We start from the raw sequence: 139,557 nt of genomic DNA, 5'->3' as shown, positions 1-139,557 counted from the left end.
TTAAAAAATGAGCAGAGAAACTGAATAGATGTTTTTCCGAAGAGGACATATAGATGGCCAACAGCACATGAAAAGATGTTCAACATCACTCAAGGAAAATGCAAATCAAGACCACAATAAGATATCACCTCACACTTGTCACAATGGCTAAAATAAAAAAGTCAAGAAATAATAAGTGCTGCCTAGGACGTGGAGAAAAAGGAAACTTTGTGGATCGTTGATGGGAATGCAAACTGGCGCTGCCACTGTGGAAACAGTGTGGAGGTTACTAAAAAAATTAAAACTACCTTAAGATCCAATAATTCTGCTGCTGAGTATTTGCCCTAAGAAAATGACAACACTAATTTAAAAAGATATTCGCATCCCTATGTTTATTGCAGCATTATTTACAAAAGCCAAGATATGGAAGCAACCCAAATGTCCATTGACTGGTGAATGGATAAGAAAGATTACACACACACACACACACACACACACACACACACACACACTGGAATATTATGTGGCATAAAAAAAGGATGAGATCTTGGCATTTGTGACAACATGGATAAACCTAGAAGGTGTTATGCAAGGTAAAATAAACATACTAGTTAGGTTTGAAAAAGGCACAGAAGACACTAGAGAATCCCTTACTAGAGAAATGAAAGAACTAAAATCTAATCAGATCAGTATCAAAAAGATTATTACTGAGATGAATAAAAAATGGAGGCTCTAACTGCTAAGATAAACAAGGCAGAAGAGAGAGGCAGTGATATAGAAGACAAAATGATGGAAATTAAAGAAACAGAAAAAGAGAGATAAACAACTACTGGATTAGGAGGGGGAGGATTTGAGACATCAGTGATACCATAATGCAAAACAATGCTAGAATAATTGGGGTCCAGGAGGAAAAGGAAAGAGAGAGAAGGGAGGAAGGTTTATTTGAGCAAATTATAGCTAAGAACTTGCCTAATCTGGGGAAGAAACAGGCATTCAAGTCCAGGAGGCACAGACAAACCCTCTCAAAAAATATAAAAATAGGTCAACACCTTAACATAGAATAATGAAATTTGCAAATTTCAGAGACAAAGGAAACATCCTGAAAGCAGCTTGGGACAAATGGTCCTTACCCTACAAGAGTAGAAACAAGACTGGCAGCAGATCTATGCACAGAAACATGGCAGACCAGAAAGGACAGGTATGATATATTCAGAATGCTAAATGAGAAAAATATGCAGCACAGAATACTTTATCCAGCAAGCTGTCATTCAGAATAGGTGCAATACGGGTGCCTGGGTGGCTTAGTGGGTTAAAGCCTCTGCCTTTGGCTCAGGTCATGATCCTGGGGTCCTGGGATTGAGCCCCGCATCAGGCTCTCTGCTCAGTGGGGAGCCTGCTTCCTCCTCTCTCTCTCTCTGCCTGTCTCTCCATCTACTTGTGATCTCTCTCTCTCTATCAAATAAATAAATAAAACTAAAAAAAAATAGTTGTGATGAAGAATTTTCAGGAGAAACAGAAACTGAAAGAATCTGTGATCACTAAATGAGATCTGCAAGAAATATTAAAGGGGATCCTTTAAGCAAAAGAGAGCCCAAAAGTGACATAGATCAGAAAGGAACAGAGTCAATATACAGAAACACTGACTTTACAGATAATACAATGGCACTAAATTCATATCTTTCAATAATTACTCTGAATGTAAATGGGCTAAATGCTCCAATCAAAAGACATAGGTATCAGATTAGATAACAAACAAACAATACCCATTGATATGTTTTCTACAAGAGGCTCACTTCATTTTATTTTATTTTTTAAAAGATTTTATTTATTTATTTGACAGAGATCACATGTAGGCAGAGAGGCAGGGGCAGGGGGGGTGGTGGAGCAGGCTCCCTGAAGAGCAGAGAGTCCAATGTGGGGCTCAATCCCAGGACCCTGAGATCATGACCTGAGCTGAAGACAGAGGCTTTAACCCACTGAGCCACCCAGGTGCCCCTTATTTTATTTTATTTTTTTAAAAAAATTTCTTTTATTTATTTGACAGAGAGAGACATCACAAGTAAGCAGATAGGCAGGCAGAGAGAGAGGGGGAAGCAGGCTCCCTGCTGAGCAGAGCCTGATGCAGGGCTCCATCCCAGGGCCATGAGATCATGACCTGAGCCGAAGGCAGAGGCTTAACCCATTGACCCACTCAGGCTCCCTGAGACTCATTTTAGACACAAATTTAAAGTGAGGTGGGAGAAACTCATTTATCACACACACATCAAAGGAAAGCTGGTATAGCAATCCTTATATCAAATAAATTGGATTTTAAACTAAAGACTGTAATAAAAGATGAAAAAGGACACTGTATCATATTTAAAAGGTCTATCCCATGAGAAGAACTAACAATTGCAAATATTTACACTCCTAAAAGGAGCAGCCAATTATATAAGCCAATTAATAATAAAATTAAAAAACACATGGACAATAATACAATGATAGTAGGGGACTTTAATATTGCACTCACTGCAATGGACAGATCATCTAGGCAGAAGATCAAAAAGGAAACAAGGGTTTTGAATGACACACTGGACCTGATGGATGTCACAGGTATATTCAGAGCATTTCATCCTAAAGCAACAGAATACACATTTTCCTCTAATGTACATAGAACATTGTCCAGAATAGATCACATACTGCATTGCAAATCAGGTCTCAACTGAAAAAAAGATTGGGATTATTCCTTGCATATTCTGAGACAACAAAGCTTTAAAAGTTGAACTCAATCACAAGACAAAATTTGGAGGGAACAAAAAATATATGGATGGTAAGGAACATCCTGCTAAACAATGAATGGGTTAATAAGAAAATTAAAGAAGAATTAAAAAAATATAGAAACTACCCAACGTTTGTAGCAACATGGACGGGACTGGAAGAGATTACGCTGAGTGAAATAAGTCAAGCAGAGAGAGTCAATTATCATATGGTTTCACTTATTTGTGGAGCATAACAAATAACATGGAGGACAAGGGGAGTTAGAGAGGTGAAGGGAGTTGAGGGAAATTGGATGGGGAGATGAACCATGAGAGACTTTGGACTCTGAAAAACAATCTGAGGGTTTTGAAGGGGCGGAGGGTGGGAGGTTGGGGGAACCCGGTGGTGGGTATTGGAGAGGGTACGGATTGCATGGAGCACTGGGTGTGGTGCAAAAACAATGAATACTGTTACGCTGAAAATAAATTAAAAAAAAAAAAAGAAAGGGGATGCTGGGAAAGAAGTCAGTTCATTGTGTGTGTGTGTAATTGCTGAAATGTACTTTTTGTCATATAAAAGGTAATGTTAAAAAAAATATGGAAACAATTGAAAATGAAACTCAGCTGTTCAAAACCTTTGGGATGCAGCAAAGGTGGTCCTAAGAGAGAAGTATATAGCAATACAGGCCTTCCTCAAGAAACAAGAAAAGTCTCTAATACACAACCTGGAGAAAGAACAGCAAATAAAGCCCAGACCCAGCAGGAGAAGAGAAATAATAAAGAGCAGAGCAGAAATCAATGAAATGGAAACCAAAAGAACAGTAGAACAGATCAATGAAACTAGGAGCTGATTCTTTGAAAGAATTAATAAGATTGATAAACCCCTGGCCAGACTTAGCAAAAAGAAAAAAGAAAGGACCCAAATTAATAAAATCATGAATGAAAAAGGAGAGATCACAACCAAGACCAAGGAAATACAATTGTAAGAACATGTTGTGAGCAATTACATGCCAACCAATTAGACAATCTGGAAGCAATGGATGCATTCCTAGAAACATATAAACTACCAAAGCTGAACCAGGAAGAAATAGAAAACCTGAACAGACCCGTAACCAGCAAGGACACTGAAGCAGTAATCAAAAATAGCCCAAGAGCCCAGGGCCAGATGGCTTTCCAGGGGAATTCTACCAAACATTTAAAGAAGAATTAATACCTATTCTTCTGAAACTGTTCCAAAAAATAGAAATGGAAGGAAAACTTCTAAACTCATTTTCTGAGGCCAGCATTACTTTGATCCCAATACCAAACAACAACCCCACCAAAAGGGAGAATTACAGACCAATAACCCTGATGAACATGGATGCAAAAATTCTCACCAAAATACTAGCTAATAGGATCCAACGGCACATTAAAAGGGTTATCCACCACAACCAAATGGGATTTATTCCTGGGCTGCAAGGGTAGTTCAACATCTGCAAATCAATCAACATCATACACTACATTAATAAAAGAAAAGACAAGTACAATATGATCCTGTGAATAGATGCAGGAAAAGCATTTGACAAAATACACCATCCTTTCTTGATGAAAACTCTCCAGAGTGTAAGGATAGAGGGAACATACCTCAAAATCATAAAAGCCATGTACAAAAAGCCCACAGCTAATATCATTCTCAATGGGGAAAAACTGAGAGCTTTTCCCCTAAGGTCAGGAGCCTGCCAGAGATGTTCACTCCCACCACTATTGTTCAACATAGCACTAAAATTCCTAGCCTCAGCAATCAGACAACAAAAAGAAATAAAAGCATCCAAATAGGCAGAGAAGAAGTCAAACTCTCACTCTTTGCAGATGACAAGATACTGTAAATGGAAAACCCAGAAGACTCACCCCAAAATTGCTAGCTCTCATACAGAAATTCAGCAAAGTGGCAGGACATAAAATCAATGCACAGCAATCAGTTGCATTTCTACACACCAACAACAAGATAGAAGAAAGAGAAATTAAGGAGTTGATCCTATTTACAATTGCACCCAAAACCATAAGGTACCTAGGAACAAATCTAACCAAAGAGACAAAGAATCTGCACTCAGGAAACTAGAGAATACTCATGAAAGAAATTGAGAAAGACACAAAGAAATGGAAAGAGGTTTCATGCTCATGGATTGGAAGAACAAATGTCTATGCTACCTAGAGCGATCTACACATTTAATGAAAATACCATCAACTTTTTTTCAAAGAAATGGAACAGATAATTCTAAAATTTGTATGGAACCAGAAAAGACCCTAAATAGTCAATGGAATGCTGAAAGAGGAAACTGAAGTTGTAGGCATCACAATTCCGAACTTCAAGCTGTATTACAAAGCTTTAATCATCAAGACAATATGGTACTGGCACAAAAACAGACACGTAAATCAATGGAACAGAATAGAGAACCCAGAAATGGACCCTCAAGTCTATAGTCAACTAATCTTTGACAAAGCAGGAAAGAACGTCAAATGGAAAAAAGACAGTCTTCAACAAATGGTGTTGCGGGAAAATTGGACAGCCACATGCAGAAGAATGAAACTGGACCATTTCCTTATACCTCACAAAAAATAGACTCAAAGTGGATAAAAGACCTGAATCCACCAAAATCCTTGAGGAGAACACAGGCAGCAAGCTCTTCGACCTCTGTCACGGCAACTTCTTCCTAAAAACACCACCAAAGGCAAGGAAAGCAAGGACAAAAATGAACTATCGGGACTTCATCAAGATCAAAAGCTTTTGCACAATAAGTGAAACAATCAACAAAACCAAAAGACAACTGACAGAATGGAAGAAGGTAACTGTAGCCGTCTTATCAGATAAAGGGTTAGTATCCAAAATCTGTAAAGAATTTATCAAACTCAATGCCCAGAACACAAATAATCCAGTCAAGAAATGAGCAGAAGACATAAACAGACATTTCTCTGATGAAGACATACAAATGGCCAACAGACACAGGGAAAAATGCTCTACATCACTCAGCATCAGAGAAATACAAATCAAAACCTCAGTGAGATACCACCTCATGCCATTCAGAATGGCTAAAATTAACAAGTCAGGAAACGACAGGTGTTGGCAAGGATGCAGAGAAAGGGAAACCCTCCTACACTGTTGGTGGGAATGGAAGCTGGTGCAGCCATTCTGGAAGAAGTATGGAGGTTCCTCAAAAAGTTGAAAACAGAACTACCCTATGACCCAGCAATTGCAGTACTAGGTATTTACCCAAAAGATACAAAGGTAGCAATCTGAAGGGGCACCTGCACCCCTTCAGATGTTTATTAGCAACATTGTCCACAATAGCCAAGCTATGAAAAGAACCAGATGTCCATTGACAGATGAATGGGTAAAGAAGATGTGGTATATACATATATAATGGAATATTATACAGCCAACAAAAAAATAAAATCTTGTCATTTACAATGACGTGGATGGAACTAGAGGTATTACACTAAGTGAAATAAGTCAATCAGAGAAAGACAATCATCTTATGATTTTAGTCAAATGTGGAATTTAAGAAACAAAACAGAGAATCATAGGTGAAGGGAGGGAAAATAAAATCAGATGAAATCAGAGAAGGAGACAAACCATAAGAGACTCTTAACTATAGGAAACAAACTGAAGGTTGCTGTAGGGGAGGGGGTGAGGGATGGGGTGATGGACATTGGGGAGGGTATGTGCTATGGTGAGTGCTGTGAATTGTATAAGACTGATGAATCACAGAACTATATCCCTGAAACAAATAATACATTATTTGTTAATTAAAAAAAATAGTTTGTGACATTCCACCCAAGATTTTTTGGGAATTTTTGTTCGAATTGCATTGGATCTAGATACCAGTTTATATGGAACTTGCATCTCTTTAGTATTGATCTCTACATTCATGAAACTTGGTCTATTTCTTTCTTTCTTTCTTTCTTTCTTTCTTTCTTTCTTTCTTTCTTTCTTTCTTTCTTTTTTTTTAATCTTTGGATCTTCCATGTCTTTCAACATTTTTTTTTCTTTAGAGAGGGAGAGAGATGGGGGAAGGAACAGAGAGAGAGAGAGAGAAAGAGAATCTCTTTTTTAAAAAGATGTTATTCATTTATTTGACAGAGAGAGAGGGCATAAGCAGGGGGAGTGACAAGCAGAGGGAGAGGGAGAAGCAGACTCCTTGCTGAGCAAGAAGCCTGAAGCAGGGCTTGATCCCAGGGCTCAGGGACCATGACCTGAGCTAAAGGCAGATATTTAGTTGACTAGCCACCCAGACACCCGTGAGGGAACATGAGAATCTTAAGCAGGCTCCATGCCCAGTTTGTAGCCTGACTCAGGGTTCGATCTCACAACCCCAAGATCATGACCTGATCTAAAATCAAGAGTCTGACACCCAACTGACTGAGCCACCCAGGTGCCCCCCATGTCTTTAATTATTTATAATTGATTCCATAAATTTCTTGCACATTTTTGTTCATTTTAATTTGAAGTATCCTGTAGTTTGTTGCTATCATCTTTTTACTACATTTTCTAATTGGTTATTGCATAAAAATGTTACTAATTTTTTTAAAACCAATTTTATTAAAGTGTAACTTACATAAAATAAAACGCACACACTTTAAGCTTACAGTTAGATGAGTTTTGAGAAACTCATACAGTCAGTAACCAACACCTCAGTCACGATACAAAATGCTTCCATTACCCAATATAATTCCCATTTTCTACCCCCAAACCCAAGCACCATGAACTCACTGATGAGCTTTGTAGATCAGAATTGTGTTTCCTAGGGGGTATAGCTCAGTGGAAGAGCATTTGACTGCAGAATTGTGTTTCCTAAAATTTTGTACAAATGGAATAATAACAGCATCTATTCTTTTGTATCTGGCTTCCTTTTCTCAGCATCATGTTTTTAAAAACCATCCAGATTGTGTGTGTCAGTTATTAATTTCTTTACATTGCTTTCACTGTATAGATGTATCATAGATTTTATATTCATTCACTCCCCAGACATTTGGTTTGTTTTCATTTGGGGTTATTTTAGATAAAGCTGCCATGAACATTCAAGTACAAGTCTTTTGTGAACATTCATTTTCATTTCTCTTAACTAAATAATGCCAAACTGTTTTCCAAAACAGTAGTGCTATTTTTATATCTCCATCTATAATGCATTCAGTTGCCCCACATCTCTGCTAACAGTTGGTGTTCTGAATCTTTAGTAATTTGGTAATCTGAATCTTTCAGCAAACTCATCTACTGCATTTAAGTTTTTAAAATTATTGAATTTTAATATCTATTATTCTTTAATGTCTCTAGGATCATACAGATATTCTCTTTTATTTTTCTTTCTTGATGAGTCTAGCTAGATTTATTCACTTAACTTATTTTTTTAAGAAGTTTTATGTTGTAATTTTTGTAGTGCTTAACTGTTTTGTAGCTCATTGATTTCTATTCCTGTCTTGATTATTGCATTTCTACTTTGTGTTTAATTTATTCTTCTAATACCTTAAGTTGGCAGCTTTGTTGATTTTAAACCTTTTCTTCCATAATGTAAGCATTAAAAGCTACAGTGCTACTTTCATGCTGTATCTCACAAATGATATGTTGTATTTTTAGTTTCATTTTTATTCAGTTCAAAATATTTTCCAATTTCCTAATGTGGCTTCTTTTACCCATGGGTTATTTAAAAACATTGTTGCTAGGGGTGCCTAATTGGCTCAGTCAGTAGAGTATCTGACTCTTGATCCCAGGGTTGTAAGTTCAAGCCTCACATTGGGCATGGAGCCTATGAAAGAAAGAAAGAAAGAAAGAAAGAAAGAAAGAAGAAATATTTTTGCTTAATTTCAAAATATTTGAGAAATTTCCAAATATCTTTCTGTTAGTGAATTTTTTTTATTTTTTTTAAAGATTTTATTTATTTATTTGTCAGAGAGAGAGAGGGAGAGAGAGCAAGCACAGGCAGACAGAATGGCAGGCAGAGGCAGAGGGAGAAGCAGGTTCCCTGCCGAGCAAGGAACCCGATATGGGACTCGATCCCAGGACGCTGGGATCATGACCTGAGCCGAAGGCAGCTGCTTAACCAACTGAGCCACCCAGGCGTCCCTCTGTTAGTGAATTTATAAATGATTTATCCAATAAGTTGTGTTCACTTATCAGTAGTTTATAGCTCATAACCAGATTTTCTTGGCTTTTCCCTATCGGCAATTATTTCTATAACAGTACAAATTTTACACTGGCTAAAACATCCAGTGTAATATTAAATTGTGAGGTGATAACAGGGATATTGCTTGTCTCATTTTAATGAATCTTTTAGCATTTCACCTTTCAATAAGATATTTGCTATGGATTTTGAGGCAATACACTTTAACAAATTAAAGAGATTTATATGAGCAAAAATCAGACATTTGAGTGCATTTTCTACATGATTTTTTTCTCTTTTAATTTTGTCAAAGTGATGAATTACATTGAAGATTTTTCTAACATTACATCATCTTTGCAATCCTGGGATAAAACTTATTATTATTTTTTTAATACAATTTTGGGGGTGCATGGGTGCCTCAGTGGGTTAATGCTCTGCCTTCAGCTTGGGTCACCATCTCAGGGTCCTGGGCTCCAGCCCCACTCAGCAGGGAGATGCTCAGCAGGGAGACTGCTTCCCCCTCTCTCTGCCTGCCTCTCTGCCTACTTGTGGTCTCTCTCTGTCAAATAAGTAAATAAAACCTTAAAAAATAATTAAAAAAATAAAAATATAATACAATATAATTTTGGGTTCGTTTTTGCTTGCTTTGTTGTATTTTGATAGTGATTTTAATATATCTGAAATTTGTTTGGCAATATAATGTGAGGTGAGAACCAAAATGTAGTTTATTCTATAGGTAGATTTTCCTCTATCATTTCTTGAATAATATGTCTATTTCCTATTGGTGAATAAGCTAAATAATTTTTGGTCTTTCTTTTTGAATATTTTAATTCTTCTGAGGTTTTAATTAATGTATTTTAATGTTATTGGCCATTTCAGATTTTTCTTGAAAGTAACCAGGGTATAAAAAATTATTTTGCTTTGTTTTACTCCAGTAAAGGATGTCTCATTCAAGAAAATGTAAAAATATCACTCTCAAAAGGATGTCTCTGTCTTGGCCAGAAATACTTTTACTTAGTGAAAAATAATTTTAGATAAGAGACCTCTGCTTATCTTTGCAAGAGGATTATACAACCCTCTATTACCATAAATGCATTTCAATTGATGGAAGAGCAAGCAAGTCCACCTAGATGATAACCAAGGTGTTTGAGCTGGGCCTGGGGAAAGATGTGGCTTGGGTGACAGAAATAATCTAGTTGGACTCCATTCTCTTCAAAAACTCTCCAAGGACAAGGCCTTGGACAGCAGGGAGGATTGTGGCCAGTCCCAAGCCCTTTGCCTAGAGGTAGCCACTGTTACCAGATTCAGATACATCTGTGTGTGTTTATATATATGTGCATTCAGGAATTTGGAGTTTACAGATATGATGTGTGCTGCTTTATACAATTGGTATTACATATCCTTGATGTTTTTACTCAACGGTGCCTTGAATTTCCCTGATAACTAATGATGATGAACATTTTTCATATGACTATTAGCCATTTGTATGTTTTCTTTGGAAAAGTGTCTGTTCATGTCTTCTGCCCATTTTTTGATGTGATTATCTGTTTTTTGGGTGTTGAGCTTGAGGAGTTCTCTATAAATCTTGGATATCAGCCCTTTGTCTGCAGTGTCATTTGCAAATATCTTCTCCCATTCGGTGGGTGGCCTCTTTGTTTTGTTGACTGTTCCATTGCTGTGCAGAAGCTTTTGATCTTGATGAAGTCCCAAAAATTCATTTTTGCTTTTGTTTCCTTTGCCTTTGGAGACATATTTTGAAAGAAGTTATTGTGGCTGATATCGAAGAGGTTACAGCCTATGTTATCCTCTAGGATTCTGATGGATTCCTGCCTCACATTGAGGTCTTTATCCATTTTGAGTTTATCTTTGTGATCTTTCCATGTGAGTAATTACAAAATGGTATGCCATAGATTGGCAGCATCGTAACTTACTTATCCTCTCATTGGTAAGCATCAAGGTGGTTGGCAATTTTTCACCATTACATTGTAACAGCACTCTTTCAAGATAAAATTTAAAGACATTCAATGGCATTTGAGGTTCTCTACAATGTGTCCTCCATCTATCTCTGAAGTCCCACCTCTGACTTATGTACCCTCCCCAAATAGTACACTCTAGTCAAACTAGACTAACAGGATTTTCTGGCCTTTTTTTTTTTTTTTTTTAAGATTTATTTATTTACTTGAGAGGTGGGTGCAGGGTGGGGGAACAGGAGCAGAGGGAGAGAGAGAAACTCAAGTAGACACCACACTGGGCACAAAGCTCAATTTGGGGCTCAATCTCATGACCCACGAGATCACGACCTGAACCAAAACCAGGTCAGATGCCTGCCCAGCTGTGCCACGTAGGCGCCCCAAGATTTCCTGACCTTAAAATCTTTGAGCACATCTGTCCTTCTACCCAGAAGGCCCTCTCCTCCCATCTTTCTAAATTTGACCTATGCTAGAAGGCCATATCATATGCCCATTCTTCTGTGAAGACTTTACTCTTCCCTGGTCTTCCAGCCTATCATAATCTCCCTTTTTCCAAATATTTATTTTATTCTGTACTACATTCAATATTTGTATATTCTTTGGAATTATATTTCATGAGACTAATAATCCTGATGTCTCTAGCCAGAAGCTAAGTACTTAAAGTCAGAGAAATGCTCTTGCCCTTTAACTGAACTTCGTGGCTCTGTTTTCTTTCCTCTCCAGAAATTCTTCCCTCTAAATCCAAACATAGTTGTCCATGTTATTCCTCTTTTCACAAATGGGTGGTGGTGATGACATCATCCTTAACAGCTCTCTCATGATTGGCACCACCAGTTTCCTCATTAAGTAGTCAGAACAAGGAGTGTCTTATGAGGTGATTCCTGACTGAGGCCTACAAACTCCTCCCTTTTCCATTTCTCCAGTCCCAATAACTATTGCCTGTGAGCCTGTATTAGTCAGGACAAGCTAGGGAATAAGTAAATCCCTAAATCTTAGTGGTGTAATACAACAGATGATTTTCTCATCACATAACACTTGGCCATGGGTCAGACTGGTGTCCTTCACTCCTACTTTAGCACTTCTGCCATCCTGCTGTCCTCACATGTAACCACTGAGGTGAAAGAGTGTGTGCTGAAGACAATTAGCTAGCCAGAAGTGACCTACAATTCTTTCACTCATAGCCCAACAGGGCCCAACACAACTGGAAGACTAGGCAGTGTAGGGGCCCACAAAGAATATTTGAAGAGTCTCTGTTGTAATAAACTTAGGACTTTAAGAAATGGACGCAGCAAGTCACCATAAAACGCAAAAACAGAAACCTGAAAAACTCTTCAGGGGAAAGGATTCCACATAAGCCTGGATGGAGTCTCTGACTAAAAATATCTACCAAAAATATCTGAAAATCTCGACTAGGTTCCTCTGCATAAAATTCTACCAACAATAGAGGCATTTGACTAAACAATTTTCTTCTTGAAAACTGCAGGTACTCAGAAATCTAAGTGGTTGTATTCTTTCTCTTTCTCTCTCTATCTGAATTAATTCAAATAAGAGTTTCCCCACAATCCATAGTGAGGTCACTGAGAGAAAAGGCACTTTGTTGGGGGAATATAACGGGGTGATTTTGGAGCAGGGATTACTTTAGAAAGTGGGCATGCCTGGGGAAGATGCCAGCTACCATGAAGAGCTCAAGGTAATGGGAGAGAGGAAGAACAGCAAAATGGAAGGATAGAGGAAGGCCCTATTTCCACATTTTTACTTTATTCACCTCTGGAAAGGGAGCAGATACTCTTCCTATTTCTCTTTCTTATCACTTCCTCAGTCCTACTCTATCCTCCTGCTCCTAGAGTGCAGATTTCAGGCTGGTTTCATAGTGAGATGTAATCCCTTTGAGAAGCATAGCAGAGTTCATAATTAAGTAGATTGGCCTTATATTTTCAACTACTTTGTGGGCTATATAGGATTTTGTCATCTCACCTGGGGATCAAAACAGCCATTTTAACTGTTTGTATAGAAAAAAAATTATAATATTCTAAGTTCCAAACACCTGGATTACATCTTTTTTTTTTAAGATTTTTTTTTATTTATTCATTTGACAGATAGAGATCACAAGTAGGTAGAGAGTCAGGCAGAGAGAGAGGAGGAAGCAGGCTCCCCGCTGAGCAGAGAGCCCGATGCGGAGCTCGATCCCAGGACCCTGGGATCATGACCTGAGCCGAAGGCAGAGGCTTTAACCCACTGAGCCACCCAGGCGCCCCTGGATTACATCTTTTAAAATAAGATGTACTATTTTCTTCTGATTATAAAAGTAATACATGTAATAATAGTGAAAAATATAAAGAAATATAAAGAAGCTAATCTAAATAATCCATAGTTTCATGTTAGAAACACAACCCATTCTTTAACTGGGGCAGGATACAGTGCCAACTACCTGCCAAAATTTTTGTTTTTGCCTCCCTGGATACAAGGCTGGAACCCATTTCCTCTATTGCTGTCAGATATGGCTATGTAACCAAATCCTAGCCAATGAATGTAAATAGAGGCTACATTTCTGGGCAAGGCCCATAAAAAGCTCCCACATCTGTACTTCAATACTTCCTTCCTTTCCAGGTGGCTGGAATGAAAATGGTCTCCAAGGCAACCTTAGAAGCCATGCATTCAAGATAGAAGTATCCCTATCAGCCTGTGTCCTGCAACAGTTTTACAGAGGAGCAGCCTATGGCAATCTGTACATCCATCCAGTAATGCTAAGGAAAAAAAATGCAATCTTCTCTTGTATTAGTCTTCATACTTTTCGGTCTGCCCCTTCCTACATTTAACCTGTCCTATTAATAAAGCTAAGGATTGCCTAGATTTCCCCAGTAGTCTGAAAACTATCTACCATGGGCCTCTCATAAAGCATAGGCCCTCAACAAATATTTCTTGTTTGATTATAGATCAATCAGTTGACAGAACATATACATTTTTAATGAAATGATTCTTACAGAATCCCTTCCTTTCTACAGCTGCAAAATTTTCACTACTGGAGTTGAGGACTTGCTATCCAAGAGCCCCATGGCCAGCCTCACTTTTGGTGGGCCATGGAATTTCCCATTTTCTCATTTCCTCCACTGGGATACAGGACCATAAATATCTCAAACCACAGTGAGGTCTAACAAAGAAAGAGTTTAATATCGATTTTATAAGTCCAGAGTGTCCAGAGGAATGTCCTATCAAATATCTAAATTCTAACTAGTGGGGTGCCTGGGTGGCTCAGTGGGTTAAAGCCTCTGCCTTCAGCTCAGGTCATGATCCCGGGGTCCTGAGATGGAGCTCCACATCAGGCTCTCTGCTCAGGAGGGATCCTACTTCTCTCTCTCTCTCTGCCTGCCTCTCTGCCTACTTGTGATTTCTGTCTGTCAAATAAATAAATAAAATCTTAAAAAAAAATAAAATAAATTCTAACTAGTATCTTTTGACAGGAGTTTCAGCACAATAAGCATGCATTAATAATTCAATCTAAATACAATTCTCCACACCTAAAGTACATGTTGGTTCCAAGCATGTAGACAGATGACTTTTAGAACATCCACAATAAGCAAATGTCCCCCCAAGTAAAGAAAAAAAATAAGGGGAAAGTGAAATAAGATGATTGAAAATTAGAAAATTAGAGCAAGAAAATAAAAGAAAGAAAATGCTTAAACTGAAAAGATTTAGAAACAGACAAATGTATGTTAAAGAAAAATGAAAAGATGAGACAAAAAGGTGAAAAGAAATCTGGGGATCCAGGTAAGAGTCCTGAGATTTTTCAGCTTCTCTTTTGCCACTGGCTTGGTGACCTGGATGGAGTCTGATTCAGATTAGCAGGGAGTGACCTTCCCACAGTTGCTAGATTTAATGGGTGTCCCAAGACCTTCCATCAACTTTCCCCTCAATAAACATATCTCAGTGTGGAATTATGCTAATTACTCTGGAATTGCCTCTTCAAACCAGTTTAACAACTTGCTTGTGCCAGAGTGATGCAGTGCTGAGATTAATGGAAACCAGAAATGGTGCCAGATTATCACTCCTGTATGTTACACCTCTGTCACTGAACAGACATAAAGGGCATCTTCCAAGGGGACTTGTTGCCCAAAACCCACCCTTCTTCCCTGCAAGTCAGACCCTGACAAAGGCCACTGCTGGTCAAGGTGGAACACTAATGACTATGTCAATGAAAACTGCTTGGCTGGTGGTATCGAGCTGGTCTTAGTAGTCACCATCAAACACCATCTTCTTGAAACCCTAGAAGGACATATGTCAGTATCTAAGTAAAGGGATAGCAATCTTTTTTTTTTTTTAAAGATTTTATTTATTTATTTGACAGAGAGAAATCACAAGTAGGCAGAGAGGCAGGCAGAGAGAGAGGAGGAAGCAGGCCCCCTGCCGAGCAGAAAGCCCGACGTGGGGCTCGAACCCAGGACCTGGGATCATGACCTGAGCCGAAGGCAGTGGCTCAACCCACTGAGCCACCCAGGCGCCCCAAGGGATAGCAATCTTGAGAAAGAAGAACAAAGTTGAAAGTATCATAATCCCAGATTTCAAGATATACTACAAAGCTATAGTAAACAAAACAGTATAGTACTGACATAAAAATAGACACATATACCAATAGAACAGGACAGAGAGCTCAGAAATAAACCCACAATTATATTGTCAATTAACCTATGACAAAGGAGGAAAGATTATACAATAGCAAAAAGACAGTCTTTTCTATAAATGGTGCTGGGAAACCTGGACAGCACAAGCAAAAGAATGAAACTAGACTACTTTCTTACACAAACACAAAAATAAACTCAAAATGAATTAAAGAACTAAATGTGAGACCTAAAACCATAAAACCCCCTAGAAGAAAACATAGGCAGTGATCTCTTGGATGTTGTCCTCAGCAACATATTTATAAGCATGTCTATTCAGGCAATGGAAACAACACAAAAATAAACTATTGGGACTACATCAAAATTAAAAGCTTTTGCATAGCAAAGAAAATCACTAGCAAAACCAAAAGGCAACCTACTGAATGATGAAAGGTATTTGCAAACAGCATATCCAATAAGGGGTTAAGTCTCCAAATAAATAAGGAACATACACAACTCAACACCAAAAACACAAACAATCCAAGTAAAAAATGGGCATAGGGTCTGAATAGATATTTTTCCAAAGAAGACATATAGATGACCAACAGACACATGAAAATATGTTCAATATTCCTCATTATGCAAATCAAAACTACAGTGAGATATCACCTCACACCAGTCAGAGTGGCTAGTATCAAAAAGATAATAAGACAAGATAACAGGTATTGGGGAGGATGTAGAAAAGACAACCCTCATGCTCTATTGGTGAGAATGTAAATTGGTACATTGATGGAAATGCAAATTGGTATGGAGATTCCTCAAAAAATTAAAAATATGACCCAGGGGCGCCTGGGTGGCTCAGGGGGTTAAAGCCTCTGCCTTCGGCTCAGGTCATGATCTCAGGGTCCTGGAATCGAGCCCCACATCAGGCTCTCTGTTCCACAGAGAGCCTGCTTCCTCCTCTCTCTCTCTGCCTGCCTCTCTGCCTACTTGTGATCTCTGTCAAATAAATAAATAAATAAAATCTTTAAAAAAAATAAATAAAAATATGACCCAGTAATTCCATAAGATATGATCCAAATCCATAAGATATGATCCAAAAATTCCACTATTGGGTGTTTAACCCAAAGAAAACAGAAACACTAGATTTAGGGGTACCTGGGTGGCTCAGTCAGTTAAGTGTCTATCTTCAGCTCTGGTGTGATCCTAGAGTGGTGAAATCAAGCATGGGACTCCCTGCTCAGCAGAGAGTCTGCTTCTCCCCCTGCCTCTTTCTGTGCCCCCAGCTCATGTTCGATCTCTCTGTCTCAAACAAATAAGGAAAATCTTTTTTAAAAAACCCACTAAATTTATATTCAAAAATATATTCACCATTATGCTTATTGCAGCCTTATTTACAATAGTAATTTTTTTTTTACAATAGTAAAGATATGGAAGAAACCATATATATATATTGGGTATGGAATATTAATCATTATACCATATGATTGCACTTATATGTGAAACCTAAAAAACAAAACAAATAACAAACAAACAAAAAAACCAAACAGACTCTTAAGTACAGAGAACAGACTCATGATTGCCAGACAGAAGGTGGGTGGGTAGATGAGTGAAACAGATAAAGGGTAAGATTAAGAGGTACAAACTTCCAGTTATAAAATAAATAAGTCACTGAAACGAAAAGAGTAGCATAGGGAATATAATAACAATACTGTGGTAATGTTGCATGTGACAGTGACTACACTTATCATGGTGAGCATTGAGTAATATATAGTAATATATTACTGAATCAATATGTTGTATACCTAAAACTAATATAACATTATATGTTAATTATACTTCAGTATTTTTAAAAGGCAAAAAAAACCCTGATATTCACAACCAGGATATCTAATCACAATTTCTTAAAATTAGAAATCAATAATAAATACGGTTTTTTAAAACACATATATGTAGAAATATAAAAGTATACTTCGATTATCATTTGCTCAACAGAAAAGCATCATGAAAGTTTTGAAATATTTCTAACTTAACAGAAAAACTGAATTTTAAAAATTTGTGGAAAACCCTTAATGCAGGATGTAAAGGGAATTTACACCTTATACGCATTTAGGTAAAAACATGAAAGATTTAAAAATAAGCACAATAAACTATGAAAGGACAAGAGAACAAAGGCAAAGGAAGTAGTAGGAAGAAAGTAATATAGATAAGGGTAAAAAGTAATGAAATAAATAATTTAAAAACCATAGACAATCAACCCAAGAAAAGGTAGTTCTTCATGAGGACTATAAAAGAGACAAACTCCTTGTGAGCTTGATAAGAAAAAACAAAAACAAGTTACAAATAAGCAACTTTAGTTGTATGACATACCTACATATTTAGTAAAGTTTTTAAAATCATAGGAGAATACTACAAATTTTATATCAATAAATCTGGAAACTTCAGTGAAATAAAATAATTCTTAGTCAGGTATAACTCACCAAAATTGACCAATGAATTAATAGAAAGAATGGGGAAAAAATAGAAAGAAATTAATTCAGTACTTAAAAATTTTCTACCTAATAATGATATCAAGTAATAAATGAATAAATGAGGAAAATAGATAAATCTCCCATACAGACGCCTTTCAAATAATTTATGTAGCTACTCCATCCTCAGGAAAATGAAGCATAACTCCTCACTCCTTAAGTGCAGACTGCACGTAGTAATTTTCTTTCAAATAGTACAAAATGGATTGCTGGGGGTGTGAGTGGGGAGAGTGGCCTTATAGAGGACAAATCTAATAAGCACTACCTAAGTCAGGTGATAAAGGTCAATATCATCAGTGAAAAATCATACTGAATGTATGTACCTTTGATTTGATATGATGAGAACAACAATTCATGTTTATGGTCATCTTCCCCAAAACCCATAACCCCAATATAATAATAGGAAAAACATCAAAGGAAACCCTTATGCACTGTTGGTGGATATGCAAACTGGTGCAACCTCTGTGGAAAACAGTATAGAGAGTTCTCAAAAAATTAAAAATAGAACTACCCTATGATCCAGCAATTCCACTTCTGGGTATTTATCAAAACATATGAAAACACTAATTCAAGAAGGTATCGCAGTCTCATGTTCATAGCAGCATTATTTACAATAGTCAAGAAATGGAAACAGCCTAAATGTCCACTGATGGATGAATGAATAAAGAAAATGTGGTACACATACAATGGAAATTATTTGAAATTATTTGACCATAAAAAAGAATAAAATCCTGCCATTTATGACAACATGGATGGACCTTGAGGTCATTATCCGAAGTGAAGTAAGTCAGAGAAAGACAAATACCATATGACCTTCACTTATGTGTAGAATCAAAAAACAAAAACAAACAAAACCCAAACTCATAGATACAAAGAACAGATTGGTAGTTGCCAGAGGCAGGGGTTGGGAGGTGAGTAAAATGAATGAAAGAGGCCAAAATGTACAAATTTTCAATTAAAAAATAAGTCCTGAGGATATACTGTACAGCATGGTGACTGCAGTTACTAAGACTGTATTATATATTTAAAAATTGCTGAGAGAGTAGTTCTTAAAAGTGTGCATCATAAGAAAAAATTTTTTTAGCTATGAGTGGTGATGGATGTTAACTACTCATTATGGTGGTCATTTCAAAATATATGCATATAAAAATCACTATGTTGTACACCAGAAACTAATATAATGCTATATGCCAATTATATCTCAATTTTTTAGATAAATAAATCAGTAAATATTTTTTAAAAGGAAAAAAAAATCAGCTGAATTCCAACTGAGGGACATTCTACAAAATACCTAACCAGTGTGCCTCAAAACTGCCAAGGTCATTAAAAACAAGAGTATTCTGAGAAAGTATCACAGCCAAGAGGAGTTGAAAGAGACTGGGTAGTTTAGTGTAATGTGGTTTCCCGAGAAGGAACCCTGAAATGGTGAAAAGGCATTAGGGAAAAACTAAGGAAATTCAAATAAAGTATGGACTTTAGTCAACTATAATGTATCAATATTGGTTCATTAATTCTAGCAAACATACCATACTAATGTAGATATTAATAACAGATCAAAGTGAATGTTGGTGGGGAAGCTGTGGGCAGAGGTAGAGGGAGAAAAATCCTCAAGCAGACTCCCTACTGAGCAGGGATCCCAGCATGGGGCTCAAATCTCCAGAACCCCAAGATCATGACCTGATCCAAAACCAAGAGTCGGTCCTTAGCCAACTGAGCCACCCAGGCATCTCTTATCTACTCAATTTTTCCTTAAGCCTAAAGCTTCTAAAAAAATTGTCTACTAACAAAAAAGCAGAAAAATAATTAAAATTCAACAATTGTTCATTATTTGTTAGCTTCTGCTTACAGATATATTATTAATTAAATAAATAAATAATTTTTAAAAAGTTCTTGGCAAATGTGGAATGAACAATAATTTCCTTAATCTGATAAAGGACATCTACTAAAAACATCAAACTTTACTGTACAACCTTAGAAGTAGTCCATTTAAAGTCAGAGGCGAGACAAAGGTACCTACTCTCACCAATCTTTTCACCATTATCCTGGAGGCTAACTCAATGCAGTAAGAAAAGAAGCAAAAGATGTTAGAATTGGAAATAAGTGGGAGGAAAAATCATTATTTGCAAATGATAAATTTTATCTAAAAATGGAATCCACAGAGCAGCTCTTAGAGCCCCACTCTGTAACCTGCCTCTGAATAAGGAGAGAGTCTGGGAAGTGGCCTCAAAGGAAATGGAGGCTGTTGGTCAGGTTCTTCTCTCCCGTTTATACATTTCTCAAACCATTTCCCTCTACTGTTCCCAAAAGGATCCTCTGTGCAGTTGTCCACTGTGAGACGAGAGGAGAATTTAACAGATTTGTTCCACAGCTCCCCTGAAGCTAGCTTAGCCAAGCTGGAGGCAAGTCAAACTCCACAGTGTATAGCACCAAGTAAGCCAGTAGTGCAGCATTGTACTCCCCAGATACTTCCCCACCAAGCCCCTAATGCCTAACATTTCATAGTTAGGGTTTCCTGTCACCTACATCAAACCAATAGCAGTTTTGTCCCTCTGGGAGATAGAAAACTCCAGGGACAGAGGGTCTCTCCCCAAACACTTTGAACTATATAAGTCCTCCATACCACACAGACCCAATACTCAGGGCAGCTGAGGTGACCTCCATTATTATCAATGCTGACTTTATACCACCTTGCAAATGGATTTTGAAATAGAAATTAAACTTAGTTATAGAAAAACAAAGTTCTATTTCTCATACTCTCAAATTTGTGAACTGAGTCTCATTCCCTCTACATGAACATTATAGAAGCTCAAAAATTTTTAGGGGTCATGACTCAGTTTAAAGCACATGTGCTGCAGCTTGGGTGATCTTGATAAATGACAGAAACTATCTTCCCCAGCAAGCTGTTAAGGTAATGATTTCTGAGAACAAAGATGGAGGGAAGGCAGCATGGAGCCTTTCATGTTTACATTATATAGTGCTACATTATTTTTATAACTAAAAAAGAACTTCTAATCAATTGTATCTCAATTTTAAGAAAAAAAATGAAATATGTTTATACTATACCTAGTACATAGTAAGCACTCAATAAATGATAGCTACCAGTGAGAAGATCAATGTAAAACAATTCTTGGAAGCCCACTGTCCACAATCCATGAAATTATGTCCTTTCCCATGAGGATTTGTCCTTATTACTGTTGTTTATCCTGCCCAACCTTTATCTATTTTTTAAAGACTTTTATTTATTTATTTGAGAGAGAGAGTGAACACAAGCAGGTACAGGGTCAGAGGGAAAGGGAGAAACAGACTCGCTGCTGAGCAGGGAGGCCAATGTGATGCTTGATTCCAGGGGACCCTGGAATCATAACCTGAGCCAAAGGCAAATGCTTAACCAACTGAACAACCCAGGAGTCCCACTGCTCAATCTTTAAATAGAATATTTTGACTCACTGATCAAGCATTTAACCAAATGAATTAATGTAAATATAAAAAAATTCTAAACAACAGAATATAGTATATAAATTCAAATAAAATCTGATATTTAATCAGGTATTCCCCCAAATTATGCAAGTATGTTTTACTTTATGGAAATGCTAATTTTTAATAACATGATCTCTAAGATTATTCCCTAATTCCCACTGTTTTCTATTTTAAAAGGGGAGGAGTAGATGAAATAATATACCAGTCTGAAATTTATTGTCTAAGGCCATTAAAATGCTGATATTCATTAAAATCAAATAATTGAACATTAACTGATGATTCTGGTCACCTGTTAGTTCACATTTCCCATATAGCAATGAACTGAACCTCTTTTGTCTGCTATCAGCTGCCCACTTCCTTCTGAACCACAAAATTTCCCATAATTCCTAGCTTTATACCCACTGCCTCTATTATCATGATTTTGCCTTCCTTTGTTGTCTTGTAAGGCTGGACATTACTTTCACTTCTCCAGTCCAACAGATGGCATTTTAGTTTTGAGGATGAAGAATACATAAAATGAGTTATAAATGAGTTATAAAATGTTTTATTAGGCTTAGCACATTGTATGCTGTGTTTACTTAAAAAGAGGATTACTCACACTATATGTAACATCCAAAGATGTTATATAAAGGTCTTTATTGGATTCATAGAGCTTTCCTTATATAGCCAAGGTCATCATAAATTGTATTTGTGAAGTGTAAATGGACGAACACTTCCTAATTCTAGTCAGTGCTGTCCCCAGTCTCTGTCAGGGAACAACAACAACAAAAAAATCTGCATTAAACACACACACACACACACACACACACACACACACACACACACACATAATCAGTATTCCTCATTAGAAAATAATTATTTCTTCATCAGTGATTGATACTACCAAAATGATTAGTTAAGAGCCATGGATTTTTTTCAGCTTTTACATTTTAGTGAATGCATCAGATAGCTTAATTTAAAAGGTTATCTCACTAACTACCTGAGTCCCCAAAAGTTATGAAAATAGTGCAGATTCAATCAACTTCATATACTTGCTGAGAAAGAGAAAGAGCCATGCTCACCATAAAACTAAATTCTTCTTTTTTAAAATTTTATTCATTTATTTGACAGAGAGACACAGTGAGAGATAGAGGGAACATAAGCAGGGGGAGAGGGAGAAGCAGACCTCCTGCTGAGCAGGGAGACCTACGTGGGGCTTGATCCCAGGACCCTGGGACCATGACCTGAGCTGAAGGCAGATGCTTAACAACTGAGCCACTCAGGCGCCCCTAAATTCTTCTTTTTTTAAAGAGAGAATGAAGATGCTTGTCACCAAATTATAAAACTAACTAAAGTATTCTGAAAGTATCTAAATAAGTCCTTCAAGACCACTTAGAAAAGGAGCACTACTTAAACAGTTGTTCAGTGGTGTTTTATTTAAGTTACATCAGAGGCCCTGTATATTGGATTGCACAGGATTCCTTTCTATTCTCAGTAAAACAAAAGCAACTCAGCTTCTGCTGCTGCTATAATTGGTACTTCAATAAATAAATAAATAAATAAATAAATAAATAAATAAATAAATAAATATCCTTCCATCCTTTTTGGTCCCTTGCTCCCCAAATGAGGGGATTACCTGAGGAAACTGAATCCTTTGCTCCAATCACACATCTGGCCTTGAAGACCTAATTTCCACCCAACATTAGGATCTATATTTACACAGCCTTTATGAGAACACAGATGAAAATTCTATTTTTAGAAACATAAACTCATAAGGAAACTACAAAATTTATTCCAAGTAAATATATTTGGGGAGGGTTCTCTCTCTACTTAAGCACAGAGATTTTTCTAGTTTGGGAGGAGCTATCCTCTGCCCTCAAGGATGAATTTTGTACCTCATTACATACAAACTCATTTTTCCTGGAAGGAATTTTTTAAGACTTCCTTGTGTATCTCCCTGTCTCTTGAGTAAATGAAATTTTTCAGGCTTCCAAGAAAAAAATGCTACATATTGTCCATGAGAAAGTATTCTACACACCTCCCTCCCATTGTCCTTGGGTCTGCTGGCTGCCATCTTCAATCCAGTGAAGTACTTAAACTCTGGGTACCAAAATTCCTGTGTGTCCATGAGATGGGAAAGGAGTTCACTCAGCTCCAATGGTTGGGTCACCTTAGAATCCCTTTTTGCCACCCCGTCTTGAAACACTGCCTGTCAAGTCCCCAAGACCCCTCAGGGAGGCTACTTGTGTCTGCCTACAGCACTTTGAAAGTGAGCAACTGAAGAATGGATCCATATGCCGGGAAGTTCTAGAAAAGCCTGTGCTATTCTTAGAGTGTGAAGAAGGGAGAGGGCTAGCCAAATAGTTCTTGCATTTCAAAGAAAGTTTTCCTGCTTCTATCAATTCTCATAAACTTTACAGAGAACATTCAATAAATTCTCCCTTCCCTTTTGCCCAGAGTCAAAAAAAGGAAGAGGCTACATAGCAGAAATAACTCCAGGTTGCAGTCCTAGATCTGGTCCTTGTGTTGTCACTCAGTTGACTGTGATATTGTGAAAGCCACTTACCCCAAGGAATTTCCACCTGTCCACCTACAAAGTGCTTGTAGCAACTGTATCAGTCTGAGTTCCACCAGAGGAAAAAAAACCTATAGGAGATAGATAGTGAGAAACTGATTACAAAGAATTGGTTTACACAATCCTTGGGGCTGGTGAGGCAGGTCTAAAGGCTATCAGGAAGTGGGGCTGGACCTCTGGATGAGAGCTGAAGCTTCTGGAATTTCATGTTCAGGGAAGCCTCAGCTCTGCTCTTAAGGTCTTCACCTTTTTGGATTGTGCCCACAAAGGTTCTAGCACAATCTTCCTTGCTTAAAGTCTACTGATTAGAGACTCCCATCTTCAAAATACCCCACGATACTTAGATGAGCATCTGATTGAATAACTGGGAACTGTAGCCTCACCAAGTACACACATCAAACTGACCTTCACATGAATGTTTGTCCTTGCCAAGACCCATGAAATGTGGGTCATGTGAAACAATGACCCACACTTCACATACCTGGGAGGTTTTAAACTTGCTCTCTCTCTTTTTAAATAATTAAATTAAATTAAATTAAAATAAATTGATTTACTTTAACAGTGTACTATTATTTACAGAGGTAGAGTTTAGGAATTCATCAGTTGCATATAACACCTACTGCTCATCATATTACATGCTGCTCTTAATGCCCAAATGTCCTACACACATCCCCTCCAGCAACCCTCAGTTTGTTTCCTATAGTTAAGAGTCTCTTATGGTTTGTCTCCTTCTCTGATTTCATCTGATTTTATTTTCCCTCCCTTCACCTATGATTCTCTGTTTTGTTTCTTAAATTCCACATTTGACTAAAATCATAAGATGATTGTCTTTCTCTGATTGACTTATTTCACTTAGTGTAATACCTCTAGTTCCATCCACGTCATTGTAAATGACAAGATTTTATTTTTTTGTTGGCTGTATAATATTCCATTATATATGTATATACCACATCTTCTTTACCCATTCATCTGTCAATGGACATCTGGTTCTTTTCATAGCTTGGCTATTGTGGACAATGTTGCTAATAAACATCTGAAGGGGTGCAGGTGCCCCTTCAGATTGCTACCTTTGTATCTTTTGGGTAAATACCTAGTACTGCAATTGCTGGGTCATAGGGTAGTTCTGTTTTCAACTTTTTGAGGAACCTCCATACTTCTTCCAGAATGGCTGCACCAGCTTCCATTCCCACCAACAGTGTAGGAGGGTTTCCCTTTCTCTGCATCCTTGCCAACACCTGTCGTTTCCTGACTTGTTAATTTTAGCCATTCTGAATGGCATGAGGTGGTATCTCACTGAGGTTTTGATTTGTATTTCTCTGATGCTGAGTGATGTAGAGCATTTTTCCCTGTGTCTGTTGGCCATTTGTATGTCTTCATCAGAGAAATGTCTGTTTATGTCTTCTGCTCATTTCTTGACTGGATTATTTGTGTTCTGGGCATTGAGTTTGATAAATTCTTTACAGATTTTGGATACTAACCCTTTATCTGATAAGACGGCTACAGTTACCTTCTTCCATTCTGTCAGTTGTCTTTTGGTTTTGTTGATTGTTTCACTTATTGTGCAAAAGCTTTTGATCTTGATGAAGTCCCGATAGTTCATTTTTGTCCTTGCTTTCCTTGCCTTTGGTGGTGTTTTTAGGAAGAAGTTGCCGTGACAGAGGTCGAAGAGCTTGCTGCCTGTGTTCTCCTCAAGGATTTTGGTGGATTCAGGTCTTTTATCCACTTTGAGTCTATTTTTTGTGAGGTATAAGGAAATGGTCCAGTTTCATTCTTCTGCATGTGGCTGTCCAATTTTCCCGCAACACCATTTGTTGAAGACTGTCTTTTTTCCATTTGACGTTCTTTCCTGCTTTGTCAAAGATTAGTTGACTATAGACTTGAGGGTCCATTTCTGGGTTCTCTATTCTGTTCCATTGATTTACGTGTCTGTTTTTGTGCCAGTACCATATTGTCTTGATGATTAAAGCTTTGTAATACAGCTTGAAGTTCGGAATTGTGATGCCTACAACTTCAGTTTCCTCTTTCAGCATTCCATTGACTATTTAGGGTCTTTTCTGGTTCCATACAAATTTTAGAATTATCTGTTCCATTTCTTTGAAAAAAAGTTGATGGTATTTTCATTAAATGTGTAGATCGCTCTAGGTAGCATAGACATTTGTTCTTCCAATCCATGAGCATGAAACCTCTTTCCATTTCTTTGTGTCTTTCTCAATTTCTTTCATGAGTATTCTCTAGTTTCCTGAGTGCAGATTCTTTGTCTCTTTGGTTAGATTTGTTCCTAGGTACCTTATGGTTTTGGGTGCAATTGTAAATAGGATCAACTCCTTAATTTCTCTTTCTTCTATCTTGTTGTTGGTGTGTAGAAATGCAACTGATTGCTGTGCATTGATTTTATGTCCTGCCACTTTGCTGAATTTCTGTATGAGAGCTAGCAATTTTGGGGTGAGTCTTCTGGGTTTTCCATTTACAGTATCTTGTCATCTGCAAAGAGTGAGAGTTTGACTTCTTCTCTGCCTATTTGGATGCTTTTATTTCTTTTTGTTGTCTGATTGCTGAGGCTAGGAATTTTAGTGCTATGTTGAACAATAGTGGTGGGAGTGAACATCTCTGGCAGGCTCCTGACCTTAGGGGAAAAGCTCTCAGTTTTTCCCCATTGAGAATGATATTAGCTGTGGGCTTTTTGTACATGGCTTTTATGATTTTGAGGTATGTTCCCTCTATCCTTACACTCTGGAGAGTTTTCATCAAGAAAGGATGGTGTATTTTGTCAAATGCTTTTCCTGCATCTATTCACAGGATCATATTGTACTTGTCTTTTCTTTTATTAATGTAGTGTATGATGTTGATTGATTTGCAGATGTTGAACTACCCTTGCAGCCCAGGAATAAATCCCATTTGGTTGTGGTGGATAACCCTTTTAATGTGCCGTTGGATCCTATTAGCTAGTATTTTGGTGAGAATTTTTGCATCCATGTTCATCAGGGTTATTGGTCTGTAATTCTCCCTTTTGGTGGGGTTGTTGTTTGGTATTGGGATCAAAGTAATGCTGGCCTCAGAAAATGAGTTTAGAAGTTTTCCTTCCATTTCTATTTTTTGGAACAGTTTCAGAAGAATAGGTATTAATTCTTCTTTAAATGTTTGGTAGAATTCCCCTGGAAAGCCATCTGGCCCTGGGCTCTTGGGCTATTTTTGATTACTGCTTCAGTGTCCTTGCTGGTTACGGGTCTGTTCAGGTTTTCTATTTCTTCCTGGTTCAGCTTTGGTAGTTTATATGTTTCTAGGAATGCATCCATTGCTTCCAGATTGTCTAATTGGTTGGCATGTAATTGCTCACAACATGTTCTTACAATTGTATTTCCTTGGTCTTGGTTGTGATCTCTCCTTTTTCATTCATGATTTTATTAATTTGGGTCCTTTCTTTTTTCTTTTTGCTAAGTCTGGCCAGGGGTTTATCAATCTTATTAATTCTTTCAAAGAATCAGCTCCTAGTTTCATTGATCTGTTCTACTGTTCTTTTGGTTTCCATTTCATTGATTTCTGCTCTGCTCTTTATTATTTCTCTTCTCCTGCTGGGTCTGGGCTTTATTTGCTGTTCTTTCTCCAGGTTGTGTATTAGAGACTTTTCTTGTTTCTTGAGGAAGGCCTGTATTGCTATATACTTCTCTCTTAGGACCACCTTTGCTGCATCCCAAAGGTTTTGAACAGTTGTATTTTCATTTGTTTCCATGAATTTTTAAAATTCTTCTTTAATTTCCTAGTTGACCCATTCATTCTTTAGTAGGACACTCTTTAGCCTCCATGTATTTGAGTTCTTTCCAACATTCCTCTTGTGAATGAGTTCGAGTTCCAAAGCATTGTGTTCCAAAAATATGTAGGGAGTGATTCCAATCTTTAGGTACCAATTGAGACCTGATTTGTGACCCACTGTGTGATCTATTATGGACAATGTTCCATGTACATCAGAGAAGAATGTGTATTCTGTTGTTCTGGGATGGAATGTTCTGAATATATCTGTGAAGTTCATCTGGTCCTGGGTGTCATTTAAGGCCTTTATTTCCTTGTTGATCTTTTGCTTAGATAATATGTCCATTTCAGTGAGGGGCATGTTAAAGTCCCCTACTATTATTTTATTATTGTCAATGTGTTCTTTGATTTTTATTATTAATTGGCTTATATAATTGGCTGCTCCCATGTTAGGGGCATAATGATTTACAAATATTAGTTCTTCTCATGGGATAGACACTTTAAATATAATATAGTGTCCTTTTCCGTTTCTTATTACAGCCTTTAGTTTAAATTCCAATTTGTCTGATATAAGGATTGCTATACCAGCTTTCTTCTGATGTCTATCAGCATGGTAAACTCTTTTCCACCACCTCACTTTAAATAAGGACTTTTCTTTGAGTCTAAAATGAGTCTCTTGCAGACAGCATTTCAATAAGTCTTTTTTTTTTTAATCCAATCTGATATCCTGTGTCTTTTGATTGGAGCATTTAGCCTATTTACATTCAGGGCAACTATTGAAATTATGAATTTAGAGCCATTGTATTGCCTGTAAGGTGACTGTTATGTGTACCGTCTGTTCCTTCCTGGTCTATGTTACTTTTAGACTCTCTCTTGGCTTAGAAGACCCCTTTTAATATTTCTTATAGGGCTGGTTTGGTGACCTCAGATTCTTTTAGTTTGTTTGTTCTGGAAGCTTTTTATCTCTCCTTCTGTTTTCAATGACAGCTTAGCTGGATATAGTATTCTTGGTTGCATATTTTTCTCATTCAGTACCTTGAATATATCATTCCCATCCTTTCTGGCCTGCCAGGTCTCTGTGAATAGGTCTGCTCCCAATCTAATGTTTCTACCATTGTAGGTTACAGACCTCTTGTCTTGAGCTGCTTTTGGGATTTTCTCTTTGTCTCTGAGATTGGTAAGTTTTACTAATAGATGTCTGGTTGTTAACCTATTTTTTATTGATTTTGAGGTGGATTCTCTCTGCCTCCTGGATTTTGATAACTATTTCCTTCTGTAAATTAGGGAAGTTCTCTGCTGTAATTTGCTCCAATATACCTTCTGCCCTTCTCTCTCTTTCTTCTTTTGCTGGGATCTCAATTATTCTAATATGGTTTTTCTTGCTGGTATCACTTATCTTTCAAATTCTCTCCTAATGATCCAATAATTGTTTATCTCTCTTTTTCTCAGCTTCTTTATTCTTCATTATTTCATCTTCTATATCACCAGTTCTCTTCTCTGTCTCATTTATCCTAGCAGTTAGAGACTCCATTTTTTTATTGCACCTCATTAATAGCCTTTTTGATTTTGACTTGGTTAGATTTTATTTATCCAGCAAGGGATTCTCTAGTATTGCCTATGCTTTTTTCAAGCCCAGCTAGTATCTTTTTAATCATCATTCTGAAATCTAGTTCTGACATCTTACTAATGTCCATGTTCATTATCTCCTTGGCAGTTGGTATTGCCTCTTGTTCTTTTATTTTTTTGAGGTGAGTTTTTCCATTTTGCCATTTTGTCCAGAGAAGAATAGTTGAACAAGAGAACAAAATGCTACTAGGGTAACAATGACCCCACAAAAATATATACTAAACAAATCAGAAGAGATCCAAAACTGGCTGTAGGGGAAAGAAGGGAGGGAAGGAAGAAAGGAAAAAAAAAAGAAGTCTATGATCAGGCTGGTGAATAGAACGCAGTCACACACTAGATTTTGGGTGTATTTTGGTCTTTTGGAAGAAGTTGCCTCCCAAAATTTTAAAGAAAGAAAAACTATATGTGTACAGAAATAAAGGTGAATACAATGAAAGGATGGAATATGACTGCAGAAATGAAAATTTAAAAAGAATTTTAAAAAGGATTTGATAAGATAAGAAGTTGGTTGAAAAAAATGAAGAAAAATTTTAAAAAAACGATAGACTATGATCAAGCAGGTGAATAGAACAAAGTCATACATAGGTTTAAGGTATATTTTGGTCTGTTAGAAGAATCTTCAAAAACATCAAGGTTAAATACAATGAAGGGATAGAATATGACTGTAAAAAATGAAAATAAAAAATATTTTAAAAAAGGAATTGATAAGAAGTTGGTTGAAAAAGGAAAGAAGAAAAATTTAAAAAAATAGAAAAAGAAAAAAAAGAAAATTTTAAAAATTAACTTTGGAAGACTAAGAAATCACAGGGAAAAAGCCATGAATTCTATGTGCTGTATTCTAGCGCTGGAGCTTTGCTGTTCTCATTGATTGGTAGACTTGGCCTTGGCTGGGAGGAGCCTATTGCAGTGTTTCTCAAATGTCTTTGCCTGAGACAGAATTACACTGCCTTTTCCAGGGGCCAGGCTAAGTAAATGCTGGGTTTGCTCTCTGTAGCTTTTTTTTCTGAAAGGTCTTCTACAGGAATGAAAATGGCAGCCTCCCACTCTCTGGTCCCTGGAGGAGCTGAGGAGAGGAGCCTCCGGGATTCATTCCTTACTATGCCCTCAGAGAAGAGCAGTCAATCACTCCTGTGTCCCTGGTCTCTGCCCACACTCCATGCTCACCTGGCCTGTGAATGAGAGTTTTTTTCTCTGGCACATGACCCCATTTGTCATCTCCAAACCCAGCAGATTCCTGTGGTGTGCTCCTGTGCTTCTCCTCCCAGGATAGGAAGAGCAGTCTCCTTGGATTGGCCACTTGTTGGGTCCCTGATAAGAGTAGTGGCCCAACTGTGCCACAGATCATGGTTTATGGCAACCCTGAGCTGAGAGCCCACTCCTTGGCTCAGTCTTTGCAGCTGGCTTCCCTGCTTTGAAACCTGGGAGCTCAACCACACTCAGGCACCCCTGGTCTTTCTGTGACTCTGAAGGTCCTGAGACCACACTGTTCCAGTGAGGGTTCTACCCCCTGCTTAGCCACCAAAGCAATATCCCTCACTGGTGCAAACTTCCAAAAGTTCTGATTTTGTGCTCTATCACTTGCCAGGAGGCTCCCTCCCCCCACAGTCTATTTTCCTGTATCTCACTTCAGTTTCACTTCTCCATATGTCTTACTTTCCAGAAAGTGGTAGTTTTTCTATTTATAGAGTTGCTGCTATTCTTTTCTTCAATGACCTGTTGAGTTTGTAGGTGTTCAGAATGGCTTGATAATGATCTAGCTGAATTCCTGGGACCAGATGAAATTTAGGTCTCCTACTCTGCCATCTTGGAGCCCCTCTTGTCACAAACTGTTCTTAAAATTCATATGAATGAGTAAATGATCCAAGAATAGCTAAGATATTTCTGAAAAAAGAAATTAAGAAAAAGGACTTAAACTATTGAGTGTAAGAAATTATGAAGCTATAATACCTACGAAACAGTGGTACTGAATCAAAAAAGACCAATGAAAATAGAAGAGATCCAAAATAGACTGATGGGATAGCAAATAAATACATATAATATAGCAGAATATTACAAATTGGTGGAGAATTGATATGCATAAAAATTAAATTAGATTCCTTCTTCATACCATATACAAACAAAAGAAAGAAAAACACAGGAAATATAGCTAATCTTGGGGTAAGGAAGGATGGTATAAGCAATGGAAGAAAACACAAAAGGGAACATCAAGAGATTTGCCTATAAAAATTTACTAATTTCTAACATCAAACAAACGAAAATATATGTATAATATTGATAGAGAAAGCATTAAAATTATTATCTAAATAACTCTTTTAAATCAGTGAAATGACTCATATAGGAGAAAGACAATGAACAGAGAAGAAATTCAAATTGGATAGCAACAAACAGAGAAACATATTATTTAACTAGCTAATGTATGCAAAGTAAAATGAGATGCTATTTTTTTGAGATGCTATTTTTTACCTACTAAATTGGTGAAGTTAAAATAAAACAAAAACCTGTATTATTCAATACTGGTGAGGGTGTGAGGAGATAGGTATTCTCATCCATTGCTGGTAGAAGTATAGATTGACAAAAATTTCTGGAAAGCAATTTGGTAATGACTTTAAAAAAATTTACACCTAGTGGCACCTAGCTGGCTCAGTTGGTTAAACATCCAATTCTTGATTTCTGCTCAGCTCCTGAGCTCAAGGTCATGAGATCAAGCCCTTACTGGGCATGGAGTCTGCTTAAGATTCTCTCTCCCTTTCTCTTTGCCCCCTACCCTCCCCCCGCCACCTGGTCATGTACACACACTCAGTCTCTCTCTCTCTCTCAAAAATTATTCCTATTATATTAAAATTTATAACAGTTAAAAGTGAAAAAATTAAGTGTCTAAGAATTAAATCAGTGAAGTTATATTCATATTATAGACTTATGCAGCTAGCAGAGATCATGTTTTGAAGATATATTTAGTTGTCATGAGGGAAATAGTCAATATTGATGGTCAGTGGAAAAAGAAATCTCTAAGTTTATATAAAATTTATTTCTAACATTTTAAACAAAAAAATATATGCATACTATAAAAAGAAGATTGGTGGTGTACTTGGTTGGCTCAGTCAGTTGAGCATCTGCCTTTGGCTTAGGTCATGATTCCAGAGTCCTGAGACTGAGCCCCACACTGGGCTCCTTGCTCAGTGGGGAGCCTGCTTCTCCCGTTCCCTCTGCCTGCTATTCCCCTTACTTGTGCTCTCTCTCTGTGTCAAATAAGTAAATAAAAACCTAAAAAAAAACAAGATTAGAAATAAATATAACTATTTTAATAGTGATTGTCTCTGCTAAAATTGTGGAAGATTTATATTTTCTTCTTTATATTCTTTTAAGCCAACTTTTCTACAACAAACATGCATTAGTTTTGCAAACAGAAAAAATATCTAAGATATCAGCAAGAATAAAGAGACATATGTACAAGATACCTCAAATAAATGACTTATTGAGAATTTAAAAGAAACAGCATTAAGGATCTGGAAATCAAAACAAAAGGAAACAATCAGGTTACACAGTTCAGGTAAAAGCAGTGAGCAGTTTTGTCAGGAGAATTTACCAGAGTGTGTTCCATGAGTCCTAGTGCTGTTTATATTATTGCTCAGTATGTAATATTAGGAAAATTATGGACTGATGCAAGGGAATGTTCCCTGGCTACTAAGGTTGGGTGCAAAAGCAAAATAGTTTCTTAACTTCTCTTAAACTTCTGATAAGCTAAGTCTTTGAAATACTATTATCATCAGTTGTTAATGTTCACATGTGTTAGATTCCAAATTGTAGACATTGGAATAAACATTCTGTTTTATAAATTCAAGAACCAAGGTTATCTTTTAGCCTAAACAGAAGCCCGTTATCAGAGTGCCAATGGAGAGGGTCAGGTTTTTTTCAATAAAGGTTTTCAATCTGTTGAAGCTCTTCATTAAATATTTGACCCAGATTCTAATGTTCTGTGCTGTTAACATGAAAGAATCCATGTTAGTCTGTAAATATCAGAGCAAATGTGAACAATTTACCCTTAATCATTATCACATCAAAACCTGGCCCTTGAGGTAGATGTGATTTTATTTAGTGTCTTATACTGCAGCTGTAAACAATATAATTGTTTAACCCCAAGTTGTTTAAACTGTTAAGTGGAATTATTTAGCTGTATCTGTTAAACTTGGAGAAACTTTGCTCAATACACGGACTTCTTTTTTTTTTTTTTTTTTAACATGGAATGCTTCATGAAGTTTTGTGTCATCCTTGTGCTGGGGTCATGCCAGTATTCTCCATATTGTTCCAATTATGTGCGATGAAAGTGAACATCATGGACTTCTGTTTTAGTTCACCGGGTATCATGATCTTCCCAGGGACAGGCCAACAGATCCAGTTTAGTTTGTTCCTGGTTTGAACAGAAAAGGAAGCCAAACAGGCATGCGGGTAACTCTCCCGGTAGGCTTAGCAGGTTATTTAAATTTAAGTCAAGAAGAGGAGAGGTGAGCACACAGTTTTGTTTTCTGGTGTTTAGAACTGGACTTTGATCCTTCAGAAGCTTCCTTCAGAAGCTCTTTTTAATTATTTTGATGCTGAGAGAAGCATTCTGGTACAAATTTTGAAGGCCCACTAAGCATAAGTATAGGTCAATGTCAAGAGAAGTGATAATTTCCATCTTCAAGAGTTTATGAACTAAATAGACTCCCCATAGTCCGAACCTGTGTTCTCCTAATGTCCTGTGATCTCACGCAGTTACCAGTAAAAAGTTTTTGCAACCGACCACAATGTATGTATATTAATTAACTATGGTGTATAGATACTATAGTGCTAATACATGAGATATGTTATAAACATGAGTTAAATTAAATAAAGATAAAGTAACTTTGCATTTTAAATGATATCAGTAATGATATCATCATGTATTTATTAGTTAATAAATCAAGGCAACACATAGCGTGCAATTCATTATTAAGGATAGTCTATATAAAGCCAGATTTGAAATGGTTTTCTTAGATGATTCACAATTTTTGCATGTTATTTCTTGGCTAACCTCATTAGAATTAGCATTGTGTTGATTGGTTCTCGGCCTTCAGGCTAAGATCAAGTGTAGAATTATCATTGTGGTTTTTTTTTTTCTTCAAGATTCTTTTTATTTGTTTTTAAATTATTATTATTTTTCTTAAGTAAGCTCTATGTGGGACTTAAATTCATGACGCTGAGATTAAGAGCTGCATGCTCTACCAACTGAGCCAGGTAGGCATTCCTTGTTTTTTTCTTTCTTTCTTTCTTTTTTTTTTTTTAAGTAAACTCTACACCCAATGTGGGGTTCAAACTCATTGTTTTTACTTCATAGTGAAACTTTATAGAAAGCTTGCACTCGAAGTAGAATTGTCAGCTTGTTCATTTTCTTTTTGTTAGCTTCTGTTCACATTACTAGCATTACAATTCAGGAGTCTCACTAGAAACTTTTAAAGCCATTTGTCAAGTATGTCAAACTAAGTCTTTTAAAAAGCAAATGTCTCTGGGAGGGTAACACATTCAGTCCTTAGTTTTGAGTGTGAGTTTGTCAGAAATATTAACCTGTCACCTTCAAGGCCTGAGAAACTAGTCTGTTAGTTATTTGAGGGACAGAATTTTTTGTATCCTCTTCAGTTCTTAGGAGAGCATCTGAAAACCCTTTTGTTCAATGCAGTTTTTCCTGAATAGATAGGCGTGGTACTGTTTTGGTGGTGGATAGTTTGAGGCAGGGTCAGTCAGAAGGACTAACTTCCCAAGACAAGGAAGGCATGGAAGGTCTCCTTTGAGTCTGGGAGCCAACTGCCACCTTAGAGAGGCAGGAGAGCAGTGGGGCTTTTGTGTGGGAAGGAGACTCCACAGGACGGGGCAAAGAAGAGCAAATGGCCAAATTCAAAAGGAAAGAAAGACTAGATTCTGGGAGATGGTCATTCCCTGTAGAAGTCTAGAATACATTATTAAAGAGTTGTCTTTAAATTGTGTTTTGAGGAAATAGAAACAAGGCTAGTAAGAAAAAGAGCAAAGACTGGTGTAAAGTTAAATCAGAATAAGACTTCGGTTTCCTTGATTGAGTTTGAGGACCTGGAACATACCTGGACATAGTGTCCTATTATACATTAGTAGGAAGAGATGGCAAAATGTGTATAATGGTAGCCTCAGTGGATTTGAAACTGTTATTATCATTTGTGGCTGTCATGAGTATGTTGAAAGAAGGCTGCTCTGTTTGTCTACCTGAAGTGCAAAGGACATGAGTACAGCAAGCCAAGCTGAGGAAGAGTCTGGGACTTGCTGTCAAAGGCAGGATGGATATCCTGGAAGGTTCTCAGGAATAAGATGCAGGAGAGTGAGGACAGAAGAGTTGAGCAACAGCATAAGACAGTGGGGATACTCTGTGAAGAGTCAGAAAGAAAGCCTCACGGGCAGGGAAGGGTGCTCCCTGAACATCAGAGGCAATGATGAGCCTTGATATCAGTTGGGAATGGTGCTAGTGTGGACCCACCTTCCCCTCTGTGGGGACAATGGGGTCAGGGTTAATTTTAAAAACATGTAGCATTGGGGCGCCTGGGTGGCTCAGTGGGTTAAGCTGCTGCCTTCGGCTCAGGTCATGATCTCGGAGTCCTGGGATCGAGTCCCGCATCGGGCTCTCTGCTCAGCGGGGAGCCTGCTTCCTCCTGTCTCTCTGCCTGCCTCTCTGCCTGCTTGTGATCTCTCTCTGTCAAATAAATAAATAAAATCTTTAAAAACAAAAACAAAAACAAAAAAAACATGTAGCATTGCAGAAGGGGTGCCAACCAACCCCATGGCTGGGACCAGTGCACCAGGCCAGCAGTAAGTGCCACCTGGTAACAGCCCTGGGGGATTCAGCCTTCTACTCACCCCTCCCTAGCCTTTTAGTAGCCAAAGGCATGTGTTGCAAAGAGGCTGACTGTAGCATGCTCTAACTATCTATTTAGTTCCAAACTATTCAAGTGGTGACCCTAAGAGTTAAGAACTCTCTAGTTTAGGCATAGGGAGAGTTTGCATCAACAAACAACCCACAGAGAAATGCCTCCTGGAACCTACTGTTGGGCACGCCTGCAGCCACCCCCAGGTGCACACATAAGCATAAACCGCAGAAGCATTTATCAGGTGTCCCTCCTCCCTCTTCCCACTGTCAGGCTTCTTTCAGCACCTCACCTCTAGATGACATTCACACATTGCTTCCCTGTTCCACCCCACTTAAGGGTTCACAAGTGAAACATTTGCATAGTTTTTAAGAATGATTATTTACCAACAGTGGTTTTTCCTCTCCATTTCTTAGCCCATTAAATCTGCAGTAGAAAATATTCTTTTGTCAGTTGCTCTATGCTCAACTTTAAAAAAAAGCTTTCAAACCCAAGGAATGGCCAGGGAATAGAAAGCTAATTTATGGTTCAGCCCATCCTGGTATCTGAGTTGACCTAGACTGTTATGCAATGCTCCCTGCAGGGGAGGATATTGTATAGAAATACCGTCCTGGGCTGCAGTTTAAGACGGTTTAATAGCTGTGTAATGATCCTTTGTTGAGAGAACCTTGGAGAACCAGTGGGTTTTCCCCATAGGGGCTACAGCACTTCCTGGCTCACTTGTCTTAGGCTTAAGTACTAGCGATCTCCTATTTTTAGTGTTTTCTTCCTGCAGGCTCTGCTGCAGACAGTTCTGCCAGGCTTCACATCATCCTTATTGGTTCAATCCTCTAGACTAATACAGAACTCAGGTGTACAAGGGAAATGGCCAAGAGTCACTGCATTGTGTATTGGGACTTTGGTTATTACCAGAAACAGTGAGATATCTTATGCATATGATACTCATCTCCATTAAACAGTCTGCAATTGTGATGGGAAAGAGCCTTAAGACTTCTCTGGATTCTTTGTATTTTGCTGTACATAATTTCTTTCTAGCCCCAAAGGTTGAGATACAGAAATATACAGAAATTGGAACCATGTTTGTCATGCTTTATGAAGAGGCAGTATTCAGTGGAGGCTCAGAGCTGCCTGCACAGGAACCCTTTTGCAACCTTTATTTCCTCATCTGTAGAATGGGATCAACATACTCACCTCCTAGGAATGCATCAGCACAGGATTTGGGAGGTAGTAAGCACTTGTCAATGTAGCTATTATTGAGTCTTTTGTAGAATAGAAACCTAAATGTCCCTTAATATGGGATGCAAAAGAATCATGATTGGTATTACATACATCTCAGAAAAATCTGTGTTTCAAAATGGCAGCAGTGACTTTACATATGAAAATGATCAGGTCAACTTGTGAATTGATATCAGAAAGAAATGCTTTCTCTTAAATCCTTGTGATATAAATGGAAATACATTCATATGCAGTCATTTAAACATGATTAAAGAACTCTATAGAGGCCATTTTGGGGGACAAGGCTTGTTTTTTTATGATAGGACAAAAGCTAGATATACTTTGAAATATATGCTTATTATTTTTGTTAAATGAACAAAAGTCAATATTGGAACAGAATATATAAAACCAAAGCCTGAGTAATGAGAACATTTCTTTGATTCATTTTATTGAACTCTTGATTTTAAAGTACAGTATTTCCACTTTAATAAAATGGGGGCATATTTGATATTTGAAAATGTCAAAAGGGTTATTAAAGTCATTCTTATAGATGATCTGTTCTAGGGAATTTTAAAGAGGATAAAACCAGGATCTCTGTACTTGTTGGGTGATTGTATAACAGCTCTAAAATTTGGGACGCCTGGGTGGCTCAGTGGGTTAAGCCGCTGCCTTTGGCTCAGGTCATGATCTCGGGGTCCTGGGATCGAGTCCCGCGTCGGGGTCCTGGGATCGAGTCCCGCGTCGGGCTCCTTGCTCAGCAGGGAGCCTGTTTCTCTCTCTGCCTCTGCCTGCTTCTTCTCTCTCTCTCTCTCTCTGAGAAATAAATAAATAAAATCTTAAAAAAAAAAAAACAGCTCTAAAATTTGTCTATGTGCCACTTCCTTCCTGATGGTGCACAGGAGAAGAATGAGGCACAAACAAGTCAGCTTCAAGAGAAAGGGAGCAGGGGTTGACAGCAGAAGACTGTCACCCTGAACAACCCCTCAGTCCTGTATTTATTAGATATTAAACAGTAATCAACAAAGGAGTTGAAGAAGACTATACACTAATTATATGCCTTGTAGGTAAACAAGAAGGAATAGTGGTTATACATTGATTATAAGTCTTGCAGATAAGCAAGAAGAAAAGCAGGATATGCCTGGTCAAGCAGTATAAAATTTATAGTTGAGCAAGCACATTCAAAGGGATCATCTAATTAGCCACAGGTGGTCTCTGGAGTAGGGGAGATAACAGAAAATAGAAGCAGGCAGCATTCTGTCCTGAGTGGCGGGGTGTTCCAGGCTGCTCAGGTTCAAGGATGTATATCATCTTCTCCCCCAGAGGCTTATTGCCAGTACAGGTTTTTTGTTTGTTTGTTTGTTTGTTTGTTTTGTTTTTTGTTTTTTTAAGGCTATATCTAAACATGCCTGATGGCTAGTACAATTTCTTATAAGTTATATTTTAAGTAATACATTGTTCTGAAGGACAGTTACATTTCCCTTTTTTTGTTTGTACAGAAGTAGGAAAGTTGATTTTGCAACTTCTCAATCCTTTAGTCACTAGAAGGATTTTTGTGTGCATCTGAGGACTAAGCATTAAAAGATGATAGCAATAAAAGGAATAATCATTGCACCTATAATGCCAAGGTCAGTTTGTTTGATCCAAGTAAAAGGGTTTAGATCAGACAGAATATCATTAATCCTTTGCGCAAAACTCATTCCTGGAACTGATTGTAATGATGAGTGAGTGATGTCTTGAATAGCATTTTGAAGCTATTTAATATCTAAAGTTAAATTATTGCCATAATAATTGGTAATATGATAGCAAATCTTGCTCAACATTATTTTTGATTTGTTATAGGCATGGGGAGTAACACAGAAGGAAGAAAAATTTCAATCACATAAAAGGTGGAGCCTAAGTTTTGTATTTTGAAGACCATCTCCTATATATATTATGGCTGATTCTAAATCAGAGATTCTGTTATCTAATTTTTGATCTATGACTGTTTGTTGATTCCAAGCTTTGCTAGCATTTTTGTGCCACTTTTGTACAAATTGTGTGGTTTGTACAGTCTGATATAAAATTATTCCTGCAGTGTAGCCATAGCAGTAATGGCTATAATTCCTAAAATGGCTGCTATAAGCAGCCCAAGAAATCTTTTTGATCTACAGACTCAGTCTTTCAAAACTGTTAAAAATTCCTTTCCTTGTATTTTAACATGATAAATCGGTTTATCTTGATAAATTTTCTCAGTCAAATATGCCCCAGTTTTTCCAGTGCTTCCAAACCCATTAGTTTCTTTGTTTTATTTTATCTTATCTTATTTTATTTATTTGACAGATAGATCACAAGTAGGCAGAGAGGCAGAGAGGCAGGCAGAGAGAGGGGAAAGCAGGCTCCCTGCTGAGCAGAGAGCCCTATGCGGGGCTCAATCCCAGAACGCTGAGATCATGACCTGAGCTGAAGGCAGAGGCTTAATCCACTGAGCCATACGGGCGCCCCAGATCTTGTTCCTTCTTATCTGCATCAAAACTCACATGAGTTCCAGGTTGCAAAAGAGGATTTATTTTTTGTACTTTGTCTAAGTCTTTGTTCACAAACTAAACAAAACAGCACAAGTGCAATTCTTTGTTTGTTTTTAAATTGACCCTGGAGATAGGGTAAAAGTAGCAACCGGGCAATGGAATCTCTTTTTTGAAAATGGTATGGAGCCACAGTAGTTATCATCACTGAAATTTCACTGGTATAGTCTGAATCAATAATGCTGGTGTGAGCTAGTATTCCCTTTGAAGTAAGGCTGGATCTCCCCTAAAGTAGCCCAGTGGTTCCCTTCAGTAAAGGGCCAAAAATATTAATTGGAATTTTAGTGGGAAGCTTGGCAGGCATTAAGAGATGATTTTTGGGAAGGGGGATATCTAGTCCAGCACTACCAGGCATAGCATGTAATAAATTTAAAATGGTACAATTGTCCGAAAGCTGGGTATTAAGGGAGAATTGGTCCCCTTGTTTTTTCAGGGCTGAGGACTTGCCCCAAAATAAGTTTCCCTGAAGGGGAGATCCATCCTTGTGAAAGTTAGAATGACACTGATTTGCCCAATGTTTTCCTTTTTACACTCAGGACAAAGACCTGGTGACTTATTTCTTGCATTTCGTGGAGGGAATTTTCCTTTTTGCCTACACTGAGTTTTAGTAGATCCTGTCTGCCCACAGCTGAAACATTGTCCTTTTAATTTTCCTGTGGTCAGAGCAGCTGCTGCTTGAGCTAACAAATCAGCTTTACAGGTCTCTCTTTCTACTCCTTGGCATAGCTTAATATAATCTGTCAATGTTCCCTTGCCTTTAAAGGGTGTAATCGGTTTCTTACAGTCAGCATTGGCATTTTCATAAGCCAACTGCTGAAGAATGGTATCAGCAGCCTCGAGATTATTTATCTTTTAACAGCTTCTTGTAATCTCGCAATAAAGTGAGTATTGGGTTCTTTTGGACTCTGTACCACTTTTTGAAAAGAAGAGCAATTCTCTCCTTGGGATTCTGTTCTCTCCCAGGCTCTCAAACAACAATGCCAGAGCTGCTCAATAGCTTGATCATTCATTTGTACCTGATCTTGCACTCAGGCCCATGGCCCAATGCCCATGAACTGCTTCCTGGAAATAGGAACATTGCTAGCTCTGTTATGAGCAGCTGCTATATCTGCATGATATTGCTACCATGTTTTAAATTGCAAAAACTCCTGTGAGGATAGAACTGTTTTTGGTAATAGTGACCAATCAATTGAAATAAGTCGATTGCCTTCTGCAATGCCTTGAATGGTTCCCTTTGTAAATGGAGAATTAACTCTATCATTTTGTACTGCTTGTTTTAATTCCTTCAATAAATTGAAGGGAAATGGCTCGTGTATGGCCTCATAAATACCATTAGGGTTGTTAAAATCATGTCCTAGAGTGACATGTTCTCTAATAGTAACTGGGAAATTAAAATGTAAGGCATCTGGGTCTCTTGCTCACTTTGCTTCAAGGAGGCCCTTTTGAATGGCTGATAGCATGGGTTTTTCATCCTTTATGCTAAATGGTGCCTTCTCATAGGATGGTGGAGCTGATGGCGATGGTGCCAAGGCATAGTAGTAATTGTTCTCTCTTTCTGTTTTGTTATTGGGGTGGGGGGAGAAGACTCCTCCTTTATATATTTCTTTGTGATGACTTTAGTAATTTTTTTTCCCTCCAGGATTGCATGTTCAGCTCCCTCTTTTTTAGTTTCTCCTGAACATTCATTATCGCTATCTGAATCAGAGGTTTGTAAAGGCTCCAAAACGGAGTGAATAAGGGTCCAAGTGGACCATATAGTAATCAGAATTGTTTTTTCTTTAGCATGTAAAAGTTTTAACTTATGACCTACTTTTTCCCATGTCTGTAAATCTGAAGTCCCTAATGTAGGCAACCAGGAGCAATGTTCTTTAATTACTTTTAAAAGCTCCAAAAGTTGGCCCTCACTGAATTTTGCTCCTCCAACCTTTAGGAGCCATCTCAATAAACATACTTAAGGGCGATATTTGTTGGTGCTTCTTTATATTACCCATACCCTGCGATAAGTACCACAACTCACCAGCGGGAGAAAAAGGCACGGCCTTGCAGGCAAACACATTGGGACTTCTTATCCTGTTCCGTTTCAGATCCCTGTTCCAGTGCTACTTGCCACTTCCTGACGGCCCATGGGAGAAGAATGAGGCACAAACAAGTCAGCTGCAAGAGAAAGGGAGCAGGGTATGACGGTAGAAAAGACTGTCTCCCTGAACAACTCCTCAGTCCTGTATTTATTAGGTATTAGTAATCAACAAAGGAGTTGAAGAAGGCTATACATTAATCATATGCCTTGTCGATAAACAAGAAGGAATAGGAGTTATACATTAATTATAAGTCTTATAGATAAGCAAGAAGAAAAGCAGGATATGCCTGATCAAGCAGTATAACATTTATAGTTGAGCAAGCACATTCAAAGGGATCATCTAATTAGCCATGGGGGTCTCTGGAGTAGGGGAGATAACAGAAAAAAGAAGCAGTTCCCCACTGCTCAACTTCCATGAAACAGGTGGCATTCTGCCCTGAGCCAGTTGGGCATCCCCAGCTGCTCAGCTTCAAGGACCTATATCATCCTCTCCCCCAGAGGCCTGTTGCCAGTATATGTTTTTCTTAAGGCTATATCTAGGCATGCTTGATGGCTAGTACAATTTCTTATAAGTTATATTTTAAGTAATACATTGTTCTGAGGGACAGTTACATCTATGCTTATGCTCCTATGAGAGAATAAAGAGGGGAAATTTGAGTATAACTTTTAAATATTTTATTCCAAAAATATTACTCTGTATTAATTTCCAGTGCAAACCACTTATTAACCAAATAGTTATTCTAAAATCAGAAAACTTTTTTTTGGTGGGGGGAACTGGGAAAAACTTGGGGGGAGAGAATTTGTGGATAGTTTTGAATGTGAGTACTAACCACAATTGTCTGTTCATGGCCTGAACAGGAAAAATGACATTATGATAACAAATAGTTGTGCCTACAGGCCTTTTTTGTGGGACACTGCACTGGTTCATTTTGTTGATAACAAGGCTTGAGTGAAAACAGCTACACTTTCTCCAGTGTGAAACAGGGGTGCAAGCTGAGGGGGAATCAAGTTGTCTTAAAACTTGTCAGCAGCAATATCACCCGTACTTTTCCTATGGACATGTGTTAATAATCATAATGGAAATTTTGATTTCCATTATGTTAATATTCATAATGGAAATAATCATAATGGAAACACAGTATGTATGGCAAAGAAGAAAGCCTCTTTCCCAGTGATAAATATTTGGTAAATACTAATGAAAATGTGTGATTTATTTTTATTAAACTATGCTCCTGTTCCCTCACCTATCCTCCCCTACACATTGCTTTCTTCTTTCCTATACCCAGTCTCAGCAGCACCCTCAGAGAAAGCCCCTCCCTCTGCTCAGAAATGCCTCAGGCTTTCTTCTTCTAATACTTTCCCCTCCAAGCCCTCACCGTCCCCACTTTTCCTTTTCTACCTTCCTCCTGCCATCCTGCTCTGCTTTCATAGAGCTTCCCTCTACTCAAATTTCTTACTCCTTGCCAGTTCTACTACACTTAAAGTATGTCCCGCTGATGACAAAAAAGGAAATTCATCTTTAGTGTATGGTAACAGAAATATATCTGGTCAATAAAGCAACTGATTGCAGTTTTGAAGTGTGCCTGTTGTAGTTAAAATGTGCTTCCTCTGGGGTGTCTGGCTGGTGCAGTTGGTTGAGTGACTGACTCTTGGTTTCAGCTTAGGTCATGATCTCAGGGTCCTGGGATAGAGCCCCATGTGGAGCCTACATTTGGCTCTGCACTCAGTGGGGAGTCTGCTTAGGATTCTCTTCTCCCTCTGCCCCTCCCCTCCACGCACTCTCTTTCTGAAATAAATGCATAAATTTTTTTTAAAAAGTGCTTCCTCTTTTTCACTTTTTAGTCCATTAAATATACACACATCTCTTAAAGATTTTGTTTACTTATTTGCCAGAGAAGAGAGCACAAGCAGGGGAAGGGGCAGGCAGAGCAAGCAGTTGGAGAAGCAGGCTCCCTGCTGAGCAGGGAGCCCACAATGCCGGACTCAATCCCAAGACCCTGGGATCATGACCTAAGCTGAAGGCAGATGCTTACTGACTGAGCCACCCATGTATCCCAGTCCATTAAAACCTTTGCATTTCAATTTATACTGTTTTAAAAAGGTTTTTTTTTGTTTTGTTTTGTTTTTAATTTGAATAAGAGTGACACACAATGTTACATTAGTTTCAGGTGTACAACACAGTGATTCACAAATTCTGTACATTATGCTATGCTCATCGCAAGTGTAGGTCCCATTTGTCACCAGACAACACTATTACAATATCACTGATGGTATTCCCTTTCATCCCAGTAGCATATTTTATTACAGAATTGGAAGCCTGTAACTCCTACTCCCCTTCACCCATTTTGTCCATGCCCCTAGCCCCTCCCTGCTGGCAAGCATCAGTCTGTTCTTTGTATTTATAGGTCTGATTCTTTTTGTTTATTCACTTGTTTTTTTGTTTGTTTTTTAAGATTCCACATATGAATGAAATCATATGGTATTTGTCTTTCTCAGTCTGACTTATTTCCCTTAGCAGGATACCCTATAGGTCTATCTGTGTTGTCATGTAATATTCCGTATGTATGTGTGTATGTGTGTGTGTGTGTGTGTCTATGTGTGTGTTTATAATGATTTATACTGTTTGAGACTTAAACTTTTTGAATTTCTCTGTCCATATCTCTTTGGATATGGCCCTTTGCTTATATCCTTCTTCTGCAATGCTTGTTAGTGTGATGGACTCTTTCATTCTAGTCTCCATGTAACATTACAGGCACGGTTTTGATCTTTCTATTTCTCTCTGCAGCATTCAGAGTAGTTTCCTCAGATGTGCTTTTCAAATCTAGTAAATCTCTAGCTGTCTATGTTCTGTTATTTAACCTGTTCATTGAATTTTTAATTAAAATACTCTATATTTTTCATTTCTGAAAGTTCTACCTGGTATTTCTTCATAATTTGCTCCCCCACCCCCCACACTGATTTTTAAATAAGATTTTGGGTTTTTTAAAAAAGAAATTTGACTCATCCTTTTAAAATTTTAAGTAGTCAACATACTGTTTTTTAATTTAAATTCAATTAGCCAACACAGAGTACATCATTAGTTTCAGAGGTAGAGTTCAGTGGTTCATCAGTTGCATATAACAGCTAGTGCTCATTACATCAACTGCCCTCCTTAATGCCCCGCACCCAGTTACCCCATCCCCCCACTTACCTTCCCTCCAGCAATGCTCAGTTTGTTTCCTAGAGTTAAGAGCCTCTCATGGATTGTCTCCCTCTCATATGGTTTCACTCATATGCGGAGTATAAGGGACAGTGCAGAAGATCATAGGGGAAGGGAGGGAAAACTGAATGGGAAGAAGTGAATATACTTTTTACATACTCTTTCACATTGCCATTCTATTATTTCAAGTACTTACAGATCTAATTTTGCTTTTTTTCTGTTCACTGACTTTCATTCACTGTTGGCTGTTCCTTGCGTGTTTTGTCAGTTTAGCTTATGAGTTTGTGGTTAGTGGGCCTTATTTCCTCCATGAGAATCTCTTCTGGCTTCTTTGTGAAAGTCCTTCTAGACCAGTTTTACAGCCAATTTATTATAATATTGTGGCTTGGGGTTACTGTGGTAATATAAGTAGCCAAGCTCCACCTCTACTTGAAGAGAAAGCCTGGAGTTCTAAATTCTCAGAGAAACTTTTCTTTTCATCCAGTGCCTACAGCAGATAAGCTTCCTTTCAACAGCCTGTGCCTGTGGGTAAGTTTCTCTTAACCCACCCCTCATGTGAACTAAGGATTGTGTTTAGACTGTGTTCACAGTCCCATGACCCGTTTCCTTGTGAGGATTCAGTCACACCTTCTGTTCAAGCTCCCAGGGGCCTGGGAACACCCTTCTCTGAGGGCAGCCACAGCATCAGCTGAGGCACTCACTACTCCACTTTTCATTCCTTCTTAGTTATGGCACTTGGAAATTACCCTTCCCCACCCTGCTCCACACTTCCTTCTGTTTAAAGATCAGCCTTGCATTAAAAAGTTATTCTGGGGACGCCTGGGTGGCTGAGTTTGTTAAGCGGCTGCTTTCAGCTCAGGTTGTGATCCTAGGGTCCTGGGATCGAATCCCACATCTGGCTCCTGGCTCAGCAGAGCGCTTGCTTCTCCCTCTCTCCTTCCCTCCCTCCCACTCTGCCTGCTGCTCTCCCTGCTTTGTAATCTCCTTTTCTGTTAAATGAATAAATAAAACCTTAAAAAAATTTCTTAAGAAAAATTTGTTCTGTTTTCGTAATCTTAAGGATTTTAGACAAATTATATCAGCCATATTGTCAGAAATAGGAAACATCACCAATCACCTCAGATTAACTGTCAGGATGTATGATTCTTTCATACATTCAGTGACAGGGCTGGAAGGCCCAGCTGCTGGTGTTTTAAAATCATGTTTTGCACATCCTGTCCTATACATATTGATGCTCTGTATCCGTTTAGTCAGATGTAGGTGCCAATGCATAAGCAAACTTTCTGGAAGTGTGATGCCCTCCCCTCAGCTTCTGCACTGTCCACAGAAGAGCAGTATGCTATAATAATTCAGAGCATTACCTTTGTCATTCTCTATATCTGGGTTTCAGTTCCAACTGTCACTAATCTTTCTGTGAGATCATAAAGATAATAGGCTGATTGTTTTCTGAACTTCAGTTTTCCCAGAAATAAAATTGGGACAATAGTACCTGCCATACCTGATCATAGCAAGGATTAAATGAGATGCCAAATACAGAGCACTTAGAAAAGATAGAGTGCCTGGCACATTGTAACTGTCATCAACAAATGCTAAGTATTCTTGCCATTACTCCTTTATCACCCTTGAGACTGACACCTGTGGTAAAACCATTTCTTAGCACACTCACACCTTAGTTTTAGAATCCAATTTTCTGACTCTCCCCCTTTTTATTTGTCATCTGAGTCATCTAAGGTGAGTAAGTTTTGGAGAATGAGGAGGCCACAGGCTTCAGGTTAAGAGCCTTAGGTCTAAATCTGGCTTTGCTGCTTGTTGGCTATGGGTATGTGTGACAACTTCTCCAAGACTCATTTTCCTTTGCTGTAAAATGGGGATATGAATGGGGTTGCCTGTGTGGCTCAGTCAGGTAAGTGTACAACTCTTGATTTTGGCTCAGATTATAATCTCATGGTTGTGGGATCAAGACCCACGTTGGACTCCATGCTCAGCAGGGAGTCTGCTTAGGACTCTCCCTCTCCCTCTGCCCTTAACCTCTATGAGCACTCTCTCTGAAAATAAATAAATAAATCTTTTTTTAAAAAGGGGGGTATGAACAACTTATGTCATGATTGTGTAGGATAAATGTGGAAATGCCCACACAGAATGGTACATGGGGGTTTCCATAGGGACTCTGAGCCTTCTGTAGGCAGGCCCCATGCATTCCTTCCTGCATTCTGGGACTCACCTGCAGCACCATTCAGGGAAGGCTGAACTGAATTGAATGAATGAAACCAGGAAGGAGAAATGAAGCACCGATATAGCAGGATAGGAAACAGTATGCACAACCTGCAGGAAGTGACTCCCTATGCGGCCACAGGAAGTCAGGGCCTGAGTTTCTGTTTTAGCAGTAATAGTTTTGCTGTGTTTCTGTACCTGAGAATGGGGACATTGTCTCCATCCTTTCTATCTTTCCATGGTGACCAGAATAGGTCCTGCACAAGGTGACGTCTGCAGCTGTGCCGAAGCCCTCACTCAAGGCCCGCCATGTAGTGGGTGGAGAAGCCCTGAGGAAGTTTGAGTCACTTTGGGCTGGTAATGGGGAAGGCCTGGACTCTGTTTCTGCCAGAGAAGCTAGCGAAGGGTGTGGAACCTGACTTGATTCTCTTCTTACTTTGCATAAGAATCTTGAGCCTGACATTTTCATTTCAATAGGAGGGGGAAATAAGGGAGACTCATGAAGGATAAAGCAATTCTTCCTTCTCAAGTTGCTCTTGAGTTTCATTTGAAGAGTAGATGGAAACTTTTACATAAAACCAGGACAAACTCATTTGGACATTGTTTTGGAGCTGTAAAAATAGAGCTCTAAAAATAAAAACTGATTGATTGGAACATCAATCAGTTGCTCAGATTCCCCAGCTTTGCAATGTTTGCATCTGTCTACCATCTCCTCAATGTTTTCCTCCTCTTCCTGGTAACAGCGGCCCTTTACCAAAGTGTGCCAGGTGCTCTGTGTTCCCACCCATCTTCCCAGTGTCTCTGCACCATATGTATTAACATGCCATTTTCACAGATGGGAAGCTGAGGGTCAGAGAAACTAAGGGATTTGCCCAAGGAGGAGACACAGCATGTAGGAGTACATGTTTCCAAAGATGTCTTTGTCCATTGTCTCTTGATTCCTTGTCATCCAGCAAAGCCCAGTCAAGAGACCTATGGTCCAGGCTCTCCACTTCTTCTAATAAAGTATGTGAGCTTGGGGAAGTCACTTTAGGGTATCTTTCATCTCCAGCTTCTAGGTTTCTTCTGACTCAATTTCTAGGAGATTTCTGGTGGACCATCTCCAGTGTCCCTTTACCTCACAAACTGTCATGTGAAAGTCTCATGAAATCACGCAGAATACTAATATTTATTAAGTGCTGATTTTGAACCAGGGTTGTGCTGGGTGCTAACCAAAATTCCTGATATTTATTAGTCCTGACACTAATATCCTTTAATTTCTGTTATTTTTAAACACATGATCATTTCTATGATTTGCTTTCTACTCCTTATATCTAGAATGTTTTCTTCCTGTGCCTTCTGTGCCAGAGAACTCAAGTAAGAATAATTTGCTTTGGATGGGACCCCACAAAAATGCCTCACTATGTTAATTTTTGGTAAAGAGCTGGAGAGAAAAAGGCTGGGCAGGTAGTTTGGATTGAAAAGAATGAGCATGAATGATTTTCTTTATAAAGGGCAAGGGATGGTTTTCTGACTTCTCATTAATTTAAACCATTTGGGGGAACTCAAGGCCATGAACCCTTGATTCTTTGTGTGAAAAGTTGTAAAAATGATCTTTTCTGTTTCTTTATATGACTTCCTAGAAACCTTTTTGCTGTGTGGAAGTATCTTGCTCAATAATCACCTTTAATACTTAATTTAAAGTTTGAATTCCTAGATGACTTGTTCTTTCTAGAAGAATGCCAGACAGAGAGGTATCCATGGAGACCACCTTTGGCCTGTAAGTGCTTTAAAGTATGCTTTGCTATTCAAACTCTTATGCCACATAATTTCTCTGACTTGCCATCTTGTAAAAAGTCTTAGAGATAACGATCATACTTTAAGAAAATGTTCAGAAATTATTTAAGGACATCAAATCTTAGGCAATCTCCATGGTGGTGATTGAGAATCTGGAGCCCTCCAAGTTCACATTTATTTTAATATGCAGGCTGAGCTCTCAGGAAGGTTGATGCTTTAACCCTCCTTCTAACTACACCTAGCTAGAAGGACAGCTATACAAACATACATATAAAAAATACATATAAAACCCCACAGGCACAAAGAGTTTGGTTAAATTCATAGCAATTCAGCAGATTTATCTAAATCCCCAAGCTAAATCCCCAAACTTCCATAGTTTAGCATGATTGAAGTTGATTTATCGTATGAAATTCAGGGTGGAAGGCAAGAGCTAGGATGGAAGGGAGGGGATTTCTTTACAGTAGTTTTGGAACCTGGGTGAGGGAGCCTCTGCTGTGTGGCCCTGCCCTGTGTATCAACAACCAACTGGGGGAAGGAGGAAGAGAGAACAGGAAGATTTCTTGGGAAGGTGCCATGGACTACTCATGTCAGCCCACATTCGGTGGCCCAGACTCACTTCCATGTTACCACCTAGCTACAAGAGGCTTGGGAAATGAGATTTCCCAAGTTGGCCAACAGCTCTTCATTCTGAAGGGGAGCAAATGGCTGTCTCTAGCTATCTCTGTCACCTCTCTACTGTGTGCATGGCATTGTGCTCCCAAAGGGCTGACAGTGTAGGTGGTGAGGATGTTCCCTTCCCTTCCTTCCTGTGCCCCTCACCATCCCCTCTGTACCTTTCCCCTCCTTCCACCATTCTCTTCCATCCTTTCTTACCTCCAACACACCCATACACACACACATCCCTATTGCTTTTCTTCTGCTTTTACATGGAAAATCTGCTCTACAGGGACCTTACATATAGAAGTTAGTCTGAAAGTACAGGCTGAAAGGAAATCAACCAATATGCACTACCCTCTCCAAACTAGGCTGGAAACCTAAAGGGGTTTTCTAAAGGGTATTGGCTCAGGCCTCATGCTATTTTCCCAAAATGTAGTTTTTAGCAGTCACTAACTTGCCAAGAACTTGAGAGGACTTCCTGTTGCTGCCCCAACCATATACTCCTTTGCCTTTTGCCTTAGACTCATTATAATATGGCCCCTACTCCCTTGTCCAAGCTTATCTCACATGCTCCTTTGTTCCTCAACAGGGAATAAATCCTGCCCACTGTGAGGTGTTTATTCATTATCTTGCGATGATTCTGTACTCAATGTTCTTGAAGGCCCATCAAAGCTCCACCCACAGTATAAAATCTTCCAATAGATAGAGACTTACACGATTTATACTCCCATTTGGTTAGTGGTAATCTGGCAGTGTAACACATTTCCCTCTCACTGTCTTATGGCTGTTTCTGTGTCCTTTGTTAGGTTATATGTTTCTGAAGCAGAAAAAACAAGGCTGATACAGACAGCTCCTGCTTCTCAATGCTTAGTGTTCCGCTGTTATATTTTACAACTTTGCATTTTAAACTACACTTTGCTCGTTCCACACTTTAGAAAAGCTGAAAGTAATCATGCATTGTCCTATTCAGGAGTGAATGCCATCTGGCTGTAGAGACCAGTAACTGCAGATTTAGAGCAGAAGTTTCCTGACTGAACCGGGGCTAATGATGGCTAATTCTTCCCCTTGTTGATGACTTTTCTGAGGGAATGTCAAGAATCCATTTCAGCCAGAGAAGGGGACTGTTATTCCTCCTTTGTGTTCCCTGAGTGCTTAGCAATGGATACAGACATGCTGGTTACTTATTTAAAATTAAAACCCGCTGCTGTCAAAATTTATTTAGTATCCATTGTGGACCAAGCATTTTATCTATTGTGCATTCATGTATTTATTTTATTAAAGTTTCAACAACTCAGTGTCTTGGGTATTCCCATCCTTATTTTTAGAAGAAAACTAGGGCTTCTTAGCAATGAGGAGCAAAATTGCAGACTAGTGAATTCCCTGGAGAACCAGGGCTCTAAATTCAAGTCTTCTGACTTCAAATCCTATGCTTTTTTTTTTTAATTCTACTCTTCTATAAAGTAGATTTTCTATAAAGATCATTGATATCAATACTGGAACCCTTACAAGTACGGGCTAAGGGATCAGGAAGGAAAATTATATAATAGAGCTAGGTTTCAATTCTAAATCTGTGATTGACTTTATTGAAGCCACAAACTTCTAGAGTATCAGTCTTCCTCTGTCCCAGCCCCTCAACCTGTGCAAATCAAATCAAATATGCAGAAGAGATGTTAAAAAAAAAAGACTTTTGTTCTTCTAAAGTAATATTCTTTGTTAGAAGCTTTTATTTAAAAAAAGTAAATATATTCTAAGGACAAGGAGAAAACAAACTTAAAATCCATTTGAGTACAAAGTGCTTGACCTGAGTTTTTTCCAGGGTTTCGCTGTCTTCTATATATATGTACTGATACTGAGGACTCTAAGCCAGCATGGAAATTCAGATTACAAAAATAGGCTAATCACAGCTTTGTCTCATGGACCAGCACCAGAGTTTGGGGTAATGGTGGTGAATAGAAGCATCCCACAGAAGCTGGAAATGCTCACAGCTTGAGTCTGCCTAGCTGGTTTCTCTCCTCTCCCCAGTGTTGCAATGGATTCCCAGAAGGCCACCTGGCCCTTGCCTTGCTCAGACTCCTAGGAGGGCCCACAACAGAGAGATTACCAATGTTTGCATAATGCTTCACAGTTTACATACCACTTCCTTTTTTTTCTTTTTTTTTAAGATTTTATTTATTTATTTGACAGACAGAGGTCACAAGTAGGCAGAGAGGCAGGCAGAGAGAGAGGAGGAAGCAGGCTCCCCACAGAGCAGAGAGCCCGATGTGGGGCTCGATCCCAGGACCCTGGGATCATGACCTGAGCCAAAGGCAGAGGCTTTAACCCACTGAGCCACCCAGGTGCCCCTACATACCACTTCTTAAACACAGCTAAGGATTTGGTCTTTGCAATCACCTGGTGAGGTGAGGGTGTTGTATCACCCATTTTACATCTGAATAGTTAGAAGATCAGATATTAAATAATTAACTTAAGGTCCCAGTAAGAAGTAAAACCCATTCTCAAATCAACTTCCTTGGAAGCAGGTCCTGCTTTGTTCAGTACACTTCCATACGTCCCACTGAATCTGCTCAGGGTTTGCATCCCTCACCCAAGCATGATTCCCTGAACACACTCCCTCCCCAGCCTCTAGGCCCTGTAGGCTATCTCTGCCTGGAAAATTCCACCATTTCCACCTATAGAATCCCAACTTTGAGGCCCACCTTAAGTGTCAAGTTGTCCACAAAGGTTCTCCAGATCTCTCCTAGACTCTCCTTCCCTTGTGTTTCCACAGCCCTTTCCTGTACTTAAAAAAGGAGCATTCACCACAATCTATTGAGTGTTCTACTTACTACACAAGTGTCAGCCTCATGGTGTATGGAGGGCAAGCCCAGTATATCTAGAAAAATGCCTTATATACATCAGATTCTCAATAAACATCAGGTTTCTTATTTATCATAGTAAAAATGCTTATTTAATTGAATTCTTATTATGGACCAAATAAAATTGTAATAGTTAATATTTGTTAACACTTTCCATGTGCCAAGTGCTGTTCTGAAAACTTTGTTCATCTACCCAGCCCCACCACCAACCTTTGAGGTGGGTCTTGTCACTGTCCACATCTAGGAGATGAGAAAGCTAAAGTTGAGGAGGATAAGAAACTTGTCCAGGTTTACCCAGCTAGTAAGGGGTAGAACTTGTTTTGAACTACTTTCCTTGTAAGGCAGGGACAAGTCCCTGAGTTCTAAGAGTTTTATGTTTATTTCCTTCTACAAGAAAGAAACCTCCACTCCTGAAGGAGGCTGAACTGGGGCAAAGACAACTTCTGACTTTCTTGGTTTTACTTTGTGCAGCGAAGGGCAGCAACCCTGTTGAAGGCTGGTACTCACTCTGGTCCTTGGCCCAGAACAAGCCTGAAAACGAAGGCTGATCTCTCTTAAGCTAGCAGTATGAAAGAAAGGGAAGAGAAAGTTCCTGCTTTCTTTTGTTGCTGTCCCTACACATCTTCTTGCCTTTGATGACACCAAGGGGTTCCCTTCCTTGCCTTCCTCTTTTAAAGGACCAGAACAGGAGAAGCACAAAGCCCAGAAGCCAATTGCATGTTGGGGCAGTGTGCCCTTGTGTGGCCCTGGATAGGTTATACTTAATCCCTTCACTTATCTACTTTCCTGGGTACCTCCAGGGTGATCAAAATTTTCTCCTGGTGAATGTTCCTCTGAATACAAAAGAAGACGCTTTTGGGGGCACCTGGGTGGCTCAGTGGGTTAAAGCCTCTGCCTTCGGCTCAGGTCATGATCCCAGAGTCCTGGGATCGAGCCCCTACATCGGGCTCTCTGCTCAGCAGGGAGCCTGCTTCCTCCTCTCTCTCTGCCTGCCTCTCTGCCTACTTGTGATCTCTCTCTGTCAAATAAGTAAATAAAATCTTAAAAAAAAAAAAAAAAAGAAGACGCTTTTTAAGTTCAAACACTGGTGTTTGCAGCCTGTGGTTGGAATGCTGCTGAGTGGGGTAGTCTCTGTTTCCAGGACTGCAGGTCCTATTCTCTGAGCTGCTTTAGCATGGCCTGCTTTGCCTCGGAGATGATCAAACATGTCTATCCTACAACCAGAAAGCCTGGCACATTTGGGCCAGACCTCTGTCTTCGCTCCTCTCTTTAAGATCTTAACCTCAACAGAGCCCATCCATATCTCTGTGTTCTAAAAGAGTTTGGATATTAAAAATAAGAAATCTATTGAGAATTTTTGATCTCTGTCTCTGAAGGCAGGCCACTGCTGCCTGGGATTTTTCTTTTTTTAAATTTCATTTTAAAATTCCAGTACACTTAACATACAGTATGTTAATTTCAAGTGTACAATATAGTGATCCAACAATTCTATACATTACTCAGTGCTCATCATGATAAGTATACTCTTAATCCCCTTTACCTATTTCACCAATCCCCTCACCCACCTGTCATCTGGTAACCACAAGTTTGTTCTCTGTATTTGAATCTGGTTTTTTGTTTGTTTGTTTTGTTTTGTCTGTCTTTTTTTTCTTTGTCTTGTTTTGTTTCTTAAATTCCACATAGAATGAAATCATATGGTATTTGTCTTTTTCTGACTGACTTACTTCACTTAGCATTATATCTTTTAGACTTATCCATATTGTCGCAAATGGCAAGATTTCATTCTTTTTTATGGTTGAGTAATATTCCTCTGTGTGTGTGTGTGTGTGTGTGTGTGTGTGTGTGTATCCTTATCTATTCATCTATTGAGGGATATTTGGGTCACGACCATTTCTGGCTATTGTAAATAATGCTGCAATAAACATAGGGGTGTATATATATTTTTGAATTAGTGTTTTGGGTAAACACCTGTTAGTGGAATAACTGTATCATATTGTAATTCTATAATTTTTTAAGGAATCTCCATACTGTTTTTCACAACAGCGGCACCAGTTTGGATTCCCACCAACAGTGTAAGAGGGTTCCTTTTTCTCTACATCCTCTCCAACACTTGTTGTTTCTTGTGTTTTTGATTTTAGCCATTCTGATTTAGCCACATCTTATTGTGGTTTTGATTTGCATTTCTTTGATGATTAGTGATGTTGAGCATCTTTTCATAGGTCTGTTGATCACCTGCATCTTTTCTTTGGAGAAATGTCTGTTCACATCTTCTGTCAATTTTTAATTTGGATTATTTGGTTTTTGGGTGTTGAGTTGCATAAATTCTTTACATATTTTGAATACTAATCCCTTATTGGCTATATCATTTGGTATATTCCTCCCATTCAGTAGTTTGTCTTTCATGTTTTGCTGTTTCATTCACTGCGCAGAAGCTTTCTATTTTGATGTCACCCCAATAATTTCTTTTTGCTTTTGTTTCCTTTGCCTTAAGAGATAGATCTCAAATAGTGTTGCTATGGCTGATGTCAGAAAAATTACTGTCTGTGGTCTCTTCTAGGATTTTATGGTTTCATATCTCACATTTAGGTTTTTAATCCATTTTGAGTTTGTTTTTGTATATGGTATAAGAAAGTGGTCCGTTTTCATTCTTTTGCATGTGCCTGTTGAGTTTTCCCAACACCATTTGTTGAAGAGACTGTCATTTTCCCATTGGATACTCTGCCTCCTTTGTCATAGATTAACTGACCATATAGTTGTGGGTTTATTTCTGGACTCACAATTCTGTTTCATTGATCTATGTGTCTATTTTTGTGTTAATGCCCCACTGTCTGTCTGGGAATTTTTATCCCTTGGCAACTCCCCCAAGCTGCTTGTTTTTCTGTAACTTCTTCATTTCTTTGTTTCTTCCACAGATTCTCTGTACACACTAAGCTTTTCAAGAATAGCTTTGAATAATAATAATAATAATAATAAAAGAACAACTTGAATAAAAACTAGAGCAGGGAAATCCATGGCTTTTGATAAAGAGGAGGAGGGCAGGGTTGGTGTTGGGAGAGAATACAATGTCTGATTTTCTTTGACATGAGTTGTTTACACTTTATTAATGGCCTTTGTGTCTTAAATCAATCACTGTAACTCCAGTCTTAAAACTTATTCATGTAGAACTAGAAGAGTCAAGATTTACAGTCTTTCATAGGAAACTGATCTACTGATGCTTTTAACTGGTTTGAAAAAAATAAAAATAAAAAGGTTTTAGAAGTCCATAAGCAACTTTAGCAAATCCTTGCCTCTAGAGATGTACCAAAGGGCAGTTCAGAATGTCCCATCTTTCATACATTTTCCCTGTTTATCATGGCCCATGAGATGAGGCAAACATCAAGGCAAAAGATGAGGGGTATGGAAATCAGTGCTAAAGCTAGTGATTCCTCACTGGGAGACACATCTCACTCTCCCAACCTCTAAGGATGTCCAACACCACCAACACCACTGCTTCTTCTTCCCTTGTCACCACCTTCAGCATGAGCATCATTCTTTTCAGACCTTTGTAGAACAATTGAGAGTTGAAATGGATTCAGATTAGCTTGACTAACAGATTTCCAACCAGTCCTTTGTTGTTTCTGGGGCCTGTGGCAAGTTATGAAATATCCATGAACTTCAATGTTTTCATCTTCAGATATAGGGATGAGAATGACCTCCTTTTTTGTAAAAATGAAACAGGGTCTTTCACATTATAGACACTTAATCAATTTTATTTTCTGCCTTTCACCAAAGAACTAGGTTGAGAAGACACATGCCTGAAAACAGAATAAACCAAGCTCGCATTGAGTGCCTGATGACTGGTGCAGAGGTAGTTCACAGAAACGTGGGCCCAGCTGGCAGGGATTACTTACATACCATGGTCTCCTCGGAGCATCATCTTGGCTGTATTCTGCCTTGGTGGGGGACACAATGTAGGTTCAAGGGTCAGACATAATTAGGCACAATTGAATTTGAATTGAATTGAAAAGCAGCCTGACAATATAAACAAAGCCAAAAAGCCACTCAAACCCTTTGACCTATTAATGCCACCTTAGAAAAACACATAACAATAAAATAATTGAAAAGAAAAAACTTCTACTTATTTTAAAGACATTCATCATAGCACTCTTCACATAAGTAAAATTAGAAAAATCAAATAAAGAATAAAAAGAGAATGTCTCAGATGGACTTAACAGATATAGTCAGAGCATTTCATCCTAAAGCAGCAGAATACACATTCTTTTCAAGTGCACATGGAACATTCCCCAGAACAGGTCATATACTGAGTCACAAATCAGGCCTCAATTGCCAAGAAAGGACTGAAATAATACCATGTGTATTTCCAGACCATAATGCTATGAAACCTGAAGTCAACCACAAGAAAAAACTTGGAAAGACACAAATACATGAAAGCTAAAGAACATGCTACTAAAGAATGAATGGGTTCACCAGAAAATTAAAGAAGAATTTAAAAAAAAAATACATGGAAGCAAATGAAAATGAAACACGACAGTCCAAAACCTTGGCATGTAACAAAGGTGGTTCTAAGAGGGAAGAATTGTAGAGCAATACAGGACTTCCTAAAGAAGCAAGAAAAGTCTCCAATACAAAACCTAACCTTACATCTAGAGGATCTGGAAAAAGAACAACAAAACCTAAATCCAACAGGAGAAGGGAAATAATTAAGATTAGAGGAGAAATCAATGACCTGGAAATTAAAACAAACAAACAAACAAAACAAAAAACAGTAGAAGAGATCAACAAAACTAGGAACTAGTTCTTTTAAAGAATTAAAAGAATTGATAAACTACTGGCTAGTCTTATCAAAAAGAGAAGCAAAAGGACCCAAATAAATAAAATCATGAATGAAAGAGGAGAGATCACAACCAACAACACAGAAATACAAACAATTATAAGAGAGTATTATAAGCAATCATATGCCAACAAATTAGACAATCTGGGAGAAATGGATAAATGATTAAAAGAATTTAGATAGAGGACCTGCTCTAGGAAGAGAGCTGTCACCATGGAAACATTGTAATATGAATGAGGTATGGTGGGCAGGGAGAAATGGAACAAGGCCTGTTTGAACAAAGTCTCTCTGTGTCCTATTTTTTCTAGATGGTCCAAAAAAATTTATTGGTCAAACATTTACTCTTTTTCATCTTCCTGTGAATTGCGTTTCTTCCTTTGAATTCCCTATCGCCTTCTCTTTAGTTCAGAATGATACATACACCTCATCTTGTCTGATTGTCTTTGGAATTTCCATGTCTTTGTGGATTTCCTGTATGTAAGAAATGAAATTTAATTTCCCCCTGTTAATCTGTCTCATGTCATCTGATTTTTAGTCTAGCTAGAAAGACATTTGGAGGCAGAGGGAATTCTTCCTCCTTGACAACATCAAAGTTGAACAGTTCATGTGTGTGGAGCTGGGCCTTTGAGGCAAGGCCAGTGTCTTACTGAGGCTTTTCCAGACCCCAGAGACATCAACATGAATGGGTGGTGTACACTCAGAAGCCTCTATGCAAACCCTGGGAGGACTTGTCACCTAAACCCAAGTTCCTCCTATCTCTCTCCCTGGCTACGTGGCCCCAACTTTCACATCAGGGGAAAAGATCCCTCCCTTTCTACAGTTGGCGAGGAAAAATTTTCCTAAATTCTTTCAGGCATTTAGGGAGGAATATCAAAGTTTCTTCCTGAATCTTTCAAGACTTGATCTCAGCTTGAAATAACCTGCATTCAAAGTGGCACATTTTGGGGCAACTCACCCTTGACCCTTACAGCACAATCTCCCAACCTTTTCAGAGTGAAAAAATAAACAAACCAGCTTACCATTTATAGAATGCCAGTCCCTCATCAAAAACTTAATGCATAGTATTTCTAATTCCAGCAGCCACCCTGCCAAGCAAGTGCTGATCACCTTTGTTTTACTGACAGGGAACCTGAAGCACAGAGTTTAAGGAACTTGCTCACTGTTGCTTTACCAGGAGGTGTCAGAGCTGGCCATAAGCCAGACACTGTCTCAGACTGCAGCTCTTTCCTGCTGAGGAGGAATCTACAGTTCTCAGATGACAGGGAGTTTTCATTTGCTTCCAGCTCCACCTGTGTGTGAATGCTGATACTTCTCTCAGCATTGTCCATGTTGGAGTATCATTGTCTTGTGCAGCACAGGCCCTTCAAGCTTCTCTACTCTAGTGGATCATCTCTCTGAGGGTAAAGCCAAATGCAGGAGCTGCAAGGGTGAGCCACTCCTTCTTGAGCTGAGAGTGGTTTGCAATGATTAAGAAGGTGGTGGAGAGCAAGTTGTTGTGTTTGTTCTCTGACCTTCCTGATGCCCTAGCAGTGCTTGGGAAAGTGGGAACAAGCTGGGAGGCTGGATTGTCCTTAGTGTGTCAGTGCCAAGCATTATCATTGTCAACAACATCAGAAAGAAGGAACGCAGGGCGGGATGGGGCAGGCCTACAGAGTTCTGGGGGCAGTCCCTTTTCTGTGGTAGGGCCAGGCCAGGGCTGGTAGCACCATCAAACACGGAAATGCTGCAGTATTTTCCCCAGAGATGCTGCCCACACCAGGGAAATGACAAGGCTTTTAAACAAAGATTGCCAACGCCCAGGGCATTCCCCTGAGGGGCATGGCAGGTCATTCTGCCAGAACCCAGCCCCAGAGCCTCAGGGCTCAGATGGGACCCACAGGCAGGCAGAAGCTCTCTTTAAGTAAAGGAATCTTACTGCCAACAAAATCTTATGAGAAGGCAGTAAACAAAGTTGAAAAAAAAAAAAAAAAGAGAGACCACCTTCTAATAGTATAAGTTGTTTTATAAATTCAAATTGAACAAATTATTGTAAACTGGTCAACAAAAGCATGAGGCTCTTCTGACAAATACAAACATTTAATGGGAGGTATGGATGGCTTCGGCTGACATATATGCAAGCCAACATCTCACTTACTTATGTTATTTTGTGACGCATTATTGAGAAAAATCTGGATTCATACAGATCAACTATTTAAATTCTGAAAGTTTAAAAATATCTTGCTTTGCAATTTCAGGATATTTTAAAATTAAGAGGGCAGGAGATTGATTTTTGGAGTCCATGTTAAAACACACTAACCTGGCAGTTGAGACTTGGGTGTTTTCCAATGATTTGTGTGTTGGCCATTATATCTTTGAATATATTTTAGCTTTAGAATAGTTAAATTAGACTTAAAAAACTGAAGTAAATCCTTGTAGAACTCTCTGATACTGGAAGACCCGTAGGACTCAGAGTAGCTTGCATTAGATGCCACTGGTCCAGGCAAGTCAAAGATGGCCTTCATTTGAGACTCTGTGAGTATGTGCTGGGCTGTTCATTTCTAACTACCTGTAGATTTCAGAATGTTCACTGGGTAGTCAGCACTGTAACATGATGGTTAGAACATGGGTTTTGTTAGATAGAGCAAGGTCTGAATATGAAACCTGCTATGCAGTTCCCGAGATCACTGTTTCTTTATCCTCCATTTCCTCATCTGTGGACTGAAAATGATGCCACCTAAGCAGTATGATTCCTGTGAAAATGAAATGAGATTATGTATTTAAAGCTCTTAGACCAGGCTTTGGCATTTAGAAAGTACTGTCCAAGGGGGAGTGGGAGCAGCTACTTTGGGCAGGGCAGCCAAAGGCTGAGTGCTATGCAGGTTGCTGAGGGCTGTGTGTCTTTAGGATGTCAGTGTCCTTTGGAGGCTCTCCTGTATCCAGTTCCCATGTCACCGAGCTTCAGGATCACATGTATAGCTTATAGCAGATTTGGGTGTCTAGTAGCATCTCAAATTCAGGAACAAACAGAATTTAGGACCCACTGACCTCCCAATGCTGTGTACCCCCAGATCATATTATTCTCCTGGCTAAAATACTATTGACTTTCCTCACTATTGACTGCCTGTGAACTTGGACTCAAAGTGAAGCCCACAGACCAGCAGCCCAGGTGTCTCTCTTGGAGCTTGTTAGAAACACAGACACTCTGGACCTCTAGAATAGGAAGCTGCTTTTTAACAAGACCCCTGGCAATTTTCCTCCATGTGCAGTTTGAGATGCACTGAGCCCAGCACTATGAAAGTCTGGACCAGCCTCTCACCCTTTTGGATCCCCTTCCGTGAATGAAGGTAGTATCTGAGTTTGCTAAATGTCTGGCCGTTCTAATGGTTGATTTAGGATCCATGAGAGGTGGCCATGGGGTCAGATCTGAGCCCCCATGTGGACTCCTTCCTGGCTGATCTCCAGACCCACAGGCACGAACCGTCCCATAGATACATATCTAGTGAAATCCCCCAGGCCTCTTGCTCACAGCTCAGTTCTGGGCCTTGGTCCACTCTAAACCATGTATCTGTCAATGAATATTGTCAGATAGACACACCTTTGGGTTGTGTTGTAGTGTTTGATGGTGGCAGAAATAGGATTTCTAGGTCTCTCAGGGTCAGCAGTGTCAATCCTAGAGACCACATTAGGAAGCAGTTTGATTATATGGAGAGTTGCCTGGAGGCCCAGGGAGCAGTAGAAATACAGCATCATTGGTGCTTTTTCCTTTTAGCCTAAATGGGGAGTGACCTTTCTTGTGTCCTAGCCCAGAGACTTGCTGCTACTAAAAGAGACAGCAATCATTCATCTCCATAGAGAATGATGATGAATATTTCAGACCAGCCAGAGAAGTAAAAACCAGCTGACAGTCAGCAAAGCACCTCCTCTCATCCCATACCCTAGTGAGGACTTGATGGGGGACTTTGGCCCCCATAACAGCCTGTTTTTCTTTAGTGGCCTGGAGCTCTAAACTGTAGGATCTCACAGGCAGAAGAGACTTGGAGACCTACACCCCCTATGGTAGTGATAGCTCTTGGCTGGGGGGAGAGTCATGTGAGAAAGCTCCCTCCTGAAGTGTTTAAGGCACAACTGTGGGTGGCCACCATGACAGACCCATTGAATAGCAAGAGGAGGTCTGCTCCTCCAGGCCCTAGGTGAATATCTGCTTGAGACTCCCAGGTTCAGGTCCATGGTGAGACAGACACATACATGTGCAGACATGTATGATCAAATTGACAAGCTATCAGAGTCCACGAATGCCTCTTTTCTGGGCCCCTTACCCACAATCCATGTTTCACACCCTTGAAGGCTTGGTTCAGATCCTGACCCCTCCTTGAACTTGTCCCAGGGCTCCAACTCTGGAGCTCTGCTTCTTTGCCTCTGAATGCCTCTCTCTTTCTTAGTGGTGTTCAGTTTCCCATGTGTTGGTCATTCCAACATGACTATGTGACATCAGGGTTAGTGGCTTTGTCTGTACAGTCAGTTACACTCATGAAGTATGGTACCCTGTACGTGTAAAGGAGTGTGCTGTGGGATGTGGTGTGTGTGTGTGTGTGTGTGTGTGTGTGTGTATGTGACACACTCTGCTTTTAAGGAACTTAAAGTCTAGAAGAAAGGATAAACCATGGCACAAATGGCTAACGTGGGAATATGATGAATAGTAGAGACAAGGCAACATGAGGATTCAAAGGAGAGAAAGATTGCAAAGAAGGTTGAGAATTGCTGCAGGGAGTCTGGCACCTCTGGGCTAGGTGTTGGAGGGTACAAAGAGCTTTAGCTGACATAAGCAGACAGAGAGAGGAGAGACCTTCTGGGAAGAGAGCTGCTTGTGCAAAGACACAGAGGGCAGAAAGTTCAGGCTGTCCTGGGGAAGCAGAGTCCCTTCTGGGGCTGAGGCCTTCAGTATGGCACAGGAGGCTGGGGCTATCCAGCTTGGCATGGCCAGCCTTTCTGTGCTGCAGGAGATCACTGAAACCAAGCAAGGAATGTGGCTTATGGGATCCCCTGAGGACTCAGAAGTGCTGGAAGATGGGTGTGGAAGCTCTGTGCTATGGCTGTACCTAAGTCCTCATGGTCCCCATCCCAAACACTTCTCACTCCTGAAGCCAGGCTCCCCAGTAAAGCTGTTGGGGGCACTTGGTCTGGACTAGAGCACACAATGACCAGCACCCTGAAGAGAGAATGGGGGATAGACTCAGTGATGGGATACATGTCAATTTTCTCAACCTGTATAACTTTATTTTCCCTTACCCCAAAGATGGCAGACAGAAATCTGGACAAGCCAAGGTTTAGGCTCTGGAAGAAATTTGGGTATTACCCAAAAGAAGCATGTCATAAAACTGAGAACATGCTTCAGGCTTGTGGCCCCTTAGACACCCACTCCTTCCTATCAGGAGTGAGCTGATTAACCAGGTTATGTTCTCTGTGGAGAAGGCACTCCTACAGATGGCCACCGCAACATCCTGTGTGACTCAGTGTCTCCCCAGGCTGGGCCAGCTCCCTCTGACACACACACTGCCATCTGTCACCTGGAGGAGCAGGGACAGCTCCCACTCCAGGTCTTCAATCCTCTGAGCCAGGTGGGCTCTTCTAACTCCCAGCATCAGGGTCTGCTCACTCTTCAGGGCCCAGGTCCCCAGACTGTCTCCTTCTGGGCCACTTGCCTCCACTGGGTAGGGTCTTTCTTCTTGCCACTCACAAGGGAAGATGCTGGGAACCTCCTGAAAAGGACACAAATAGAAAAAGGAGATGTGGCCCCTGTGAATTGTAAACTCACTTTTTCCTGAATCTACCATGTAACATTGGCAAGATGCTTGTCACTCTAACAGCCTCTAGGCATTACCACCCTTCCAAATACTTGGGCAGATGCCAACAAGTTACCTCCAGGCACTGACCTCACAATTAACTAATAAAGACATAGTGTTCCCTGAGTTTATGTTGCTACAGTAATGCACAACAACTAATTATATCATTACATAATTATCATGGTTAATAATCTGGAATAATTATTGAATAATTAAATCTTGCTGCATTTTATAGCCCCTCAGCTCATCCTGTTTTTTTTTCCTTCCTTAATACTAGAGATATTTATATAATGTCTCTTTAATCTTGAAGTATCCCTGTTATTTTATCCTCACCAAATCATCTGAGCCCCTCAATGCAGTCAATGATAGATCCTTGTGCTAGATCTCTCTGCAGTGGAACTGACATCATAGCTGCCTATCTGACTGGAGGGTGGCTGTCTAGAGACCCCACAGCTTAGTGTGACTTTTTTGGGAAAAGTCTAGATGAAGCTCAGGGAAGGAACAATAAACACACTGAGGAAAGAATACAATGTGAAGTTGGCATCTGCATTTGGGTTTCATAAGGAAGACCCACCTTGGGGGTTCAGGGAATCTTTTGGGCCTCAGGAGACTGTTCCTTCAGCCCTGCTGGGAAGGGCATCTGTGCATTTCATGGCTGTTACACAGCTCCTGTTGTGCCTTTGTTTGTACACAAGATAAATTTTCCTTTATTCATTTGGGAGCACAGGTGACCTTTCTCGTTGTTTTTGTCTGAAGAAGGAGGTCAGCTTGACCAAGAACAGATTTTCCAAATCTCCCAACATTAAGGCCCAGGCACATACAATGTTCTCATGGAACTCTCTGTATTTATGGAGTACTGCAGTGCCCCAATGCTGTTCCTCCTGGGTCCTCACTCCCAGGGCCCTTCTTAGCTGAAGAGGGGATTCCTTGGTGACAGAGATGCCCATTCTTGGATGCCTGGTGAGAGGAGGTGTCTATGCATGCTCCTCCACCACTCAGAGCATTGCCTGTGTTTAGCGACTTAGTAAGGCAGGGAGTAGGGTGAGATGATGGAGGAATGGGCTTGGGTGCAGAAATTAAGAGTATGCAAAAAAATTCAGGTCAAGAAAAATGGTATTTTAATGGAGTATTAAAAATCTCCAAATGGAAAACTAAGACCCACAAGCTGGCTGCCTGCTTTAGTGGATAGAGTTTTATTGAGCTCAGTGCAGGTACAACTAAATCATCCCTTTTGTCTCTTTTCTTTGTCCACTCCAACCTTCCCTGTGTTGATACCTCCTAAGACCCAAGTTAGGTTGGGGGAGCAATCTAGATGACTGATGCATCTTGTGAAAAAGTCACTGTTCCAGAACCATGTGCTACTGGTTAGGCTGCATCTGAACTGCTATTTTTATTGCTCCCTTTTCATGTTCTTCCTCAATCTTTCCAGGCCATAAGTTTACTTAGAGACCCCAGCTGCAAACCCAAGCTGATTGAGTGGGCTTCCCTGTCACTAGAAGTACTTGCTAAAGCAAACAGGCAAAACCAAACTATGGCTGGTGGGATTTCTGATCAGAACTGGTTGTTCTGGTCTCAACCCCTTCTATGGCAGACTGTGAGACCCAGCTGTCTGTGGGCACCTCAGGAGCTGAGGCAGTGGTCTGCTAGTCTTACCACAAATGTATTGCCTTCACTTGGGAGCAGTTGTCCTGGTTTGTCTTTTTCTTTCTGGAGCTCCAGGGCTTGAGCAGTGAGCCAGAAGAACTCTTCATTCATCTCATCCAAAGTATCTTCCACCTGCCAAATCTTTCTCTAAAAACAAGGTACACATGGTAAAGGCTGCTGTGGAGGGATGTACAGGGACCACAAGAACAAATAGCAGGACACCAAATCCAGGTAGGTGTGACCAGGGAGAACTTTCTTGTATGGGGCACATCTCAGTTGAATTTTCATGATAAACAGGATTTAGCTGGGTGGACAATGGAAGAAGGGCATGCTAGGCAAAGGGAACAGCGTATATGAAAACAAAGAGATATGAGAGAGAAAGAGAACACTCATCCATCTATCACTCCATCTATCTGTCCATCCACTCATAAGTAAAGAAAGATTTATTGAGCACCCAGTATATGTCAAGCCAGTGATTAGTTCTGAAATTCCATTTGTGAACTTCCATGGGGTTTAGAGTCTATCAAGAATGGCAGACCTAAAACAAGGAATTATGAGTGACGAATGTTACCTGTGGATTGCTGTGGGAAGGTTGCTACAGGAAGTAGTCCAGCTTCAGTTTGGTGGTAGCAAGGAATTTGTTTGTAAGAGTAGAAGAAGATGATACTGGAGAAATGGAGGTGATGAGGGGGCTAGAGACAGTAGGCCACAAAGGGTCTTGTGCATTAGTCTCAGCTACTATGGCAGAGAATTTCTTATTAATAGAATTCAATTTATGGGGAGTGTTGTGTGCTCAGCTAAAAAACTGCTTATTTCAGACTCTATTCTAGATTGAGATTTCCGTAAGTCTTGGCCAATGAGATGTAAAAGAAAATTGTTGAATGGATGGATTTTAGAAAACCTCTTTAAAAAGAGAGCTGACTCAGTCAGCCTGTGCCCTTTTACCTTCCTACCTTTCCAGCAGCCATCTTGTGACCACAAGGACCATGAAGATGAAAATCCTGTGCTAAGGGTTATGGAGCAGAAAGAACGGTCCTAGACTTTGTAGATCATAGGTGCTGATGGGTTCGCTTTTGAACATGTTACATTTAGGCTATTTGTGGCATACCCTCAGTTAATACAACATCCAATTGCCTGGCCAACTTGGCTGTCATGGATAGTTCACCTCTTGCTCCACACATGAAATGCCAGATAAAATATAAATACAAATGCAGAACCACGTTTCAGTAGGAACTCTCTTGACACCAGAGATGAAGAGACAAGTCAGTGGTAGGAGGAAGCTGAAGGCACATGGCATGTAGGTATTTTTTCTTAAAGGCTGAGGTGTTAACTGCCATCTTGAGGCTATTTATGATGGGAACTGGCCTGTGGCTGCCTGAGTAAAGTCTGGGCTCAGGAACTTCTCTGAACTTGAATTAAAAACTCCTTCTGGCCTGAGCACATGGCCCATTGCTGAGCAAGCTCGTTGCTCAGGGCTGAGGCTGGAACAGATTCGATGTGAGAAATTGGAACCATGAAGTTGAGCACACTGTAAGAGGCCAGATGAGAGAGAGAGAGATGAGGGATGTGGAAACTAACCTCCCAAGAGAACTGGAAGCAACAAACCTCATAGTGTGCAAGTGGAGACAATGATAGTTGCCCCACAGGGAGGCATGCACAGAGGATAATCCCCCTGAAGATGACTTGTGGATGAAAACACAAAATATGGAAGGAAACCCAATGGCATAAAAGTGAGCAGATTTGATGAAAATACCCTCAAGAAACTAGAGATAACAGTAAAATCTGAGCATGACTATCATAAAAGCATGTTTAAAGTGTGAAGGAAGAGGGGCGCCTGGGTGGCTCAGTCAGTTAAGCATCTGCCTCTGGATTTCAGCTCAGCTCATGATCTCACGGTTATGTGATTGAGCCCCATATAGAGCTTCTTGCTCGGCAGAGAGTCTACTTGAGATTCTCTTTCTCCTTTATCTCTCTCCCTTCCCCAACATGTGCACATACTCTTTCTTTCTCTTTCTAAAACAAATAAATAAATCTTTTAAAAAATGTGTGAAGGAAGACAAAAAGAAGGAATAGAATTCATAAGGCAAGCACAGGAAGATTATGGAGAAAATAAATCTAGAAATGAAAACACATGAAGAGAAAAACAATGGCTTACATATAGACCCAACTGTAGTGGGTTTGTAGAAACTTATGAGGACATCACCTGGAATATGGAACCCAGAGGCAAATAGAAGGGAAACATAATGGAGAAGTGAAGAAATACAGAGGTAGAAATTTTAAATGTTGTCTAGCAGTATTCATTAATAGATGGTGTTTTTTGCATATGCAATTTTATACATGTCCGTATTGTGTGTTCATTTTGCCATCTCACTGGACACCAAGATGCCTTCCTGACCTGTCAGTTCTTTGAGCAAAGGAAATGGATTTGACCTATTTTTAGATCCCTAGCTCCCTCACACTCAGCCCTTCTTCTGTAAAAGCTGATTGAAAAAGATGGGGATCAGGGTAAGATCTCTGTCCCCTTCCTCATTTGTGTTTCTGAATAAGATCAGGCAGCATGATACAGAAGAAAAAGCAGAAGTTTCTGATGTGGATAGAACGGGACTTAAAACTCTCTTGGGCAAGTTTACCTCCCTCTCTGACATTCAGCTTCCACAGCTGAAGAGTCAATGGGTCTGTCTCAGAGGGATTTTTTGAGATTCACATGGGTGTTCTCTGTGAAAGCAATCAGCGCAGTCCTGGCTCATAGGAGGCTCTCAACAAATAACACCTTTTCTTTCTGCCTTTTTTGGACACTAATGTGACTCCCTGTGTATTTGGCAGAGAGAAAATTAATCATGGCTTAGTGTGTGGGGATGATAGTTAAAATCATTACCATCCATGGGGGGACAAGATGGTGGGGAAGTAGGAGGAGGCACCTTTTCAACCTGTACCCTAAAGTGAGCTGATTACCAGCCAAAGAACTCCGATCACCCGTGAAATCAGCCTGAGATCAGAATTATACACATCTGGATCTCTACAGGGGCAGAAGACACCAGTGGGCAGGTAAAGTGGAGTGGGAAAGGCGGACTGATAACGGAGGATAAACAAAAGGGGGAGGGAGCCACCAGAAGTGACTGGTTGGAAAGTAATACCCCTAATACGAGTGAGAGTGCCCTGCGTCTGGGGACCAGCATTAACTGGGAGACTGGTTGAAAGCACTCCAAAAGAGCAAAAGATCGAGGGGGGGAAATTGTGGGAATTAGGGTGGCTAGGGACAGGGGCGTAAGTCCCCGGTCTCAGGACAGCCTCCCCTGGCTCGGAGCCAGAGAGAGTGCGGCGGAGAAACCAGGTCTTGGTCCCTGAGCCGCCAGCGCGCCCGAGATTGCGTGGGTTCTGGCCCCTGTGAGGGGATGGGAGCCACGCCGGATGGCAGAACGCGCGAGCCCTGCTACAGAGCCTGAGATGCGTGCTCCCTTATCCTCCCCTGAGAGAGGTACAAAGGCCCAGCCGGCGCTCTTTGACACGCGCCATTGTTTCAGAGCCTAAGACCGCGCCCCAGACTCTCCCCTGAAAGAGGTACGTGCAAGCCGGGCGCTCTTAGACCCAGAAAGACCAGGCACTCCCAGCCCGGGCCAGCGGGAAAATCTCAGTGTGTGATCGCTGCTTGGAACCTCTCTGGCGGTCTGGAACTTCCCAGACAGCCGCCGCTGCTGCCGTGGTTTTGGGTACAAGCGGAAGATCCTGCGTCCCCAGGAACCGTGACTCGGAACCTGCTCTGCCAGCGGCCCAGGGGGGATTTATATGGGCTCTGCAACACCCACAGAAGAACAGACTGAGGCTTCTCTCTGAGAGGGAGGTCAGGGTGCAGTTTGCTTTCCTCTAAACCTACAAAAACCATCAAAAGCGGTCAAGGCGAGAGGGAAAAAAAAAAAAAAGGTGAACAAACATAAAAACCTCCAGAGAACAAAAGCCTGAAAAAATCGGTTTTCTCAGAGCCCACTCCCTTGAGGGGGACTGGAAGACTTACCTCAGGGAACATCATTGATTGAAAACTCACGTGGCAGGCCCCTCCCCCAGAAAACCAACCAGGAAAGAAAAAAAAAAAAAAAAAAAAGACTACAAGAGAACCACCACCACTACTTCATAGGACAACTTTTATTTTTAATTTGTTCCCACTATTCTGGCTCATTTTTTTATAGATAATTTTTTAACCTATTTACCATCACAGCGAGCTGTCCAGTACATCAAATTCCATAATAACCTTCTAACCTGAACTTTTTGATACATACACCTGTGTTTTTCTTTTGCATTTCTATTTTTTGAATTTTTTTAAATTTTAGTTTAGTTTAGTCTAGTTTATTCCTTTTTTATTTTCTAATATTCATATAGAGTTAAACTTCAAAGTAATCCCCTTTCCCCAATCAATACTACCCCTATAGGTAAACCAATTTTTAATCCCCCTTTAGCCTAGGAAAGTTGGGTCTTTTAACAAAGAGATCAAGATACATCCAGGAAGAATCAAAACAACCTTCTTCTGAGAATTTATAACCACTCTCCCATCTTTTTCTTCCACCAGTGTTTCTGTGTTTTTGTGTTTGTCCTGATAGTATATAAATCTTACACTTGGGGTTCTTTTCGACAAGGTTCTTCCTTTATTTGCATATATATAATTTTTTTCTCTTGTTATATACTTTTATCAATCTTTTTGTTTGTCTGTTTTTGTTTGTATACCTCATAAATCTTACCTTGGGGCCCATTTGGGCTGAACCTTCTCTTTCATCTTCCCTTTCTTTCCTGTCTCTCTGTCTCTCTGTCTCTCTTTTTTTTCTCTTTCCTTTCTTTTTTCTCTCATTTGGGTGGGGAATCCTGATTGCTCAGAAGTGTCCCAGGGTGCACCCAGACTGCACCACGGTCAATACAACCAGCTACATCTGTTCAGTCATCTCTGACCAAAATGACTAGGAGGAGGAATGCCCAACAGAAGAAAAATACAGAGGATGGACCTTCTGCAACAGAGCTAATGGCTATCAACATAGACAATATGTCGGAAAGAGAATTCAGGCTAACAATTATCCAGGCGATAGCTAGGTTGGAGAAAGCCATGGATGACCAAACGGAATTGATTAGGGCCAAGCTGAAAGCGACCAGACAGGATGTTCACAACGTTAGGGCAGAGCTAAAAGCTACCAGGGCTGAGGTTCACAATGCTCTCAATGAGTTCCAATCTAATCTAAATTCTCTCAAAGCTAGGGTAACTGAGACAGAAGATAGAATTAGTGATCTGGAGGACAAACAGATAGAGAGAAAGGATCAAGAGGAAGCTTGGAACAAACAACTTAGAAACCATGAAAACAGAATCAGGGAAATAAATGACACCATGAAATGTTCCAACGTCAGAATCATTGGAATCCCTGAAGGGGAGGAGAAAGAAAGAAGTCTGGAAGATATAGTGGAACAAGTTCTTCATGAAAATTTTCCCAATCTCGCGAATGGAACCAGAGTTCATGTACTAGAGGCTGAATGGTCTCCACCCAAGATTATAGATTCCAGAAAAACATCAAGGCACCTGATAGTCAAATTGAGGAATCATAATTGTAGGTATAATCTCTTGAAAGCCACTAGGAAAAAGAGGCTCCTTATTTACAGAGGAAAGCCCATCAGAATATCGTCAGACCTGTCCACAGAGACCTGGCGAGCCAGAAAGGACTGGCAAGATATATTCAGGGCACTAAATGAGAACAACATGCAGCCAAGAATACTTTATCCAGCAAGACTGACATTCAAAATGGATGGAGAGATAAAGAGTTTCCAAGACGGGCAAGGCTTAAAAAACTATGCAACCGCCAAGACAACACTGCAGGAAAAATTAAGGGGGGTTCTATAAAAGAGGAAAAATCCTAAGAATAGCATTGAATAGAAATACAGAGACAATCTACAGAAAGAAAGACTTCAAAGGCAACACAATGTCAATAAAAACGTATCTATCAATAATCACTCTCAATGAGAATGGCCTAAATGCGCCCATAAAATGGCAGAGGGTTGCAGATTGGATAAAACAACAGGACCCATCCATATGTTGTCTACAAGAGACCCAATTTGAACCTAAAGATACATCCAGACTGAAAGTGAAGGGATGGAGAAGCATCTTTCATGCCAATGGGCCTCAAAAGAAGGCTGTGGTAGCGATTCTCATATCAGATAAATTAGATTTTAAACTAAAGACTGTAGTCAGAGATACAGAAGGACACTACATCATTCTTAAAGGGACTATCCACCAAGATGATCTAACAGTTGTAAATATCTATGCCCCCAATATGGGAGGAGCCAATTACATAAGAAAACCGTTAATCAAGATAAAGAGTCATATTGGTATGAATACATTAATAGTAGGAGATCTTAACGTGCCTCTCTGAGAAGTAGACAGATCATTGAAGCAGAACATCAATAAAGAAACAAGAGCATTGAATGACACATTGAACCAGATGGACCTCATAGATATATACAGAACATTCCACCCTAAAACAACAGAATACTCATTCTTCTCAAGTGCACATGGAACCTTCTCAAGAATAGACCACATACTGGGTCACAAATCAGGACTCAACTGATACCAAAAGACTGAGATTATTCCCTGCATATTCTCAGATCACAATGCTTTGAAACTGGAGCTCAATCACAAGGGGAAGTTCAGAAGGAACTCAAACACCTGGAAGCTAAAGACCACCTTGCTGAAGAATGCTTGGATCAACCAGGAGATCAAAGAAGAACTGAAACAATTCATGGAAACCAATGAGAATGAAGACACTTAGGTCCAAAACCTATGGGATACAGCAAAGGCGGTCCTAAGGGGGGAAATACATAGCCATCCAAGCCTCCCTCAAAAAAATGGAAAAATCCAGAACACAGCAGCTGTCTCTACACCTTAAAGAACTGGAGAATCAACAACAAATCAAACCAACTCCACACATAAGAAGGGAAATAATCAAGATTAGAGCTGAGATCAATGAGGTAGAAACCAGAGATACAGTAGAACGTATCAATGAAACTAGAAGTTGGTTTTTTGAAAGAATCAATAAGATCAATAAACCATTGGCCACACTAATTTGTATGGAATCAGAAGAGACCCCAAATCGCTAAGGAAATGTTGAAAAACAAAAATAAAACTGGGGGCATCACGTTACCTGATTTCAAGCTTTACTACAAAGCTGTGATCACGAAGACAGCATGGTACTGGTATAAAAACAGACACATAGACCAGTGGAACAGAGTAGAGAGCCCAGATATGGACCCTCAACTCTATAGTCAGTTAATCTTCGACAAAACAGGAAAAAATATACAGTGGAAAAAAGACAGTCTCTTCAATAAATGGTGCTGGGAAAACTGGGTAGCTATATGTAGGAGAATGAAACTCGGCCATTCTCTTACACCGTACACAAAGATAAACTCAAAATGGATAAAAGACCTCAACGTGAGCCAGGAATCCATCAGAATCCTAGAGGAGAACATAGGCAGTAATCTCTTCGATATCAGCCACAGCAACTTCTTTCAAGATATGTCTCCAAAGGCAAAGGAAACAAAAGCCAAAATAAACTTTCGGGACTTCATCAAAATCAAAAGCTTCTGCACAGCAAAGGAAACAGTCAAGAAAACAAAGAGGCAACCCACGGAATAGGAGAAGATATTTGCAAATGACAGTACAGGCAAAAGATTGATATCCAGGATCTATAAAGAACTCCTCAAACTCAACACACACAAAACAGACAATCATATCAAAAAATGGGCAGAATATATGAACAGACACTTCTCCAATGAAGACATACAAATGGCTATCAGGCATATGAAAAAATGTTCATCATCACTAGCCATCAGGGAGATTCAAATTAAAACCTCATTGAGATATCACCTTACACCAGTTAGAATGGCCAAAATTAGCAAGACAGGAAACAACATGTGTTGGAGGGGATGTGGAGAAAGGGGAACCCTCTTACACTGTTGGTGGGAATGCAAGTTGGTGCAGCCTCTTTGGAGAACAGTGTGGAGATTCCTCAAGAAATTAAAAATAGAGCTTCCCTATGACCCTGCCATTGCACTACTGGGTATTTACCCCAAAGATACAGATGGAGTGAAAAGAAGGGCCATCTGTACCCCAATGTTTATAGCAGCATTGGCCACGGTTGCCAAACTGTGGAAAGAACCAAGATGCCCTTCAACGGACGAATGGATAAGGAAGATGTGGTCCATATACACTATGGAGTATTATGCCTCCATCAGAAAGGATGAATACCCAACTTTTGTAGCAACATGGACAGGACTGGAAGAGATTATGCTGAGTGAAATAAGTCAAGCAGAGAGAGTCAATTATCATATGGTTTCACTTATTTGTGGAGCATAACAAATAGCATGGAGGACATGGGGAGTTAGGAGAAGGCATTTGGGGGAAATTGGAAGGGGAGGTGAACAATGAGAGACTATGGACTCTGAAAAACAATCTGAAGGGTTTGAAGAGGTGGGGGGGTGGGAGGTTGGGGGAACCAGGTAGTGGGTAGAGAGGGCAAGGACTGCATGGAGCACTGGGTGTGGTACAAAAAACAATGAATACTGTTATGCTGAAAATAAATTTTAAAAAATGATTAAAAAAGAATCATTACCATCCATTTTGGGTACATTTGGGTACCTTCCATGTCATGTAACTCCCATTATGTCATGGACTGTCACAGTATCTGCTATTTTACTTTCATAAAGAAGGAAAGGGGGAAAATGTTCTTTCCATAGAAAGAATTTCCCAATCTGTGACCATCCTGGGTTGTGTGAAGGAATAGTGTCAGTGACATCTGTAGGTGTTGCTATACCTTATAGGGGTGGCACTTGTTTTAAGTTAATGAGCAGAAACTGTAATCTCTGAGGATGCCTTATGGATACAACATTAGGTTTCATAGGCTTCTTTCTCATTTCCATTCCCTTTACTATCGGATCTGCTCAAGTATCTTTTGATTAAAAAGAAATGAAAAACAAAAGTATGCCAGAACAAAAGAATCTCCTAACTTACACTTTTCTTATCATAAAAGGTAACCCTGGTTCAGTGCAGAATATTAGTGAATATAACATTTAAATGTATAAATGAGTACATTAATATCATGATAACCTACTGAGGAGGTCTGCACGGAGGGTCCCAATTCTTTGCCCTCTCTAGACTTATGGCCTTCACCACGTTCTTCTGTAGTGCTCTCCTACTGTGTGTGGGCTTTTTTCTCATAGCTTGAAGCTGAACTCCACCATCTGACTTCCTTTGGGATTAATATAGGCAGAAGTCACCTGGTGCCAGTTTTGAGCCCAGGCCTGAAGAGGTCTTTTGTGATTCTACCAATAAATACTGTAAGAACATGTCCAGGCTAGCCTGCTGGCCCTGGGAAGAGGAGGAGAGACCCCTGAAGCACAGTTGCCCCCAAACAGTGTCTCAGGCAAGCCCAGCCTGGATCTGGGGCCCAGGTGAAATGCAGATACCCTGTGAGATCTGGAACTGTGGGGCAGGCCCAGACCAAATTAGGTGAACCCCCAGACATAGGAGCATTAAATGTTTATTGTTCTTTGCTGCTGAGAATTTGTGTTGTTAGTCCTGCAGCAAAAGCTAACTGATACTCAGTAATCATTCTTACATTTTTGGGTCTTCTCATTTCAGTTTTTCTCTCTCTTTCTTCCCTCAAACTACTCTCACTACTGTTTTTATGGCCCTCTCTTTCTGTTTTTCCCATGTGTCTTTTTAAGAATATATACACCCACATGTGAAATCATTCCACATGTGCAATTCTCTGTCTTCATCTTTTACCTTAATAATGTTGAAAATTCTCTATAACCTTGTTTTTCATAAAGGCATTAATATCTCATAGTAGAGCTCTACCGTAATTTAGGTAAACCCTTATATTATCAGAAATTTAGATCATCTCCATTTATTTTTATAATATAAAAAATTTCAATGTCCTTGTTTCCTCATATTTGTCTGTATTTAAGTTTTTTTCCTCTTAGACAGATTCTTAGGATTAGAGATACTGAGTGGACTGAATATTTTAGAGGCTTTTGACACAAAGTGCCAGATTGCTTTCCAGCAAGGTTTTAACTTTTTATCCTCAATTAGCTGGATGTGGTACGTCTATCTCAAACAATATCTCAAACGTCTATCTCAAACAATAAAAAAAATTTATGTAGATATAAAAGGGCATCTAGTTTAACTAACATTTAATTAAGATTTCTTTGATTCTTTGAATATTTTTCATATAAATTTATCTGTTGGTATTTCCTTTCTCTTAGGGCCTTTACATATTTTTTTTTTCCTCACAGAACAAAAGTATCTGTTGATGGCAAATTTTGACCTTGAGAATCCTGTTTTATATTATTATATGATCATACTTATTGTTGCCTTCCTTTGGGATTCTTTTAAACCTTCACAGTCTCCCACCTCTTGCCCTTATGAATGTTATAGATATAGGGGCCAGGGGCTGTCACCCACCAAGACCAGCCAATTTGGCATAAAGTTCATGCCAAGTTTAAAACAATCAAGGCCAAAAAGATTCCACAACCACCTAAAATAATTTAGATAGAGGAAGAGAGTGGTCACCATAGAAAACTACACTGTAATATGAACTAAGTGTGGTGGACAGGGAGGAATGGAGCAAGGCCTGTTGCATCAAAGTCCTCTCTATGTCCTATTGTTTCTGGATGATCCAGCAAGCATTTGTTCACCAAACATTTACTCTTTTTCATCTTCCTGTGAATTGCATTTCTTCCTTTGAATTCCCTATCTCCAGCTTTAGTTCAGGATATACCTTCTTTTGTCTGATTTTAGGATCTCATGTCTGTATGGATTCTCCATATGTATAAAATTAAATTTGATTTTCTCCTGTTAATCTCTCTCATGTCAATTTAATTCTTAGTCTAGCTAGAAGAACCTTGAAGGACATAGAAAAAATGATTTCCTCCCCTATATAGACAATCAGTGAACACTTAATGAGTGATTTTTTTGACCAATATTCTCTAATCCTAATTGGATTGGATTGAACAATATTCTCCAATCCTAATTTTATCCTAATTTCTTTTCCCACAAAATATCCCTCCCAGTCATGTTTTCTCCACCTCTGTGTTTGATTTCTGAGCCCCAGAGTCACATACAGTGTGTAGGTAACAAGGAGGGCTGAAAGATGGGACAGCCAAACAGCTCAGAATCCTTAGAGGAGGCAGAGGCCCATATCACTCCCTGAGGTGAAGAGGACATTGGTCACAGAGTCAGACTCCTACCTGCAGCTCAGGAAATGCTCTGTGCCTGTGTCCAGCTGTGAGGATCCACAACATAGAACTTGGGCTCATTTTATCTCCTCCTTTGGTGGCACATTGAGGGAGCTGTCCAGGTCCCAGGTCCTGCTGGGATCTAGGAAAAGGGAATGAGAAATATACTTTCAGGCCTTTGCTACCCAGTAGTACATCTCCCCAACCAGAAAAAGAACATATTGGCCACTTTTAACTCCTCCCTGAGATGTCTGGGATTAGAGAAGGATGAGATTATTAACATGACAGAGAAACTGACAGACACACATAGATTCCCTGAAACTGCACCCACAAAGCTATTCTTGTCTCAGCAGGTGAATGACTTCTCAGTAATGGGTACAGAATATGCCATCCAGAAATATGCCAAATATGCCAACTTGGCATATTGATTATTTTCAGCTGAAGGCAATTGAGAAGAAACAGATATAAGACAAGTGCTCTGCTCTCACCCTATTTATCTGAAAGCAGGACATACATTTTAAAGGTGCCCTCCAACATTCTCTAGGAAGGACAGGAGTTACATTGAGATAACTCTAGATGCTTATCAGCCTGGAGATGGCACCAGAGGAATTTACACAAAAACCTTGCTAAAACTGGCCCTTTTTCTCCACTAGTTCTCCCATATATTTACCTTCTCACAGTTTGATGCCCTAGAAACTCAAAGACTTTTTCTTTTTTTTTTCTTTTGTTTTTTCACCTCTCTTAAAATTTACTGTTCTTCTGTTAAGATGCTGTGTAAGCCCCAGTTCTAAGGACCCTTCCTTTACATTTCACTGAGTGCTTTCATGTGTATGTGCCTATAAAGTGTCTACTTTATAGGTTATTGTGAGGATTAACTTAGAGAGCAGATAAGAGTTTGCCTCAGGTCCAGTACATACAAACAGTCACTATGACTATTACCACTTATTGTTATTAAAGAGGGACGTATGGAGGAATAGATCATGCACCTAAATGCATGGAGAGAAATCAAGTTAACAGATCCATTTCAGCCTCTTGGTTGACTTGGAGAAAGAACAAGTCAACCATGAGGCTACGTTGTGGAGGAGACCGTGTGTCAGAGGAAGGAAAGTTGGAAGGAGATAGGGTGGTGTCTGGTAAAGTCCAGAGTCAGCCAGAGCAAATGTGGCCTTGTTCCCATGGGTGGGAATAAACCCAGTAAATGACATGAGTTCTGATGAGTTACTCAAACCAGCGAATCCCTTGGCAAACCAAGGTAGCCAGGACAATGGGTAAATTACTATGGGAAGAGCATCTCAGAGCCTTCAGCTAGATATGAGTGGGTTAAGGATTTAAATCTGGTTCTGGTTACGAAAAATACAATTCTCAGTGATGACGGAACAAAAGGCTGCCTGAAGACTGGATAAGCTCACACTCTACAACCTCCCTACCACCCTCTACTCCTGGATGAAACATATGTGATATTTTTCCAGAATCTCCCAAGTAACTTAATGTTAATGCAGTATCAGAGGGCCATTATCTTGTAGGTCCTCCTTAGCATATGAAAGTTCTTTCAAAACCTCCCTTTTTCTTTACCTCTCCCAATTCCCAAGTATATAATTAGCCACCCTTCACAACCTTCACAACCCTGTTGCAGCAGCTCTTTCTGCTCACGGGACCTGGCCCTGTGCTTTAATAAAATTACCTTTTGTACCAAAGATATCTCAAGAATTCTTTCTTGGCCATAGGTTTCGAACCCTAAAGTTCTTTCCCATGTCATCTTTACTAAGGACCACAACCAAAGAATATAGCAGCTGTGTGCAAGGCTTGATGCTGATACCTGTCCCCACCTTGTACTTTGGTGCTCCTCATCCAAGGGCAGAGGCTGTGGCTTCAGGGTCATGTTACTTGCCAGGTGAGAGTCTTGTTGATAGGTAGGGAGAGGCTGTTCACCAACCTGACGAGAGGCCTTGGAAGAACAGACAGTTTTGCAACTTTTCTTCAGTTTTGGGCCCAGAAAAGAACTGTGATGGACAGGGGCATCATTGCTGAACCACCACGGGCACCTGCACTGATTTGAGCTTGGGTTTCCATGTCTTGGTGTGGCCAGACCACTGACTGCTTAGTTCTCCTGGGGGCCCCAAGTGCCTGGTCAGTAGCCATGATACGTGTTATGGTCTTCCTTTTCTTGCCCCCACAGGCACTTTGGGAACAAATGTGGCTGTGATGGATTCTGCCCAATTGCACTGGGGATGTACCAGGCAGGGACTCCTGAACAGAGGCCCTCTGAGTCTTTCTTCCCTTTGACATGCTGTTCTCAGGGTAGGATCCATGAATTGTGCTTCCCTTCTGAGCTCTGTGTAAGAGGCCAGATTATCTAGGGGACTGGGGAGATTGTCTCTGACACACATCTTAGAGAAGATAAAGAGCTAAAAACAGGGGTTAACCTATGAGCATGGGCACTGCACCCTAGATTTCTGAATAGAGCTTAGGGCCACCAGAAGAGTGTCAGGTCCAAGTGTGTGCGTGTGTGTGGTGTGTGCAGATGTGTATGTATGCATGAATTTGGTGTTCTGTGTGTGAATGTGCACATGTGTGTGGTTGTGTGTGGTGTGTACATGCATGAAAGTGTGCATGAATGTGTGCACATGTGTGTGTGTGTGTGTGTGCCTGAGTGTATACCAAATGAGTCTCCACAAGGTTGGGGTGATAGTGAAGCTGTCTGGAAATAGAGGTACACTTTATCACCCTGGGGGGTTTTCACCTTTCTTCTGGCCCCAGTTGGTTGCCCACATGCATGAGAAAGTGCTGACGCCAGGGCCACGATCACTCTGTCAAGCTCTGGCTGCAAGCCCAGGGGTGAGACACTGGTGGTGCAGCCTGGGGAAGGAGGACACAGAGACCAGCCTCAGACACAGTCATCTCATCTGACCACAGATGACCCACCTTACATTTACTTGACTTTTTCCCATTTTTGAAGCTTTGTTGTGAGCCTTTTGCCTTTTTATTCCATTTCTACCTCCATCTCCGAACCCACTTCCATCTCTCTCCTTCCTTCAGGCAGTCTTTCCAATGTGCTAAATATATGTGGATTGAACCTTGACGACTACATCATGGTTTTTTATGTGTGAATAAAATTTTTATACATAATCTCTTCCCTTCTTATACAACTCCTTCTGTTTCTTTTTCTTCTTCTTTTTTTTTTAACTCAGAAATGTTTAAAGATCTTTTATCTCCATACATAATCTGTTACTTCTGACTGCTTGAGCATTTTTGAGTGCTGCATTTGGCTTGTGTGCCCTCCCCTCTACTCCCCTCAACTGCCAGGCCAACTTAGGATACCTGCTGCCAAGACCAAGGCTGTGCTGGGATTCACACCCAGCAGTCTCCAAGAACTGCACTGTGACTTGCTGAAATACCTACTCAGAGGGAACCTGATAAGCTGCAGGGTGATTTTGCCAAAATATTATTTAATTGCTTTCTTCTTTTTAATTTTCTAACCTTCATTACATAATTTTTTGGAAAAAAGTGATCCCCATCAAGAAATAATGGAAGCCTCTACCTTCAGTTAGCTAGGCAAGGAGTAGGCTTCATTTAGTCCTCTGTATTCAGCACACATGGAGAGGATTTTTAGGACATGAAGTTTTAAGGCTTAGTCCCAGACCAATTTCAGAGGAAGGTAGCCTTTTTTGTCCTTCTTCTCATGATCACTTGGCCAGGTGTTCCAGCCCAGATGTGTATGGATGAGAAGTTTAAGAAGAGGAAATGGTATTGAGAGGTCAAGGAAAGCTTTTAACAACATTGCTCCATCTCTATGGTTTCACAGACCACACATGCACACAAGTACACACACATATACACATGTGCCAGGCAAGGTTTCTGGCATCTGTCTGACCTGCTTCCCCTTTTTGCTAGGGCTTTTGAGGACACATGGCCATCATCATGGAAAAAATAAGTGCTTGGATCTCAGCCTCAAACACATTCTTCCAGTGACCCACTCCTTTCTGTAGAGTGATCTATACTGAGGGGTGAGACCCTAGACCAGCCTGGCCAGCCTGTCTCCCCAACAGGGCCAGGAAGCTCAGTGGAAAGGACTGTGTCTGGGCTCTTGGAACTGGAGCCTGGTGGCTGAGTGGTGGGCCCTTGGGTTCAAGTGAGGTACATTCCTTCATGCCCTTTCAGCCAGAGGCAGCAGAGATGTTTAAGGGCTGTGTGGTGGAGACTGGGATTCTGGCTAGCCCTGCTCTATCACTCTCCATGTAACTTTGGTGGAATTGACTTTTTAGCCTCTTTAAGACACTGTTCCTTTATCTATAAAATTATGGTAATGTCACTCATAGATTTCCTGTGAGAACTGAATGGGTTAATTGAGACAGTGCTTGCTCAGTGTTTACAACAGCCCTCAGGACTGTGGAGGAGAGCGCTTGGAGAAGCTGAGATCCCAGAGCCCCCAGAGCCCCCAGAGCCCCAGAGCCCCAGACAGCTGTGCAAAGGTGGGTGGGAGCCCCCAGAGTCCCAGGCAGCTGTGCCTAGGAGGAGTGGGGCATGCTCCCTTCCTTGGCCAGATGACCCATGTGTCCAGATCTTCTCCTGGGGGTGCTCCTTGGTCCCCTCTTGATGCTAATGAGACAGCATCCTGGCCTGATGTCCAACAGCTGAGACAGGCCTCTGGGGGCCATCCTGTAAGGAGCTTCCATCAAGTGTTCTAAATGCTGAGTTAAGGGAGGGGCTTATTTTCTGATTGGACTGAATAGACAGAATAGATAGCCATCTGGTGGGATGCTGCCATATTATGGGCTACTTTAATTCTTTTTCCTTCCCAAATTAGAGACTAAAACAAGTTTTCTTCCTCTAAATAAGTCCTTTAACATGAAGAAATTTAAGGAAACATTAAGCCAGGCAAAAATTGTCTATCAGACTTAGGAATCATGTGTTTCCCCTTTAAAGTGGCTGTCTTCTCCCTACCTTCCTTACAACACACCCTGGGGATGAAGAACAAGGGGTGTGCCCCTCAGAACCTGTGGGAATAAACAAGTAATCCATCAAGTTTATTCTCATTACTATGACTTGATGTTGTCCTGAGGGATATAATGTAAATTCTGCAGGTTTATCTTAAAAATGGTTATGTTAGGCCAGAACTGGAGACCCTTCCTTCTTGGATCTGAGATTTCTTCCCTTGTGAGGAGGCAAACACAAATTCTCTGAACTTCTCCCCCGAGGCTCTTGCTGACCAGGTGGGCCTGAGGCCAGTGGGATTCTGATTTAAGGGGATCTTCTGGGGGCAAATCCTATTACTAGATTCCTTGTAGACAGTGGCTTCTATACTTAAGAATCACAGTGCACACTAAGAAATTCATTGTTTGCACACTTCTCCATATATGTATGTATAATACTACAAGGAGAGTTGTATGAAGCCATATCACTTTTTATAAATGTGTGGCTTCTGGTAGTTTTGATTTTATTCCTTTCTAGGTTCTTTTTTTTCTTAATGCTTATTGCAACTTATTAAACTGATTTATAGTAAGCTACAATCTGCAGTTTGGTAAACTGCTTCAAGAGATGGAAAGTCGGCTGATTTTCAATGAGATACCAACTCACACCTGTCAGGATGGCTAAAATTAAATACCCAAGAAACAATAGGGGTTGGTAGGGATGCAAAGAAAGGGGAACTCTCTTGTACTGTTGGTGGGAATGCGAACTGTTGCGGTCACTCTGGAGAACAGTTTGGAGGTTCCTCAAAAAGTTAAAAATGAATCTGGCAATTGCACTACTAGGTATTTAGCCAAAGGATAAAAAAATACAGATTCAAAGGGTTACATGGACCCTGACATTTATAATAGCTTTATCAACAATAGCCAAATTATGGAGAGAACCCAAATGTTAAATCAACTGATGAATGAATAAAGAAGATGTGGTATACACACCCCCCCACACACACACACGCATGTGCGCACACTGGAATATCATTCAGCCATCAAAAAGAATGGAATCTTGCCATTTACAATGATGTGGATGGAGCTAGAGTGTATTATGCTAAGTGAAGTAAGTCAGTCAGAGAAAGGCAAATACCATATGATGTCATTCATATGTAGAATTTAAGAAAGAGAACAAATGAACATATGGAAAGGAGGAAAAGAAAAAAAAAGGAGAGAGGGAAACAAGCCATAAGTGACCCTTAGTGCTAGAAAACAGAGGGTTGATGGGGGGAGGAGGGCAGGGGAAGGGCTAGTAGTGGGATGAGTTTTAAAGATTTTATTTATTTATTTGACAGGGAGAGAGAGATCACAAGTAGGCAGAGAGGCAGGCGGGGGAAGGGGGTAGAGAGCAGGCTCCCCCCTGAGCAGAGAGCCTGATGTGGAGCTTGATCCCAGGACCCTGAGATCATGACCTGAACCAAAGGCAGTGGCTTAACCCACTAAGCCACCCAGGTGCCCCGTGGGATGAGTTTTAAAGAGGGCACTTGTGATGAGCACTTACTGTATGTAAGTGAGGAATCACTGAATTCTACTCCAGAAACCAATATGGCACTGTATATTAACTAACAAAATTTAAATAAAAGAAAAAAAATCAGCTGATTTTATGCTGAGGTCTGTATTCAGAAACGGATGACTTAAGCAACAAGCTTAGGTTTTCCTGCCTTGAGGTTGGGCCATCACAGAACATGCTTTGGGGCTGGGAAGTCTTTGCTGAGCCCAGGAGTGCTTGTTCCAGGAAGCACACAGCCTCCTCCAGTGTCCATGCTCCTGGCATGGGAGTGGACACCCAGGCTGTCTCTAGAGTGGAGGAGAAGGCTTGCATACTCTCTAGAAGCATGCAGCTAGGCCAGTGAGAACTGTGGGTAAGCCTGTTGGATGAGTTGCTGGGTTAGTTTGCCTCCTGGGGGACACAGTTTTGCAAAGAACAGCTTGGTGGCCCCCTTCTCACCCCAAACTGGTGTCCACTGGACACTCACAGGGAGGGAGAGGGGCCAGGAGCAAAGGGGATGACAACCCTTACCACTTACAACATGGAAGCGGGTTTCTCTACCATGGCAGCTAGAGCTGTGCTTTATCTAGTGCCCTAAACACAGGGATGTTGGGGCCATTCAGGGGTAGCTTGGAGACTGCACACCCAGAGCTGTCATCTGTCAGACCCAACCAGGACGATGCTCAGTTTTGGGCTCTAATATCTGAGTGTGACTGTAAGTCAGACCATGCAGGAGGACCCAGGGATGTCCCTCCACACCCTAACCCTATTCCCTATTCCATCATAAGCCTTGTCTAACACATGCTTCTTTACAGTGAACCTCAACACCCAGGTTGTAAAAGAAGAAGCCTTTATAACATGGAAAAGGTTGGACTCTACCAGATGGCAGGAGTATTTCAGAGTATAGGCTGTTGTGGGAGGAGCTTCCACACGGTCCAAAAAAGAGCCAATAAATATTCATCTACAGACCTATGAGGATGCTGGGATTTGGGGTCAAGTGGTCTTTACCTTTCCATTATTTACTCTTTTGTACTGATGAAACTTTTCTAAGGAGCATGTATTGCTTTTGCCCTATAGAAAACAAAACTAAAAGTATAAATTAAGGAGACTCTCAAGAGCCTTAAGGCCCTTGTCACCCTAATTTCCTACATAAGGACAGCTCTTAAAGCACAACGGTGCATGTGGCCAGGAGGAGAGCTGGGGCAAACATCGCTCTGCTATGTTTTACCCGAGTCTCCCTCCCCTTCTGGCAAATCACGTCCCTCTCCAGGTCCAGGACCATCTTCTGTCATCAGGGTTGATGTTTTCCAGTTATGACATGGGGGTTCTGAGCACCAAGTGAGACGATAAATATGAGATGTACAAAGTTAGGTGCTATACAAAGTTAGAGTTAATATTATGACATCATAATCCCACCCCTGGGCACCTGTCTCTCACCTAGAGGATGCTGCCAGGGCTCCCTGGGTGAAGCTGCAGTGTGGCGGCCCCAAGATTCCTTGCTCAGCCCAGTGGCTGTCCTGGTAGCAGCTGTGACCTCCATCTCTGGGTCTCCGTCCCTCCCCAGAACATGCTGCTCAGTTGCACTGAAGTGCTGCAGAATGTCCTGGAAAAACCATGGCTGTGTCACTCTCTCAGTTACAAGTGTTCTTGGTTCAGGCAATTTCCAGAAGTGGGTGGGGGGGGGGGCCCTGCTCCCTGGGATGGTGGGGGTGACAGTGGCTTGGTTGTCTGGGAATTGCACTTGACCTTGAGGCCCTGGAGCTGCTGGCTGGCGCCCCTGTAGAAGGCCAGGGCATTGCTCCGGTGCTTGTTCAGTTGGGCTGCCACGTGCAGGCTCTGGTCCTCGAGCTTGTCGTAGAGAGTACGGATGCTGAAGTCCTCTAGGGTCTTCACAGGGAGTGGCTCTCCTGCAGGAGGAAGGCATGGAGTGAGACTGTGGGATGGAGCAGGAGCTGGAAGCAGAATCTGGGCCCGAGGATGCTGACTCTGCAGCTTCTCTCCTTCCCTTGGGGATTTTTCAGGTAGGTATGCAAGGAAAGAAGAGCAGAAGACGCATGTGTAGGCAAAGGGTTAGTGTTGGCAGGAAAGACAGGGGCTAGGCTTGATGGGAGCTGGAGGAGGTGGGAAGCCTTCCTAGAGGCAGGTAGCAGTGGCTGTGGAGAGAATCTCTTCTGTGTGGGTGTGACCAACAAGGATCCTTACAGCCTCTGTCCATTGTGCCTGGTGACACATCAGAGTTGGGTGGTGGGCACTGCCTCCCTGCTTTGCTGAGGGTGGGTCTCCCTAGGCTGGACAAGATGGCAGCGCCCTAAGGAGGCTGTTTGCAGGGTCCTGCAGGCCACATCTGGCTGTCCCTTCCCTCTGCTTGAGTTCATCTCACTGTCCTCATGTCCCTATAACCACTCTGTGCTCCCCTTCAACAGCTCTTGCCCCACCTGTCCCCACTGCTCTGTAGACTCCTGCTCAGCCTCGGGTATCCCACAGCACCTGGCAGACAGTAGAGGCTCACTAAGTACTTGTCTGACTGAGGTGTCTCCTCTAGGCTTCAGGCTGGAGTGTGACCTAGACAGACCCCAAGGGAGTAAATCAAGCAACTCCACTAGGCTGCTGGGCCCCAGTGGGGTTCTGTCACTCCCTGAAGGAATGTCCCTTGGTTGAGGGTCTTAAACCCCTTGACCTTCTTCTCCCTCAAACCCATTCTGCTCTGCTAGGACACATGTGAGTGAAGGGGCTTCCCTTCCAACTGCCTTTCCTGGTGGAGCTGAGTCTCGAAGGAAGAAAGAAGAAAGAAAGAAGGTGGTGTGAGGGCTCATGTCGGCCTAGGCCTTGTTCAGAGAGTGGCCTGCAGGAGTGTGAATATGAAGCTGAGTGTGTGTCCACTGCCAACCCTACACTACTCTTTCCCAGACCTGGTGGGTGCAAGAGGGGAGAAGGGTAGTTCCATTCATGCTGGCACAGTGATGCAGGAGTTCTTGGTTTGGGTAACAAACATGGGCCAGACCCCTGCACAGCCAGCTTTGCCTTCTTTTCCTTTCTCTGTAGCCCAGGTGGGGTCTGTTCCCTGAGCTATCAGCTGTTCAGGTGGGAAGGGGGGGGAAAGCAGCTTTTCAGACCGCCCTTCACCATCAAGATCTTCTATGTGCCCTGTCACATGCCCCATTGTATAGGGGCAATTCACCCTCCCCTACATGGCCAGTGCTTTAACCAAAAAAACCCTGTGCCAGCATCTCCCCCTGTGGGAGATCCCTGCAATGAGCTCCCAACCCCCAGCCCTGACCCTGAATGGAGGCTTCCTTTGAAGATTAAAATGCTGGCATTGACCTCTGATTCTGTGTACCCTTCCTGGTGTCCATACTGTACATGTTCTGCACAGCTGGGTTTGCTGCTCACCCCCCAAGGGGCGACCTAGGGTGGGAGGGATAGATTTGTCCTGGACTCAGTCAGTTCTCCATGCCTGCTGTCCTCACTATCCAGAGCTATCACCAGGAAAGAGATGAATAGCCTCTGATGCCCATGCAAAGTCATAGTCAGTGACAGCACAGAGGCAGGCCTGCCTTGGATGGTGTGTGTGTGTGTGTGTGTGTGTGTGTGTGTGTGTGCATGTTTGTGTGTGTCTGTGTGTGGGTGTATATGCAATGTGTATGTGTGTGGATGCATGTGGATATGTGTGTTTGTGTGGACGTGTGGATGGTAGGAGGAGAACTGTGTTCAAGTTCACACAGCTAGCAAGACTCTAGTGCTGGTTTGGTCCCATGGCTGTGCCTTGTAACTACTCACTTCACTGCTTCCTCCAGGTCCCTGGCACTCAATTTGCTTCCTAGGGTTTTTGCAACATGGCACTTAAGGACAAAATGGAGGCAAACTTGAAGCTGTGTCAACCCACATCAGTGAGAGCTTATAGGACCCTTCCTCTGTCTCTTTGTCTGATGTCCAAAGTGAGGTAATCCAGTTGTTATTCCCAAGCAGAGGAAGGGTCTTGGCAGAGCTGCTTCTTCATGCAATTCTGTATACATTTCCTCCTCACGGGGGGCCCAGTGGGGATGGGGAGGAACATGTGGTCCCTCTATGTCCTCCTGAAAATGGAGGCAATGTCCAATTCTCCAGATGAGAAGAGAAGCTGATGGAGGCAGGTGAGTGATCCTGTAAAGGGCTTCCATAGCAGGGCTTCATTTCTGTCCCTGCAGTGAGCTACAGCAAGTTAGCCATGAGCTGGAGAATTGCTCTTGGGTTCTTAAGAACTCCTGAGCAGCACAGTAAGGAGTAGAGAACTCTCGCTTCAAGTCCCACATCACCTACTATCTAAAAATTGCCATTTGGGGATCTGAGGGAAGCCACTCACATTTCCTTGAGCCTCAGTCTCTGTCTATAAAATGGAGATGGAAAACACCTGAAAACACATACTTCTAGCTACCATTGTGATGATCAGATGGACAGCATGAAGTGTCTTATAAATCATCAGTGCTGTAGAAATATAAGATGTTATCCAGAATGTGTATCTGGGGTGCAGTTTGGGGTAGAAGGTGGGAAGAGAGAAGGAGAGTTGTTCCACACAAGTGTGGTACCTGTGCCCCAGGTAATGGCTGTCTTCTTGGAATCAGCTTCTTCCTCCGAGTCCCGAGGACAAAGATCTTCATAGGATAGAAAGCTGGAAAGAAGCACCCACACGCAGGTGACACAGGGCTCACGTGGACCAGGAGTGCCAGCTATGAACATCACAGGTCAGCTTGGGAAGGCATTCTTTCCTGAGTCTCCAGGGTCAGACCTGGGGTCATGAGTGTGGGCAGGGCCAGGGTGGGGAGTGGCCAGATTGGCCATGGCCCCTAGGCTGGGAAAGGAGTGAAGGGTAGAAGGGGACTCACTTGTCCCTGAGGGGCACATACTCAGTGGGCACATGAGGCTCCCCAAGTCCCCTCCACTGGGGCCTCCAAATCCTCACAGGGTAGGCCTGGGCTAGCGGGGGTCTCAGTATGAGGCTGAGGCCTGTCAGCAGCATGGTTGCTAAGCCAATAGCTAGCAGCACTCCTGCAAGGGCAGGGGAGAGGGGCAGGGGCCATGTGATGACCACTCAGAGCATCTGCAGGCTTTATGCCTCAGGCACTGCTGGGCTGCCCTTCTCTGCCCTCTTGGGCAGGGGGCCATGACAGAACCACTGTCTGAGGCTCAGCCTGGAAAGCTCAGTGAGATTGCTTAAAAATAAGCAGGAAAATATCCAGGATCTATAAAGAACTCCTCAAACTCAACACACACAAAACAGATAATCATATCAAAAAATGGGCAGAAGATATGAACAGACACTTCTCCAATGAAGATATACAAATGGCTATCAGACACATGAAAAAATGTTCATCATCACTAGCCATCAGGGAGATTCAAATTAAAACCACATTGAGATACCACCTTACACCAGTTAGAATGGCCAAAATTAGCAAGACAGGAAACAACATGTGTTGGAGGGGATGTGGAGAAAGGGGAACCCTCTTACACTGTTGGTGGGAATGCAAGTTGGTGCAGCCACTTTGGAGAACAGTGTGGAGATTCCTCAAGAAATTAAAAATAGAGCTTCCCTATGACCCTGCCATTGCACTACTGGGTATTTACCCCAAAGATACAGATGGAGTGAAAAGAAGGGCCATCTGTACCCCAATGTTTATAGCAGCATTGGCCACGGTTGCCAAACTGTGGAAAGAACCAAGATGCCCTTCAACGGACGAATGGATAAGGAAGATGTGGTCCATATACACTATGGAGTATTATGCCTCCATCAGAAAGGATGAATACCCAACTTTTGTAGCAACATGGACAGGACTGGAAGAGATTATGCTGAGTGAAATAAGTCAAGCAGAGAGAGTCAATTATCATATGGTTTCACTTATTTGTGGAGCATAACAAATAGCATGGAGGACATGGGGAGTTAGGAGAAGGCATTTGGGGGAAATTGGAAGGGGAGGTGAACAATGAGAGACTATGGACTCTGAAAAACAATCTGAAGGGTTTGAAGAGGTGGGGGGGTGGGAGGTTGGGGGAACCATGTGGTGGGTATTAGAGAGGGCACAGATTGCATGGAGCACTGGGTGTGGTACAAAAAACAATGAATACTGTTATGCTGAAAATAAATTTAAAAAATGATTAAAAAAAACTACACTGAGATACCAGTATATACCCCCCCCAAAAAAAAATAAGCAGGAAAGAAGATGGATGGAAAACCCACAGAGGAGGTTAGAATAGGCGTCTCTGTGAGCCTATGACTCTACTCAGTGGCCTCGTTTACCATGACACCCTCCCTGTTCATAAGGACAGGTCCCAAAACTGAGCGGCTTGGGAGGCAGGGAGAAAGGGGACCCCAAGAAGGAAATTCAATTTACTTTACCTGGCAAATGAAGCCCTAGTTCAGGGACAAGTTTGTCCCTGTGCCCATCTGAAGTCTTTGGGGCTATGCCCAAAGGAACAGACAGGACTGGACATACACTTCAGGGTCCTGCCGTGAAAGGCTTCTCCCATGCCCCCTCTGGGTCTTGGCTACTCTGGTCCAAGGTCAGTACCTGTGATCACTGCCCAGTCTGGGCCCAGGTTTGGCAGCCTCTGCCTGAGGACCCCATGCCTGGTAAGCTGATATGGGGAGGAGGGCTGTACAGGGGATAGACTGGGACTGAAGGCCACTCCTTTCTTCTTCACCAGCACCACCATGAAGCTTTCAGGCAGCCCATTGTCTTGAAATACATATGTACCTGGATCTAGGAACTGGTGGGCAAACCTGGGGGATGAAGGGTCAGAATATGGGGATAGTCAGCTTTTCTGGGTTGTTTCATATCAGGCTAAATGTGAGTGACCTTAACCTGTGGCAGGACCCCTTCCCACGCACAGGAATAATGTGGTCCAAGGAAGCTGTCCATGACTCCCAAACCCTTCCCCTCCATGTACTCAGGAGGACTCACCTGCCATTGTTCTCTGCTGGCCTTACCTCCCACACGGTTGGTGGCTTCCCATCCTCCTCTGGTCCTCGTAGTGCCTCCCCAGCTCTGTCTTACACATGAGGAACCATGGCCCCTCCAAGTTCCCAGACAGCTTAGCTGAGATTACCTTGAGAAGTTGAGGTGAGTCTCTTGTACCAAGTGCCTGAGTCTCCTGAAGGCCCCAAAGTCCCAGTGGGGGTTGCTGTTAAACAGATGCTGCACCTGGTACACAGGATAGTGGCTGGCTGAGCGATCTGGAGAAAGAGCAAGGTGGGGCTGGGTTCCAGGGGCCTCCTCAGTCCCAGGCCTGGGCAGCTCACATCCTGACAGCTCAGCTTCTGTCCGTGGGAGAGTGAGCAAACTGAGAAGACATGTTTTCAACGAAATGGCATGTTTCATCCTTTCATGTCTATAATAATAATCATTTAATAATCTTGGTGTCAGGGCACCTGGGTGGCTCAGTGGGTTAAAGCCTCTGCTTTCAGCTCAGGTCATGATCCGAGGGTCCTGGGCCCGCATCGGGCTCTCTGCTCAGCGGGGAGCCTGCTTCCCCCGCCCCTCTCTGCCTGCCTCTCTGCCTACTTGTGATCTCTGTCTGTCAAATAAATAAATAAAATCTTTAAGAAAAAAAAATCTTAGTGTCAGGGCAAGACCCTTTCTCCCTCTGGCCTGAGAAATGAGCGCACCGGCACATTGTTGAAACACAGTGAACAGGGGCCCCCACGCCCCCATGCCCTTTGTGCAAGAGCTCAGCTGGCGGCCCTGGCACTCTCAGAGGTGAGACCCTTTCAATTCTGTACCCCTGACAGGCAGTGTGCACGCAACAGGCACTCAATACATGCTGTGTGGGATGACTAAGAGAAGGAGCAGCTAAGGTGGTGGATGGGGAGTCTGGCAGAAATACAGACAAGCCCAGCCAGGCCATTCCTTCAGCACAGGAGGTCTTCCCATGCACAGGTGTCAGTTCTTCTGAGCACTCCCATTCCTCCCAAAAGATGGGACTCTGATCTCACCTTCCCGCTGTGTGGAGAAGGGGGAATGCAACTGGGTTCATTCCACACATGTAAATACCAAGGCTTAGAGGGAATGGAGGTTTCCCAGGTCCCAGTGGGTTTACAGGAAACCTGGCCTGGAAACCAGGGCACAAATGTTTAGAGTTCATTTCCAGGATTTATTTCCCCCTTGGATGCTGATCGCCTTAGCACTGTTATGTGGGGAGGAACTTCAGTAGTTAGGTGACCCATGAAACCAAACTCTTCAACTATTTCTACCTGGGCCAAGGGGCCATTCTTCTGTTTAAATCAGGTTAAAAGCATGGCTGTGCCTCACACCCAGTGAAGCATAAATTCCAAATACCAGAGACCACTATTTTGAGCATTGCCTGGGGGAGCACCTTAATCTTTGAACCTTTATTGTGTTGTTTGTACATAGCATTATCTGTACTAATTTGTTGTGGTTATAAAACAATTAGCAGAACAGTTTATATTTGCCTTTATTTTCTATTCCATACCTCTCTGCCCCTGTTTTTTTCTCCTCAAAATCCATTCCTTTCAATTAGCAATAATCGCGCCTCGGTTAAACCTCATTGGCTACGATACTGCCACTGCGCAAAGCTAAAATCCATTCCTTTAAAAAAGAAATCTGGGGCGCCTGGGTGGCTCAGTGGGTTAAGCCGCTGCCTTCGGCTCAGGTCATGATCTCAGGGTCCTGGGATTGAGTCCCGCATCAGGCTCTCTGCTCAGCGGGGAGCCTGCCTCCCTCTCTCTCTCTCTCTTTGCCTGCCTCTCTGTCTACTTGTGATCTCTCTCTGTCAAATAAATAAATAAAATCTTTAAAATAAATAAAAAATAAAAAAGAAATCTGTTGGAGAAGATAAAAAAAAAGCCAGCCCAGGGCTGGCTTCTCTCTTGCCTCTCTCATGTCTTTAGAGCTGCAGAACTATCCCTGTCTCAGCCCAGCCATTTAGTGTCCTGGGGCATCTTAGTGGGACAGCACTGTACATCTGTCATCTGTGTGTGAGTAGGTGGGTTGGGTGTGTGGGGACTGCCCATCCACTCCACAGCAGCACCCTGGGGAAGTACCCAGCAGGGGAAATGGAGGAAATTAAGGTCTACCAAGGGCCCAAGCTGTGTTCAATGCATGGAAGGTGGCACTGAGCCCAAAGGGGATGAGACCCTCTTCTATCAGTAAATGCTGTCTCATGGAAGAAAACTCTGTCTTGTTCTGAGGTTCCCAGGGATGGGAGTCACAGGAGACAGGCTTCTGCTCACTGCAAGGAAGACAATCCTTATAAACCAAGGTATCTGAAGATGTAGGGGGCTGCCAGGAGGGGTTGAGGAGTCTGCCTCTGGGGGGCTTCATGGATGACCGTGTGGTACAGAGTGGACATGCAGGAGGACTGGCTCAAACAAGAGGTCCCCTAAGTGAGTCCCTGCCTCCACCCAAGGCATAGAACCTGACCCTCATGGGCTGCAGGGAGGAGCTGCAGAATGTTGGACTGGAACATCTGCTCTGAGAAAGTGCATGGAAGCCCACAGTGAAGTGACCAATCAGGTTGAGAACAGGGGCACAACACAGGCCTGTGACTTGCCACTTCAAAGGTGTGGTCAGTATGTGAAGTCACAGGACAGCCAGGCAGGGGAGGGATGAGAGAGTCAGGCCAGAGGAAGGGTCCAATGTACTGAAGTAGGAAACTTACTGTGGAGAAGAATATGAAGCTGGAAAAGAATCACATCCCCCTCTGCCAGGCAGACCACTGGATTTGGAATATGGGGATGGATGTGGGGGTCATGAGGGACAGAGTGTTCCAGTCCTGTAGTCCGATGATGCCTTTGCAGCCAGGGCTGGGATACAAGTGGTCCTCGGAGAATTTGGAGAAGGAAAGCTGTGGGACCTTGGCTTGTCTGGGGATGTACACATACTCACCTATTGACCCTATCCTGTCTCGATTCCCTTTTAGGAGTTTCAGCCCTTCTGGGGCCCTTACCTCCCCAAGGACAAGGTCTTCTGTGGTCCCTGCCAGACTCTCACCTCCTGAACACCAACACAGGACTGAAAAGTTTCTCAGGGGCCATAGGTGGGGGACCCAGCTTCCCATTTCTTAGTGGAAGAATGCAGCCATGCCCCTCACTCCTCCCACTCTCTGAGAAAGCCTGGGCTTGGTACCCTCCTCCACTTACCAAGGAGGAAGGAGCCAAGCATGTCCACTCTGGAGATGACAAAGCCAAAGATGCCATGGGGGCCACATTGGGTCAGATGGACCCTGGCGTTCCCTTGGAAGAACTGGTCTGGACCCAGAGTGCTCACTATTTCCTGAGAACATGCAACACAGCATTATAAACTTGGAGAGGACAGGAGGTGCAGAGAGGCTTGCAATGATGGATGGCCAGAAACCCAGACTGAGCCCTTTAGCAGAGCCCCTGGTGATGCAGGGTTCAAGGATGCCCACTATCAGCCTCCATCAGGACATGTCTCCTTCCTCAGTGAAACTTGCTCAGGTGGCCTCCTGTGCCCTGGGCTTCTCCTTATCTCCAGAAAACATCCCTGACTCATCTCTGGTCCTTGTACCAGATCATTGTTTGCTCCTTTTCTCTCTACTTCCAAATTCCTACTAACAGAACAACTTCTTCAGAACACTTATCTTCCTATCACCCCAAATCTGTTCTCCAGTGCCACAGCAGTGATCCTTCTTCTTTCAATGGCAAACAGACACAGCCACCCAGAACCTTGTGGTAGGCAAATGTCCAGGGTGAGGCAGATCTGCACTGTGTCTGGGCCCTGATCCTCTGCCCCTCCAACCTCAATGAAGCATTGAGGCCCTGAAGACAGTCACAGCCAACATGATGGTGGCCAAGAGAAGGCTCTGCTCTCTGACCAGAGGTCTAGGCTGGGATGAGAGGCCCAGGCTTGGTTCCAGCAGGGCTCACACCATTTTTGTGACCATGGTGAAAGCTTTCATGTCCCTGGGCCTCACTTCACACTTATGTAAAGCCAAGCTGATGCTTTCTCAGCTCTCTTCTGGCATTCAAACCAGATGGTTGACATTATTGTACCAACAAATACACTTCCTTTCTGCCTTCCCCTCCAGCTTACAGAATGGAAATTCATACAGATAGCAACAGACTAGGAAAGACTGGATAGCAAACAGACTTTCCCTTCTGCTGCCTGGTTTCTGCAGCCAGGGTGCCTGGGTCCTTAGCAGGTAGAGGCTGCCCTTCCATCCCAGCCCTTTTCTGAGCTGGACTTACACTCTGGTCACTGTCTCCTGTGTCACTCTTCACACTGAGGATCAGCTGTCTGCTGGAACCCCAGGCCAGGGCAAGTTGGGGGGCCCTGGCCAGACACTGGGCATTGCAGAGCTCTTCGGCTGAGACATACTCCTGGCACTGGCAACTGTGGGAGAGGAGATGGGAGGTCTGCTCTGATGGGTATGGAGTAGCTGTGCACCCCTGATACCTTTATGCTAGTACAGGCCCCTTCAGAAGGATATGAGGTGTCTATGCTTCCTAAGCAGTGACTATAATTTGAATGGAGGTCCATGATGACTCATTAAAATGCACTCTTCTAGCCCCTGCTTCTGTACCAGCCTAGGCATCTCCCAAAATGGGATCAATGTCTGGGACAAATCTTAGTTGATAGGCTCAGAATTTTTGTTTTGGGTTCCCTGCTGAGGCCAGAGTGAAGCGAGAGAATGCTGTTCAGCCCGGCATACTCTATTCGGCGGGCCTCCCAGCACAGTGGCTCCCCAGCTCTGCGTGCTGGGGAACTCTGGTCCACAAGTCAGGTGGAAGACTGGAATGTCAGATAAAATGGAATCCTTCTTGGCTTGGTATCTAGTCAGGGGCACTCCTAGCAGTTGGCTCAGGGACCTGGGGTGTTGAGCTCACTCTGCTTTGCTGCCAGCACCTCCTCAGCTCTGAGCTGCTTGACCTGGCTGTTGTTAGCCTAGCTCTCCATCTTGGGAAATGCTAACAGGGAAGCTTCTGGAAGGAGCTTGTATTTGGCTCAGTCTCCCATCAGGGCTGGGTCCTGCCCAACTTTTCCAGATGGGCTCTCTGGGGACAGTCAGGACCTTTCAGGTGATGGTGGATTGATTTTGTTTTCAGCAGCTTTTCATTACTCACATGCGCAGTTCAGCACTGAGCTCTCCACCCACTGGGTGACAGAAGGAAGAGCAGTCATGCAGTTGTGGGGTCACACACTTGTGGGTGGCAGCCAGGCGAACTTCTCCAGCCCAGCATCGCTCTACCACCTGTGGGAGGTGTAAGAGAAGAGTCCTGGCTCTGGTACCCCCTGTAGGCCAAGGATTGGAGCACTCTCTGCATCAAAGAAAATTTCAGAGACACAGTGGGGCCTCTGGAGAAACAGTCTCTTCTGCGAGGTCACTTAGTCAGTGTCCTAAGACTGGGATTAGGCTGAGGATAGAGGGGACCCACATAAGTAATAGAAAACAAGTTTGCTGACTGAGGGAGATGTTTGGTAGGTTTAGTTTTGGGGACACTGGATCCTTTTTATTGAATGCTGAAGATCTGTTGGTCTCTGATAAGGAGAAATGTGTCTTGCCATATGATCCTTCTGAGGTCTTCTCATTTGTATAGGAGGTAATCCACCCAGCACAATGGACTGAACATTAACCAGACAGCCAATAAAAAGTGGCTGGCATGCTATCTCTCCTCAGTCTTCAAGCTTTCCTTTCTTGAGGCCAAGGTGTTACCTGGGGCTGACAGTCTTCATCACCGTTGCTCTCCTCACTTTCCAGGCCACTTCTGCTATAGGACTCATGTCCTGCCTGGCAGATGCAGGAACCATCTGACTTCTGGAAGACCCTGTTCAGGCCCCGACATGTGCAGTTGGAGGCACCTGGGGATAGAGGAGTCCCATAGCCCATCACACACACCTAATAGTGAGCCAGAGACATGGGTAAACTCTCTGTCCCTGTCCAAAGGGAGTTTGTGATCTAGATGGGGAGACCAGATACTCACATTTACCAAAGTACTGACCTTAGAAGTCTTTGTGGGGACTGAATGAGATCTTTTGAGTCAATGATTCTCAACCCTGACTTTGCATTAGATTCATCTGAGAAGCTTTTAAAAAATGTTGATGTTCAAGTACTCTCTAGGTAAATTATATAGAAACTTCTGAGGTGAAGCCAGAACACCTACTTTTTAAGTCTCTTGAGGGCTTTAATGTGTAGCTGTGGCTGAGAATTATGGATGTAGTTGAAAGCACTTGACACGTTATGGAATGGAAAGTGTTGTTCCTATTCTCCATCCCACAAAGCCATGGGGGACCATTTCTGAAGGACTGGCACAGACCTCCATCTCTAGAAAATAGAGAGAGCTACAGAGACTAAAGGCCTCTCAAGGAGCTTAAAGGATGGTCTGGACTGGATGGCAGAGCCAAGAGAACAGGGATTCTCAGCAGAGAAGAAGGTGATGAGTGGGGGAAGGTTCAGATTTTATTTGGGAGACTAACAGAGTCTAGGTGATTGTTCTTCTAGGAGAGCCAGCTGGGGGAGAGGTAGAGATTGGGGCCTTGTAGTTGACTAGGATTCACTGCAATTCCAGTTTGTTCGCCCCTGTTGGAACTTTCATCTGCTCAGGGAAAATAAAAAAGTCATTAAAGTTTAGCCCTTGTCTGCTCCTGCAGATAATCACTTACATGTATGGTACATAGTAACCAAAAGAACTCAGCAGAGCTTGTTGAATAGATTGAGAGTTGACATCTTTTGCTAATATGGTCATATTCTTTCCCCAAATGAATTTAGGGACCATTAACAAGAAGAATAATTATTTCTGCTGTGGAGAAGAAAGGTAATTACTCAATACTGAAATGACACATAGCATTTTCATGAGTCAGGTTCTAGATGGTGAAGCCCTCTGTAATATCCTGAACTCCAATAAATTCTTTGGCTTATCTAGACCAGGTCTCTGCTGAGACCCTGGGAGTCTTCCATATCTCATTGTCCAAAGCACTCTGTAAGCCTGTGGTTACACAGGGGAGCCTTGGGGATTTTAGAACTCAACCTTTGTTCGATCTGTACCACTCTGCTTTTACATTTTTTCACATTAATTTCCTAAATGTGAAATATTTTGAAAAAGTATTATGTTGTTAAATAATACTTTGAACAAAGGTCTGAACTCTTGGTCTGGCATACATGACTGTAGAAATAATCTTAGATCTATATTAAAAGAATCATCCTAGAGGAGAATATAGGCAGTAACCTCTTCGATATCAACCACAGCAACTTCTTTCAAGATATGTCTCCAAAGGCAAAGGAAACAAAAGCTTTTGGGACCATCAAAATCAAACTTTTGGGACCATCAAAATCAAAAGCTTCTGCACAGCAAAGGAAACAGTCAAGAAAACAAAGAGGCAACCCACAGAATGGGAGAAGATATTTGCATATGACAGTACAGACAAAAGGTTGATATCCAGGATCTATAAAGAACTCCTCAAACTCAACACACACAAAACAGATAATCATATCAAAAAATGGGCAGAAGATATGAACAGACACTTCTCCAATGAAGATATACAAATGGCTATCAGACACATGAAAAAATGTTCATCATCACTAGCCATCAGGGAGATTCAAATTAAAACCACATTGAGATACCACCTTACACCAGTTAGAATGGCCAAAATTAGCAAGACAGGAAACAACATGTGTTGGAGGGGATGTGGAGAAAGGGGAACCCTCTTACACTGTTGGTGGGAATGCAAGTTGGTGCAGCCACTTAGGAGAACAGTGTGGAGATTCCTCAAGAAATTAAAAATAGAGCTTCCCTATGACCCTGCCATTGCACTACTGGGTATTTACCCCAAAGATACAGATGGAGTGAAAAGAAGGGCCATCTGTACCCCAATGTTTATAGCAGCAATGGCCACGGTTGCCAAACTGTGGAAAGAACCAAGATGCCCTTCAACAGATGAAAGGATAAGGAAGATGTGGTCCATATACACTATGGAGTATCATGCCTCCATCAGAAAGGATGAATACCCAACTTTTGTAGCAATGTGGATGGGACTGGAAGAGATTATGCTGAGTGAAATAAGTCAAGCAGAGAGAGTCGATTATCATACGTTTTCACTTATTTGTGGAGCATAACAAATAGCATGGAGGACAAGGGGAGTTAGAGAGGAGAAGGGAGTTGAGGGAAATTGGGAGGGGAGGTGAACCATGAGAGACTATGGACTCTGAAAAACAATCTTAGGGTTTTGAAGGGGCGGGGGGTAGGAGGTTGGGGGAACCAGGTGGTGGGTATTGGAGAGGGCACGGATTGCATGGAGCACTGGGTGTGATGCAAAAACAATGAATACTGTTACGCTGAAAATAAATAATTAAAAAAAATAGAATCATTGTTTAATATCTTCCCCTGAACATCTCAACCCAACAAGATTTTACTTATCTTCAAGTTCCTGTTTAAATACAACCTTTTTGGGGCTGCCTGGGTGGCTCAGTGGGTTGAGCCTCTGCCTTCGGCTCGGGTCATGGTCTCGGGGTCCTGGGATCGAGTCCCACATCAGGCTCTCTGCTAGGCGGGGAGCCTGCTTCCTCCTCTCTCTCTCTCTCTCTACTTGTGATCTTTCTCTGTCAAATAAATAAAATATTTAAAAAATAAATAAATAAAATAAATACAACCTTTTTATATATCAGCTAACTGAATATAATAAATAAAATAAAATAAAATAAAATGTGTATAAAATTATAAAAAAATAAAATAAATAAAAACTTTCCCAGGAATATTACTCAGCCATCAAAAAGAATGAAATCTTGCCATTTGCAATGATGTGAATGGAGCTAAGCTAAATTTTGCTAAGCAAAATAAGTCAGAGAAAGATAAATACCATATGATTTCACTCATATGTGGAATTTAAGAAAGGAAACAGATGAACACAAGGGAAGGAGGAAAATAAGGGAGAGGCAAACCATAAGAGACTCTTAACTATAGAGAGCAAACTGAGGGTTTATAGAGAGGAGGTGGGTAGATTACTAAATGGGTCATGGGTACTAAGGAGGGCACTTGTTGTATGTCAGTGAGGAATCACTAAATTCTACTCCTGAAACCAATATTATACCATATGTTAACTAAGTAGAATTTAATAAAAACTTGAAGCAAACAAACAAAAATGTATATGATGTATCTACTTCACAGGGCTTTTTTTTTTTTTTTTGAGACTCTGGATAAGATGGAATCATCTATTTCAAGCATCGAGACTACCACTGGAAGTACCTGAAGGCAATAGAAGGCATTAGTTCGTTTCCTCACTTTACTTTTCCAAAATTGACAAAATAGATGTCTTTCCTGACAATGATTTTCATTTCTACATTTATGCACATCTGCTCTTTCAACCTCAGGAACTTCCCCTCAACTCAGTTCACAGTTTACTGTTTCTGTTCTCTGATGTGAGTTGCCCGTATTGTATTAAAGAAACCAAGCATATTTGTGAAATTAGCTTTTCAGAAAGAGGCATAAAAGTCAAAGGCAATCTAGACATTTTGTTTTAATATGTTTTGTAATGGCTAGAAAATATTGCTTGGGTTGCTGCAAATGGCATGATAAACTTTCCATTGTTTGTTTTAAATAAACATGCATCAAGCCTCAAAAAAAAAAATTACAACCTTCCCATAAGTCTCTCTGATCCTTCAATTTCTTCCTATATTGAACCATCCAGACTTCTTTGTTTTTTTTTCTTGTGGCACTTGATGCTTCTGCCAATTTGTTATATATTCTTTTCTTTCTTCCTATTGCACTTGTCTTCATATCTTTCATAGTGTCTTTGTCGCACTAACAACAATAGTTGGAGGTTTAGTGTTTGTGAGCTAACCTCTAAAATAAATGAACTAAAAATCTCCCCATCTCATCCCAAAAGGGAAAGAGGCAGTTTATAAAAGTGTGTATAAGTTTTTTTTACCTTTGGCAATAGCAGAATACCTTACTTTAGGTCGATCTTCCTATGACATATAACTAGAAAGACCAGGAAAATAAAAAAAAAAACCATCTATTTGAAGGCATGAAGAACTTAACTAAGACTTATGGTGAAAAAAATCTTGGAGGCAATGGAAATTCAGAGGGGTGAGCCCCACATTTGGCACCACATTTTCCTGAAAGGCATTTACCTCTTCAAAGGTGCCATTGAGAGGCTGAAGCATAGCTTCAGGATGTCTTATAAGGCTAAGGGGACAAAAATTGGGCCCACCAAGAATAAGTGTCTCTGGTAAACATCACAAACTTTTAGGTTGGACAATTGAAGGGCTGCAACCTAGTATGGATTGACTGTAAGGAAGCTAAATTTCTCAAAACCTGGAGCCTAGCACTGATTTTCTGAATCCCTGATGAACTGAGGTGATTTATACTACAGAAAGAAAGTAATTCTTTTGTGGAGGAAGGTAACAACATCCAGAATTTTTCCACAATTTTCACTCACAATGTGTAGTGTTCAATAAAAACAAAACAAAACAAAACAAACAAAATAAATAAAACAAAAACCAGACACGCAAAAAAAGCAAGAATTTTTAAGAAATCAAAGGAGAAAGAAAACAACAACAACCAAAACCCCAGACACTGGTTACGGGCTCATATGAGATCCAAATATTGGAGTTTTAAGACATGCCATGTACTTTAAACTGTGATTAGTATGTTTGATAAATCAAAGGACAAGATCAGAGGAAAATTTCAACAGGGAATTATAAAAGACTAATATAAATTCCAGGCCTGAAGGATTCAATAGCAAAACATCAAATATTGATAGATGTGTTTAATAGCAGATTGTATGGAACTGAAGAAAATAGGTCTGAAAAAACTATCCAGATTGAATCTCAGAAAGAGAAAATAAAAAATGAAAAATGCAGAAAATAATGCAAGAGACATGTGTATGGTAAAAAGAGATAACATGTAATTGAAGAGTCAAGAGGAAAGAAGGGTGTAGAGCAGAAAAATTTTAAAAAACATAATGGCTAAGAATTTCACAGACTTGATGAAATTCTAAAGAAACTCAAAGAAGATTAAAAAAAAAAAAAAAGGAAAACTATAGGAAGAGAACTATAGTTATATTCCCCAAAACTGAAGACAATGAGGAAATCTTAAAAGTACCAGGGGAAAATGATATTTACTTCCTAAGAGCAAATATAAGACTTATGTAACACTTCTCAACAAAAATAACAAAAGGCAGAGGCCATGGAAGTTTATCTTTGAAATTCTAAAAGAAAACAACTATCAAGCTAGAATTCTCTGCTTTGTCAAAATATGTTTCAAGTATAAGCTGAAAAAGGAAATTTTAGAAAAACAAAACTTTGGAAGATGAAAATTTTTTTTTTTCAGCATAACAGTATTCATTATTTTTGCACCACACCCAGTGCCCCATGCAATCCGTGCCCTCTACAATACCCACCACCTGGTGCCCCCAACCTCCCACCCCCCACCGCTTTAAAATTCTCAGATTGTTTTTCAGAGTCCATAGTCTCTCATGGTTCACCTCCCCTTCCAATTTCCCTCAACTCCCTTCTCCTCTCCATCTCCCCTTGTCCTCCATGCTATTTGTTATGCTCCACAAATAAGTGAAACCATATGATAATTGACTCTCTCTGCTTGACTTATTTCACTCAGCATAATCTGGAAGATGAAATTTTAAAAACCTAACAGAATTTGCAATAACTTCAAAAAATATTAAAACTTGAGGGTATCTTAGAGATTTTGTGGGTTCAATTCTAGACCACTGCAATAAATCAAAGATTGCAATAAAACAATGTAAAAACATAAATAAAGCAATTCAAATGGATTTTTTTGTTTCCCAGTACATATAACATTTATGTTTGTACTATACTGTAGTCTATTAAGTGTTAATAGCATTATGTCCAAAAAAACAATGTATAAGCCTTAATTAAACATACTTCATTGCTAAAAGATGCTAATCAAATCCGAGCTTTCAGCAGGTCATAATCACTGATCACAGATCATGACAAATATAGTGTTAAAGAAGAAGTTTGAAATATTGAGAGAATTAGCCAAAACTTGATCCAGAGACATGAAGCAAGCAAATGCTGTTGGAAATATGGCGTCATTCGTCTTGCTCTATGCAGGGTTGCTACAACCTTCAATTTGTAAAAAATGTGGTATCCATGAAACTCAATAAAGAAAAACACAATAAAATAAGGTATTCCTGTACCTAGTAATAAAGCTAACAAGATGTATATAAGGGCTCTACCCAGAAATAAAAATAAGACAAAAATCTTGTAAGAGTAAAGAAGACGTAAATAAAAGGAAAGTTAAGCCATGTTTAAGGACTAGAAGACTCAATATAATAAAGATGCCATTTCTCTCCAAAAGGGTTTGTTGTTTCTAAGTAATCCAAAAAAATTCCAGCAAGTATCTTTGTGGATATTATCTGATTGTATAGAAATCAAGGACCACAAGAGCTAACACAATCTTAAAAAGAACAAAGTTGGAAGACATAGACTATTGATATTAAGGTTATTATAAAACTATGGTGATTAGGGGACACCTGGGTGGCTCAGTTGGTTAAGCCGCTGCCTTCGGCTCAGGTCATGATCCTGGGGTCCTGGAATCGAGTCCCGCATCAGGCTCCTTGCTCGGCAGGGACCCTGCTTCTCTCTCTGCCTCTGCCTGCCTCTCTGCCTGCTTGTGTGTACTCTCTCTCTCTGGCAAATAACTAAAATCTTAAAAAAAAACACACACAATGATTACTACAAGGATAGGAAAAAAATTCAATGGACAGAATAGAGATTCATAAACATAAAGATTCACTGAGATGTTTGATTAATGACAAACATGAGTGATCTTTCAATAAAGGTGCCATGCTGACTGGATATCTGTTTGGGAAAAATGAATTTTGACCCTTAACTCATACCTTATGCTATAAATCAGCCAAACTTTTAGAAAATAAAATACGAGACTATATTAACTGGAGTGAGACTTCTTGTAGAAGTTGAAAAGGCTAATCCGAACACAAGCCTGAAGAAAATGTTGGCTTATTTCAAAATTTGACCTAGAGGTGATCAAGGCCTAGGTTACGGCCTCATATTTATCCCCCCAAATTCTTATGTTGAAGTCTGAACTCCCACTACCTCAGAATGCAACTGTATTTGGGGATGAGGCCTTTAAAAATGTGATTAAATTAAAATGAGGCCATTAGGATGGCCCCAATCCAATCTGACTGGTGTATTGTAAGAAGAAATTTGGACACATGAGAGAGATACCAGGGATGCCTGCACACAGAGGAAAGCCCTTATGAGGACAGAAAGAGGGCAGTCATCTGAAAGCAAAGGAGAGTGATCTCAAAAGAAGCCAAATCCTTCAACTCCTTAATGTTGGACTTCTAGTCTCCAAAACTATGAGAAAATAGAATTTTATTGTTTAAGCCATCAAGTCTGTGTATTTTTGTCATGCAGCCCAAGAAGACTAATATAGCCCCAAGGTTCTATGTGACAGAGAATGCTTGCAATAATTTCAGCCTGAAAAAAATTTAATTAGTGTGACCTAAGGGTCATCTCACCACAAAAATTATTATCACATGCCCATAGAAGGTATAGCTCTAATTCTCTCATGATCATTCCAAGATAAAACGGTTAAAATGTATTTCTCAATAACTAAAGCAACTGGCTGTACCAGGCTGTTATGTACAAGCCAGTGAAATGCAATTTAGATAACACAACCATTGGGACCTGCTTCATTCAGCTCCCAATCTCCAAGTTCTGGGGTGAAGGTTGGTCACTGGATTCAGAGCTTGGTCACCTAAGAGATAGAATGCCTTAAAGCAGATACAAGAAATGATGATAGAATCCCTGGAAACCTCAAATCACACCATTTGAAGGTGGCATGGCATGGTGGTTAAGAGCAGGAATGTTGAAGTCAGCTAGACTGGGTTCAAATCCTGGTTCTGCCACTAACTCTCTGACCATGGACAAGTTATTTAAACTCTCTGCACTTTAGTTGGTGTGTTTCTAAAGCAAGGATGATAGTAACTGTGACTATTTCAGAGAGTCGGTGGATCACTAGGATGGATATTAGGCGGCACTTGCAACAGTAGAGGGCATACACAGTGGGTGCTCTTATCATTGGAGATCTGGGGTCAGCCCTCATCAGGGAGCAGGACTGGAGGGAGCCCCCATTGAGGCTACATACCTATGATTTGAACAACTTAAATCGCCTGCTGTTGGTTACTTTTCCTGCTTGCTCTGTGGACCACGCACAAGTGGTTCGCACAGCAAAAACCAGGAGGAGACCACCTCTGAAATGAAGCGAGGTGAAGGGGATCAACAAGGAACCAGTGACCACAGCTGAGTCCTGGTTTTATGTCTCTGTGCCTAATCCTGCTGCACAGGTTCTGAGCCGGGGGTGGGTGTGAGAGAACTGGGTGTGGCTGCTGCCACCTTTAAGAGCTTGCTGCAGGGGCGCCTGGGTGGCTCAGTGGTTAAAGCCTCTGCCTTCGGCTCAGGGTCCTGGGATCGAGCCTCACGTCGGACTCTCTGCTCTGCAGGGAGCCTGCTTCCTCCCCTCTCTCTCTGCCTGCCTCTCTGCCTATTTGTGATTTCTCTCTCTGTCAAATAAATAAAATCTTTAAAAAAAAAAAAAAGAGCTTGCTGCAGCATCAGAACATCTCCTGCTGTCTCAGTGCAAGCTTCTGGCTCCTCCGTTAGTCGAGTCATCTGGGGCAAGTTGCTGGACATCTCTGAGCTTGTTTCCTCACATTCACTCATTTGCTTGTTGAAGTCAAGGCACAAACTCATTTTATCTACGCACACACACTATGCCTGTGCTGTGGGAGTCATGGGGTCACCCATTCTCTCCCATACTGCAGCTTTCATAAAACAATTAAATTTGGTGGCAGTGAGGTTTTCTGAAACCTTACACTCTTCATCCTCAAAACTTCAGAGGACAGGAGAAATGGTGTATTTGGAGGCCATATCTGGAGACAAGGGTGATTAACCAGTTTTCGGGGGAGAGCATAAATGGAGACTCACCTGGTGGAGAGAAAGCAGAGCTCCCGCAGGGGAGGCAGCCAGCCTGGCCAGGCTGGGCACTGAAGGTGCCTGCAGGGCATGGCAGGCACTCTCCAGCTGCCCCTGCCTGGCTGCTGTTTCTAAATGTTCCCAATGGGCAGGGCCTGGGGCTGTGAGTCCCGGTGGGACAGTAGTGCCCCACTGGGCAGGGGTGGCTGTGGTAACTCTCTGTTCCTGGAGGGATATAGAGGGGGAAATTCTGAGCCATGGACTCTAGCTGAGGTACAGACTGGGAAATGGCAGAGTCTGAGGGAAGAATGAACTTGCCGGTAGGATTCAAGTGGGGAAGGGAGTGGGAGGGGAGATAGCAAAGCAAATACTGATCAGGGAAGAATCTAGATTGTGAGATAGTAGAATCTCTGTGCTTTCTTGTATTTACCCTCCCACCCCTCAAGCAACAATACCCTTGGCCTTTTGGGCACTACACAACACACTTCCATCTTTCTCAGTAGACACAGAGCTGCATATCCAGCATTGCTTATACACCAGGCTGTAGTTTGTCCTGTTTCCCAGGACAGGCTCCAACATGCTCATTGTATGATATGATGCACAGTCAATAATTTTTAGGTCTTTTAAACATAACATCAAGACAGGTGTGGCACCTAATTTCTCTGACTCTCCTTTCACCTGTGTTTCCTCCCTCCCCACCCCCCCACCCCCGCCATACAGTTGGGCTTTTCTCAATCAGGTGGCTGGCCTAGCTGAGAAAAACTATAGGCCTGTTCCCCTGCATGCTCCTAGCGGCTCTGTGGGTCCTCCCTACTTTTCACCTCTATCCTCCTCACTGGGCTCTGTCCAATTCCAAGGCCCCAGCCCCCCTCTCCTGCTCACACCCAGGCTTCCCAAACTCACCCTGGTGGCAGGTGAATCCAGGCGGACAGGGCTGACAGGTCTGGGAATCCAGGGCCTGGCTGCAGTAGGTGCCTGCTTCACAGAGGCAGCAGCAAGTCTCCTTGGAGACCCTAAGGCCAGTCCCATTCAGGGCCTCAGAGCCCCCAGGGCACGCACGTGGATGGGCACTGCCCACGGGGCAGTAAAAGGGAAACACACAGCTGCACAGAAACACAGACCCCCCCAGACTCTAGTTTCATGTTGAGAGGGTCTGTGTGTGCTATTGATCTCAGCACACTAGCTGGGTCCCCCACCCCTCTCCACATTCTCCACACTTGGGCCTTAAGCTGGCTGGGGGAGGGGTGGCCCTGAATTTGTCCCAGATAAGGGGCTCTGAGGTGGTCTACTGTCCGATGAGGCCTAAGTAGGTCAAGGTATCTTCCTGGAGGAGGCTGAACCTCGTCTAAGTGGCCAGGCCACTGGACAGTGTCCAAGCCTGTGTTCCCTACCCACCTCACCCTGGGCAACAGAATATGTGGACCACATCTGATCATCTCCGGGTTGGGGGACACAGTTGGGAGTGCTGGGAATGTCGGTTCTGGACACAGGATTGAGGTTGCCAGGTGAAATACACTGCATCCAGTCATATTTGAATTTCAGATAAACGATGAGCAATTAACAATGAATAAACAATAAGTACTACCGCATATTGCATAGGCCGTACTTACACTAAAAAATTATTTATTGTTTACCCGAAATTCATACTTAACTGGGTTTTCTTTCTTCCTTTCTTCCTTCCTTCCTTTCTTTTTTTTATTAATTGGGTTTTCTTGTATTTTTATTTGCTAAATCTGGCCACCCCACAGGGAATGACCTTGGAAACTAAGAAGGGCATCTCAGTGGGATTTTTTCCCTCACCCATCCTTCCCAGGGACAGAGGGAGGACTGGGGCACCAGAACACCCTAGCTGGGAAGCCCAAGCAATGGGTTACACAGTACTTGCCTCTGGGCTCTGCTATTTTGGTCTGCATCCTTTGGGACTCAGGGGGTTTACTCCTCTCTGGAGAGCCCAGAGGCTGAGACACAGGGGGAGCCCCAGATACACAGACAGGGGAGGTACTCACAGCTGCCCTGGGCCAGTGTAGGTGGAGGAGCCAGCAGGGCAGGCATAGCCCCCAGGGCAAAGTGGGGGGACCCCTGTCTGGGGCCCGCAGTAGGAGCCAACCCTGCATGTGACCTCAGCCACAGAACCTGAAAGAAACAGAATGGACCAAGGCACCTGGGTCTTGGGGGACTCAAGGTGGTACAGATCCAACCAAGACTGAGTGGGCCCTGGGAGACTGGGTATATGGCTTGCTAGGGCAAGCAAGTGGCCATACCATGCCTGCATGATGTGCCCTGTGCTGGTGAGACCTGCCTGAGCACCTGGCTTAAGCCTCAGGGGTGCGGGCACAGGGTTAGGGGCATGGGCTGGGAAGGGACAGATAGGCAAGGCAGTCTCACCTACAGGGCACTCAGCTCCAGCTCTGCAGGGGATCACAAACACATTTGCATGATCTTGAGGCTCAGCCTGGGGGCAGTAGTGGCCAGGGGGACAGAGCTCACAGTCTTCTTGGGATGATGCCCCTGGCTTTGTTCGAAAGGTGCCAGGTGGACAGAGAAAGGCATCCTGATCACCTGGACACCAGTAGCCTGGAGGACATGGGTGGCTTTTGAAGGAACAGAGACCTGGAGGCAAAAACATCAGGCATGGCCATGTGGCCTCTGAAAACCTCTTACTCTCCTCCATAGAGACTCTCAGCATCCAGCTTAGGATCAAACTCTCACCTGGGGACAGGCAGTGGTACCCGGGAGGGCAAGGGAGGCACTCTGCCAGACTCTGGCCTCCTTCTGCAGCCAGATAGGTGTGTTCAGGGCAGGCCTGTGGGGTTCCTGGACTGGTCTTATTCCCTCCAGGGCAGTAGTGGCCAGCAGGGCAGGGGTGAGTGGTCGGGTCTCCTGGAGAGCAAAGGTTGTGCTCACTTTCCATCCTTTCTTCCTGCCCAGAGGGCCTCCCTCGGCCCTTCTTGGGTCCAGTGCCCTCCTGGCTGCAGTGCAGTTAACTTACCGGCTTTGCACCAGCGCCCAGCAGGGCAAGGCCCACACTCATCTTGCTGCTTGGCTCCAGGGGCAGCCGCCACAGTATGAGGTGGGCATAAGGTGGGTTCTCCACTGCCCTCTGGGCAGTAAAAGCCTGAAGCATAAGGGGTCACACTGGGTCTTGTGGAAGGTAGGTAGACTGCTTGCTGTGGCAGAGCAGGAACAGCATGAATCCAGGGGTGGCCCGGGGGTTCTGTTGGCCCAGGAGTTGATTGGTCTGGATGCCAGTCCTGGCTTCACTTGCTTTTATGTTTGTAAAATTAGTAACCTTCTGAATTGCTCTAGGTGTCTATTCATATCGCATACGTTTGATGTATGTAATTACATACACATGCACATCCAGATACATGTTAGTTGCACAACACTGGGGCTCAACTATTTTTGATGATTTCTTTAAGGAATTTCTATGACCAACATGGGGATCAAACCTTCTAATGAAATTCAGAAGGTTACTGATTTGACAAGAGTCACGGGTTCTACTGAGCCAGTCAGGTGTGGGAGTCAGCTATTTTCAGGGCCTGTTTTTGACCCAAACAAGAAATCCTTTCCCCAGGTGGGTGCTGTGGTAGCAGCCAAGCAGCCTTGCTCTCTGCCTCTTTCACACTCTAAGGGCAAGAAACAGGGGTCATTACCTGGTGGGCACTGCTTGGCGCACAGTTGTCCCTGGGGGCATGAGGGCTGAGACTCCCTGGGACCTTGTGTCGTCAGTTCGGAGGTCCCAGCAGGACAGAAATAACCAGCAGGGCATTTCCCCCATACCTGTCCACCTCTAACAGCACAGAGAGGGGAGAAGGGTGAGATCAGGGTGCAGGGACTGATCTGAGCCCAGTGCCTCAGCACCAGAGGGGATCCAGGCCCTTGTTTCAGATAGTTTTATTGTGACCCACAGTGTGAAATGCTTTTGACCTCTCTCCCAGGAGAACACATGGATCTATCCATGTATAGGATAGAAACAAGACCCAGCAATAAAACGGGGCGTGAGGCTCAGACCCAGGGGTGCTGGGCCCAGTACAGCAATGGGAGCTCCACCCTTACGCATCCTTCCAGAAAAGACAGATTCCTGGATGTCTACTCCACTGACTGCGGAGCTCAGCGGATAAAGGGCAGGACTCAGGACTGCCAGTAGCAGGACGAGCCTCTCCTGGAGGAACTTGGTTAGTACTGCGGCACTCACTGTGAGGTGAGGAGGAAGGGGGCTGACAGCTAGTCTACCCACTCTCTGCATTACCCCCGGGCTTGCCAGCGGCCTGCCAGGTTCCTGGGCCTGGGCTCTCTAGAAGACTAGTCTGGCCACTAGTCTTATCTCCCACTCTGCAGCAGAAAGCAGGCTAGACCTCAGGAAGAACTTCCTGAGTACAGGGAGACAATCCTCCAGAAAGAGCATCTGAGGAAACCTCCATGATCACCTTTTAAGTAGAAAATCACCTGCTTTGAAGCAAGTTTGCCTCTGCATGAAGTAGAGCAACTCTTCTTTTGAGGATAACTCTTCCCAGTCTCAGGAAATTGGAGGTACGTGTTTTCAGCAAATGTTGGGAGCTTTCTCTGGACCAGAGACCCATGATATGCTTTCTTTTTGTCTGGTTACTCTGAGGGAGTTGGGCCAAGGGCTAATTTGAGGGTTGGGCTTGTCCCAAAGATCTTATGGGAGCCTGGGGAACCCCTATCCCATGCAGCCCTAGAGCCTGTGAGTCTCTGAATCCCAGGCACAGTGTTCTTCCAGTGGCTTCTACTGCTACAGTGAGAATGTCCCCATTGTATAAATACGTGTCTTCACCATACCAAGTAGGTGTAGGACATTTCAGGTAGAATTTGGCCGTCCTGAGCCCTGCTCTTTGATTATTTTGTTTATAGGTAACATTCATAGTCCTTCTAGCTCCAATAATTACAAAAACTATTCACATTGTAGAAGGTTCAGAAGAGGAGATAGAAGGAAGGATTGTTCCTCTTTTTCCCCAGGTGTATGTGCAGAACTCTGGTATTAACTGGAGGCACAAAGAATTTTGCCTCTAAGGAACTTTCCCATGTTTTTAGGCAGGGACTAAGCCGAGCTGTTTTTATTTTATATTGACCCTTCCTCAGTTTGAATGTATTTATTATTATTAAAAAAAAAAAAAAAAAAAGTCCTGGGCCTGTGCCCATTGTCCTATCTCTCTTCACCTAATTGTCAGGTTTCCTTCCCTGTTCAGGTCTGTGTGGCCAGGTAGGGCTGCCATCCTGTAGTGGGCCCTGGCCCCCTCGCTCCTTAGCTGCCCCACTAATGGGGGGAGGCAAGCTCAGGGCAGTCCCAGGGCCTGTTGGGCCTCTTTGTCTGGAGGGCATTCTTCGATGCCAGTGTGGGACTCTGGGCTATTACTGACCTGCAGTAGCTACCAGGGTGACAGACGGAGCAGTCACCCTCTTCCCGGAGGCCTGACGCATCTTGGGGTATGAAGGTCCCTGGAGGACATGGAGGAGGGGACCACGTTCCTGGAGAGGGGGGTTAGGCAGTGAAGATGGGCAGCTAAGGGCCCAGGTCACATTGATCCCTGTGGACCCATCTGCTCCATGCCTGGATCAATTAGTGACCAGGCCCCCCACCCATCAGCCTCTTGCTGCCCCCGTGGTGCTGAGCTTTTCCTTCCTGCTTTCTCAGAGCTTTTGAAGAGCTGAAATGGCCACGACTTTAGTCTCTCTCCCTAGGATTATTGTCCCGTTACAGAAGGGTAACTCCCTAGGGAAGGATTTCCAGGTAGCAGTGAAGCTATTTAGGGGCGAGGGGCTTTAATCTAGCCAAAAGGTTCAGTGGGCTGCCTTCTTGGCACCAGACACTGGGTTCTCTGGGACTGACTGGAACCAGTCCATCCATACTAAGCACATCTCTCTTGGGAACTGCCTTCTCCCAGCCAATCCTTCCACAGTGCCCTGTTGCCCAGCCTGGCTGGGTGGGATGTGCCTGTGTGGTTCCCCCCTCTCCAACACAGGTTGCCCCACAGCCCCCTTGCATCGGTGGCCCTTGTTTTGGGGGCCTTCCTCTGGCTTTGCTGACCTCAACATTTTCTTGTGGCCTGTGCTGTGGTGCCAGGGGCACCCCAGTATACACATCTGCAATGGGAAATAAGAGAAGTCCCCCAACAGGGAAAAAAGTTAAAGGGAGCAGCTGCATCTGCTGAAAAAAAATTTCTGACCAGGAGGGGGAGTAAGAAACTGAAAGGTGTGACTTTAGTTAGAGGGGGTTAAAGTAAGAATCAGCAACTTCAGCAAGAGTGGGTTGAGGGTCTGGGTGGTGGGGACAGGAAGGCAGAACAGTGCTTCCCCAGAGACCAGCTGTCCTCCGTGTGTGTGTGTGTGTGTGTGTGTGTGTGTGTGTGTGTGTGTGTGACTAATACAATGAGTAGTCATGGGGACAACAGGCCAAGTTCTTTGGACTTGAAATGTAAATATTCTGGGGTAAGAGGTCACTCATTTTAAAGTGGCATGTAGACCTTTCACACCTTAGTCACAGGGAAAACAAATGTATGCATCACCTGTGAATCAAACACTTGCAAAGTATAAGTAGTTACAACTCCTAAAATTGGCAGGAAGATTTGCCTAAATTGATGTAAGACGTGGAAGAGACTGTGAACTTTTGTGGATACCTATTTGTTTGCCAGGCTGCCTGGGGACAGCATAGATATGTGTGTATGCATGTGTGTGTGCCTGTAGACACTGTGTGTGCACACGTGTGGGTTTGTGTGTGCACTGTGAGTATATTTGTGCATATATGTATGTGTTCTGTGAGGGTGTGTGTATTGTGTGAGGGTGTGTGTATGGTATGAGGGTGGGCTCATGCACAGTGTGTTCAGGATGACTGGACTCAGACTTGAAGAGAGCACACTTGTGATCACTGGAGCACCATCTTCTGAACTTTGGTTCCACTTCCAGTGGCCCAACACCACCGAGGAGCTGTTCTCTATGTGTTGTTCAGGAAACTGCTCCAGATGGTTGACCCAGACCAGCACAGGTGATGACATCTGTTTGCCATCATCCTGGTCCAGGCCCTCACCCTGGACCCCCAGGCTGAGTGTAAGGAAGGGACAGGACATTGTGCATGGGTGAGTCAACAGCTGAAGAAAAGAAAGGGAACAGACTCGGTGGGATGGGCTTGGGGCAAAGATGAGGGGAGGATGAAATCTATGCAGATGGTCTTCACCATTGGCATTCCTAGTGCGAATACAGTGCCTGGCATTGTATCCTTAGGTTCTCCATGGAGTTTAAATGAGGAAAGAAAGAAAGAAAGAAAGAAAGAAAGAAAGAAAGAAAGGAAGAAGCAAGGAAGATAGGTGAAGATGTTGGGGAGAAAGATGAGGGCCTGGGATGCATGGAGACTTGAGAGCTTACCGGTTGGGCAGTAGGCATGTGCTGGGCAAAGCCTGGGCATTCTGGTGCCGGGATGAGGACAGTGAAAGCCAGGTGGACACGAGAGGCAGGTGTCTGAGCCTAGGGAGGGCTGGTACTCCCCTTGGTGGCATGGGGCAGGCCAAGCAGACCCTGGTTGGCAGAAGTGACCCTGGGCATTGGACACAAAGTGGTCCCTCTGAGAGCCAGGCTGGGTATGGTTGTGTGCTCAGGAATGTCAGTGCATTGTCCTTCCTTCCAGCTGGTTCAGGCCATGGTGACTGGAGTACAGGAGACCAGAGGCTGGGTGGGGGCACTGGAGAAAGAACTGGGGCCTGGAGATGGAAGTGTTGAGGTGCCTCATAGGAGGCACCAGAAAATCGCCCGAGGTCCCCAGTTGGAAGGCTCCAGCTTGAATCCTGGGTGGGGATCCCTGGCTTCCCCAAGCCTAGGAGACCAGGCTCCCTCCTGTAGCTCCTGGGGAGGTACCTGAGGGCAGAGGAAAGCCATGGGGCTCTAGGTCCTGAGGTCCCAGGAGCATTTGGAGCCAGCCACATAGGCACTGATAGGAGAGCTTAGGTCCAGACCAGGGCAAAAGGATCCAGCTGGGCACAGTCCACAGCTTCCTTCAGAGGTGCCACCTTGGATAGGGAGGTCACGGTTCATGGACCCTGTGTGTCCCCAGGTGGGAATATTAACCCCTGAGGATGAGACCTTTTCCTGCTTGCTAGAATGGAGCCTAGTACAATATGTGTTGAATGAAGCAGCCACTGGCCAGAGCCTCCCTTAGGGCATCTCTTCTTCGGGTTGGCCAGTGGCGCAGCCTGGCATTTCACGGGCAGAGCCCAGCTTTGGGCATAGGTTAAGGGGTGGAGAAGTGGGCCGTGTCCCGGGGACAAGAAGCCCTAACATCAACTCGCAGGCACAAGCCTTCCCACAGACTCAAGTCCACCCCAGTGGGAACCCCAAAGACCGTGACAAACAGATGTTCCCATTGTGCTGTTTGTGTCTAGGGTGTTAAAGTTGGGAGTTTGAAGGAGGAGGGACCCATAGCTGGGAGGGGATGGGAAACACAGGGCAGATGCTCACCTGGGCTGCTCCTTGTTGTCCCCATGGGGCAGGGCACAGGGTACAGAGTCCCCTGGGTGCAGTAGTGGCCTTGGGGGCAAGGTCCATTGAGGGGAAAGGCAGATTTTCTCTGGGGAGTGGGGCTGGCAGCTCCCCCCTCACAGTAGTAACCAGCTGAGCAGGGTCCTTGGATATAGAAAGACTAGAATTTTAGAGCAGCAACGGAAACCTTACCAGCTGCCTATGCTATATCTTGCCTCCTCCCTGGTCCCTGCCTGCTGTACCTAACCCCAAAGAATCATGGAAATTAAAGCAGGAAGAAGGGAGTCCTTGACCCTTAGCTGGTGGCTTCCACACGGAATCCAGGGGGAGGGGTAGCTCTAGGAGGTAACAGGTGTGGGCACTTGCTGTACACCAGGCACTGTTCTAAGCTCCTGTTTGTAATGACCACACTCTCCACAGCAACTGTGGGAGGTGCATACTGTGATCATCCCCACTTTACAGGGGAGGAGACTGAGGTCCGAGAGATGAAGTGACTGTCCGAGGTCACACTCGCACTAAGTTCAGAGCTAAAATGAGAACCTATTCTTGGCCACAAGCCTGAGGACTTTTAGGGGAAGGAGGGAGGAGCAGGGTTCAAGGGAGGAAGTAGCAGGGGGCCACACTGAGGCAGGCTGTCAGACCCAGACCCGTGCTATGGCTCAGCAAAGGAGAATGCTGGGGGAAGCCACACAGTGGAGCCAGGACGTAGCTCCACTGGGTCGCCGGTACTCACCTTCAGTCTGCCCGTTGCCCTCCCCAGGGCAATACCTCCCTGCAGGACAGGGCTGGCAGGCCCTAGGAGAGAGAGCACCTTCCCGTGGGTTCAGGGTTCCCTCAGGGCAGGGAAGAGCGGAGGATGTCCCTCCTGGGCAATAGTGACCTGTGGGGAAGGCCAGTGTCCCTGAGCACCATGCACCCCAACCCCACAGTGGCTCCCTGGGCCCTACAGCCTCCTACCGTTCACGGCAAAGAAGTGAGGACAGACTTGAGGGGATGCGGAGAGCACAGTGAAATGATGTGGAAGAGGACACTGGCCCCAGTGGTGGAAGAAGGTGGGGAGGATTAGAATCCGGGCTAGTGGGGTGGGAACTTTTGGGTGGGGGTGTGTGTGCAGACAGCCAAGGTGTGCCTGTGTGCATGTGTGTGTACCTGCCCCTGTGTGTGGGACATCAGCTTGGAGGTTTCTGGGGTCATTACTTAGTGAGAGTAAGTGACAGGTGCGGCCTGGCTCCATAGGTCAAGAGGGAGAGTTTCTTGTCCTGGAGAAAGTGGGGTCATGTGCACTTTACACAAGCCCCCGTAGCCTCCTCAAGGAATAGCTGCCCTAAGACCACCTGTTAGGGTGGCCTTGGCCAACAACTTGCTGAAGAGTCTCACACAAGATGTGCTGTAGTCTTCTCTGTGGGGTGTTTACTGAGGGAGGCAGCTCCCCTGGGGTGGGATTCTCATGGGTCCTCTGGTTGTGCTTTAAAGACAGGTTGTGGCTGTCCAAGGACAGCGGCACCTTAGGATCAGAGTGGAACTGACCAGAATGTCCTGCCTCTCAGACCTGTGTTCCTCCCTCTGTAACATATGCACACTCACCTCCTGGGCACCTACTGGGAACCTAGGGTAATGACTTGTGAGGCTGGTCACAGACCGTGTAAAGGAAGGTAGTGGCAGCGTCCCCAGGCGGGTGAGCCTCCCACAACAACCTTCACCCTGTGTCCTCCCTCTGCAGTAGGATTAGCCCCATTTTATAGGTGGGTCACTGGCTACCAGAGAAGGCTGAGGTTTTGCCATCAAGCGTAGAGTTCTGGGAGAGGGCTGAGCTTCGGGGGCCAGAGGTCCCAGCTGCACTGAGCCCTGAGGTGCACTGTCCATTGCAGTCATGTCCAGTGTCCCTCTACCCTTGAGAGTGAGGGCAGAGACTGGCCCGAGGGCATTCATTACCTTTGGGGCAGGTGGTGGGTTTCACAGTAGCAGCCTTTTGGCAGTAGGTGCCCCCTGGACAGGGCAGGCAGGTGTCAGCCCCAGGCAACGGGCTGAAAGTGCCAGGCTCACAGGGCTGCTCGCTCTGAGCCCCTGGGGGACAGTGGGAGCCAGGGGGACATCTGTAGCCATGGGTTCCGTCAGAAGGTGAGGGCACAGCACTTCCTCCCAGGTAGATGTACCTGAGGAAATGGAGAACCGTGGCTGAACCTCCTATAGCATGACCATGGGGTCCTGGACAGGTAGAAGGTGGGAGAAAGGGGTGGCCTTTGGAGCCTTAGGTCATCAGAGTTGTGCTGAGGATGAGGCCAGAGTGGCCACAGTCAAGGGCCATCCCTCAGATGGAAGGAGGTCCTCTGGTCCTCAACTCTAAAATGTCTATGCTCCTGTGATAGGAAACTATGCAGTAGGGGCTCAGGAAGGGTACTGGGAAGGGTTAGACATTTCCTAGAACAAGCATGGCTCTCCTCTCCAGAATTTCTCTGTCCTCAGGGCCCTGAACAGATGGGGCAGGCCTTCCTTCACATAGGACCCAAACGGAGCTTACTGGTGGCTGTGGCCAGTCTCTAGCCCTTTCAACAGTAGGGGGAAAATGCACCTGTTAGGAATCTCAGACACCGTCTGCAGAGGCTGTTGGCGAAGGGGGTAAAGACCAGGGCCTGGCAGGGGCGACAGAGGGTGTGGAGGCTGTCCTGGGGCTGAGTGGTACATGGGGCTGGCCCAGCACCCCAACACTCTTAGATCTTGGAAAGTCAGTGCTAGTTCAGCCTTGTATCTAAGGGATGACACATCAGAGGCTCCCATCCTGGGGCACAATCACCCTAGCCCAGGATCCTCATAGGGGCTGAGGAGAGACCATAGGATCTAGGATTAATCTGTGACTTGGGGGTCATGTCACACCTGACTTAGGGATACTCCCTCTTTGCACTGAGGACTCCAGGGTCAGGGTCCCCTACCCTGCATCGCAGAGCTCTGCCTCCATGGCATGGGACAGCCCAGGATGGCTGCAGTAGTGCCCTGGGGGGCCCGGCAGGCACTGGTCCTCACTGGCCAGGCCTGGAGCAGAGGAGTAAAACCCAGGCAGGCATGGCACTGGGAAGCCTGTTCCCCTGGGACAGAAGAAGCCAGGTGGGCAGATGTCATTCCCAGAAAGTCCCGGGGCCTCCACCTGTGTATTCAGAAAGAAGGAAGAAAGGCCTTTACATCAGAGCTGTGGTCTTGGGTTGCACACACCGCTGCCTGCACCTGCTGGCCCCTGGAGGGTGCAAATAAGAATGTTACATGAAAAATCGTCCCATTACTACATGCTTTCGCCTGTGGCAGCCAGAGACTAAGGAGGAGGAGTAAGGAGGTCCGGGAGGAGTCTCTTACTTCCTAAATCATAGTGTTGACTCAGTGGCTTCCCTCCCCTCTCCTCTTCATCCCTGGGCCTATTTTCTCTGTAGTGTCAGTGTGGAACTGGGGGCTTCCAGAAGGGGTAGTTTCTAAAAGAGAAGTTGGGGTCCAGAGAGGGCAAAGGGAAGGTATGTTCAAGGTCACACAGCAAGTCAGTAACAAAATGAGAATCAGAGACAATCAACTATCACACCAACATCATGCCATCTGTTTGTGCAACGCGGGTCTGGATGTCCATCTACCCAACTGACTCTCCACTACCCTGTTCTACAGTACAATGATCCTACATATTGACCGTTTCTTTCTCATCATGTGGCCTTGAGAACCCCATAGAGTTCCTGTAGCTGCATGCCTAAAGTAGGATGACCTCGGGGCTTCCCACTGAGAACTGCCGGATCACTATGGACATAGAACAGGCATGTTGGCCAGCACTGAATAAAGCCTCTGTTTATGTTACTGCTGTTATCGTTACATGCCATCAAACCCCAGGAGTCACACACTGGAAGGCGAATGACTTAAAAGAAAAAGGTCACTGCCACCGTGGCTTACAGATGCCATGGATTAGAAGACACTGTTGATTTTAGAGATGTTAAATGTGAAAAAGATGCACATCTTAGAATCACTGAAATAAGCTATCACAGGGTGGGTCCTACACTAGGCCCTGGTGACACAGAAGTGAGAATGGTCCTGCCCTCAGGGCACTTGACCCTCAGCCTAGTAGGAGCCACTAGCCAGCTCTGTGGTCCAGTACCCCAGGGGTGTTGCAGGTGGGCTCAGATACACGTCTGGGGGGCCATGCCCAGCGTTATATACCTTGTGTCTGAGGGGGGTGGGAGACACTGCTCCTCCTGTGCAGTAGTAGGCCACGTGGCAGAGCCCTGATGGCTGGGACAGCCCTTCTGATGAGCAGAACATCCCTAGAAGAAGCAGACCCACTGGCTCTGGCACCAGCCCTGTCTCTCTTGGGCTGTGCCTGACCTGCTCCTCCCTCCCTCGGCTTTCAGACTAGCACAAGGTTTTGGCAGGATGGCCAGGCAGAATACAGGGAATGAGGGGCAGAATGAGCTAGGGAGACATGGACTCGTTTGATTGCCCTTCTTCTACTTCTCTTCATTCTCTTCTCAGCCCTTTAGTTGAGGCTTCCCAAGGGCCTGTGACCCAGAGTCCACCAACCTGCTGGGCACAACTCACAGTCCAGCTCTGCACTGGCCCCTCGCCTGGGCCCAAATGTCCCCCGAGGGCACGGGTTGGCCGTGGCTGAATGGGAGCCGGGGGGACAGAAGTAGCCCTGGAGGCACAGGTTGGGGCCACCAGCCATGGGACCTAGAGGGCAATGGCAGGGTTAGCCTGAGCTTGCCGTGGGATCCCTACCTTCTGAGCATCCTGGTCAGAGACGGGACCCCAGGCTCTGAAGCTGGCCTGGCCCAGGTCCTCAGTCAATGTTCTTGATTCTTTGTCCAATTTCTGGGCATGTTGGCTTGGAGGGGGACCCTCAATGGCTACCCAGGAGACCTCTGTGGGCTCCAGAGATCTCCAGCCTTGAGGCTATCTGTTGAGCGTAAAGCTCCCTTTCTCCAGAAGGTGGCACTCGTCCCTGCTGGACATGCTGGTCTGCAGCCACTACTGCCTTGCTATGGCCTCTCTGCCAGGCCAGTAGCCACCCATGTATCTCTAAACACGACCAAGGCCCTGTCATGACCTCAAGTGTGTAGAATGTACCTTGGGAAAACTGAGTCAGGCCACAGCCACCTAGATCCTCGGGTCCTAGACCTCAGACTGTCCTGTCCTGCATCTGGTGCCTATTGTCCTGAGCTTGGCACAGGGTATGCCAGGGTATGAGTCGTCATGCAGTGCCTCTTCCTGACATGTCCTTTCCTTGTACCTGGCTGGTTTTGGTGTCCCCTTCCCTCCACTCTACTGTCAGTTGTCAAGGGGTGCATGTGGATCGTAATACTATGACTATGACAACCAAGTTTCTGACATAAGAATTCCTGAGATACCTTCTAAAGCCAAATCTAAAGGAGGACATAAGGGAGATACCAGGGGTCTCCTTTTGCACTGAGCCAATTCGCTGTTAGTCCCCGCCCTCCCCCCAACCTTTTAGAAGGGAGGTGACCTCTTCCTTGTCAAGTAGGCATCACTTCTGCAGGGGCTCGAACTACCAGCACCTCACCCTGGGACCCAGCACCACATGGGGGCCTTGTGTTCAGCCCCAGTGAGCCTACCTGTGCCTGAGGCTTCACAGTAGAATCCTGCAGGGCATGGCTCACAAGACCCCTTGGCCTCCTGGGGCTGGAATGTTCCGTTCTCGCAGGCCCTTGGCTGGGGAGATCCCTCTGGACAGTAGAAGCCACGGGGGCACCGGAAAGATGTAGGGGTGGCTGAAGTCTGGCCAGGAGGACAATAATAACCTGGTGAGCATAACCCATCTGGGAAGGGTTTTCCGGACCCTGTGGAGAAGGGGTGGAGGCATGCTGAGTCCACGATGGTGGGCCTGGCTGCCAATGAGATGGAAAAGGAGAAAAGGGACCTGGAAGTATGTCTGGAGCTATGCCTAAGCTTGGAAGTGCAGTGTGCCCTGAGGCTCAAGGTGCCAGGCTTTGTAGCCAGACCCCATGTCCCCTCATGCTCGGGGCTCTCTCCCTGTGCAGCTGTGCAGGAGGCCTTTCTCAACTTAGGTTTTTCATCTGCAAAATAACAGCCTTATTCTGAGGATAAGTGAGTTAAAAGGCCTGTCTGGTCACATCCCATGGGATCATGTAGAACCAAAGTGAGAGAGTGCTGACTTAGGAACCTAGAAGTAGAGGCTCTGTTGTGGTTGTTGGAGGTGTGCAGGGCTCTTCTGCCCTGGCCGCAGGTGATGGGCCAAAGCCTCACATCCTCAGCCTTTTTATGGTGTGACACAGACACATGCTCCTAGGGGGCCCCCGGGGGACCATTTGTGGGAATTCATACCTCCCTTCTTCTGCTTCCCAGCACTGTGCACCAGCCTGTTTACTGCCCTACCATATCTGGTTCTAGGTGATCTATACATGAATGTGGTAGACAACTACAATGGACAAAGACACACCATACTTTGTCCTCCTTCTCTTTCCACTGTGGTACTGCTATGTCTACCCTCTCATTCTTAGGCTCAGCTCTGGCAGGGTCTCCCAGAGTGGTCCCCTGCCATTCTGGACAGAAGCCCCTGCTTCCTGAACAAGGCCATTAACTTCAAAGCCTGCAAGGGCTCCATGAAACCTCAACCCCTGTGGGATCAAAGTCCCCCCAACTCCAGGACAGCTGGAGTGTCTTGTCTGCCAGAAATCAGTGTGCTTGTGCTGGGATATTCATGTTCTTGGTTGTCTTTTTCTATCCCCTTCCCCACTGTCAATTCTCAGGGGTCAGGGTCAGGTAACCTTTGCCTTCTCTATCCATCCCCGTGTTCAGGCCTCAGGCAATGTCCCCTATATAGAGCTGCAGGTCATAGGTGATGGGAGGGAAACTATGATGTTACCCGCATGCAGGCTGAATGCCTCTGGGATAAATGGATTAGTTAAGGACCTTGCAAAGTCCCAGAGAATTGGCTCTTGTCACCTGAATCTGAGCAGAACTGTCCTGCAGGACAAGGCCTACAATCCTTAGCACTGCGTGCGCCAGGCCATTCTCGGAAGGTGCCCCTGGGACATGGGTGCTGGGTGGGGCTCCAGGTACCCAAAGGGCAGTAGTAGCCAGGAGGACAGTTCACTGGCCAAGTAGGCCTGGTGCCTGGTCTCTGGATCCTGAAGGAACAGAACCTGTGGAAACAGCCAGTAGGTGGTCAGCAATGACAGCCAGGGCCTTCTGTATCCCTAGGTTTTCTAGACAGTGAGGGTCCTCTAGGGGAAGGAAGCTCCTGGAGCACAGAGGATTTGGGCAGAAGCAAACCACCCCCCAGACCATCTGAGGTCAGAGGAAACGGACATCAAGATGGACAATAGCCTCTTTCCTCATGGGTCTTGTACTTGAAACCTACAGTTCTTCAAGCCCCCTGTATTGGCATTAGGGTTTTAATTACATTGGGCTCTGAAAGGCAAGGGTTCCTGGAAGGCCTGTGGTCACTGGTCCCTGCAACATGGCTGAGTCCCTCTAGCTTCAGAGAGGGCAGGACAGGTCAGGTGTCACCCAGATAAAGAAGGAACCCCAGCCCCAGCAACACCTCCTCACTTTCCAGCCAGGCATATCTTGCAGAGGCTCTGTCCCGGTTCATCCTGATACTGCCCTGGGGGGCAGAGCTGGGGTTCCAGGCTGCCTGGGGGGCACGAGTGCCCAACAGGGCAGAGAGTCCCTAGAAAACCACCGGAGATAATTATTTCCTCTTGGGAGACTCCCCATCTCCCAGCCAGAGCCCACAACAATTCTTACTCCCTCTAGGCGAGTGTGGTTGAGGGGATGGGGTATGTGATTCATGGTGCTTCTGATGTGTGACTCTCCTAGGTCTGGCCCCTTATACTTCAGCCCCACCGACACATAGAGGGACACTCCAGCTGAAATCCAGCTCTGTGTGGAAGGTCCACGTAGGAACCTCCTGTTGGCCTCTTGTGGGAAGAAGCGAGATCTGTAGTGACAAGGCTGAGTGGGGTGAGGGACAGTGCTCTCCACAGATTGGGTGTTGAAACTGGGAACCTCATAAGTTACCTGAGGCAGCCCCAGGCTCCCAGGTCAGAACATCTCTCACCAACGGTGTTCCCAGGGGTCCTAGTCCTATGAAATATTCTTCAAGTCATAGACTCTTTGGGATGTAAGTTTGGGAAATGCTGTGTCAACTAAGTCCCCTGGAGACAACCTGTGCTCTTCATCATACAGAGCACTAACAAGCATTAGGAAACCTGTCCATGTTCATGATCTCAGTTTTCCACTGGCCTTGGATTAGTGAAGGCGTGAGATGCGGGTTGCAAGGGAGCTAGTTTAGAAGAGAGACCACAGGAAGAGATGGAACAGGATCAGAAACCTGTACTCTTCAGGATGAAGTGTTGAAACTCTTTTTTTCTTTTATGTATGGACTTTTTAAATTTCTGGGGATAGTTGATGCATTTTTTGGAGATGTGGTCCTAATTAGGTTGTGCTCTGGGTTGGGGCTTTGTCCATGCTAAGACCAGATCTCCCAGGGAGGATGGTATAGGGGTATCCCTCCTAAGAGCTGCAATATGAGAGGGAGCCTCCCTGTTTGGTGAGGAGCCCCTTCCCACTGAAATGCTATTAGGTTGTAAGCTTGGTGAGAGCAGGGCACTGGAATCTCTTGGCTTTCTACAGACAGTGCCTGACACACCGTCTCAGTGACTGCTGGTTGGAAGACTGCCTTAGAATGGAGATCATAGGCCAAGTGGTCTGCAGGCTGGATCTGCCTGCAGTGGAGCTTCGCTTGGCTTGCACAGAAATATAATCTTTTAAACTTAGTTGCCTGGATTTGCAGCTTTCCTTGAGCCCTGATGTGCACTGTGGTCTCTTCATGCATTTGCATTCACAGCTGGCCTGGGCCCTGCAGGTGTGATCCCTACTCCTAGGAGGGGTTCTTTCATGTCCTTCCAAATCTCTCTGATTGGTATTCTGGTGACAATTGTGTGGATCTGCAAAGATTGTGTCCTGGCCAGATCCTTTTTTTCTATTCAGTGGCTGACCTTCCCTTGCATAGCACACTTGTTAAAGGTTCTCAGGGCCGGGCACGATTCCTAGGAACCAAGGGTGACTTCACTGTGCTTTTCTTTATTGCAGGAAAGAATGTCAGAATGCAACTGAGTAATGTAGTGATAGAGCCAACTTTCAATACATTCTGATAAAAAAAAAAAAAAGGGAATCTGCTTTAAACTTTTAGTATAATTACATGCATCTCAAAACTGATGTATAATTAAAAACTCTAGTATAATTACATACATCTCAAAACCAACCTGTTCTTGGTTCTCAGCTGAGAACAGAGGCCCCAGAAGACAGAAGTGTGCCCCCTCTGCCAAATGGATTTCTAATGCACCCTTGTCTTTGGAGTCTGAGCTTCTACCCATTCTCTGTTGGACCCCGGGTAGCACATGAGGAGGAAGACCCTTCCTGCTCCCTTATTATAGTTTCTTATACAGCTTTCCCCCCAAGCATGGGATTCCCCATTTTGACTGATTTTTAAAAAATGCTTCTTGTTTCTTCCTTTCCTCACCACTCATCCCATGCATCTCCCATCTCCTTTTCTGTGCTTTGGGCTCATGAGGAGCTTTGCTAACCCTTGGTGTTTTCAGTCCCTTCCACGGCAGGTTCCAGGTCAAGAGGGCCTGTCTCACTGCAGTTAGGCCTCAAGAACCTGAATACAGAGGGAGAGCCCACAAGCATGTCTTCTTTCCAGTCTGGCCCACTGGGACTCCCATAGTACCCTACCCCTACCCAAATGTCGAGGAGGTCCGCTCTTACCTGGACTGTGCCCAGAGACAGAGGCCCTGGGGCAGAACCAGCCTCCTTTGCATGGGGCTTCTGGGAAGCTCAGGCCAGCCCTGGAGCAGAACCAGCCACCTGGGCATGGCTGGCAATCCTCCTGAGACATGGCCCCAGGGATGGGCAGGAGAGAGCCTGCAGATACACACTCCATAGCTACCGTCAGGGGGCCCCTCTCCCAGATGGAAACCCAAGGTGATGCCTCTCAGACTGGAGAGCTGTGGCCCTGCTCTGCCTGCTTAGCCTCACAGACTAGGGGCTGAAGGGCTCCTCAGCCTCCTGAGCTGCCTCACCACATGGTGGTCTGGGACCTGACAAAGCTGAAGTGCAGCTCATCCCCCCATCTTTGCTGCAAGGCCTCACTCATTTCTTGCGGTGCCTCTGCCATTCACCACCTCCATGTTCGAGTACCCCCTCTCCCCAGAGAGCCTGGGCCCAAGCTCTATGTCACCTCATTCATCATTCTACCCTGAAGTCCCAAGCGATGTGGATGCAGGATGGACATTGCTCTTTAAGTACAGTTTGGGGGTTTCTTCTCTGCCCTTCCTAAGATATCTTCCCAAGGCTGGACCTCTACTCCTTTCTCTTCTCAAGGGCCCAGAGCACACCCTTGCCCTGCTGGTGCCCCCCACCCCACATCGGTAACTTACCTGGAGGGCATGGAGTGGGTCTGGGGCTGCCTTTGGGACAAAAGTGGCCTGGAGGACAGAGGTCTCCTGTGATTCCATCAGTGGGGTTGGGGACAGCTGCTGCTTGAATGCAGTGGAACCCTGCCCTGCAAGGCCCAGATACAGTCACCAGCCCAGGCAGGAGGCAGTAGGAGCCTGTAGGAGAGAGGGAACGATAGGATCCCCAATCATGGGGAGGGGAGAGATTGGGGCACTTCCCACCCCAGCCAGCAGATGTACATTGCTGTCTGTGGTCACCTGCCCTCCATGGTCAGGGAGGATGGGGCCTAGTATGGCTGGGGTGGAGGTATGTCCCTATCTCCTTACCTGGATCACAGAGAGTGCAGTCTGACTGCTGGACACCCCCTCTCTGTGGCCTGTAGGTGCCTCGGGGTCAGGGGAACTGAGAAGCAAAGGACGTGGAGGCTGGGCAGTAATGGCCTGCAGGACACTCATTCCCCACCACAGAGGAGGTTTTGATGGGCAGAAGAAACTAAAGAAAAGACAAGTGGGGGGGGGTTGTTCACAGGGCTCGGTGGCCCCACCAGCATGGAGCGGGGCAGAGATGGCTGCCCAGGTTCACCTTTTATCGTCGGCCTCAGGAGTTATTGATCTGCTGGGGACATAGCTCTGCTACAGCCCAAGGCCCCGGGGTGGGTGGAGGTGGGGGGGTGGGGTTCCTCAAATGGCTTGAATTTGAGCAAAAGAGCCTCAGGTTTGAAATTAGGAATGATACCCAATAAAGAGATCAAGAAGCGTGGCTAGAAGATGTGGCAGTTCTACAGAGAACTTTTTTAAAAGTCACAGCAAAATCAGGTTGAAAGGGGTCTTCACAAGCATCTGGTCCAGGCACGTCCTATAGCAGGAAAGCACACCCTGCAAGGCCGGACACGTGAGCTCCCAGGATGGCCTCTCAGCACTCACCCCTCAGGACAAGACTCACAGTGGCCCTGGGCAGCTAGCCTGTTGTAGGTGCCTGCTGGGCAGGGCCTGGGGGTAACAGTGCCTGGGGGACAAAAGTGCCCTGAAAGGGAAGCAGGTCCGACAGGTCAGGTCCACAGGAAACACCACTTTCTGGCTCTCAGAGTGCCCCCAGCCTAAACCCAGTTCCTATAGGGCCAGGGGACCGTGGAGTCCGGTCTGAGTGGTGGCCTTAGGGCTTGCTCCCTTCCCACCTTCTAAGGCTCCTCCTCAGACCAGCCCCCAGAGGTACCTGCAGGGCAAGGGCCACTGGTCTCTTCTCCTAGGGAGCCGTTGGGAACGAGGGCCCCGTGGCGGCAGAAGAAGCCTGTGCTGCAGGGCCCAGAAGGGCTGGTGAGACCCGCTGAACTGCAGTAGTGGCCAGGCGGGCACGGGGAGCAGGCAGCCTGCAGGAAATGCCCCCATTAAGATGCCAACCCCCAGCTCTATCTGGGGCAGGGAAGCAGCGACTGCATCAGGAGACCTGAAAGGGGCCTCAGGTCCCAGAACAGCTTGTCCTGGTTCACCTTCCTCCATCCATAGCACCCCTGATGGCTACTTGCTCCCCTCTACTTGCACATTCTCCCGGGGTGGGGGCGGGGGGGAGGTGCACAAAGGCTTAATGCTCCAAACTACTCCATCAGCAGCTTGTTCTGCCTGCTTTCTTTTTTTCCTCTCTACCTCTGTGTCCTTTCATAGTTTGACCAGTCACACCAGGGGAAGCCTATCCTTCGATCTACCTCCAGGGAAGCCCTTTCTGCTCATTTGAGTGTGGAGGACCAAGCACTCCAGAGCACTGGGGATTTGGGGGCTTATGACAAGTCAGGAATATTCCTTTCACAATAGGAGGGCCTCTGAATAGTGAACTACAAACCATGATTTGGAGGTGCTTGTGAATAGAACCAGATATTAAAGTTGCTTTTGGAATCTGGCAATTTAAATAGAATTTTGTACATCCTCTGGTGGCCCTTTATGAATTATATATTAATATGTATTATAAAATAATGTTTCAGGTCACTCCTTTGCTCAAACCTTGCTTTGGCCTCTATCTTACTCAGGTCCTCAAGGGGAGCCCAGGGTGCTACATGGCTGGCTCCTCCCTCCCTCTCCAACCTCCCTCCAGCCCACCCTCCCTGAGTACCCTCCTTGTGCTCCCGGCAACCCCCAACATGCACCGGCCACACAGGGTTGGGGAGGCGGTTGCTGCTCCCTTTGTTTCCAAAGTCAGCGTATACAGTCATACGCATAGCCCACAGGCAGGTGCTGGAAGTGGCTATGTGCCGGGCACTATTCTGACACAGAGTAGGGAACAAAAGACAAAACTCCCTAGCTTTGTGGTGCTTATATTTTAGTGGGGAATAGAGAAAATAAATAAGGCCAGTAAAAAAATGCTATGGTAGACTATGATATGTGCTAAGGAGGGCCAAGGAAGATCTCCCTGGGAAAGTGACTATAGTCCCCCAGGAAGGAGAAGCTAGCCAGGTGGGCTCTTCTCCAATCCCCGTTTGACCTCAAGGGCAGTATGGCTTGGCTAGATCCAGACAGTGCCCACACCCAGCCTCCTCCTGGGCTGGGGTCTCCTTACCTCTGAGCTGAGCTTGGTGTGTGCGCTGAAGGTGCCAGGTGGACAGGGCTGGGGCACGGCTGAACCCCTGGGACAGTAGTGTCCTTGAGGACATGGGCCAGCCTCCTCTGGAACCAAGAAATGTATGGTGAGTAGCAGGTATTCTGAAGAACTCCCTCTGCATCACTGGTACAGTCTCTGGGCCCTGGAATTGGGCTGTGAGTCTCTTTTGCAGGTCTCACCCTCTGCACCTGGCTATTCCAGCAGAGCCCTGTGTTGCTGTTACAGAAGGGAAGAGATCGGGGAAGCTGTTCCTGACATGGGGTGGTGGCATCTGGAAGGGAGGCAGGGCAACTGAGGGAGGCAGGGCCTCTCTGGAAGTCTCAAGTGTCAAGGTCTAGGGGATAGGCAGACAGCATTTGAGACTGAGGCAAAGTTTCTATCACCATCCCAGCTCTTTCTGTAGAAGCCTTTGTAGATCTTCCCACGCTGGTTTGTATTTTATTTTATTTTTAAAGATTTTATTTATTTATTTGACAGACAGATCACAAGTAGGCAGAGAGGCAGGCAGAGAGGTAGAGAGGAGGAAGCAGGCTCCCCGCCAAGCAGAGAGCCTGATGAGGGGTTTGATCCTAGGACCCTGAGATCATGACCCAAGCTGAAGGCAGAGGCTTTAACCCACTGAGCCACCCAGGTGCCCCAGTATTTTAACATTTTTTCTAGTTTCTGGAGATGCCTAGCTATGTCTTCTCTCCTCTCCCTCCACCTACACGGGCCCTGTTCCAAGAGGCCTGCTACCAGGGCTGCTTGGTGACTAAAGATGGGAACCAGCCAGATCTGGGCTGTTGCAGAGGAGGCTATTGTAACTGGCAGGTCAGGAGCTGGAGGGATGAGCTGTGCATTAGACAGTGACTTCACCAGTGTCTGGGCCTCCCTGAGGACGGTATGACTCTCAGGGCCCGAGGGCAGCTGAGGAGTGGCAGAGAGCTGAACTGGGCCTGGGCCAGTGGGCCTGGGCACTCAAATTGGCTACTGACTGTGTGTCCTTAGGCAAAGCACACTCTCTTCCTGAGCCTCAGTTTCCCTTCTGACAGAAACAAGCATTGTACTAGATCATGCCCTGTGGTCCCTGGATTCCAAAAACGACTTGAGCCCCAGAAGATAAAACCACTGGAATGACCCCTCAGCTATACAATGAGAACCACTTGGGAGGGCTAACATATTGACCATACCTGGGCTGAGCCTCACTCTCAACACTCTGATCTGATGGCCTGGCCCTCCCACCAACCCCATATCAGTCAGTACGTGCCAGGTGACTCAAAGCATGGCTCAGCTGAAGAGGACTTTTAAATGACCCCTAAGGTGAGCTTACTCAGGTCTGCTTTGGTGTTGGCCCTCAGTCTGGCCTGTGTGGGACATAGGAGTTCTTGGGGTGTCCTGCTGAGGAGGGATAGTAGGTAGTGGAGACAAATGTCGAAGTGCTATGCATGCTGGGGACCAGTGTCCTGCTCTCCCATGAATGAGAGCCCAGGAACACAGGTGGCCCAAGTTGGGTACCCCAATTCTCTTGGACAGAATAGACTCATTGGTCTCTCTGGTTGACAGAGTGGATGGAGGGCTCTGAATCTGTCTCCTACCTCCTGGTTGGTGGGAAACGGGATCAGTGTCCAGCAGGGAGGGCCTGGTACCTTCAGTGCCAGCCTCTGGATTAGGCCGGGTGGATCCTCTGGAGCAGAAGAAACCTTTCCAGCACTGTCCGCCGGCTTCTGTAGCATTGGCCCTGGGGCAGAACCTGCCTCCGTCACAGGCTTGACATCCTGGCAGGCTACTCAGTCCCAGCACGGGGCCATAGGTGCCTGGGGGGCAGGGCTGCCAGTTAAGCCCTGTCCCTTCAGGGCAGTAGAAACCTGTGCAGGGATCAGGGCTGAGATTAGAGCCTGAGGAAGCAGGGGTGGGGGAGGAAGATGGCAGAGAGCAGGCTCTGGGCGCTGGGTTAGAGTCCAGCATGGAGGCCTGGCATCTCTGCTGTGGGGCTCCTGCCCAGGAAGTAGAAATGCTCTGTAAACCAGAAGTTACTACCTTATTATCAGAATAGCTGGCTCAGGCCTTAAGATAACAGGCATGTTAACTGCTCTGCCCACTCCTCCCTTTTGCTTTGGACCCTTTGCTAGTGAGCCAGGCTCTTGGCAGGAAACTAACCTCTCGGACATAGCTGTGGCCTCAACCCTGGAACACAGTAGTGGCCGCTGGGACAGATGTAACATTTTGCTGTGTGGGTGCCAGAGGCATAGGAGCCAGGAGGACACAGAGAGGGGTCAGCCATTTCCAGAGGACAGAAGTGCCCAGAGGGACAGGATCTCCCAAAGAGCCCCTCCACGGGGGTGGTAGCGACAGTTCCGCTAGTGCAGGAAATGCTGGAAGAATGGGGGCCAAACAAAAGGGGGCCTCAGTCAAGGGGAGTCGCCCAGAGGCACACAGCCATAGGCAGTGAATGGTCCTTAAGCATAGTCCTTGGACACTTGCGAGCCTGCTCCTTCCTGAATCCTGGCATGACTTAACCTCCACAAGTCTGCAAGTGGCCCACAGGCCCTGCAGGTCAGTGGGGGTAGCCCCTTCCTGACTTTTGGTATTTCTTCCCCTTGTTCTCTGGATGGGTCTGGATCCTGGAATGGAACCAAATCCTCACTCTGTAGACACTGTTCCCTCAACTCCATGTGGCTATGTTTGCCCACCCTGGGTAGCAGGGTGCCAGCCAGATTGGCAGGCGGCCGCCAGAGCAGAGTCTCCCTCCAGAGCAATCTTGACATCCTTCTGGGGTTCTGTTCCCTTCCTCAGACCAGGTACCAGGTGGGCATTGGGTGGGGACAGGAGCTCCTGCAGAAGTCAAAGCAACAGAGGAAAGAGGCCCCAGGGGGAGACATTGAACTGAATTAGGCTCCCACCCCTTGGATTTTTCCCTCTGCGCAGACCAGTGTGGAAATGCTTCCCCCTCTCAGCATCCAGAGGACAGGGACAATTCAGCTTGGAGTCCTGGAATCAACTTCACTGAATGAAAGGAAGACACTTGCCATTCTGCAAGGGAGTACCCAAGTGGAGGAGGAATAACAAGGCCCTGAAAGCATTATCAGGGCAAAGAAGGAAGTCAATACTTCAAGTGAGGCTTCCTGAGTTCCAGGTTGGGGGAGGGTTCTTGGGAGGGGAAGGGACTGTTGAACAGAGTGGGGAGGGCATGTGGGGAGAAGGGTCCTGCGCTCGGCCCTGCACAGCTTAACACTGTCCTCCATTTAGGGCTATGGCTTGTGTGCAGGGAGAATGGCTTAAAACCCGTAGAGACCAGCCTTCAACAGTAGAGAGCTAGAAGGGACTTGATCTCCTTCTGCCCTTTCATGGTTGGAGTAGCCCCAGAGGCAGTGAAGTACCCTCTAGGCAGTAGTGCCCAGCAGGGCAGAGGAGGCCTTGTGTCCCATCAGTGGGGTCCTTGCTGGTCCCTCCTCCCTTACACCAGTGTCCTGCAGCACAGTCTCCTAGAAGAAAGGACACCTTGTCAGCCCTGCCCACTGCACCCCTTGCTGGAGAACATAGCACAAGGCACAGGGCTGCTCATGCTGTCCCCACACCCTGCCCCACTATGGCCACAGACTACAGGAATTCCTGACCCAAAACCAGCCTGAGCAGCCCGGACCCTGGGACAAGCAGGAACCTGATTCTCCTCCAGGTTTGTCAGTACCAAGTTTCCAGGTCAAAGAGACTGTGAAGTCTGGGCAAGTCTGAGATTTGCCCTCCTCAGAGACTGCCAACTGCCAGGCCCAGATTTTCCTTATGGATCAAAACATTTCCAGCCATTTCACAGGGAAGCCACCCAACACCCAAGAAAGTGACACCCTCCTTTTTCCCCCTACCCAAATCAGCTAACAGGGGGTGGGGGGTAGGGGGCAGAGATGCTAAAGACCCTGTACAAGGGCCCCTGCCCACGGTGTTGGTGGGGACTCAGTGCTGACATGGGCAGCTGGGGTGTGGTTCTACTTTCAGACATGCATACCTTGATGAAGGGACTCCCAATTCGTGGTGATATCAGATCACCAGGAAAGCTTTTTTTTTTTTTTTTTAAGATTTTATTTATTTATTTATTTGTCAGAGAGAGAAAGAGCACAAGCAGGCAGAGCGGCAGGCAGAGGCAGAGAGAGAAGCAGGCTCCCCATTGAGCAAGGAGCCTGATGCGGGACTCGATCCCAGGACCCTGGGATCATGACCTGAGCCAAAGGCAGTGGCTTAACCAACTGAGCCACCCAGGCGTCCCCACCTGGAAAGTTCTTTAAAACTAGACACCGAGGCTCCATCTCACATTTCCTGACTTTCTAGGGTGGGGTGGGGAAACACAGTGTTCCTGATGGAAGGGGTCTTGGGAAGGTAGGGGAATCTTTGTCCAACAAATTCTGCTGTTCTGCCCCCATTTTTACCAGTGATCCAGGTCCATGTAGTTTCTCCCCAGTGCATCTCCTCCTCAGCCTGCTCTGGGACCCGCCAGTCAGGCCCACCCACCGCCTGACTCTTTTTCTGCCCTCCAGGACATACCTGTTGGTGCCATGAGCCCTGCCAGCACAGAATTTCCCAGCGGGACACAGCTGGCATTCAGTGATGCTCCTTAGTCCCCTCCGAGGGCCATAAGTACCCACTGGGCATCTGTGGAGTGTGGCCACAGCTGTGCCCAGGGGACAGAAATAGCCTTGAGGATAAGGATATAGGCTGAAGTCTTGGATGGGCCCAGCACTCGAGTCGCAGTAATAACCTGGCCAGGAGTGAGGGACACTCAGGAGAATTATCCCCTCCATGAAGGCAGTTGGTCATAGCAGGTCTCCTGCCTCAAGGACCGTGCCGTGGAGCTCAAGATCCAGACAGCTACCCTTGTGGAGCTCTCCCTCCTGGCCTTGTCCCCTTTGCTGGCACCTGAAGATCTTTATTGCCTCTCACCTGCTGGGCACTGCCCGCTAGGGGCCTGGAGACCAGCCTCCTTGCAGTAGAAGCTTCGTGGGCAGACCTGGCACGTAGAGGGCATGGTCTGCTCTGGAAGGCTGGAGAAGGTGCCCGCAGGACATGGTGTTGGCCTGTGTGATGCTGCAGCTGAGGACACAGGGAGGCAGCATGGCCTGGCTAAGGGGATGCCACAGGTCCAGGGAGTAGGATCTCAAGGCAGCAGGTGTGGGCCCAGCCTCTGAGATGGGGCAGGGCCCACCATGGTGTTGACTGTAAGATCTGCCTCTGCCAACATCCCTGAAGCCTGGCTCCCTTGCCCCTTGATGACACACAGGGACCCCAGCCCTTCACTTGTAGCCACAATTACCACATCAGGGCTCATACCACTGACAGATAATGAGAATCCTGGTGTGACATGGCCACTGACTTCTGTTCATACCAAACAATTCAAACCACAGCAAACACCCCAAGTGTATGTTAACCATGCCCCTCTGCAATACCCCTTGGCTGTTGGCTGGACCATGCGTGGCACACCTTTTCCCTCTGGCCTCTTCCCAGGTGCCCCAGGGTCCAGACAAAAACTGAGGAATGTGATCATTGTGATCTCTTAGCAGACCTCTGGGCAGGAGGGCACATCGGGCTGAGAGTGGGGCCCCTGGAGACACTCACGGCAGAAGGTTCCTGGGGGGCAGGGGGCCCCTGTCAGCCCGTCCTCTGGAGCTGGGGATTCTGCTCCTTCAGCACAGAAGTAGCCAGCCTGACAGGGCCTGCTGGGAGTGGACAGTCCTGGAGGTGAGAGGGGGTGCAGGGATGGGGCTGAGTAGACTCGTTATGCAGATAGACAAGGGTCCTCGTGCAGTGTCAGGCCCCAGAGGATTGAGAGTCACAGCAGTGGCTGAGCCTATGTGGAGTGCTCCATCTCCTTCTCTTCTCTACCCAGCCTCATGGTACAGGTACCACTCTCATCCCACAGAGGGCCCGAGGCATTACCAGTAGTAGCAGAGCTGAGATCTGTGCATAGGCTGGGGTCTTGGCCTCACTGTGTTCTACCATCTGAGAGTGGTTGAAAGCTGGGGCGGGAAGAGTCTGGTTCACATCTGGGTCCCCAGTGACCAATAGCACTGAGTCACAGTAGGTGCTCAGGAAGTCACTTAGACATGGAGACCAGTGAAAGGGCATGAGGGAGGGGCTACCGAGCCCCTCCTTCTGAAGAGAGACCTGCCCTTCCCATGCTATTCTGTGATGACCCACCTGTGCTCCCTCAACCATGACAGCAGCAAGTTTATGTCAGCACAGACTGGCCTGTGAGCATGCCAAGCCCACCATCCCATTAGGCAGGTGCAGACATCAGTTCTCGTTTACAGAGGGAAAGAGGGGTTCATGTCTGCACTCACAAGGCTGGGGAGAAGGTTGGGGTTCCCATCAGTTCTCTCACCATCTCCAAGCCTGGGTCACAGTGCAGCGGCCAGAGAGGTCTCCTGGATTCTTACCAGAGGTGGCGCAGAAAGAGCCCGGTGGGCAGGGTATGGGTTCTGGGGTACCCTCGGGGCAAAAGGATCCAGATGGGCACTTCCCCCCTGTAGCTGTGGCTGGGCACAGGCAATTGGTGCTGGTGTAGTTGTCTAAGTCGAAGGGGCGGGAGGTCCAGGCTGCTGACACACAGAACCAGAAAGGTACACAGTACAGAAAGGTAGGCCGTGGGGCAGGAGGGTTGGTAGTGACCAGGCTGGCGGGGTAGGGGTGGGTATCAAAGGCTGAGCTCACCCAGACTGCAGGCCTACCCCTCCCAGTAGCTGTTCCAGGAGATAGTCTGGATCACCCCAGTTCCAGGTTCAGAAGTAGGAAACACGGGGGTAGGTGGGAGCTTCTTAGGGAGTTTTGGGAAACACACCTGCATCACAGGGCCCAGAGGCCTGGGTCAGGTTCTCTTGCCCACAGTGGTGTCCTGGGGGACAAGGCAGGCAGCTGTCCAGGCTCTGGGTCAGTGGGTCTGGGTTGTAGTAGCCCCGAGGGCAGGGGAACTGTGTGGCGTATTTGGTGCCTAAAAAGCAAAGTTCAGAGGAGGGAGTCCAGCTGGCCCAAGGCTGGGGAGGGAGGCCCTGCTGCTTGCTGCTCCTGGAGCTCCTTGGCAGGGCCTGTTGTGGCAAACTTCTGGCCTGAGTCACAGGAGCCCCTCCCTCACCAGCTGCTTATATCGGGCTTCCCAGGCTATGTGTTCCCAGGCCCAGGGTCCACAAAGCCATAGACTATGCAGGACTCTTCTTCTTGATGGTTAACTCTATTGAAAAGCACGTGGCCCAAAATTTGTAGGATTAGTAATTTTAAACCTTTATTTTTTAGCCAACAGATTATGTTATGGAACAGAAAGTAAAACTCTCATAATTTTAAAGGTAAAGCTAAAGACATGAAATTTGCAGCTCAAGACCAGCTGCTCTGGGCTCAGCCAGCGTGAAGGATCCAGTCCTTCCCTGGGCCTTTGGGACAGGTCGTGGGAATGTCTCAGAAGCAGAGTGATTACATCTGCGTGATCCTTAGTTGCTGTTGTTTCCCAAGCAGCAAGCCCCAAGCCCCATCTCACCCCCAGGCACCTGTACCAGCCCCCTGCTACCGGCCTTGCCTCTTCGAGCTGTGGCCCAGGCACTCACCTCTGGGGCAGTAGAAGCCGGCGGGGCAGGGGTGCCTGCTGTAGGTGGTGATGTTCTCAGGGCAGTAGTAGCCGGCAGGGCAGGGGAAGCAGGACGCTCGGCCAGTCAGGTTGCTATAGGAGCCAGCAGGACAAGGCTGAGGGTGGCTGGTTCCACTAGGGCAGAAGTGGCCTCGGGGACAGGGCCCCCACTGATGTGAATGACCTGAGAAAAGGAAGGAAGCTGAGTGAGGAATGCAGGCCTGGTCACTACTGAGCAGGCTGGAGCCTGGGGTGACTTGAGCAGTGCCACTGGGACCAAACATGGACTTGGGCTTGGGGCAGGGGTTCCAGGGTTTTAGAAAGAAAGAACTTTGATAAATAACACTTGTACAGCATCTTCCAGATTGAACAGCATGCAGTTAATACATATGTTATATTACTGGAGCCTCAAAAATCCCTCTTTCATAGGTGGGCAGGACTAATGATACAGCTTTACTGGGGATGGTGTCCTGGCATGGTGATTGCTGTGTGTGGCCGACATCTCTCTGTGCTTTGTCCATTTTTGGACAAAAATCTTTTTTTTTTTTCTTTTGAGGATATACAATGAGATTGTTTATTTTCCAATAAAATGGATTTAGAAATCATTGATTTCATGTGTAGTTGTAATAAACAAGAATGGCTGGTTCTCTTTTTAGTGAATTATCCTGGCCTAGCAGCCCCCGTGCCTCCTATAATCCCCACCAAGTCCCTGCTCTCTTATTGCCCACCCAACTCCCCTGAACCTAACCCTCAATCTGGGAGCTGGATTTTTGCCTCAGATGGAAGTTCTTGAGAAGAGGGAGTTTAAGGGCCCTGGCTCTGGTGCAATGGCCCTCACCAAAGCTGCAGCTCAGTGCGGTGTGCATACTGCCCTCCCTCCCCCTTCAGATGTCCCCAGGGAATAGAGAGCATCCTCTGAGAACATGGGTGGAGAGAGTCTTCCCTGGGAGCTCATCTTGCACTCCACCTCCCCAAAAGATGTTGTCTCCAGCCCCCATGAGAGCTGAGGACCACACTCAGCTCACCTCTTGGTGCCCCACAGGCTACCATTCTGGAACCTGCTGGCTGGTCTCCAGAAGCCCCCAGGTTTCCCTGCTCACATCCCTGAAAATCTATGACGTTTCTGTCTTTGTGTCAGTGGGGTTCTGACTGAGGAGGTTGGGTGGGGCTGAGGTGGGCTTGGAAACACAGATGTGACAAAAGCCCAATGACCACAGTTCAGAGGCAGTGAGGCAACTGTGGGAAATGCCATTGCGGGCACAAGGACAGGAAGCCAGCATGTCCAGGAATAGTGGTCAGACCTTGAAACACACTGGCAGAGGATCGTTTCCAAGCCCTGCTTGCTCACACCCTCCCCCTCTGTCCTTAAACTGCCCCACAACCAGTCACTTCTCATAATCAGAGTGCCCATCTACCTCTGGCATTGGGCCAGCGCAGGGCCCATGCCCATCCTGAGAGACTCCGTACCTGCTGGGATTGGGGAGGAGGCTCCTTCCAGACAGAAGTAGCCAGGGGAACAGGGTCCAGAGGGAGCAGTGAGTCCAGATGCACCACAGAAATGGCCAGGGGGGCAGGACAGGCACTCTGACGCCATGGAGAGAAGCATCCTGGGAAGACAGAGAGAAACCTGGGCATCAGTGGGACCAGGAAGAGCATCCTGGCAAGAGACACGCATTTCTGGAGCTGCTTTGCATCTCCTTCTTCAGGTTCCCTGGGATTCTTCCTGCATCCATGGCACAGTCTGACAGATGCCTAAAGGAGAGTGTGACAGGTCTCTCTATTTCTTCCCCTGCCACTCCCCAGCATAGAAACCTGGGTATAGTTGTCCTTTTCCATCTTTTTTTTTTTTTAAAGCTTTGATTTTTGAGAGAGAGAGAGCAAGTGAGATAGAAAGAGCACAAGCGGCGGGGAGGGTCAGAGGGAGAGAGAGAAGGAGACTCCCTGCTGAGAAGGGAGCCCAAAGTCCCCGATCTCGGGATTCTGGGATCATTACCTGAGCTGAAGTCAGATGCTTAATGAGCTGTGCCACCCAGGTGCCCCATCCTTTTCCATCTTAATCCCAATTCAAACTCAGGCTGTCCTGGGCCACAGACTTTTGGTCTGGCAGCAATAGGCAGAACATAGAACAGCCCTTCAGCCACTGGCTCCACAGCTGTCCCCCTGCTCTGGGTACCTTCTCTTGGAGGCTGGGAGGTTCCTAAAGGTGGGGAGGTGGGGCTCTACTCTCAAATGAGACTCAGGCAGGTGCACAGGATTCTTAATGGCTTTGCTTTCTTAGGCATGAATGTTCTCAAGCTCCCAGCAGCCCATGTTACCTGCCCTCATTCTGGCCAGCAACCTCTCTGTTCCTCCTCTGCTGGTCACAGGCCAGGTGGGAGTCCTGCTCTGTAAGGCCTTATGCTCCTCTGTGGTGGAGAGATGCCGCTAGGGAGATGGTCAGTGTAGAAGGAAGACCAGGAGGAAGACAGCTCTGGGCTTACCCCATGGGCCTGGAGACAGTAGCACTCACTGATCTGAGAAGGTGCCCACAGGGCAGGGCAGGGGCACCCCTGTGCCCACTGGACAGAAGTGGCCTGGAGGACAGGGTCCCCCTGCCATGGCATGGATGCATCTCTCCAGGTGGGTGACTTCATCTCCTGCCCAAAGTCAGAAGTGGGTGAGATCACAAAGCAGCTCCTCCCCAACCCAAACCCACTCACTCAGCAGTTCCCACATTGTCCACCCTCTGAAGAGAGCAGTTCCTGAAATAAAGCAGTAGAGATTAAAAGCTAGAGTGCCATCACCCTTGACTGCCCAGGCAGCTCAAGTCCAGGGTTCTGTTCAGTCCTGGCTCCCTGCTGAGGCAGTGGGTGGGATCTCAGGTGTGGGGCTGGAGTCCTGAGATGTGACCCTTTCCAAATTAATCGGAAGTTATCTAGGTGGACCCAAAGTTGGGGAGAAAGTACAGGGGTGCCAGCATTTGTCTATCCTGGAAAAAGGTGGGCACAGGACAGAACGAGAAAACTGGGGGCTTCATATCTAGCTTGAGAAGGAGAGCCTAGGTCATTGAACACAGGCCTCTGTGACATCTGTTTTGGAAACCTGTTTCCAGCTTGGCCAAGTTTGTCACTTCTATTTGTACTATTATGTCCCCTTAAGGTTAGCTCACAGAGCACATAAAATGCTGAAGATAAACTCTAAGAAGAAGAGGGCTCTCGTACAGGTAGGAGAAGAGAAAAGAAATTATAGTGTGTGATCCCATTTTTGTAACTGCCTATAAACTGGCGGATTTGCCTATGGAAACGTGTGTGCATGTGCCTGTGTACATGGGTGTGAATGTAGGAAACATGGACTGCTGCACTGCTTCATGTTATACTTCCGAAACAGGTAGCCTCCAGTGGGGAAAAAGGCAGAGTAACATTTTTAAACATCTGCGTTCCTAAAGCTTGCATGAGAGTTGTCTCCACAACCCTAAGGATACTGATGTAACAAGGGGAGGATGAACAGTGTACTTTGATGGGCCTTCTTGGGACAAAGGAGTGCTGGGGCTGGGGAATGTTTCTGTCAGCCTCTGGACCCCGTGATCTCATCCCTGGGTCACCCCTGGATCCACAGGTGTGGTAGAGGTGCTGGGCTGGTGCTCATCCCACAGCTCAGTGCTGGAGTGCCGCCATGGTCTGGAGAACCCTTACGGGTGATGCCACTGTCATGATGACAGAGCCTTGGGAGACACCAGACCGCAGCAGGCCCTGGATGGGTTACTCCACCAGCCAGGCCCAACCTCATCATTGGAAGAAGGACATGGAGGGAGTTCTGTTCCCTGAGGCTCCGCCAGCCTGGAGGTTCCACAACTTGTGACTTATGGTTGTCCTTATTTAGCTCCACACTTAACTTACCCTGCCCAGAAGGTCTCCTGATGCTGCCCCAGGGACAGGAGTACAGCCACAGACTGTGCACCACAGACACTGCAATACTCCCACCCTCTGAAGAGGGGTGTCAAATGGAGTCCCTACTCTGCCTGCCCTGCAGGATGCCCAGTCCCATCCTGTCACTTCTGTGCCAAAGACACAAGTGTTACCGAGTGTATGTCCTCACTTACCCAGTCCATGCTAAGCCCTTTGTCTCCTTCATAGAATCTGTTCTCCTGTGTTCTGGCTACTTCTTAGCCTCAGTCAAGGTAAACATTCATTTACTGTCCTTCCCATGCTCTGTCTTATTTAATTTTTACCTCAGTCTTACAAATTTCTATACTCTGTATTCCTATCAGGCACATGAAGAACCTGAGTTAAGTGATTTCCCACCCACAGCAAGGAGTGGTGCACTGGGCTTCTGCACAGCCCAAAGTCCCTGTCCTTGACCACTATTCACAGGGCCTCCTATATTGCAGGCCAGCAGGGAGAGGTTTCCAGTGACCTGTTGCTCCTCAGGCCCCAAAACACAGCTTTTACCTGTCTCCCCAGGAGACAACCCAACTGCCCCCTTCTGTCTCCTCACCAGCAAAACATGGCCAGCCCTGCCATGGACGGCATGACGTGGGGGCAGGGCAAGGGGAAGTGGCCAATGCCCTGGGGGCAGTAAGGACCAGGGGAACAGGTCCTCTCCTGGTGGCTCTCTTGGCCTGGAAAGTAAAGCCATTGTGTCATCTTGTGGCCCTGCCTGCCTATGTCATAGATGGTTCCTGAGCCAGGCAAATATCTGATCTATTGTTGTGCTGCCCATCTGGCTGAGATGAAGCCTCCAGCGAGCCTTCAGGGCAGATGTGGCCCACAGGGCCAAGGTCTCCCCATGGGCCACTGAGAGGTCTCAGCATCCATGCCCCTCCTGGGCAGTAATATCCTGGAAGCAGAGAAAGCACGCAGTCTGCTCTGTTTTACGGTGCTGGAACCCAGCTTCTTGCCTTCGCATCCATGAGGGTCCTGCCTGACTAACAACAGCTTTGAAGGGATCAGGCACTGTGGATGTCCCCGATGAGCTATTAATTTAGGTCTCTCTGAATGAACATCTGAGGTAGGTGGCAGGATAGCAGAGCAGAGTGCCTACCTCTCATCTGTCTGGGCCTAAACTTTACTCCCCAGTGAGCCCATGGATATTCTGTTGTACATGGAGCCCCACAACCTGGAGGCCCTTGGGGGGAAGTCATATCACAGACGAGGCGATAGGCCTTCTTAATGACTATCTCTGGGCCTTTCTTGGCTAATCAGGCAGGAGTCTCTTCCTTAGCCTCTGGAATATTACTGCCCTCCCTCAGACATGACCTTTCTTCTCCTTCTCCTTCCGCCTCAATTAGGCCTCAGGGACTGGGACAATCTAAAAGTCGTGTGCATTCCCACCACATTTGGAAGCCCTGCTCAGTAGCTTCCAGCCTGCCTCCCTCCTATTTTGGCCAAGCCCAGCCTCAATGACCTGGACACACTTCCTCTAGGTTTTCTCTAACATGTCTGCCTCAGGAACCGAGGGCCCTAGGGCCAGAGCCCAGGTGGCAGGCCTGACTACCTCTCCTGCTGCCAGGCCATTGAGGGAGAGGTGGGCACCCTCACCTGGTGCACATGGGCCTGTGGGGGCAGCCTGGCCTGCTGCAGCACAGAAGAGCCCAGGCGGGCAGGGAAGACACCAGCTCAGGTCCTGTGCCCCTCTCTTTACATTCCAAGTGCCAATTGGGCAGGGCTTCTGCCTGGCGTCCTTGGTGCCAGGGGGGCAGAAATGGCCAGCAGGGCAGAGGTCACCAAAGGGGAGGCCCTTCTGGAGAACGAGGGTCCTGTTGTAGCTTTAAAGTTGA

The 139,557-nt window shown here is 44.3% G+C and overlaps 3 protein-coding genes, 1 non-coding gene and 2 pseudogenes across 5 annotated transcripts; all 6 read right to left on the bottom strand.

Moving 5' to 3' along the window:
• Positions 1–33,565: 33,565 nt before the first annotated feature.
• LOC125096623 (U6 spliceosomal RNA) lies at positions 33,566–33,667 on the bottom strand. Its single transcript, XR_007126297.1, has one exon. It is a non-coding gene; the product is annotated as a U6 spliceosomal RNA (small nuclear RNA).
• Positions 33,668–39,932: 6,265 nt separating this feature from the next.
• On the bottom strand, positions 39,933–40,049 carry LOC125096674 (uncharacterized; annotated as a pseudogene).
• A 22,820-nt stretch (positions 40,050–62,869) lies between these two features.
• On the bottom strand, positions 62,870–112,737 carry LOC125096132 (uncharacterized). Its single transcript, XM_047722820.1, has 26 exons — positions 112,559–112,737; positions 112,073–112,241; positions 110,074–110,182; positions 108,349–108,485; positions 107,685–107,810; positions 107,405–107,575; positions 107,081–107,305; positions 106,702–106,828; positions 105,599–105,798; positions 104,708–104,920; positions 95,438–95,583; positions 94,848–94,975; positions 93,972–94,116; positions 92,904–93,036; positions 92,423–92,584; positions 89,852–90,062; positions 89,314–89,525; positions 87,634–87,796; positions 87,337–87,419; positions 84,521–84,681; positions 84,212–84,377; positions 79,074–79,189; positions 78,160–78,278; positions 76,346–76,475; positions 65,087–65,224; positions 62,870–63,349 (listed from the first exon to the last, which is right to left on the bottom strand). Exons 1-26 carry the CDS (start codon positions 112,577–112,579, stop codon positions 63,101–63,103), a joined length of 3,960 nt encoding a protein of 1,319 aa, XP_047578776.1. The 5' UTR covers positions 112,580–112,737; the 3' UTR covers positions 62,870–63,100.
• LOC125096524 (uncharacterized) lies at positions 91,166–91,339 on the bottom strand (annotated as a pseudogene).
• Positions 112,738–112,958: 221 nt separating the features above from the next.
• Positions 112,959–123,759, bottom strand: LOC125096133 (sushi, von Willebrand factor type A, EGF and pentraxin domain-containing protein 1-like). Its single transcript, XM_047722821.1, has 11 exons — positions 123,625–123,759; positions 122,954–123,109; positions 120,731–120,851; positions 120,122–120,321; positions 118,771–118,995; positions 117,719–117,868; positions 117,359–117,462; positions 116,107–116,318; positions 115,112–115,332; positions 113,913–114,059; positions 112,959–113,323 (listed from the first exon to the last, which is right to left on the bottom strand). The coding sequence occupies exons 2-11, from the start codon at positions 123,081–123,083 to the stop codon at positions 113,079–113,081; spliced, it is 1,755 nt and encodes a 584-aa protein (XP_047578777.1). The 5' UTR covers positions 123,084–123,109; positions 123,625–123,759; the 3' UTR covers positions 112,959–113,078.
• On the bottom strand, positions 123,708–138,341 carry LOC125096135 (neurogenic locus notch homolog protein 4-like). Of its 2 annotated transcripts, XM_047722825.1 has the most exons (10): positions 130,739–130,817; positions 129,586–129,690; positions 128,899–129,040; positions 128,366–128,580; positions 127,855–128,073; positions 126,188–126,294; positions 124,856–125,009; positions 124,567–124,666; positions 123,970–124,135; positions 123,708–123,798 (listed from the first exon to the last, which is right to left on the bottom strand). In XM_047722825.1, exons 1-10 carry the CDS (start codon positions 130,749–130,751, stop codon positions 123,769–123,771), a joined length of 1,251 nt encoding a protein of 416 aa, XP_047578781.1. In that variant the 5' UTR covers positions 130,752–130,817; the 3' UTR covers positions 123,708–123,768. The 2 variants fall into 2 exon arrangements, with proteins under 2 accessions (XP_047578781.1, XP_047578782.1); XM_047722826.1 differs by lacking the exons at positions 123,708–123,798; positions 123,970–124,135; positions 124,567–124,666; ... (3 more) ...; positions 128,366–128,580; positions 128,899–129,040 and adding exons at positions 131,807–131,923; positions 132,628–132,806; positions 133,028–133,178; ... (2 more) ...; positions 136,312–136,438; positions 138,276–138,341 and having other exon boundaries at positions 129,557–129,690; positions 130,739–130,952.
• Between the last annotated feature and the right edge of the window lie 1,216 nt (positions 138,342–139,557).

The sequence above is a fragment of the Lutra lutra genome, chromosome 3 (genome assembly GCF_902655055.1).
Source record: "Lutra lutra chromosome 3, mLutLut1.2, whole genome shotgun sequence".
In the NCBI taxonomy this organism is placed as follows: Eukaryota; Metazoa; Chordata; class Mammalia; order Carnivora; family Mustelidae; genus Lutra; species Lutra lutra.
The sequence above is the reverse complement of the archived record's forward strand: the minus strand, read 5'-3'. Positions and strand labels throughout refer to the sequence as shown.

What these genes read in the sequence shown, in the direction of transcription:
- LOC125096132 (XM_047722820.1), bottom strand. Translation starts at nt 112,579, where the DNA reads ATGGCTTTCCTCTGCCCTCAG. An exon ending in AGCAGCTCCAGGGCCTCAAG is followed by an intron (nt 84,378 to 84,520) that starts GTCAAGTGCAAT and finishes TGGTTTTTCCAG; the next exon opens with GACATTCTGCAGCACTTCAG. An exon ending in GCCCTGGCAGCATCCTCTAG is followed by an intron (nt 79,190 to 84,211) that starts GTGAGAGACAGG and finishes CTCCTTCCCCAG; the next exon opens with GCTGCACCACCAGTGTCTCA.
- LOC125096133 (XM_047722821.1), bottom strand. Translation starts at nt 123,083, where the DNA reads ATGTCTCAGGAGGATTGCCAGCCATGCCCAGGTGGCTGGTTCTGCTCC. An exon ending in ACAGTTCTGCTCAGATTCAG is followed by an intron (nt 118,996 to 120,121) that starts GTGACAAGAGCC and finishes CCTTCTCCACAG; the next exon opens with GGTCCGGAAAACCCTTCCCA. An exon ending in CTGTGAAGCCTCAGGCACAG is followed by an intron (nt 117,869 to 118,770) that starts GTAGGCTCACTG and finishes ATTGCCCTCTAG; the next exon opens with GTCCCATGGCTGGTGGCCCC.
- LOC125096135 (XM_047722825.1), bottom strand. An exon ending in GCCACAGCTATGTCCGAGAG is followed by an intron (nt 128,074 to 128,365) that starts GTTAGTTTCCTG and finishes ATCCCTGCACAG; the next exon opens with GTTTCTACTGCCCTGAAGGG. An exon ending in TGTGAGTCTTGTCCTGAGGG is followed by an intron (nt 124,136 to 124,566) that starts GTGAGTGCTGAG and finishes TCTTTTCTTTAG; the next exon opens with TTTCTTCTGCCCATCAAAAC.